Raw genomic sequence first — 144,179 nt, 5'->3', positions numbered from 1 at the left:
GTTATATCAAAAGTTAAATAAACGTTGTGATTCAGGCAATAGCGTTAGCTTTATCCAGATAGATAAATGTATTTCTTAAATACTCAAGATATAAAGACACACTCGGATAGTAGATTCACTGACTTTACGTTTTTTAAGGGTTATATATATTCATTAAGGGCGTGTTCAAAACAACCATTGACGGGTAGTCTTGGCGTAATTCGGATTCATACCAAGCTTATCCATTTCTCAGGGCAATAATTTTCGTTATTTTTGCTAAACCATTTACGAAAATATAATTTTCCGAATGCTGAACTCTTATGCATGAAAAGACAGAAGTTAAGATATTTGTTTTGCAATTTGATGCAAAATTCTTATTATTAAAACACTGATGTATATGTTCTTAATTTAAAACTCTGCCAGTATATAACATTATATAACATTATTGTGTTATCACCATTTATAGATGTCGCTTGCTGCACAGCCTGCTGAATACATTTTACTTTCTAGCTATCTACAATTACATCATGTTGTTTCGGTATGAACACGGGCGAAGTATTCATTACTTAGATACATTTAAAGATAATTAATGAAATTTTTCTGATTTTGATATCTATATTATATAGACAGGATTACTGATAAAAAATTTCAGAAAATAGTAAATGAAGAAGTAAATAGAAAAATTTCGTTCAGGTATTGTGAGATGCTAATATAAACTTCATACATTTTACTAGAGAGCCGTTGCCAAAGCAAAATCTTTACTATATATGTCTACGAGCTCTATGTATACAGTGTGTTGCTCAAAGTAAACTTCCTGCACTGTGAAGAGTACTACGTGTGTGTCTTGATGCGTTCATGAGAAGCTTGTTCCCTCGTATACGCTCTGCCTCTTCGAACAAAAATTGTCCGTAAACTGCAGCGTCTTGAGTTGTTTATATAGGTTCTTGAGCTGTTCTGGTATTTCCTGTCGAATCTGACGATGACGCGGAGAGTCTTGTATCCTTCGTTTACTTGCTACTTCTTCTATTCATCGCGCATGGTCTGTTGACGTTCCACTTGCCTAATGGGCCTCCGTTTCCCTTCTGCTTCCCTTTCCGGAGCACGCAGTGTTTCTTGGTTTTCTGAATGTCTTTTGTGTTTTCTACTAGTTTCTGATACAGTTTGAGCACGCGAAGTTTCTTGAGTTTCTGCTTGTCTGCTGGAACTCCTATTCGTTTCTTCTTCAGTTTCTTGAATGCGTAAGCTGTCTTGTCACTATGCTTGCCTGCTGAGTTTCTAGTTGTGTCTTCATTCATTTTTGAAGCTCGCAAATTTTATTGTACTTGCCTGTTGAGTCTCCTAGTGTCTAGTGTTTTTTACTTCATTTTTCTGTAGCTCGCTGTACCATTTGTGCTCTCTTCTTGCGTTCAGACATTTTAGTAAATTGGAAAAAAAAATTTATTTAACTGTAGTAAAGTAACATTGCATCTAAAATACGTTAAATATCTACAGATGTTTAAACTTCTACTCAGAAAGTAAGTATACAATAAAAGAAATTAAATTTTATAAATAAATTTAGAATAGCATAAAATGCATAGAAACATTTCATTATGAAGAAAATGTATTCATTCTTTCCAAGCAACCAGCGATTCGTAAATACATTTTTCTTGCCAACTCAGGAAACAAAGACTTTTGACACTTCAGGTAATACATTGGAAGTTATGATTTAAATTTATTTCAATATAACAAATTTTCAAAATCTCAATAAAGGAATTAACGTAGCGATAGCATATCGTGTCACGTATCCAAAGGTGAAACATAAAAGTTGCCAAAAGCAGCTATTCATTTAAAATACTGATATTAACGAAAGATTTTCGACATACAATAACGTTGTATGGAATCACGTGCTTTCTTCAACTTCAGAATATAACCGTAAATAATAATAACAATAAGTTTCACGTTTGGCAATACTATTTATTTCATATTTTTTTTTAACTTAAAAATATCTCTTAAACAAACTCTACGATTTGAAAGTGAGAAGGGCGAACATTTTTCCAAGTAAAGCATTTTGATGTCCAGTGCGCTAGACTTCGGCCAGTTGGAAAAATAAATACGAAAAATTACCGTTTTCCGAAATTTTATATAATATCTCGAGTGATAGTCGTAGGAAGATAACAATAGTCGGAAAGTTTTACCAAGAAGTTTTGAAATCCGGGGGTACCTCCTTCCAAACTCAAACTCCCCGTTCCGGAGATATGATGTTACGAAGAAAAAAACAAGGAGGCAAAAATCCACAGATATTTATATTGTTGATTCCTGTGTACAATATTCAATTTCCTTTAAAAACATTAAGATTCATTTAAATAAAAGGAAATTAAATTAAGGCATTTTTATTACCTTTCAAGCTTTTATTGTATTTTTAAATATTCTTTTTGTCACAGTTGCGCAAGTTTTCCCTGGCGTCATTAGGAGCCTTAGGTCGAAGACATTTAAGAATCATTGCTGTAAATAATGATCATATGATAAATTGCATTACATATGAAGGAAAGGAAAGTATACATATGAAGGAATAGGAAGTGTGCCATTTATAAAGCTTAAATTTTGCTAGATTTGCAGGTTTTTCGCTCTCGTATTTTACGTGCTTCTTAAGAATCTCTGGAAATAAAATGGGAACTTTCCATGACTTGTTGCCAATCTAATTGGAGAAAAAATTTATTCTTTATAGGGATAATTGCGGGAGGTAACCGTCGAGCAATCTTCTTGTATCTGCCTCGTCCCATCCTGTTTGTTATTTTATTAAAACGTGTTTGGAAATTATTTCCCTCATTGCAAGGTTTGATTTGAGATGATAGATGTCAATCAGACCTTTTAATATGGCATCTTGAGCTGCTGGTGCCAGCAACTTTATTTCCTATTATACCTGTATATCCTCATAATGGAATTTAGGCTAATAAGACGAATATTCATTTCCATATTTATTGTTTTTTAAAGATTTTGAATAAGTAAAGATATATTACAACATAGAGCGTTTAGAAATCTTTGACAATCTGTAAAAATGTTCGCAAACTGTAACTTACTACTTTTGACAAAAAACGTATAAGTAATCATTTATTAAATTAATTAATTCAAACATATGAACATATATATTTAATGAAATAAAAATATTTCAGCGCAAATAATTATCGACGTGTATTTGAAGAAGAAGAAGGAGAAGCAGAAATATACTACAGCAAACAATTACTAGAAGAATTGGATCCCCAGTGTTTAAGATTGCAATACGTGTCGGAGACGTAAGTCTTTTCGGAAAAAATAATAAAACAAAACATAATGTTTCAGGTCCAGTTTAATTATACATTTAATAATTTTTTGACAAAAACGCTGGTCTGGAAAATAATACGTTTTCAGATTTATAATGCTTAAAGTTTTTTTCATTCCTTCATTACAAAAATAGATTATAAATGTTTAAAATGGAAAATTACATTGTGAAGAATTCATATTTACTGTAATACCTTTTGATTATAAGGAAACTTTATTGCATTAACTAATGAAATGTCTAAACAGAAAGCTAATATACAAAATATACGTGTTTATACGGCCAGTTAGTAAAATTTGTGAATGAGAAGTAAATGTCAAATAGTTGATATAATTAGAGTAACAAAGACAAAAAGACTTTATGTTTATAAATAATATGCATATATATATATATATATATATATATATATATGTAAAACAAATTAAGTAAACACTGAAATCCATCCCATACTCTATTCGGAACAAATCTAATATAAATTGTTCTCCTCACCTCTTTCTGTTAGACTATATATTTCTAGATTTACAGAGTTTTATGATATTATTTAGCTCGAGTTTTGACAATGTACTCATCAAACATAATAAAAATTTCGAGATTCTAACTTTTCATTGCAATTATTGTTTTTAATATGTAATACTAAATGATTTTGAATTAATAGCAAATTAAAAAATAAAAATTAATTAATTAAAATATATGTTTATGTAGATATATATATCCCCATCACATGATTTTTACATAAAGATGATGACTTAGCTAAGTGGGAATATAAAATTTCCTGAATCAAATATTTCTCTTACTAAAGCACAATATTGTCGAACTATGCACATTTTTTCTATCTCTGTCACCGCTGACACGGCGTCGTACTACTTTATTCCTATTCCAACAATATGAGAAATATAAATATTCTAGAAATAGGTAAGTTTGGAATTTCAAATGAACTGGGGCCGCAAATGTGAATTGAAATAAATCTGAATATTTTATCTTATTCATCTGCCAAATTTGCTCTGTATTATAGATCAACATGTGCGATCAGAATTCCTAACATTAATTCACACATACACACATATACATATATATCTATATATATATATATACATTTATTGTATATATGTTACGGTGAAACACCGAAATCTGGAGAATGTCGACTTTCACCGGTGAATGTCAACATTCACATAGTCGCTTGTTGTATGTCCGAAATATTTTCAAATACTCTTATTTCTGACTTACACCGGTAAATGTCGACATTCACCATCTACTAATGGTATATATATATATATATATATATATATATATATATATATACATATAATCGTTTATTGCAATGCACTGTCGGAAACGCTTTCCTGGCGCCATAGTGACGAGAGACAACACAAGAAAATTAGGGTACGAACAATGTAAAGATATTTGTTTGTTATTCTTAGCGCGGCGGAAACTAAGAAATAAGAACAAAAACATTGGATCGTCATCAAGAAAAGTATTCGAAAGTTCCTTCGGGAAGTATCCTAGACATGGTTTGGTAGGGGTAGTCCAGTGCATTGTTCAGCAAGATCACGAGCCCTCACTTGCATTATCACTTTCTCTAGGGTACGTCAAAACATTAGTGCACGAAACCCCCGTTAGAACTCCAACAGGAACTTGTGGCACATATCGTGTCAGCTGCTGGGAAAGTCCTGGGGGTGCACGGTATTTTCCAGAACATCTTATGTTCGATGTGCGAGAGATGTGATACCTGCATCAGGGTTCAGGTCGTAATTTCGAAGAATTTCATTGAGGTCCATAAGTGTATAATTTTGTTCCTATTTTTTAATTTCTCTTGTGCTAAGCATAACTGGTGTCCGTTCTTTCTTGTGTTTCGTGTTGTTTGTACCGACCAGAAAAGTGTTTTCGGTCATGTTTTGCCATTTCATTTTTCGTCGTCGTCGTCTCTCTCATATATGTGCATAATTACCTATGACTCAAGTGTTACTACTATATCATGAAATTTACAAACATAGTGTTTAAAATGCTACATATCCCCATCCGAAAATATTTTTTTTTCTCTTGCCCTTCAAATAAGAAATGTGTGTCCTTCATTGTATAACCTCCTGGAACTTTAATTCTTCTTTTTTAGAGGACTATGGAGAAAGTATTTCAGTATAGGCAGCTGTCAATATTCTAACATTACATTTTAAAAGCCATTAAAGTGTAGCCGAAACGCTCAGAAAGGCTTAATTCGCTTAGGATTTAGGAAATACATTTTGTAAGACTTCGCAAATTTTCCTTCAATAAATTTAATGGAACAGACAAAAGAAATTACAGGGAACAATAAATATAGGAGAAAACAGATATACCTTTTCGTAATTTATTCTGCTTTGTTTGATTTCTTTCATTCTTCCTGTATTAATAATTAAAACTTTAAGAATGCAACTGAAGAATGAGAATAAAATTTTCAATTGAAAACGAATGGTGGCAAAAATCCTAGTGCTCCTCTGCTGTACCACGAAATAGACCAGCAATATATTCCGAATTTGGAATAACGAGAAAAAATTTGAAACCGTTGCAGCCAGCGATGCAAAGAGATTGATCTGACAGGAAGATGACTTAAATGAGGAAACTCGGAGATAATTTAAGGAGGTGTCAGGTTACCTCTACTGGGATAATAATAAGAAAAGGTTAAAATACAAAATACGTAAGTAAATTATACAAAAATTGAAGAAATGTAATATATCTGGCATGCGTAAGAAATAGTAATTGATTCAAAAATGTAAATGAATCCAAAGCTTTCAAACTTATACTCGTTTAAATACAGATTTTGCTGATTCAGAAAGTACGTTACTTGTATATCTTCTAAAATGCTTTTTGCATCCTTTGTTTGTAGTTGTTTCATTTTTCATTTCAGTTTCATTTTTTCCTCCTATTTTGCAATTTTCGCCATTCTTTCCCTCTGCTTTTAAGCCACCTGTTTATTAGTACTATTATTTATATTACAACTTATGTAAAAATTAAGTAAGGAAAAGTAAGGCACTAAAACTTTGCAACTTATTACGCTCTACGTGAGATTCATGGTGGTCGCTTATTGCATACAAATCATGCCAAATGCTTTAACTCTTTCGCATCGAGGGACGACCAAATCTGTTTTCAATAAACATCGAAAACGCCCGTGTTTACGAATTTGTCTTGGAATAGTTTTGCTTTCCCCCTCCGGTTTCATCCATTGTGTGCAGTTTCACCTTAGGGCCGGTTTGCACCTGCGAACGTCAATAGCTTTCCGTTTTTCTCCTTTATTTGCTTCAAAAGAATGATTGACATGTCTTTTAACAACTCGCGAAACCAATGAGCCATACATACTAACGTGGAGGGGAAAGAACTAGGTAGAAAATAAACGAGGCGTTGCGGCGGTTTGCTGTTGCCTGAATGGACGGGCGTTTCGGGCGACTTCGATGCGAAAGAGTTAATTTCTCTGCTTGGCTTTAGGTCCTAACAACGAAAACTAAAAATTCGCCCTTTGTAGAAAAACATTCTGTAAGGCAATGAATCTACGGTTAGATTTTTCCCTATGAAACTGAGACAAAAGTGTTATATAGTATCTAAATATGGAAGTATTGTACATGTTAAACGTGATCTTCGTTGCATTACTTTCACTCTTTTACTACTGAAATAAAGAGATACTGATTATTTTGTAGATTGGAAAACCCTCCCTGTGATCATGAAAAGGAGCAAAAACTGGAAAACGAGAAAGAACTAGAAAAGAAGCGAGAACAGGAAAAGATGCAAGAGCTGAAAAAGAATCAAGAGCTGAATAAAAAGGAAGAACAGGAAAAGAAGGAGAAACTGGAAAAGAAGCAAGAACTGAAAAACAAGAAAAAACTGGAATTGACACAAAAACGAGAAAAGAAGCAAGAACTGAAAAAGAAGCAAAAGCTGGAAAAGATACAAAAACGAGAAAAGAAGCAAGAACCGGAAAAGATACAAGAATTGGAAAACATACAAGAATTGGAAAATAAGCAAGAACTGAATAAGAAGCAAGAGCAGGAAAAGAAGCAAAAACTTGAAAAGAAGCAAAAACTTGAAAAGAAGAAAGAACTGAAAATGAAACAAGAGCAGCAAAAGAAGCAAAAACTGGAAAAGAAGGAAGAACTGAAAAACAAACAAAAACTGGAAACGCAACAGAAACTAGAAAAGAAGCAGGAACTGAAAAAGAAGCAAACTCTGGAATGGATTCAAAAACTAGAACAGAAAGAAGAACTAAAAATTCAGAAACAACTGGAAGAGATACAAAAACAAGTAAACAAAGAAGAACTGAAAAGGCAGAAGAAACTGGAAAAAATGCAAAAACTAAAAAACAAAGAAGAACTGAAAAAGAAGAAGAAACTGAAAAAAATGCAAAAAATAAAAGACAAAGAAGAACTGAAAAAGAAGAAGAAACTGGAAAAAATGCAAATACAGGAAACGAAGCAAGAGCCGGAAAAGATGCCAGAACTGGAAAATATAGACGAGTCAGAAAAGACGCAATAACTGGAAAAGAAGCAAAAAACGGAAAAGAATACAAATCTGAAAAACAAGCTGGAACCGGAAAAGAACTGTCAAACTCGAAAAGGAAACCGGATGAACTGCGAAAAGAGCCAGAACTGGATAACGACTGTAGAACGATTGATTTAATGACCAAACGAAGCAAGAACCGGAAAAGAAAAATAGAACAAATAAATCATATACCACTGCAAATAATAGCACTGCAAACATTAAATATCAACGTCAAAAAAGTAAACACCCTTCTTCAAGGGGGCTTTCCAATGCACTGTCATAATCCAGAAGATATAGAAAAAAATCATTTATAACCTCATTGCCAAAACAGTTGCGAAAGGTATAGTTAACATAAAATTTCCTGAAGCCAGAATACCAAAATGCAAAATTCATAATATTCCAAAAAATTTCAACTCTGATGAACTGATTCAAATTATCGCCCAAGAAACATACTATTTCCGAGCTAAGACCTTTATTTAAACTGAATGATCAAAATAATAAATGGATCATAAAATGTCACGGTAAAACTTTCCAAAATTTTATGAGTAAAAAACAAATATATATTGGATGGCGCACCAATAAAATAACCGAGTTTACCGGTGTACGCAGATGTCAAATCTGCCAGGATTTCTCCCATAAGACAAACAAACCAAAATGCTCATTCTTCATCGGGAATTCTCATGTTTCTTGCGTTCTTCCCAAACTCCGTACTGCATAAACTGCTGGATTAACAATGAAATGTATGAAGCAAACTTTGAGTGTAAACATCCAGCTTTAGCTATTTCCTGGTCCACATATCAAACAGAAGTTTAACGAGTAAAATCCAATACATATTATCAACAATAATACAAGATCCTTCAGACTATATATAGACCATTTCCATCAATAAAAAGAGTAATAATGTCATCCGCTTTCTCAAAATAAATCTTCAAAGAGAGAAGACCGCCACCGACCAACTAAGTCAGTATCAAGTAGATTATCTGGCAGATTTTATTATAACACAAGAATCTTATTGCATCCCTGGCAAAGTAGGAAGAATTCCAAATAACTGGACAATTATTCAACGTCATGCTTCAACCGTTGTTTTATCTCCTCGTACAGCCATATTCCTTCCAAACAATAAATGGAATTCTACAATAAGGATTAATACTCGAGATATAATCACAATTTCAATCAATACTAATGCATCTCAGCTTCTTATTACTAGTATCTATATATCTCCGTCAAAAATCCAAATCAAACCTTATCCATACTAAATGAAATCTTACAACAATAATAATAGTCCGCATGTTATTAGTGGAGACTTTAACTCCCATAGTACTTAATGGGGATACTTACAAACCGATCACAGAGGAGAAATACTTGAAGAATTTTTAAATGCAAACAATCTCATTCTACATAATCATTTTACTGACCGACCTACCTTTGATAATACCTACAATAAAGATTGGACTGATCTTCTTATTTCTACAACACATCTTGATAATAAAATTAACAACAGATCAATACTAGATGAACACTGAATCTGATAACAAATATATCTCTTTTGATATAACTGAATATACGTTCCTTTACTGCACTTACAAGATATAAAATCAATAATAACAAAGAAAAGAAATTTCAACAAAAGTTCAATTCAATTTCAAATGACTTTCTAAATTCTATTATTCTGTGTACAACAAAAACAGAACTTAATAATATTACCAAGGAACTTATCAGAAAGTTTCAAGATACCTAAGAACGTACCTTCTTCAAAAGATCATCAATTCCCATTATAAAAATCAACTGGTGACGAAAGAACTCCGCAAAGATACACCCAAAACACGAGCATTACGAAGAAAACTCAAATCATCGCAAACTGATGAAGAACGACTCAACCTACTTCAAAAATACAAAAAACGAAAAGCCTCATATAAAAAGCAAATAATATCTGAAAAACATTAAGCATGGTGCAACTATTGTTCAAACAACCAGGATACGTATGGCTCATTGTACAAAATTGAAACCAACAAAATCTTCCACCCAACGCAACTTACAGTCACTAATACGGGAAATAATGATAAAAATGTTACGAAGATCACTTTAGAAAACATCCTAGATGTTATTCTACCAAACGAAAGCATATATGATGATTCAACTGAACAAAGATTAATTCGTTTTAATCTACTTCCACGAAAATGATATCCCATTTACATCCATGAAACTCAATCGAATTATTGAAAAACTCAATAACAAAAATGCTCCTGGACCAGATAGAATCTGCATTCAAATTATACATAAAAGCTCTTGGAGAAATTCTTGAACGTTGTATTATAGGAAGACTTGAATACCAAATTCAACATCAAAATTTCATCAAGGAAAATCAGTATGGATTTAGGCAGCAAAAATCTACCATTCATGCAACCAGTGCAGTCCTAAATCAAATCGATGTTAATAAAATCAATAACCTACACTCCGCAATAATCAGCTTAGATCTTGAATCAGCCTTTGATTCATTATGGCGGCCTTCAATTAAAGAAGCACTTAGAAATATTGAATGTAATTATAATATCTATCAAATAATCAATAATTTCCTTGATAATCGCCATAATCTCATTTTATATAATAATACTTTAATCAGAAGAAAACAAGTTCGTGGATGTTCACAAGGCGCATGTATGAGCGCAGAATTATGGAATATTACATTTAATAAAATTATAAAAAGTGCCTGGCTTCCTTTTCCTAAAATTACTGCTTTCGCCGATGATGTCGCATTTGTTATCAGTGGAAGGTCCTACTTAATCCTTCGAATAAATTGTCAAGAAATAATAGCCATATTCCAGCAAAAATGCAAGAAAATTAAACTTGAAATTTAATCCTTCAAATCTAGAATCATGACAAATAATAAACCTGGATAAAATCTTACTAAGCAACTTTCTGTTAAAATAAATGGCGAAAAAAATCAAGCATACTAAATCAATCAAATACCTAGGAAATTATAATACATGAAAACAACATCTTATCGAATATCTCAAAGAACTTAAAATTCGCACACATTCTATAAGTCAAAATCTTCGACATGTGCATGGCACAAACTGGGGTTTAAATCGCCATATCACCAAATTACTATATCGTACAGTAATAACCAAAATGATTACCTACGGCTCTGCCATCTGGGCATTCCCTATAACCACAAGAAAAAAATTCTTACCTCAACACAACGACAATTTAATCTTAATATTTCCAGAGGCTTTCGAAATACCTCCAGTACTACTCTTAATATCTTAGCTGGAACTATTTCACTCCATGTCGAATCCATTCAGGAAGAAATTGATTCTACAATATATGAACTTCGCCATAATATTACTTATAACAAAACCATATACATCACAGAGGATTACGAAATGTGCCCTGCTCCTTACAATAGACATCTCCTGCTGTATCACACACAAAAATAAAAACAGCAATAAACACTAAAACTAAAAACAATTCAATTGAAGTATTTAATTATAGAATCAAATATTAATACTGACCGTCAATCTGCCATCTATGCTATCTCTAACCCAGAAAATCAGACTTCTATTGTTTATGACATCAATAACCTCTCTAAAACAACAGATAATTTAAAAATTCATATTTCATGGATAAGAGGCCATAGTAGAAATGCCGGTAACTTAACATTTGACAAACTTGCAAAGAAGCTGTTCCTAATCAAGAAAGCAATTTTCTATATACGAAATTTCCCAAATTGTATCTTCGACTGCCCATAAAAGAACAAATTACCCAAGTATGCCAAGAACAATGGAATAACGCATCTACAGGTCGATGAAATTACTAGTTCTACCCCTATTGCAATACTGACACCAAGAGTACATAATCCTTTTTAACATGTAATATTACTGGCCATGGGCCATATCGTGTGTATTTTTATCAAAGAAACTTAATAGACACTGACTTCTGTATATGCTGCTAGAAAGGAGACAGTGATCACTATCTTTTCTCATCTCCTCTCAAGAAAACGTTTCATATTCGCGCACCCAGAAATATTGATATATAATTCAAAAGAACGATCAGCAAACTTCAACATCTTCATTCTAATATGAAACAAATTCACCAAAACTTAACACAATTGGATTAAATCTATGCAGAGTAACCCCATCTACAACAGACGAAATATAACAAAATATTTAATTTTCACCTTTGTAGAATTTTAAGATAATTATCGATCTTTGTCACAAATACTTATTTGTACTGATCGTAATAAAAAAAGCCTTGCAAAATCCATAATAAACAGAATGAAATATAAAAATTGAGTAAACTAGAACTGAAAAGGTGAGTCATGATATTGATTTGCTGTGTCATGACAAAAATGAGCTATGAATATTGTATGAGTCATGTAAAATATATGAACTTAAACGAGAAACTTTTTATGATCTCTGTAATCATGAACACTTTAGTCACTTATGAACTCTGCCTAATGAATACTGAAAACTATTTGTGATCATGAACTCTAAAATACAATTTTATTCTCTTCTACATGTTATACTTCTATTTTATTAATTTTATTATATGATATATCATATATTATCCTATACTTTAGCACTTTATTCAAAATTATAATTTTATTATATGATATATTATGTACTATTCTATACTTTATGTATTAAGCTATATTTTATTTCCCATATTTTAAGTATTATTCAGTATTTGTCATGATATATTCTGTTTTAGCATTTTATTCCAAATTTGGAAAATTCAAAATTTTGTTATAATGGCACATTGTGTGTTATTGTATACTTGATGTATTATTCTACATATATTTTTCTTCTATTTTAAGAATTATTCCAAATTTGCCATATGATATCTCTACATATAATAAAAGAAAGAGTCTGTCTGTGTGTTGTGTGTGTTTCTTTCGTTCGCGCTGCGCGTAAGCTAATAGACACAGGGCTACAAAATTTGCTACATGAGGTGTATCTAGACAAGGGCCAGTGCACCTCGAAGCGATTTTTTCGAAATTCGAATTCCAATTTTTTTTTATTTTATGTTTTGTGACGAAACCGCGTCATTTTGAGACATAATGGGCTATAGGAAAGCGAGATCTTACTCTACACACTCCATTTTCAAATCGTCATGAAACGTAAGCACTTAGATATTTTACGAACTTAAAATAAATTTCTTGTTTCAATAAATCGATTAAATACGAATTTATTTAACAAATGGAGCTTAACACATTTTCAACGGGATATTTTCTAAAAAAGTTTATTTTTAAAAATGTACAGTTTTTTTTCTTTGATTTTTGGACAAGTTAAACATTCATCCTTGCGACTGCATTTACAAAAAAATTTTGGAAAACTGATAATATTTTGTACTTTTAAAGATATGTTTAAATGAAGCTTCCGAGTACACTTCGCACATCTCACATCTTTAAAAATGTGATTTTGGCAACAATTTTCCTGTCTTATTGTTGTTGATATATTTTTGATGAAATCGCATCATTTTGAATAGATTCATTCTTTTAGAAATAAGGGTTTGGCAACAATTTTTCATCGTATTTCTTATGTCACTGTTTTTAAGAAATCGGCATATTTCATTGTCATGTATATATATATATATAATACATTTTTATTGATTTTTTGATAAAGTTGTTCTGTAGAGTAAAATTCTGCGCGGAATTTTATGTTTTTTGAGTTGTTTTCATGTTAATTTTTGCTTATTTCACTGTTTGTAAAATACTGAAAAGTTTTGCATATTTTTTTTTCTTCAACGGAAAGTTGGTTAATTTTTTATTAGGATAATAATTATTTGCATTAAGGGTGTAGGGTTTATATTTATTTTAAGTTTAAACTATCTTTCCTGTCAAGCCTTACTTTCCCCTGGAATTGCCAATGCCAGAGTATGTAAATTTTAGTAGAACGCGCAAAGGATTCAATTTGTCAGCGGAAGTAATCTGAGTTAAATAGAAGGCAAATGAGTTCGAAGGTGTGCTTTCTTGCTTCACGAGCGTGGAGATGGCTAGTTAGAAATTGAAGAACCACGCGTTTCGGCCTGTGTGCTTGCCTCGCCAAATTGTTAATTTTTCAACGTAATATTCAGAAGTTTGCTGAATTATCAGCGGTATCTTAGAACGCGGTGAGGTTAGTTACGTTTAGAGAGCCTCGTAGTTAGTCACATGTTATTATTCTTTTTTTAGTTTCTTATTTTTATTTTACCGCCGGGTCGGAGTAGTTTGTGAGCGTCAAGACCACGCATTTGTAATTTCTAAAGTTGAATAAAAAGGGATTTAAACCCTTCTCAAGACTTTGTCTACTTTCCAGTTCTTAGCAGTCACCACTATTGTTGCGTGCAGGTTGGAAGCGCGCAACATAACATTAGCGCCTTAACACTTGTCGAACTGAAATGGCCGAAAATTGGATGGAAGTTGCTGGAGAACAACAAGAAATGGCAAGCCAATTGGAAGGATTTGGATACCTGGTCCAGACGATGACAGCGTCAATCAAGCCAAACGTCAATTTCGAAGGAAAAAATTCGGTGGCGATATTTCTAGAATGCCTCGACAATCACTTCCAGCTCTACCCTGTGCCTGAAAGACAAAAAGTTGCCATCTCCACATCTGCACTAAGAGGACAGGCCGCGCTATGGTGGAAGAATATAGGCAAATTTTTATTAGGGGAATTCGGAGGCCAGACATATACATTTGAAAATTTCAAAAAATCGTTATTAAAGGCCTTCCCCATAGTGAAAGATCGAGCAAGGCTAGAAGCCGAACTGTATAGTTTTTATCAACGGAATATAGAAGAGTTGACGGACTTTATTCTGCGAAAAATTAAGCTGACGGATATGCTGTATGGGAAGAAACCCGACGCGGAGATTATTGAAATAATCTTACCAAGATTGTTACCTGCTGTTCAAGACTACTTCGAAATTAGAAACCGAAGCATATTGCAGGAGCTCTTCGAATTAGCGGTCAAGTTCCAAAATCGCAGAATAGCGGAAAAAGTTAGAGGGGTATCGTATTCTCAAAGTATCCGAAGGCAATCTTCAAATGAGCAGACCAGAAATGCAAACCACTCTTATGGGGGAAAGAGCTATCAAGCAAGGTCATCGAAGCTCGAAGGTCAAGGCCCAAAAAGGAAATTTGAAAACAACCGTCCGCGTACCCAGAAAGCATATGTTGAAAGAAAAGCTTTAAACGAGTAGAGGGGCATGTGAAAGCGAGGGTCCAGACCCCGGAAGTTTTGAAAAAACCCTCAGGAAGACACTTAAATACGGTCATCGTAAAGAACTCACAGTTACCAATTATACAAGTCCTGGTTGGCGATGTACCAGTAGAAGCCCTCATCGATACAGGAGCAGAAGGTAATTTTATGAGTGATATTTTTTTAAGAACTTTAATAGGTTTCGATTATTTAAAAATAAAAACACAGAAATCATAGCAGCGCAAGGACAAACTTGTCATTGTATTGGAAAACTATCTTTAAAAATTCAAGTTCAAAACGAAAGCCTTAAAGTATTAATTTTTGTAGTAAAAAATTAATAATTAATCCACTTATTTTAGGTATGGAGTTTTTTAAAGACGCGAAGGCCAAACTGAATTTTCAGGAAAGTTCTACCGTGCTGGAGATGGATCGGAGGGTGGTGGAACCAGTGGAACAACCGCAAGTTGACCTTAGCCATTTGAATGACCATGAAAGTCAAGCCATCCAGCAAGTGGTGAGTACATTTTCAAACTTGTTTTCAGAACGGCCTGGTAGCTGTCAACTAGTTACGCATGAGATACAGTTAACTGCCGACAAACCCTGTAGGACTAAACCTTACCGCTATGATAAACAAAAAGACCAAATCATAGAAGAACATATTCAGGAAATGTTAAAGAATAAAATAATAACGCCCATAAATAGTGAGTACGCGAGTCCAGTCGTACTATGTAAGAAAAAGAACGAGTTTCCTCCTTCGGATAAAAGGGCTTGGAGGTTTGCTATCGATTACAGAAAACTTAATTGTATTACTAAATTCCCAGTTTACCCTTTGCCGGTTCTAGAGGAAATTATTAGAAAGATTAAATCTACAAGATACATGACTACTTTGGACTTAACGTCTGGCTACTATCAAATAGCTATGAGACCCGAAGACATACATAAAACCGCGTTTATAACAAAATCGGGCACTTATGCATTTTTACGCATGTCCTTTGGGTTGTGTAGGGCCCCATCAACATTCCAGAGAGCTATGGACATTGTTCTAAAGCTTGTCCTTGGAAAATCGACTTTAATCTATCTAGATGATATAATTATAAAGAGTAGTATCTTGGAACAACATATTAAAGATATAGAAGAAGTTTTTAAATTATTAAAAGAGGCCGGTCTTAGAATTAACGCCTTAAAATACAAGTTCGCAACTAAAGACTTAAATATCTGGGTTATAAAATTTCGCAAAAGAGTATAGAAACTCAAGATTCAAAAATAAAAGCAATCAAGAATTTCCCACCTCCCAACACCGCCAAGAAAATTTCTTCTTTCCTTGGGTTATGTTCTTATTATCGGCCATTCATAAAAGATTTTGCTAATATTGTTGAACCCTTGTTAGTAATTAAAAGAAAGAAAAGTAAATTCATGTGGACAGCAGAAGCAAATACCGCATTCGAAAGGTTAAAAGAAGCGCTCATCAATGCCCCCGTTTTGAAATTCCCGGAGGGGGACGAAAACGTGGAAATTGCAGCAGATGCGTCGGACTGTGCTGTGGGTGCGGTTCTTATGCAAAATGGCCATCCTTTGGCAATTTTTAGTAAAACGTTGAATCATACACAAAGGAATTATACAGCTACAGAGAGAGAAACATTAGCCGTATTAATGGCTGTACACAAATTTCGAGTTTATTTCGGCAAAGCGCCAGTAACAGTCTTTTCGAATCATGCAGCTGTTGGTAGACTTTACTCGGGGAAAAACCTAACGCCAAGGTTAATAAGATGGGCTTTAAAACTCCAAGAATATAATCTCATAATCAAATATAAAACGGGTAAGGAAAACAATGTAGCTGGCGCACTTTTTCGTATAAAACTGGACGATGAAGGCAATGAACGTAAATGCGCTGTGTTGACTTCAAAAATTTTAGATTCTAGAGATACAATTATTGCTGAATTGAAAGCTGATCCTGAATTTGGAAGTATCTATGCGTATTTGAAAGACCCCGAAAGCTTTAAACACACAGATATCGATGAGATACGAAATAGAGCAGAAAACTATGAAATAATAGATAATTTATTATTTTATACGAAAACAACAAACGAAAACCTGGAATACAAACCAGTCATCCCAGCCTTGCTTCGTATAAGCATTTTGAAGGAATTACACGACGCGAAAACAGCGGGTCATTTAGGGCTCAGAAAGGCTTTAAAAAGGGTACGCGAAGCGGTATATTTCCCGCAATTATACAAAATAGTAACTGCGTATGTCAGGTCCTGCAATAAATGTCACTTAATAAATGATATTAATTACAGCCCGGCCAGTACATTCGCGCTACATTTCCGAATGAAATTTTAGGCATAGATCTTCTTGGTCCTTTCCCCCAGAGTGAGTTAAATAAAAATCGTTTTCTTTTAGTAATTGTAGATCATTTTTCAAAATGGCCAGAAATTCTTTCACTTAAACGCGCGTCAGCCAAAACAGTCGCAGATGCATTCTTACACAGATACATTTTAAAATACGGTGCACCGAAAAAAGTACATAGCGATAACGGTAAACAATTCGTTAGTCAAATATTTGAAAACATATGCACTGGACTTGGCATACGCCATATCAAAATGGTTCCGTATAGACCACAGGCAAACATAGCAGAAGGAGTTAATAAAAACATTGTAAAAATAATTCGAAGTTATGTTAGCACACATCACAAGCGCTGGGATGGCTACATAAATATGTTAGCTTATGCTTTAAGAACGGCAAATCACGATACTACGGGAAAACCCCAGCAGAATTATTTTTAGGACGAAAGTTAATTACGCCATTAGATAAATTCTTCTTTGTGCAACAAAGAGACCAAGAATTTAAACAGAAAGATGTGCAAACACTTATTGACCAGGCGGTTAAAAGATCGGATACGGCAAGAAATAGGCAAAAGTTATACTATGATAGAAAACGCCGTGAAGTAGATTTTAAAGTTGGAGATAAAGTGTTGAAGCGGAAATTTTCTTTATCAAGTGCCCCAGACAATTTTACTGCAAAGTTAGCTCCAAAATTTGAAGGCCCTATGTAATTCAGGAAATCAAGGGAGTCGTATTGTACCTTAAGAACGAGAGAGGGGAAATCTGTAAAGCAAGTCCCGACCAGGTGAAAAATATTATAATCAAAATGATTTTGAAATCCTTGAAAGTTTCTTGCAGGACTCAAGCGTAAAAGAAGAAGAAGGTCCAGAAATAACGTCACCCGTTCCACAACACAAGAAGCAGAGAACAAGAAGAGAAACCTAGCCGTTCTATAAGTCATGCGACGGTACCGAAAAGAAGAAATGAAAACGTCAGACTCCAGCATTTAAGAAATACAAGAAAGCAAAGCCGCCGCGTAAAGACACTTTGGTAAAGAGGAAACACCACTTACAACTTATCGCAGTAGAAATTCTACATCGAGGAGAAGGCTTCCAGGGCCAGAGAGTCAGGTGCAAACAAGGCCGCCGTTCCCGAAAATAAAAAGACAGCAGGAGGAACGAAAAGACCAACACCAACAGAAGAAATCCAAGCACGATTCCAGACCGGAGGACGCCAAGACCAGCCGTCCAGGGGCAAAACGGAAGAGACACCAACCCGACGACTACCACTCCAAGAGGCCAGCATGCAGAGGGCGAAAAAGAAGAAGCAACGTGGACGACACTCGAAGGACCCTAAGGAGACGACTGACGTCGATGAAATCTATAACATGGGAGCAGTTCTGCCAGAAGAGGATGTCGGAGTTACAATCATCGAAAACTCAAAGATAAGTTAAAATCTTCTATAACATTTTTTTTCTTTTGTTCCGAAATGTTATGCGTAAATACAAAGTTCTATGTTTTGACGGAAGTCAATGTGTCTCGGTTGAGATTTAGTTTTATTTTACTTTATTTAGCTAAGGCAAAAGTATTATTTTCTTTAAGTATAAAATCTAGGAACAAGCAGTTTCTGTTGGTCGAAAGACTAATTCTTTTATGTTAAAGCCAAAATTTGGCCGAAGATGAAAATAACTTCGTATTCTTGTATTAATAACAACTTTAGTTTCAGTGCCTCCAGCTTGGCGAAGAATGAGTAAAGTAAAAATTTATTTTTCACTTATTCATTTTATGGTAAATTGTAAAAATCATATGTATTAGAATTTTGTAAATATACGTAAATGCTTGAAAGTTATGTAAAAGTAGAATTTAGTCTAGAAGCATAAAATTTTAGATGCTAAAAGTAATAGCTCAAAAGCAATGAATTCAAATTTAAGTATTAAACTGTAGATAAAATCATGCTTTAGAGCGAAAGCCTGCATGTCTAAAGATAAATGAGGGGGAATTTAGAATGAATGTGTTTTGTAGGGTTCTCCACCTACACTTGAATTTTAAGAATGTTAAAGTAGCTCATCGAGTTGTAGAATGTCGAGTAAGGTGTGTCTATTTGGTCGTTGAATTCTAACAAATCATTGTGGTTAGGAGAAGTGTTGCAATACTAAAACACGAATATTCCCGTTTGACACCACATATGGTGGAGAGCCAGGGTAAAGTTAAATTCATATTGAATACTTGAATGAATGTGAATTAAGCAGTAACTAAGGAAAATAAATCGTTCAAAAACAAAAACTTATTCAGTGTCAAGAAAGTGTAAATTATAATGTATTTAGAAAGATACTGATACTTATTCCTTCCAGATACTGGAAGGAAGAGAACAGATTGATTGCTGAAGTCCGGGAAAGGTTGCTGTAAGAAGAGAGAATTAAATAAGTATCTACAGAAATTTGTTCTACCTTTTGTGAGATAACAGATTTTTTTTTATGTCAACGAGGCTCTTAAAATTTAGATCAGAATTGTGGAAACTTTCCAATAGGTCGTTTCTAGGACCTGCTTCCGAGTTTTCCAAATTCTGGCAGCGGCAAATGTAGGGTTTATATTTATTTTAACTAACATTTATTTTAAGTTTAAACTATCTTTTCTGTTAAACCTTACTTTCCCCTGGAATTGCCAATGCCAGAGTATGTAACTTTTAGTAGAACGCGCAAAGGATTCAAATTGTCAGCGGAAGTAATCTGAGTTAAATAGAAGGGAAACGAGTTCGAAAGTGTGTTTCTTGCAGCACGAGCGTGGAGGTGGCTAGTTAGAAATTGAAGAACACGCGTTTAGGCCTGTGTGCTTGCCTCGGCAGATTGTTAATTTTTCAACGTAATATTCAGAAGTTTGCTGAATTATCAGCGGTATCTTAGAACGCGGTGAGGTTAGTTACGTATAGAGAGCCTCGTAGTTACTCACTTGTTATTATTCTTTTTTTAGTTTTTTATTTTTATTTTACCGCCGGGTCGGCGTAGTTTGTGAGCGTCAAGAGCACGCATTTGTAATTTCTAAAGTTGAATAAAAAGGGATTTAAACCCTTCTCAAGAATTTGTCTACTTTCCAGTTCTTAGCAGTCACCACTATTGTTGCGTGCAGGTTGGAAGCGCGCAACATTACAAGGGATATCATTAATTATACTTTGCATTATCATTAATTATACTTTGCTTTCCAGAATTTTTTTGTTTTTTGTATTCTTTTGTGTTCTTTGTTGCTCATTTCACTGATTTTAAGATATTGAAAAGTTTTGAGTGATTTTTTTAGGAAACAAAGTTCTTAACCTCCTTTATACCATTTGAGTTCTTAAGATTTTGCAAAAGGAAGTTGGTTAATTTATTTATTAGGATCATTAATATTTGAATTAAGGGATATTGCTTATTTCATGGTAATTTTGTTATACGTAATAACTTTTTTTATGAAGTTGTTCTGCAGAGTAAAATTCTACGCTGTTTTCAAGTTTAAAGTTTGGTGTTTCTTTCAGCCATTTTCCCGGTACATTTAAAAGCCAGACGAAGGCTGGCAGCTAAGCTGCTAGTATTCTGTACAAGCTTGATATAAAACTTGTTTTATTAGATTTCCCTTCTTTCCCAACAGCACAAAGTTTCGAGATCTGGACTCATACATTGGGCTAATAATTGATTTAGCCACTACAATATTATTACTACTTTCTAATGAACCTTTTTCTAGATTTCTTCATTTCTTCTATAACCCGTTCTCCCTTTTTGTCCTCCTCACTTAAAAACTAACTTCTAAATCTCTCTTTAAAGAACTACCAGTAGGATTCTTCCTCTTCTGACCTTCCCTCCGTGCTATATTCGGTTAGTTATTGGGATGTATACCTGTGCAATCTTTAATGAAGCTCCAACACTTTTACCTGTACATGTCTGTACCTAAATGAAACTGGTTCGTTTTGATGTTATACTAGCGAAACACCAAAAAAAATCTTGATTTAAATGATGATGATTTAAATAATTTAGCTGGTATTTTAAGGATGAGGATTTATACTAACTGCTAATGATTTTTTATTTAAGTTATCGTGATTATATGTTATAGTGATGAAGAATGTGATTAAATGAGTATGATGGTAATAAAACTTTAGGTGATAGTACTTTGTATTCAGGTGATTTTATTATTTGACGACTTCAATGATGATGGTGTATATGATATATAGTTTCGATTGATTAGTATGGAATGATGATGTGATTTGTGTGATGGTGGTTTATTTTATTCTGACGATGGTGATAGAGATACGATGGTTTAAAATGATGATGTGTTTTGTGTGGTGAGGAATATTTAGATGATTTTGATGATGATATAGATTTGGCTAATGACGATTTTATAGCTGATATGATAGTGATTTATAGAATAGTTTAGAGGGTTTCGGCAGTGAAGACGATGGTTATTTATATTTAGATGCAGCGTCTAACAGTTTCTCCCACCTCAGACATGATCTCAGTCTGTGTGCTTGTTTCCCTCGTTTTGGAAGCATCTTTGATAAGCTGGGTTGGCGCTTTTTGCTTTTTGTACATTTAGAAAACATTATCATATTTATTTTTATAACCATGGGTCCAAAGAAGAAGATGATGTCTATTGAATTACAGCGTGAAATCATAGAAAACCATGAGCAAGGTGTGCGAGTAATTGACTTGGCGAAGATGTACGGTCGTAGCACATCAATGATATGTACTGTGCTTAAACAAAAGGAGTTTATAAAGGGTATAACGCCATCTAAGGCCGATAAAATAATGTCTAAACTCTGGACCTCTCTCCGTGAATAGATGGAGAAACTACTGATGGGGTGGGTGAGAGAGAAGCAGCTTCAAGGAGGAACCTTAACATAAAGCATCATATGTGAGAAGGCACGAGCAATTTACGGTTATTTGCTAAAGAAGATCCCACACACTTCTAAAAATGAGGAATCGGAAGACTTGTTTAAATCCAGTAGGGCTGGCTTGACATCTTTAGAAAAGGACCGGCATTCACTCCGTCGTCAGACATGGTGAGGCAGCAAGTTCCGATGTGAAGGCAGCTGAGGTTTACATCAAAATGTTTTCCGAACTGATACTAGCCAAAGGATACATGCCCCCAGCAAGTCTTTAACTGTGACGAGACAGTACTGTTCTGGAAAAGGATGGCGAATAGAACTTACATAACGGCAGAGGAGAAGACGATGCCAGGTCACAAACCCATGAAGGATAGATTAACTCTAGTAATTTGCGCCAATGAGATTGGCGACTGTAAAATCAAGCCTCTGCTAGTATACCAGACCTATTCCCAGACAAAAGGGGGGGTAGAGTTAATTTTTATCATGTCTAAGACATGAAAAAAATTAACAAATTTTTTTTTTTTTTTTTTTTTTAAAGGCTGAAAAATTTTTCTGAGAGAGCTGAGAAAGATTTTTCCTCCCAATCTTTTTCGACGATGAAAAGGGAAAAACTACTGATCCGATCTCCCTACGCTTTAGGGAAAAAAATACTTATGAAATATTCATGTGTTGAAATTGGCTATTCAAATAAGTGACATTTTGTTTCTCATCGGAACTGTTCAACGGCGAGTCCACTCGTCTCATTCTTTGGGGTAGGGGATGAAAGTACAGCGGTTTGTTGAAATCGATGATAGTTTCCTCTTTAGTCGGCGGAACTGTAAATCTATCCCGTCTTAACTCTTCTAATCTCTTTGAAAGTCTTTCCACTTGCTCTGCTAAGGTTTCCTCGGTACTCATGGTCTCTCTTAGTTTAGGGAAGTCTTGACGTATTGGCTAGAGAACAGAGGGTCTTTTTCTCTCTATACATATATCATGTGGGAGAGTGTGATTTATAAATCCTTGTGAAATCTTTCTACGTCTTGTGTAACTTGAAAGATTCGTCTTGTGTAACTTGGAAAATTCGTCTTCTTCTCGTCGATTGGGCTGGAGTTATAGAAAAGAAATGGGATTGGAAAGAAATCAACATATTACAAAAAAAGGAACTTTTTTTCTATTTTTTTTTCTCTAGGGATTTACATACCATTTCATTCATGAACATTCAAGGGTTCTCTCCAAGACCAAATTTTAGAAGAGGACCACAAAGAGTACACTTGAGGATCCTCTTTCAGGTCTAGGTGAGATAAGGGTTGAGACCAATATTCTTGGGTCTCTAAAGCATCCCAACTTAGACATTTATTATTATTATTATTATTATTAGAAAGTTCATCCTCCTCCTCATCGTCGCACGAGTTCTCCTGGGGAGATTCTTCCGCCTCCTCTTCGTCTTCGACAGCTTTGCTCTCGGAGGGGTAACAATGTAATTTCCGGAAAACGTAACTACCCTCCATCAAATGGTATCGAAAATTTCTCACCTTGTTCTCGGCACAATGAATCATCTTTTGGAAATATTGGTGTCGCGCGCATTTCGACTTGTTCCGCCACTCAGTTTTCCCTGGGATGTAAAACTCGTAAACGGATCGCTGGCAGAGCTTGCTGAAAAATTCGGCTTTATCGTATCCATTGACGTAGATCGCCTCCACATTTTCGGTCAGCATTTTCAGGATCGTAGGAAGATGCTCGTAGGAAAGACGACCCTCGGTCCATTGCAGGCTGTGTCGGTTATTTGTAGTCTGGTTGACCACAGCTTGATTGCGGGACGATAAGTCATCGTAATGGACAGGAGGGAGAAAAATCATGGATCCGCATAAGGTTAAATCGCAAGTGATGTAGCCCAGTTCTTTCAAGATGAAACATATATCTCCCGTCTTTGGATCATAACAGTGAAAGTATTCCATGTCCAGAACAATGTAGGAATCTTTGAGAGGTTTGGCACTCAAAATGTCCATCTTCTTCAATTGAGGAAAAAAAGAAAACAAAATTCTCTGTCTCTCTCGCTGTGTGTCCTGAAGGAAAAAATGGATAGCGTTCTCTCGCCGTCTCCTCTTTTATATATATAGAGAGAGAGAAGGTTGCACGTGACAGGTCGTATGAATTCTGGGAAAGGTCACATTCGTATATATATATTTGTTTTTTGAATAATATCGTGCGTATCTCAATACACATCCATCATCATAATAATAAAGGTCACCTTGGAAAGAAAAAGAAATAAAAAACATGGAACTCGTGCTCGACTTTGAAGGTTTCTACGATTCTCAAGGAGCCTTTATTGTGAAAGAATTGGCTTACGTCACATTGGACGGTACTTCTCGAGGGGTATTTGTTTTTAAACCCCCGTTTCCATGGCAAATGCTCACCGAGAAAGAAAAACGAACCGCTGTGTGGGCGAGTGATTATTATCACGGCTTGTCGTGGTACGAAGGAGAAATTCCGTACATGGGTGTTAACGATGTTGACGGAACCTTTTTCCACGATTTGGGTGCGAGGAGAAATGAAACGGCGATTTTTAGAGAAATGGTTGCAAAGATCCATTTATTGCATTTCGGGATCGACGCAAGAGATTCTCAAATACAATGGGATCGAACACATGAATTGTCCTAACCATACAAAAGGTTTTTTCCATTGCGCTCTACAAAAAGCGGTTCGGTATCATTATTATTTAAAGACACAGAGAAAAAATTCGCAAGGTCGATCCTGCACAATTCAATCTTGACAGAACTCATTAAAAAAAATACATATATCACGTTACTTCTTCAACAGCACAGATGGTTCTGAAGCGAAACTTGGAATTTTGAAATAATAGATCAGGGAGAAATCATTCTTAAAAACAAATGGTAAAGTCTCGAATCGGCTGGGAGAAAAAAAATTTCTCAGAGGTGAGATAAAAATTCTCTAATGAAAAAAAAAAAAAAAAAAAACTTTTGGTTAATTTTTATCATGTCTTAGACATGATAAAAATTAACGACCCCCTTCCCTTTTTGTCTGGGAAGGATGTCTCACCCTTTCTAAAAATAGATCATGACTCATCCTTTCTCTAATGGCAATCATTCCATGAATGAATCACGATTTGTTTTTCAAAAGAGTGAGACAACATTCCCAGACGAAAAGGGAAGAGGGTCGTTAATTTTTATCATGTCTAAGACATGATAAAAATTAACAAAAAGTTTTTTTTTTTTTTTTTTTTTTTTTTTTTTTTTTTTTTGAGTTGGAGAATTTTTCTCAGCTCTGAAAATTTTTTTCCAGCCGACTCGAGACTTTACCATTTATATTTACGAATAGTCTTTGGATTATTTATTTATTTATTTATTTTCTTTTAAAAAGAAAAATTCTGAGCTAGACCTATCTATTGGCTTAACATTCTGGTCATAGAAACAGTCTAGAATCTCATTTTATTTTTCGAGGCTAATGCACGGGTTCTCCAATCAAAAGGGTTACTATAAAGGGATTGGTTTGAATGCATTTATCTGCAAATGTTGTAGGATTCTGTTGTTGAGAAGGGGGTATATTATTATTATTATTATGATGATGATGATGATTGTGGCAGATTCGTTTTCTACATGGAAGTCTAATCTCCTCCGAAGACCTTTTCTGGGGATTGTCGATAGATGGTTTTTCAATAGGAATCGTTTCTCTCGGATCCTCAAGAGAGAGAGGGGGGTCCTGTCTTGAGACATGGAGCGGTCTCTCCTCCTCCTCCTCCTCCTCGAGAAGTCTTGAGAAAGGGAGAGGATTTTCGGTTCCCTTATTCTTGAGGGGTCTTGACAAATTGAGAGGTCCCTCCTCTTCGAAAGAGAGAGAAGTTTTGGTTCCCTTATTCTCGAGGGGTTTTGACAAATTGAGAGGTCCCTCCTCTTCGAAAGAGAGAGAAGTTTTGGTTCCCTTATCCTCGAGGGGTTTTGACAAATCGAGAGGTCCCTCATTTTCGAGGGGTCTTGATAAATGGAGAGGTTTTTCATCTTCGAGGGGGTTTCATAAAGGAAGAGGTCCCTCCTTCTCGAGGGGTCTTGATAAATGGAGAGGTTTTTCATCTTCGAGGAGGTTTGACAATGGGAGAGATTTCTCCTTCTCGAGGGGTCTCTCTTCCTCAAGGGGTCTTGAGAAAGGGAGAGGTTTTTCATCCTCGACGGGTTTTGACAAACGGAGAGGAATCTGAACAGGCTTCTCCTCATCCCCATCATTATCGAGGAGGATGAGGATAGGCTTTTGGAAAGGTTTTTTCTTTTTCTTCTGAACAGGCTCCTCTTGATGCTCGGGGAGAGGGATGGGGTAGTTGTTCCACCATTCTATTTTTTCTTGCTCGAGGATTTTTTCAAAAGTCGTAGCTTCTCTAAGATGAGACGAACGAGGAGAGTCCTCGAGAAGAATATAATAGGTATTCTTCCCAGTCTTCTCGATCGAGAGAGGTTCGTGCAAACATTTATGCAACCATTCACTAAAATGAACGAGAATCCCTTTTGTCTTCTCAAGACGATCCATAATCCTATTCATTTGCGAGACGGTTAGAAAGTGGGACGTGTAAAAATATTTAGCTCGTTTCATTAACAAAATTTGTGCATCCAAAGGTGGAATGTCACGAGCCATCAACACGTTTTCGTCGGACAAAAATTCGTCCCGCATCTTTTGATAACTCCCCACGGTATAATAACCCGCACATTTTGAAAAATCGGAGGCTTTCAGGTAAACGACTCCTTGGATGATATAAAAGGAAAGATCAACATATTTATATTTGAAAGGAATACACGTAGTGAGCTGGGGATGCCTCCTCATGATCAACTTAAACAAAAATACGACTTTGGGGCTCTCCCCTTTTATTTATAGAGAGAAAGAGAGTGTGATCTTCCCTTCCCTCCTCATCCTCTCTCCCTGCTTCCTCTATCTCTGGACGTCCTTGGATTGGAAAGGGTGACTTTGAAAAAAAAAAAAGAAGAAGAAGAAGGTCATGGTTGGATAATTTTTTTGTTTATTAAATTATTACTTTCACTTCCTCATTCCCATACACATTCATCTTTTTAAGAAAAGAAAAAGAGGTCATGGAGATAAGATTTCTTGGAAAGAAGAGAGAGAGAGAAACAAAAAAAAACAAATAAAACGGACGTCATAGAGCCTCTATGTGTGTCTGTGTGTGTCTATATAGATATATAAAAAGACGAGAGTACTGGGCGAGATCATTTCTTTTCCATTGGGAGCCATGTCGCTATTAGACGTTTTTCCAACTCAACGGATTTCGAACGGGGAGGATTTGAAGACGCTAAAGCAAATCTCCAACTTGAAAATTTTTTTGGCGTGTCATTGTGCGACATTTATTCCGCATTTACCACCTCATCAAGCGATCGTTTCTTTCAACCAAGATGTCGAATCCTCCAACCTGCTCGTTCAGAATATATACAGAAATTTATTCGAATCGCAACAAACGAAAGAGGAATCTCCCTTCTCTTGGAATCGGATGGATCGAGCTTTGAGACGGCCCATTCAAACAGACCGACGATATACAGATCCGCGCACGAGTTTTCGGTGGAAGAATATTTTTCTCACGAAACGATATTTTACGTTTGGAGTGAGAACGACGGCTGAGGACGAAGTTCATATTGTTCAAACCACAGCCGCTCCTCTCGCCTATTACGAATCATCGTCCCCCAATCTGAAGGAAAGAAGTTTTAAAGTCAGCGACAGGATGAAATATAAGAAATATATTCTAAGACCTTTTCAAAACTATGTCGTTCCCCCGAAAACGCAATATCTCATCGTCACAACCCAGAAGAGTCTCTTTCTCGTCGATCGGTGCTCGTACTCGCTTTGGAAACAATTGAAAGAGGAGATTTCTTTCCAATCGCCGATGATGTTTCAAGAAAAAGAAGAAGAAAACCCTCCGCCACCTTTACCCATCCCTTCCTTAGATGATAAGAGGAGCTGGACATAACCGTTATTTCCCGAAACAAAATCGACCCGGCAACGGAATGAAATTGAAGTCATCACAATTGAAGATGAGGAGGAAGAAAAAAAATTACCTCTTAAAAAACGGTCCACTTACCGGAACCTACCTGGCGTGCAAGATCCGCTTCAGAATCCAGAAGCTTCTTCTTCTTCTTCTTCTTCTTCTTCCCCGACTTGTTCAAATAGGCAACCTCTTTCGGACTCCTCACAGACAGAACCTCTTCTAGTATCCTCTTCTTCTTCTTCTTCTTCTTCTCCTCCAACCTGTCCCGACATCGTAGAGGTAGAATGTCAGACGGGTCCACAAGCTTCAAAAAGTCCCGACATCGTAGAGGTAGAATGTCAGCCGGGTCCACAAGTTCCAACGGGTCCAGAAATCATGGAGGTAGAATTTCAGCAGGGTAAACAAGTTCCAACGGGTCCAGAAATCATGGAGGTAGAATCGCAGCCGGGTCCAGACATCCTAGATCCCTCCACTCATCCCAAAGAGACTCCAAGTGTTTCAAGACAGCCTTGTGAGGATCCAGCCCTTCCCGTATGGAATGATTATATGGACATACAAAATTTGGTGCAACAGGAAGGAGAAGAAAATAATCACACGGATGGGTGGGTCAAAGACTGTTTAGATCATTTAACCTCGAATGAAATTGAACTGTTATGGAATTGCATTTCTGAAATCACATCGGAAATGGGATAAAAACCAAAACAAAAAAAAACAATTTTTTAATAACAAATTGGAGGAGGGTCATGATGTCAATTAAAGAAAAATATTATATAGAGTCCAATCTTGGTGGTTCACTTCAGTTTTCCAGCATGAGGTGATCCACGTTTCCCGAAATATGGATCCCATTCCAAGAGAGATTGTGTAGAGCCTTCACTTCAGTTCTTTTTTTTTTCTACCAAGAGGAGAGGGTCCCCAAAGGGTTACCCATGTCCAAAGAGAGAAAGTGTAGAGCATTCATTTCAGTTTTTTTTCCAAGTTTAGGGGAGGGAGGTCTCAAAATGACACCCCCCCCCATTTTCAAAGAGAGATAGTGTAGAGCGTTCATTTCTGTTTTTTTTCAAAGTTAGGGAGTTTTCAAATGGCTACCCATTTCAGAGAAAGAGAGAGAGAGAAGGTGTAGAGCGTTCATTTCAGTTTTCCAACATTAGAAGGTCCCAAAATACCTTCTGAATTCAAAGAGAGATCGTGTAGAGCGTTCATTTCCAGTTCTCCAAGATCAGAAGAAGAGGGTCCGCTTTTCCCAAAAGGGCTTTCCGCATTCAGAGACAGCGAAATGCAGACTTCAGTTTTCTCCCTCCCCAAGAATAGAGGGTCCCAAAATGGCTTCCCATTTCAAAGAGAGAGGGAGAGGCGTTCATTTCCATTCTCCAAGATAGGGTCGTCTGCTTTTTCCCAAAATGGCTTTCCAATTCAAAAAGAGAGAGAGAGAGAGTAAAAGGGTGTGTAGAGCGGTCATGTTCATTCTCCAAGATAGGGGTCGTCAGCTTTTTCTCAAAATGGCATCTCCCCATTCAAAAAGAGATCGTAACCAATTTTTTCCAGTTTTTTCCAAGATGGGGGGGAGAAGAAAACCTAGGATGGAATAACACGACACACAGAGAGAAAGAGAAAAAAACGCCCTCTTGTCATTTTCTGATAGGGTACCGGTGTTCGAATACTTTTGTGACCGACTGTACCTGGCGTGCAAGATCCGCTTCAGAACCCAGAAGCTTCTTCTTCTTCCCCGACTTGTTCAAACAGGCAACCTCTTTCGGACTCCTCACAGACAGAACCTCTTCCAGTATCCTCTTCTTCTTCTTCTCCTCCAACCTGTCCCGACATCGTAGAGGTAGAATGTCAGACGGGTCCACAAGCTTCAACGAATCCCGACATCGTAGAGGTAGAATGTCAGCCGGGTCCACAAGTTCCAACAGGTCCAGAAATCATGGAGGCAGAATCACAGCCGGGTTCACAAGTTCCAACGGGTCCAGAAATTATGGAGGTAGAATTTCAGCCGGGTTCACAAGTTCCAACGGGTCCAGAAATCATGGAGGTAGAATCGCAGCCGGGTCCAGACATCCTAGATCCCTCCACTCATCCCAAAGAGACTCCAAGTGTTTCAAGACAGCCTTGTGAGGACCCAGCCCTTCCCGTATGGAATGATTATATGGACTTACAAAATTTGATGCAACAGGAAGGAGAAGAAAATAATCATACGGATGGGTGGGTCAAAGACTGTTTAGATCAGTTAACCTCGAATGAAATTGAACTGTTATGGAATTGCATTTCTGAAATCACATCGGAAATGGGATAAAAACCAAAACAAAAAAACTTTTTAATAACAAATTGGAGGAGGGTCATGATGTCAATTAAAAAAATATTATATAGAGTCCAATCTTGGTGGTTCACTTCAGTTTTCCAGCATGAGGTGATCCACGTTTCCCGAAATATGGATCCCATTCCAAGAGAGATTGCGTAGAGCCTTCACTTCAGTTCTTTTTTTTTTCTTTTACCAAGAGGAGAGGGTCCCCAAAGAGCTACCCATGTCCAAAGAGAGAAAGTGTAGAGCGTTCATTTCAGTTTTTTTTTTCCAAGTTTAGGGGAGGGAAATCTCAAAATGACACCCCCCCCCATTTTCAAAGAGAGATGTTGTAGAGCGTTCATTTCTGTTTTTTTCCAAAGTTAGGGAGTTTTCAAATGGCTACCCATTTCAGAGAAAGAGAGAGAGAGAGAAGGTGTAGAGCGTTCATTTCAGTTTTCCAAGGTTAGGATGGTGGTGGAGAATCCTCCAAAATGGCTACTCGTCTCAAAGAGAGAGAGAGAAAGAAAATGCGTAAAGCGTTCATTTCAGTTTTCCAACATTAAAAGGTCCCAAAATACCTTCTGAATTCAAAGAGAGATCGTGTAGAGCGTTCATTTCCAGTTCTCCAAGATCAGAAGAAGAGGGTCCGCTTTTCCCAAAATGGCTTTCCGCATTCAGAGACAGCGAAGTGCAGACTTCAGTTTTCTCCCTCCCCAAGAATAGAGGGTCCCAAAATGGCTTCCCATTTCAAAGAGAGAGGGAGAGGCGTTCATTTCCATTCTCCAAGATAGGGTCGTCTGCTTTTTCCCAAAATGGCTTCCCAATTCAAAGAGAGAGAGAATGAAAGGGTGTGTAGAGCGGTCATGTTCATTCTCCAAGATAGGGTCGTCAGCTTTTTCTCAAAATGTCATCTCCCCATTCAAAAAGAGATCGTGACCAACATTTTCCAGTTTTTTCCAAGATGGGGGGGGGGAGAAGAAAACCTAGGATGGAATAACACGACACACAGAGAGAAAGAGAAAAAAAACGCCATCTTGTCATTTTCTGATAGGGTACCGGTGTTCGAATACTTTTGTGACCGACTGTACTATGAAAAGTGCATTTTATTTTACTGTTTTTATTTTGTAGAATGTTACGTTCATTGTTTTTTAGTATGAATTTCTGTTGTTATTGTTGTTTTTTGAATTGTTTGTAATTTAGTTTAGTTTATTTGGTGATTTAATGCCTAGATTGTGCAATTCGTAGCTTTTTTTTTTTTTTTTAGTTTAAACAGAATTCTGTGTACACGGTATTCTTTGAAATTTATTGTTGTTGTGTTAATTTATTGTAGCGAGGTGTAGTTTGTAGATTCCTTCCCTGCCCATAATGTAAAATTTATAGATGTTTTATGAAGTTAAAACTTATCGCTGTGTACATGGATTCTTGTCAAATATTTTTGGTTAGAAACTTTACGTTTTTGCTATCTAAATTTTTTTAATTTTGTTTCGGATTTTTAGCATAAATTGAGTGTTCAAAACGTGGTTTTTGCATGTGCGAAAACCGTGTTTTTGGATACATTTTTAGGCTTAAATTTCGAAAAATAGACAAAAAATTTAGGTAGTAATATGGCGGCGGAGTTTGGCGACCTGAGGGCGCATATAAGAGTAGTTCCGGAATGTCCTGTATGAATATCGGACATAAAGACTCTCTCTTAAGAGTAGGCTGAGTTGGTTTTAAAGTTTTTTTTTCCGGGCTTCTTATTTGCAATTTCCCATTGTAGAATCCTGCAACACTCATAAACTCCTTACAGAAACTTTCTTAGCATTAACGGAACCAGGTTTGTAATTTTGTTTTTCTCTCCGAGTTCAATAATAAATAGAACATTTTGTTACAGTCATTTAGGTAAATTCATGCTTAATCGAGGATCTTAATTTATTTCCATTTATCTATCGTTAAATTGCGTTTATACAGATCGTTTTACATTGAGCCACATGCCTCGACAAAACCTGGTGAACATCATGTTTTCTAAGCTATAAATCTTCGTTCATTATTTTATTTATTGTTGCTACAGATGTATTTAAAGAATTTGAAATTGATTTCTATGTTGACGCATTTTCTGTTGTTACTAACAAGTTAAATTTAGAAACAATACCTACTTTTTTCAGATATTCGTTTGGAGTCTTATTTTCTATACGCAAGTAACGGCTGATGGTTATTCTTTTTCCGATTAATAAATTTCTTTACTTAGAGATCTGAAAATCCTTCATTTCACAATGTTTTTGCATTATGGAACAGGAATATTTCTCTTCGGAGAGCACAAAAAAACATGTTTCAATGCACAGCTCGTTCACGTCTGACATTTGAAAGGCAGAGCGTCTATAGGAAATTGGAAAGAGGCCCTTAAAATTATTATCAGGACAAGTTGGCCAGTAAATCATAATATTATTTAGTAAAAATACTCCTATCTTTTAAGCCAAATTTAAAGAGTAAAGAGAATTTATATTATATTTTTTAGATAACTTCTTCTAGTCATCCATTAGTTACCTCCCAGCCAGATTTGAGTAAAAAATTTCACGTCACTAGAAACAAGTAATTGAAAAAATCAAGCAAATGCTAGCTTTTTTTTAAAGAATGTGAGATTACATTTTTGGGCCATCTCGATGGTGTACAGGGCTCTTGGTTTAAGTTTTTGTTAATTAAATCATTTTTTTTTAATTCGAATGGTAAAGATGGATTCAAGTTCTTTTAGGACTGAGTGTTTTTATTGTGCAATTCGTAGATTTTTTTTTAAAGTTTAAACAGAATGCTGTGTACATGGTATTCTTTGAAATTTATTGTTGTTACGTTAATTTATTGAAGCGAGGTGTGCGTAGTTCGTAGATTCCTTCGCTGCCAATTCGTAGATGTTTTATGAAGTTAGAACGTATCCCTGTGTACATGCATTCTTGTGAAATATTTTTGGTTAGAAACTTTGGGTTTTTTGGTGGGGGTTTAAAAACGTTTGGGTGGGTTGATCCTGGTTAGTCACCAGCTCAAGTCTGTGTGACTCAAGTCACCGTCCTACGTGACGTAAGGGACGTCCTACGTACGTAAGATTTTATTTTGCAGTACTTGCAATTGTTTTATATTGGTTTTAGCTGCATGTCCCGAGATCGGAGCTGCGTAAAGGACGGCTGGACGAAGTATGGAGCGATATAAAATTAATTTGTTTCTTATATATAAGTTTCTTCTACCAAGAAGAGGTCACATAGTAGCAGAGCTGATTTTAAATTTTATTGCTACTGAACGGAAGTGGGTTCTGAAGGCAAGTTTTTGATCCAGGTGACACCAAGGTATTTTGTTTCATTAATCCAGTCTAGTTCTTGGTCAAATATTTCAGCAGGTGGAGTATAATACTTCATGTTTCTCTTACAGAAAATCGTTGCCTTGGTTTTATCAGTGCTCATTTTAATACTCCAAAAGGTGAGCCATTTTTCAAGTTTTATGAGATAGTTTTGGAGTTGGTTTCTTACAGCATTGCTTTGTTTTGTATGACGGTGTCATCGGCAAAGAGTGAGAGATGAACAGAAGCGTCTTTAGGGATGTCTTGCGTATAAATATTAAAAAGATACGGCCCAAATGCTGACCCCTGAGGTACACCAGCTTTGATTACTCTGGTAGTTGAGAATGCAGCTCCAATTTTAATTCTGAAGGTTCTGTCCTGAGAAAAGAGGCTAATAAGCGAATAAAATGATCTGGAAAATTGAGTGTGATTAATTTGTAAATGAGGCCGCGATACCATACCCTGTCAAAATCGAGGAATATGTCACCAGTCGGAAGCTTGCAGTTGTAGCCTTCAGTGATAATGTTGATAACTCTTAGAAGTTGATGGCAAGTACTATCATGGTTATGAAATCCAAATCGTTCTTCTGGGAGAAAATTCCTGGAAGGGTGAATTCCCTGGACGTGAAATTTTAGAATTTTCTCGGTAACTTTAGAAAGATGGCTCACTAAACTTATAGGCTGCTAGTTCTGAGGGAAGGTGGGACTTTTGTTTCGGTTATTCAAAAATACTATTATAGCTTGTTTCCACAGGCTAGAAAAATGAGCGAATTTGATTATGCTATTGATTATCTTAGTTAGGCAGGTGAAAGCGTTGATGGGGAGGTTTTTCAGTGCTTTGGTCGAGATGCCATCGTAACCTATGGTTTGGTGTTGGCTACGATTTCTGGGGTTATCAGGCACGGAGCTGGAGTGTTAAGGGCAGTGGCGTAGCTAGGGTGGAGCAAGGGGGGACATCTGTACCCAGAAGCAGTGTCCAGGGGGCGCCAATGTGAAGCTACAAAATTTTAGAATGAAATATTTTCCATTTTTAGCACATAGAAGGGGGCGCAAAATCTTCAGTTGTTCCTCCGGACGCTGGAAAGCTAGCTACGGCTCTGATTAAGGAAGTTATTGACCACCAGGCTGACCCTTTGAATATGGTTAATTGTCGTACGGTGGGGGATTAAGGTGAATGTATCCTCTATATGGTCCGCAAAAGATTTAGCTTTATCTTCTTCTGTATATGAAATTCCACTAGGTCCATGGATAGGTGGGATTGGTTTATATGGTTTCTTGAATTTCTGGGAAATGTCAAATAGGGAATTTTCCTCTATAGCCAGGTTTTTAGGAAATTGGTCTTGCTCTTAAGGTGCTCCATTTCACTCTTCAGAACTTCTTATTATCACATACATTGAACTGCGGTGCTTAACCACCAGATAATGCCTCAGATTCTGGCCGGCGACGACGTTTAAGGTTAAGTTGAAGTTGAAGTTGCTTCTGTGCAAAATTGACGGCAAAAGCGGTGGATTATTCCTGTCGGAAACATTCGGTTAATACCCCCTTCACGGAGTATAAACAAGGAGGGGAAACTGGTATTACAACTTTTTCCAAAAATGGTCCACTTTTGTCGCATTATTTATAGAGGGCGCTGCAATCGTTAGCTGTTCTACTTTTCGTAGGATGTGCCATAGGCAGCAATACAGAAAATATTGATTTGATATCAATTTCCAGTATGAGTAATTCTTGTAATGCAACCTGCTTCTCCCCCGGATACAACAGTGGTTATACATCTGTTAGGCAGAAGAATAAAAGCTTGGAAATCAAGAATCCAAGTATATTTAGAGCTCCAAAGGTGAGCAACATTTATATCATGTCCGATCACAGTCAGACGAATTTATATAACTTTACAGAACGTCTGGATTGCTAGTAAATAAGAGGGTATTTAAAAAGTAATAGACTGGAAATTAGTTAAATATTTCACAGAACTTTAAATTGGAAATTAGTTAAATATTTCACATAACTTATGTGCATTTGCATTTCGTGCATGAAAGCAGGCAATGCTGAGGTTTTTAAAGTTAAATAAATTTCTGGAATTATGCAAGAATGATGGAATATTTGCCTCTTTATTTCATTTACAGAAAAGAAGATTAACTCATTTCCCCTTCTTTTCCGTTTGAAGTAGGTTTTTATAATAAATGGAAATGAACACTATGCTGCTTAAAATTAACTTCACTTGCATGGTTGAGTGAAAACATAACAGCAGATAAGTGTAATGAAAAATTGATTTTCCATGAGATAAATTCAGCATATTAAATAAGTTATGAATATTATAAAATCATGCCACATAATTGAATGGCTGTTAAAAATTAAGATTTAAATCTTGATACACTGCACAGTGAGAACCATTATGCACAAGGATTTTAAATTTGAATGTGTAAAACTATTCAAGCGTTAGTGCTGCAATTAAATTTTAATTTGCCATTACTATTTTCAAATTAAATTTTAATCATTAAATATTAAATTTGCATCAAAGTCACGTTAAAAAAAATTGCATACAACATGAGTATTTTAATTTTGTATGTAACTGAATTCTGATATTTATACATACTTGTTGAAATATATTTTACAGGATCCTGTGCTGCTAGACAAATGGACACATGCAATTCCTCGGGCCGACCAAATACTTTCAGAGAAGGATGTTGTATGCGAGCATCATTTTGCAGAAAGTGATATAAAACAATTTTACGAGAAGAAATTGTTCGATAGGACAATATTCAAGTTGGAAATGGGCCGTCCTAGACTCCAAGAAGGAGCAATACCCTCAATCTTTCCAAATCTGCCTTTATATTTATCCAAACCGTCACATAAAAGAAAAACACCTGCTGCAAGAAATGTGCCTGTGAAAAGAATGCTCCATTGGTTGCAGATAATGTTGCCGCTACTAAAAAGGATTTTACATTTCCACTGTTGACTGAAAGTCTGCAGAAGATTTCCAAACCGCATTGTTTGTGGACTGTAAATTCTGTAGTTGAATTCATTGTATGTGCTCGATGGGCAACTAATTACATGTGTGAAAAAAGGGTTATAATTGATAAAGATATGACTGTAAAGGTTAGTTTTGTTTTGACATTTTTATAATTTCAGTATTGCACGTCAAACTGCACTTGGTACTATTGTGCTACACATTCATTGCTTTTTTTTTTTTTTTTTTTTTTTTTTTTTTTATGTGTAAGTTATTCTTCACTTATTTATTGTTATTTTTTTTTTTTCTTTTTCAGATTTCTACATTATCTTTTCTGAATTTTTGAGCTATGAATAGATGGATTTTTTTTTTTTTAATTAAGGAAATTGTCAGAGATGATACTTGTCTGTAGTGTCTTAGAAGGATTATTTTTCAATCAAAAATTTTCTCCTCGTAGGGTAATATGCATCTGTCAATTTCTTCCTAGGGTGTATTTGGTGTATTTAATTATGGCAAAGCACACGAGGGCTATCTGCCTAAGGGAAGGGATGCCTTTCGTGGAGGACTTTCTAAGGGAAACTGGCTCGTATGCACTTCTTCCTAAGGTAATATGCACTGTGATCCAATAAAATATTGATCTTGCATTTCTAATTCATTGGTCAGTGTATGTAATACCTTGTAAGCAGTGATATTAATTGTATATTATTTTATAGATAATATTTCTTGCTTTCTCATTGTTTTGATTTAATAATGGTATTTTGTTCCCATGTCTAAATAATTGGGTGTTAACTGGACCAATTTTAATTTTTCAGCCAGTGTATATTGTTTGTCTTGCTGTTTTGTTTGTTTTTATCCAAACATGATGTGTTAATATGTACTAAAGATGCAATACCTGAATTTAATAATTTTTATGTACCTTTAATAAGTATGACTAATGTTATGCAAATGCTAATTGTTATACTATATCATTAGATTGCAATGCTTGTTTGAAACACAAATTCACTTTAGATCCAGGTGAATCAGCAATCTTGCTCAGCAAATTTCTGATCCATGTACTTCAGAAATTACCAACATTTTGAAAAATCCTGCCTTGCTTAATTCAGCAAAAGTACATAATTTATTCATAAATGATTCAATAAGCTTCTTATGTTTGTTTTGAATAAACGAAATAATGCTGGGTAAAAGTTTGTGCCCCTTGTTTATTGGCGATTCTTTTTTGACGCCAAGATCGGCACCAGGAAGGCACAATTTCACGATGGCCGCTACACAAAATCAAAATAAGAAGTCAAAAAATTGCACAAGATCTGTGTCCATGTTTTACTTAAAAATCCCATCTGTTTTTACTTAAAAAAACATCCTAGAATTGCACAACCTAGGCAAGGCACACTGCTTTAAATATGTCCATGTACACATCAATCTATTTTCATTTAAATAAAATCGGAAAGCTAAAACAAAGTTAAAACTATCGTGGTAACCAGATCACCAAACTTTTTAAAAAAATGTCGCCAATCGAAGGGGCACCCAATTCTACACTAGAGCCTAATGCTGAATTAGTTGTTGTCCCACTAGCACTGAAATCCTGTGAAAATGAGAAATTTCTCATATATCCCATCTTGGAGTTCAGAAAACGTATGAAATCTTATTGAAAGATTCTTTTAGAAGGGTATGTATAATGACACAAAGAATTTTGTCCTCCCGTATCATTTACGTAACAAATACGATTCTTTCACTCCTAAACAGGCTCCATTTAAAGCTATCAGAATACCTAAATATCCAAATGACTTTTTTCCGTGTATATTGGTTGTCCTGTACGAAATTGTGGACATGATCTCATTATTCTAGATCATTTTTCTAAACATCTTGTTTTATGACCTCTCAAAAATCTCACTGCTGAAACTATTACAGCACATTTATTACAATATATGTACCTGGAAGACCAGAAATGATTTTGATTTAGACACAATATCCTTCACTGGTGTTTGAATCAATTACCAAATGCTTGGATATTAAATTATCTCACTGTATTCCTCAGAGACCTGAGTATAATGAACATGTTAATACCTGCATCAAGAGCTTTTTGCTTATACTTCATGAAAAAGGTATTCCATTTGAAAATGCATTGCTTATCCATCAAAATATTTATAATGGTACTGTTCATCCTTCAACTGGTTATTCTCCTAATATTCTGCATTTTGGAAGAAAATTATCATTACCTTTTAATATGTTTAATCCTGATCCAAGGCCATTCAGGTGGAAAAATCATATTATTTGTGTGATCTTTTAACACAACTAAAACTAAGTTATGAGCATGCCTATGAGATGTTGGAATAAAGCAAATAGAACTGAATACTTGAAAAATGCCATATTAAGATCATTCAATGTTAATGATATAGTGTATGTGAAATCTAAGGTTACATTCCAGCATAGGTTTTCGAAAACTTTTTCTTCTAAAGTAAATGATGTAAATTATGTTATTTGTGCACTTGACAATGATTTTTTCTCAGCCATTTATAGAATTCACATCACTTGCCTTCGTTTGGCTCCTAAAAGATTCTCCCAGTACACTTAATTCTTTTTTTTTTTCACTCATTTCTTTTACTATCATAGAACATTATTACAAGTTATGCAATATGTTATATTGTTCGAAATTTAATTTTATGTGTCTTTTGTTGATTTCTTGATTGTGTGAGCATAATCATTAGAGTTTAAGGCTTGATCACCCTTAAATATCATTTCGAGATTCAACGACATTGTGCCTAATATATAAGTGCATAAGAGTTTGATTTCAAAATTTCGTGGTATGATGTGATTATAATGGTTTGTATTGTTTTTTTCATCCTGTATGTGATTTATCTAATTAAGTGTAACTGGGGATGTACAAAAATTGCATTTTACTTTATCATAGAAATACTTCATTTACAATTTTGTACTGTGTACTTGCAATATGGTATATTCGAAAATTTTATGTACCATATTTATATCATGCACTTATATGTATTTTGCATAAAAAGTTGCTTGTATTGAATTATGGAATATTTAAATAAGTGGTTCTATGTTTTATTGTTAAAAATTTTGTTTTTGTGTAGATGGCATGGTTTTGGTTATACCTAAATGAAAAAATCTTTTATTTAAAATGTAATCTATGTAATATGTATTTCAGACTGTTAGCTCCATAGGATTGTCATGATTTTAATGAGGCTGGCACCATGATACCAGAATTTTTATTATGCACATAATTAATTTTTCCTCCTTCCCTCAAAAAGGGGTGAATATCTGATGAGGTCACATTAAATTTATGTCCTTGGAATTATTACAGCCATCTAGAACCAGATAAGGGATTTCATGTGGTGACAATATTTTTGCCAACAGGTTTCTTATAACATGACCAAGCTATGTCATCAGACAACTAATTTCAGTTCAGTTTGTTTGCAAAGTGAAAGAAATATTATGATTGGTTGTTCTCGCTGTGGAATATTTTCATTTTGTTTCTTATCTTCTGCAATGTCTGTACTTTTAATTTTATCAAGAATTCCTTTTTTTTATTTCACTATTCTAAATTATGATACGAGTGCCCTTTCTAAATTCATTCTGGTCCTTAATGTATTGATGCAAAATTTAATTAAAAAGTCCTTCTTAAGTGTTTTTACCTTTTTTCTCATGTGAAGACTTTATTCGTTTAAAGCTTTTTGTTTTGGCTTTCCAAGTTTTTATCCTATTAGCTGAACCCCTTTTTTGATGATGATAAATTTTTAATCTTTGATGATGTGGAGATAAAGGCTTCGTGCTAAGTGCTCCATAAATTAAAATTTCTTGATCCTTGATATTTTCATTGGTTGAAATGTGTAACTGTGCTAGCTTATAAATAGTGGGAATTAGTGAATCTCTTAGTCTATTCATTGTTTTTTCGCTTCCCTCTGGATTTCTGCTGCGTGTACTCTTCTTGTTTCAAATATGTTATAGTTGGCATTTCTTCACCCTCTTTTGCAGTTAGTGGAATAAGCCCTACTACATTATGGTATTAGTACTGGAGATGTTTTATGTACCCCCCCCCAAAAAAAAAGTGATGACAGCTGCCGTTATTTTCCGAATTTGAGAGACAGCCCTTATACTTTTCTTTCTGAAGTATGTTTGACTTTTTGTCTCCACTTACCGTATGAGAAATGTTGAATGTTGTTAACGAAGGCTGTGAAACTACACTCAGTGCAGAGAAATACAAATTTTTTACGTGCCAGGAGGCATTCCACTGTGGCGGACTTCATGCAATCAATATGGAGCAAAGTCTGACGAGAATCGATAAATAAACGATCTTTGAAAATGTATCCAGGACTCTTCTTTTCCTTTTATTGGACAGCTCACCATGACATGGCAAATACCATGATCCTACTTTGTGTTAGCCACTGTACTACTGAAGTATTCTCTTAACACTACACACACTTCCTATAGCTCACCCTTGTGTGTAACAATATAAAACAATACTGCTAAGATTGTTTCGGGATTATTTATATAATTACTGTTACATTTTTATTAAATTTTTGTTATTTAATTGAACTTGTTTCTTTCATTGCGAGTCTTTAATCGTTGAAAAAGAGATATTAAATTGAGAATAAAAAAGTAAATAATTACTGCAAGAGAAAACAGACTTTAGTTTTGTATAGTTAATGATGTTTTTTAAATACCGCAGCAAGCATACATTAGGTATTCTGATATTAAACTGGTAGTTTTGCAACAAATGTAATTAGACTCTATTAGTAAATGAGTTCAACAAATGAAAATAAAAAATATGGGATCTTTTCCAGTAAAACATAACACATGGAAAACATTTTTTTTTCAAAAAAGCTACTTGTACCAATTTGAAACTTAACAGCGAGAAAATATCATATCATTATAACTGTGATAAAATTTTTCTGAACATAAGAAATTCATCTTTTAGGCTATTGAATGGGATAGAATGACTTTGAAAACTTATTAACTACACTTAATTTCAGGGAGAGGGAACACTATTGTAGGTAACGAGAGTAATATATAATTTAACCATGGCCAACAGTTCAATGTCTTCATACAGATCCTTTGGAGGAAAAGAGCACATGTACTTTTTTATGTTTCACGTGGAAAGACCAGGAAAATGCCCATGCAGCTAGCCTCTTGGCGGGATTCGAACCCAGGACCAAACCAGCAGTATTTGGTGACTTTTGCTGCTCAACTGCTGGTGGGAAAGAACAAGGTGCTTGCAAATTGAACACAAATTTAACGAATCACTCTAGCCTCCTATAGCTCACCATTGTGTAATAATATAAAACAATACTGCTAAGATTGTTTTGGGATTATATCATTACTATTAAATTTTTAAAAAATTTTTGTTATTTAATTGAACTTGTTTCTTTGACTGCGAGTCATTAATCATTGAAAAAGAGATATTAAATTGAGAATAAAAAAAGTAAATAATTACTGCAAGAGAAAACAGACTTTTTTATATAGTTAATGTTTTAGTTCATTAACTATATAAACAGTTTTATATAGTTAATGATATTTTTTAAATACCGCAGCAAGCATGAATTAGGTATTCTGATATTAAACAGGTAGTTTTGCAACAAATGTAATTAGACTCTATTAGTAAATGATCAGTTCAAAAAATGAAAATAAAAAATAGGGGCAGTAAAAAATAACACATGCAAAGCATTTTTTTCAAAAAAGCTACATGTACCAATCTGAAACTTAACAGCGAGAAAATATAACATTATAACTGTGATAAAATTTTTCTGAACATAAGAAATTCATCTTTTAGGCTATTGAATGGGATGGAATTTTCCTGCTTTGGAAAGGAAAGTGGACATGTACTTTTAAAATAAAAAAGATCTGCATTATATTTTTAGTTAAAATACTGCATTTATTGGTTAGAAGTTAGTTCAAGCAGGACAAAATTAAAGATAGATTGAATTAGTCAATATTTTTTACTCTTTATATTTAATTATGAATAATATAGTTCAGCATAACCAAGCGTTCAGAATACTTAACTGAATTCAAATCCGAATTCTATTTTAAAATCTTTTGAAATCAATTTGAAACATACTTCTCAAATAACAAAGAACAACAGAAAACGATAAAAATATCAAAATCAAAACTGACATAAAAAATTAACTGATTTATAAAAAAGAATAACTTATTATGATAGTACAGAAAACTTACTGACTGAAGCAAAAAATTCTATAAGCTTCATTAAAATTTCGCCACAGTTTATATCAAGCTGTGTATCTAAGCATTTTACAAAATGAGAGACGCGAAGAAACTATTCTAATTAAATTTAACATATATATACAGCAAGTATTATTACTAGTAATATGATTATTTTTCTGAGGGGGAGGGACTGAAAAATAATCATTAAATTAATCATTCATAAAAAGTACTACAAGCCTTACAGCATGAAAGCTGTAAATTAATTTTATAATTTGAGGAATAAAATACAATCATTAGTGAGCAGAATATTATAACGTTGATAATAACGCAATCCATAAGCTTCGCCGCGTGGCTACTCGATAAATGTTTACATTTGGAACTACTAAGATGGAACAACAGCGCCATCTAGTGAACGCGACATTTTAGGACCGTTTTTCTACTAGGCAGTTTCACCTCCTTCATTATACTCCGTGCCCCCTTCAAAAGAAGATCGAGAAGTGTTCCATCTGAGTTTTCATGTGAGGAACAAGTGTAATTAGTTGTTAATTAAAAATTGTAATTGTGCTTATAAAATCAGAGATTCATTTGACTTAGTTAAGATGAGGTGGACGAAAGTATTTGCGTTGCTTAAAATACTTATATGTTTTACTTATTTTGAAATAGTTAACTGTTTATATGAGGATCAAGTCGGCAAATTTGACTGGAGACAGCAGTACATAGGCAAAATTAAATTTGCATACATTGATCCTGCTGTTTCTGGCACGCATAAATTTATTGTATCCACTGAAGAAAATGTTTTAGCATGCTTAAGTACTCGCACAGGTAGCATTATTTGGAGGCAAGTGCTAGAAAAAGGCAAAGTTGGTAAAATAAATGCTATGTCAGAGGAGGGCGATTTAATAACTGTAAGTGGTGGCGGGCAGTTTATACGAAGCTGGGACTCAACTACAGGCGTTTTGGAATGGGAAACATCTTTTCCAAATCTTCAAAAGAACGATGCACAGTTATACTTTCATATCGACTCTCAGGCAAAAGACATTATTAAAGTTGAAATAATTCCAAAGCAGTATTTTAAAGTATCAGTTTACAGTTATACTCGTGCTTCTCTGAAAACATTAGATGTTGATAGGCCTTCATGGTTAGATGAAAATTCCAAGTGCCGCTTTAGTTCAAGTGTGTTCTTTTTATGTGTTGATAGCAAAAATAAGTTGATGTATTTAGTACCTGTTAAAGATCATAAGTTCATTCCTGATATACCTTTAGATGGTATTTATATGATGGCAAAAGGGAGTGATAATGCAATAATTCGTAATGTGAATATTGTATCTGTTCCATCCAAGTTGTCATATGTAAATAACATAATTGCTATGCAATTAGAGAATCGTCTTCTGATTTTACAGACATTACCAGCTACATTAAAAGTAGATAAGATATTTAATAATGTCTGCAAAGTAAAAATGATGATGATTGATGATAATTTTCTGTTATTTTCAATGTGTCTGATGGATAATATTTATTCTATTAAGGCATTTGATGCAGATTCGAATGCTGAGCTACAACATTTAGATGGAAGCTTTAGTTTGTCTGAAGATCGGGGTGATCTAGAGACATTTTTTATTTTACCCTATATTAAAAAAGATCACGGTATTAGTTATAAAGTATTGTTATTATTTGAGGATCATTCTGTATTAGTTATTCACCAACATGGTCGAATGGTATGGTCTCGAGAAGAAGCTTTATCTAATATTTTGTCATCAGAAATAATTGATTTACCCTTATCAGAAACAGATGCAAATATCGAGCAAGAATTTGGTCATCCTGATGCAGGACTAATTTCTATGTTTTTAACTCGTTTGAAATCTCAAGTTTATTTATTACAGACTTTCTTAATACATGCACTAACAGGATTTAAAAGTGATAGCGACAGTGGCATTGGAGATAAAAAGGCCTTGATGAGGGATACATTTGGACTGCATAAAATCATAATTGTCCTCACAAAACCTGGAAAAGCATTTGGAATAGATAATTTATCTGGGTTAATTATCTGGAGCCATTATGAAAATGGATTTTCTCCTTTTGTTACAAATTACAAACAGTATTTGCCTTTATTTGTACAACGTACAACTGCACATTATCCATATCCACCAATCTGTACTGCTGTAGGAATAGATTCAAAGTCCAAGAAAAGTCACATTTATTCTTTTAATCCAATTTCTGGGACTACATTAGAAAGCAAAAGTTTGCCTTATCATGTAATCCAAGTTATGTCTGGAGGTTTGAGTTTTTATCTACGGGAAATTCTTTTACTAGACACAAATATGACTGTACATATATATCCTGAATCACATGATATTTCAAAACATAAAAATACTCATTTCATATTTACTGCTGAACCATCAGCTGGAAGTTTGGTGGGATATAAACTTATAAATGGTGAAAATAATTCTTTGAGAGCAGTTGAAGTTTGGAATATAAAATTACCCCAAGCTATTATTGAAATAGTCTCTAAGAAACCGCAAGAACATGTCCATTCCCAAGGTCGAGTAATGGGTGACAGAAGTGTACTTTATAAATATCTGAATCCAAATTTAGCTGCTGTTTTTACTGAAGGCAGTGATTCTGTTCAAAAGACATTTTGTAACATTTATCTTATTGATATAATTACTGGTTTAATTGTATACTCTGCATCACACAAGAGATGTAAAAGTCCCATACACGTAGTTCACTCTGAAAATTGGATTGTTTATAGTTATTACAATGATAAATCGCGGAGAATTGAAATATCATCTATTGAATTATTTGAAGGAATGTATCAGAGCAATACAACAGCATTTTCGTCATTTGCTCCACCTCCGCTTCCACTTGTTGAACATCAAACATTTATTTTTCCTTCTGTTATTGAAACTATGGCAGATACTGTAACTGAAAGAGGGATGACTAGTAAGCATCTTTTGATTGCTTTACCTTCTGGTGGAATTTTAGAATTACCCAAAACCTTCTTGGATCCAAGACGACCTATTAATCCTTTGCCAGAACATCGAGAAGAGGGTCTCATTCCATATATTCCTGAACTCCCTATTATGTCTGAAGGAATTGTAAATTATAATCAGAGTATCATGCGTGTGCAAGGTATCGTGACAGCTCCATCAGGTTTAGAATCTACATGTTTAGTATTTGTTCATGGACTTGATTTATTTTATACAAGAGTCACTCCTTCTAAAACATTTGATATTTTAAAAGATGATTTTGATCATTATTTGATCAGTGTTGTGCTGCTTATTTTGTTGGTTTTATCTTATACAACTAAAAAACTTGCTGCCCGTAAAACTCTTAGAGCTGCATGGAAATAATTTATTTGCTGTTACAGAATGTAAGGCTGTTTAATAATGTGCAATAAGCGCATATCTGTTGAATTGCAAAAGTTCATCAGATTTTCAAATATATTTAATTAGTAGTTGCCTGTTCAAATCCTTAAATGTTCGAGTTAGATCTTGATAAAAGAGTTCTTGTTGCTGTCAAACTCTTTCTTTGTCATTCGTGTCAGTTCTAAATCTTTGGAATCATTTTTGACAAACATCATTTGTAGTGTTCTTCATAGATTTCCCAGAAAATATTTTGTTTCTGTAATAGTATTTTTTTTAACAAAAAAGATGCAACTTTTTTTAACAAAAAAGAGCGTAGACGTACTTATTAAATTGCATCATGTTATGTTGTTATTTAAATTGCTGTAAGTAAAAATGTCAGTAAGAAATAAATGAAAAGCTCTGAAAAGAGAGGGAATTGCAATAACTTATATATAATATTAAATAAAAATCATAAGCAGTTAATAATTTCCTTTGGTCTGTCATCTCAATAGTGCTAAATAGATGATCAAAAATTAATTCTAATTATTAGTTATGCTAAAAAGATTAAAAATATTGTTCCCAGATAAAATTTCTATTGTAGTCAAACTGTTAAATTGCAGTTGTAAAATTATGAAGATTTATTTACAGGTTTCAAATATAAGTGAATCATTTGCATAATTTCCCAAAATCTGTTTCTTGAAATAGAGTAACTGTGCAATCTTTTTTTTAAACTATTTTAAGTGTCACTATAAAGGAAGAAGTTTAATACTATTAAAAGAATATTTGTCAAGAGTTAAATGTAGGGATGTTAATATCCCATCATCAATGATACATAATAGGTCAGTGATACATAACTAACTGTATGTGAAATTATTTTGTGAAAAAAAATCAAGTATATCATATCAAACAAGATTAACAAAAGACGTTTAAGAATGCAATGTTTGCTTTATTGAAAATTTATAATGGATTTAACTGTAAAATGTTTGGTGAATTTGAGATTGATATATTAGTGACATTAAAATTTTTAATGATAACAAAGTCATGACTTTTTAAGTTAAAATATAATAGTCTACAGCACACCAAAAAAATTAGATTATGATATTAATGTTTAGATGAAAGAATAGTTATATCGGCTAAGATGTCATATATGGCCTGGGATACATGTGTATTTTATATTAACTATTGGTATATTTTCTAGCATATTAGCCTATACTTTTTGTTCAGATTTTTTTGGAGCTATTATATGAAAAAATATATTTACATTCTACAGATTCTGAATTTAAAGTGTATTGAGTATGGCAAAAATTTCATTGTTCCTTCCAGGTGAACAACATGCTTGAAGATATTATAGTTTTTTATCATAAATTTGTTCAAACCTCATAAATTTATTGTATAAATATATTATTGAAATAATTAGAAACTATTGTCAAGCAATATGTGTAATTCTTTTTGTCAGTTTTGGCCTGTCTGTATTCATCAAATAATTTCAGATATAACTAGCTTCAATATAGCCATTTTATCAATGAATCTGAATTACCTGTAATTTTGATACTTTTTGTGTAAATTATATTTTATTACATATAATATGACAAGTAAAAGGTATGCATTTGTACTGTGATGATATTTAGTTAAAAATCATCAAGCCAACTTATATTTATCAAGTGTGACTCTTTTTGTTAGTAGGGCTTTTTTGGAAATGCATATGGAAATCTTTTAATAGTAACACTGACTGAATTTCAGAAATATTGTACAGAATGGATAAAATTTGACTTCTTTATGATCACCTGTAAAATAATTTAACAGATGTGTTGAAGTGATTTATTTAAGATGTATTAAAAGGGGACATCTGAAAGCAGCATTTTTTTTAGTATACAATATTATTAAATTTTTCTTATTTTTTAAAGTATGATTTTGAAAAGAGATATAAAATCATTTCTCAGAGGGGAAGGTGTAATATGTACAAAATTCATCTTATTATTAAATGACTTTGGTATATGATATATTTTTTATTCTATGTCTATGGGTTATTTTTAATTTCCACATTGTTATAATTTATCTGTAAAATAACTTATGAATTTATTTTAATTGTTCACTAGAGATTATGGATTGTGATATAGAACATTTGAATTTTTATTGACCCACACAACAAAAAGTGGTTAATCTTCAGATTATGGTAACTTGGCGATTTTTGGCGACCAACCCTGCTACAGCAACCTGCTAGTTTTTTTTTTTTTTTTTGGACGCCATTTTATTTTCACAAAGTAAAGGCATGGTTTTTTTTTTTTTTTTTTTCCTTACTCAAAATTTTTTTCCAACAATCTGCTAGCCTAATTACGCTTATGCTAGAACTTTTATGGTACAAAAGTGCTTAATCATGACGACGATTATGTGCGAAATTGGGAGAAAGTGCAGAATCGTCCACTGCTTGCCGCGTTTTTAAGAATTGCACATACACAGTATCCATGTACACGTCGACTTATTTTCACTTAAAAAAAACATCCCAGAATTGCACAAAAATGGCATTGGGCACACTCTTGACTTTATCCATGTACACTGCTAAAATCCTAGCTAGTAACCTTTATCACCTTACCAAAATGTCACCAAACTACTTGTTACCATATTCCAAAGATTAGCCCAAAAAGTTATACTGTAGTAGTAAATGCACTTTTCAATAAGCTAAGCTTCTTTTCTTATATGAAGTCAGTGCATGAATTTTTATTATGTGTAATTTAAAAGTAAATATTGTAAAAATTGTAAGATTAAAGAAAAGGCATCTAAAGTTCCTTTGTTATCATGAATATTGAAAAGTAAATATTTTTATGTGTCATCAGTTTCCATTATAGCACAGTGATAGTTTCAGGGCACGAAAAAGAAAAATAATGTCTAAACTGTGACTTGGGTTATAGCTAAAGCTACTTGTTGTAGAATGTAATTATAACGGTTTAATTTATATAAATATTTTGTACTAATGAAAAAAGTTGGTACTTACGTATTATCAACCATGAAGCTGTTGCCAAGTAGCGTGATTTAGTATCAATCTTGGATAAGCAAGACATTAACCACATACTCATGACAACTGTGCTTTCATTTGACGTAAAACTGATTGATTCTTGATAAGCATTTTATTTTCAAGTACAAAGATATCAGTCAACTGTTACTGATGAATTTTCCTTGCATTTTGGGAGGAAAATATTAAAATTTGGGACCTGCCTTCTATACAACAATAAGCAGATTATCTTTAAAATTATGGGATCCTATCATCAAAAAAACTTTGGACATGATATGCCCAATAAAACAGTAATAGACTGGAATAATTACCTGTGAGAAGTTTGCAGTCAGAGCATTCTAAATAGAGGTTCCAGTAAAATTGAAGGGCCTAACAAAATAGAAACCAACAAAAGCTTTTTTTCTAATACCAAAACATTTTGTTGTTTTAACACATATAGTGCTTTGTCAAGGAAATGCAAACGGTACTTCACATTGGGGCCATGGCTGTCAAATGTTGCTATTTGGATTTTAACCTCAAAAGTATTTATATTTGTCTTTTTTTCTCAAGTACTATCGTTTAAAATACAATTGATGTAAGAAACTAATACTACATTGGGGACACACTACTTGCGACTGATATGTATTTTTCACTATTATTATTATTGTTTATTTATGGATATAAAAACATAATGTTATAACAGCAATTTGTAAATCTTAACTATCATTGTTTGCTATTATATTTGCTAAATATAAATTATTTGCTATTATAATCATTCGTTAGTACAGCAGTGTATGTGTTAATAAGCAAATATTTGTTTTATTACCTCATGTTAATGAGGTTTTGCTCCATAGCTCAATGATAAAAATAAATAAAATTATATGATAAGCTAACTTAAAAACACTGTATTGATCCTTGGATTGATGAAGGATTGGCATAGATAGTATCATTCCACTTTATGTATGCCTGTTATTTAATGCAGTAAATGATGTTTCAAGTTGCTTTCTTAAAATGTGCATGAAGAGCTACATTATCTTACTGTTTAAAGATCTGTAGGTACAAAAAATAATCTTCTTGATAATGGATATTTCAATTTGCATTCAATATTCTGACATCTGTTTTCTTTATAAACTCTCCATTTTTATGTCTAAAGAATGAAGCTTTGAAAAATGATTAAGTGAATTTTACTGTATGTAATAATATTTTGTAACATCAAAATGCTAGGAAAAAAACACATGTATATATAATTAAAAGTGACTCAGAGAAAATATATACAATTATTCTATTTTTCTGTTGGTAAGATTTACTGATCTGACATTTGAAATGATTACACTCTTTTACCATTACTTTAATTATCTACTTGGTGCCAGTCCCTATTAATTTTTCAAATTATCGCAATGTGGCACTGTATCGCAATTTGCCATTCATCAGTTTAAAAAATTTAACAAATAAAGAATAATACATATACTCATTATTTTTAATAATATATTGAATTTACAATTTAACAAATATTCTCTATTCGGGGGCAACTTCTCCTTGATAAGTCTGTCTCCTGCCTACTCAACAATTATTCACTTATGTAATTTTTTGGAATAATATATTTTTCCATGGTTTTAGATACGTGCAGTTAATTTACATATGCTCTTAGAATTTAAATGATATTGTAAATTAGTTTGCAGCAGTAATAATTATTTTTATTTTCACTTCTTTGCATTAAATTCATAATTCAATTAAAATTTTTATTTGCTTTATACGAATAGAGAATATTTGTTAAATTCAAAGTTCATTCCTTGCAGCAATGACACAAGAGAATTACTTAAATTTAATTTACTATTTTTTTAAACAATTTAATTTACAATTTTTATCAAATTATTTCACACAATAGAAATAGCTTACTAATAAAATATTTATCTGTAGTAATTGCTGTAGAAATATTTCTGATCTGTAGATATATTAAGAATTGACTTTTTGAAGAAAAGCAAATTCTAAAACTAGGAGGAAACAAAAATTGCACTCCTATCTTAAAGTAAAAATGTTTGTTCCTAGAAATTAATTGTTTATGTTGGAATAAATGATTTTCTATCTCCCTAGAAAGATACATACATACATTATTTCTCATATAATTTTTCAATTCATTTACAAAAATGAAAACTCTGCCATAATTATGTGCTTACAATCTTGTGTGTTGCATAAATCTCCCTCATTTAGACATTTAAACTCAAGACTGTTTTCTCAGATACTTAAATCAAGCCAATTAAATAAAGAAATATTAATGCAAATTTAGCAACATGATTTATTCACACTAATGATGGGTTTTTTTTTTTTTTTTTTTTTTTTTTTTTTTTTTTTTTTTTTTTAATGTTAAAGAAATTGGAAAAAAATAATGCATAGTACTATATCAGATGTTTCTGTTGTTTTCAATTTGCTATGAAATCTGTCCATAATAAACAGAAATCTTGGACAATAACTTTCATTATATAAGATCTCTTTATTTATTTTCAAAGATTGCTTTTCAGCAAATAAAAGTGAATCATTTAAAAAGTTATTTTATTTGTACTTCTTAATAACATATTGTAACAAGTATTATTTTGTACCAGAAGTGTGATAAATAAAATTTTTAATACCCTATTATGTACATTTTAAAATTCGAGTTCTTTATATGGAGGCATGTCTAAGATATGAGTAGTATTATTCTGCACATTACATTCAAACCACTGATTTGTGGTATGGTATTTATCCAGTTGAAACTGAAGCTCTCCATATTTATTAAACAAAAGTTCATAACTGAGAATATTAATTTTTTGACAAGTATGAAGAAAAGTTAATAAAATCTATCTTATCTTCAAATCTTTCAGTAAGATTTATATCACATTATAAATTAATTAACTATTTGTACATTTTCTGATGAGTTATGTTGTTTTTAGTGGTTATGATAATGTAAATTTGGACACCAAATAATTAAAATCTCAAAATCTTTGCAACAAATACAAAATTGATATATTTGCAGGCCACATAAAATTGCTTCGGAGGATGCCAGTCCAGGCCACTGACCTACATCGTATTTTACAGTGGGGATCACACATTCATTATTGTATTTTTATCTTGTGTATGATGCATTATATACATAAAAGCTAAAGGCATTTTTAATAGATTAAATTTCTTGCTAATAGCATTTAAGACATGTTTGAAACAGGGATTTCAGTGTGAAAAACAAAGCTCACCACCACCACCTCCACCTCAAACAAAAAGTTTGTTTTCAAGGGAAAAATAATTGATTTATTTTAATTTGTAATTTGTATGTATATTAGAACATTTTAGCCTTAATTGTACACTCTTCTGTGACAGCCACAATTCTAAGTTTGCAACCTATAAGATTAGCTGTTATAATTTTTTTCTTTGTTACAGCATTAACTGGCATTGAATTTTCTCTGATAATTCTAAAGCAAGATCAGAAAAACTTATTTTTCCTCAGACTGTCATCAAATTTCAAATCAAATAGTGATTTTATGTTTTGAAGCTACCTTTTCTTTCTGGAGGGACGGAATCTTTTTTTTTTTTTTTTAATCGGATGCAAATATATTTTTTGCAGACATTTCAAAGCATAACATAATATGAATATTTAATTTTTTTGTAATTTCAAATTGACTTTCCTTGCTTATTAAAAAAAAATCTGAAAACAATGATGAACACTAAATTTTCAATATTAGTATTTTGTTATGAATAAAGCTTTTATAAAAACTCTGTTGTTCCAGTGCTGCCAACGGGTACATATGTAAATGACCTTGAGTTGTTCTATACATTTTTCAAAGGAAATGAGAATTTTTTTTTTAAATTTTTAATTTTTAGCAGATTTTTTCCTTAGAAGACTCTAAAGATTTCAAAAAGAAATTGCATAGTCATTTGCAGAAAAATGATTTCATTATTACAGTCAAAAGTCGTTAATCCGGACTCGTCGGGACTTCGGCGATTCCGAATTATAGATCATCAGATTAAATCTCGTAAGATGGCATGCAGAAATTCTAAAATTAAAAATATGAAACCGTAATTTATGAAATAAAGAACAATTATGATCTAAAGAGTATCAAAATTTACAAAAAAAAGCTTAATATTTATTTGTTTACTTTATTAAACATTTCTTTCAATGTAAGTTGTTTAAGTTGCTTTGTTTTATGTGATAATACTTTTTTTTAAATTCTGTAAACAGACATAATTTCTTGTTCAGTTCCTTTGGGAGCTCCAGCATCGGAAATTCTATTTGACATAATTGAAAGTTCAAGTTTACTTTCATAAAATTGCTCTAACAGTCTGTAAAAAATAATAAGCTGGATCCAATTCGAAGATTAAGAAACAACGCAATCATCAACATTAACTGAAATAGATAATTAGACAATTTTAGCTTATACCGCCCGTTATACATAAAATGCGCACGCGAAAACGTATTCTGCTTTTGCGCACACGCATATGCGCAGTCGTAAAGGTTTTATGCGCATGTGTCAATGCGGCACATGCGCAGAAAGTTTTTAGCTTTGAGGTCCGGATTATAGATCATTCCGGATTATGGGTGTCCGAATTAACAACTTTTGACTGTACTATCCAATGCCTATATGGACTGCTGATAAGAATTGAAGGCTAATTTAGAAAAATGTCTATTGTCTTCAGCCGACTGGCAAATGATACAAATTAACCAACTGATAATGTGTTGCATAATGGACACATTTTAGAATTTGGATATGCAGTGTTGTTGTTTAATGTAATTTCTGAGAATAATCACTATTCATTAGTTATGACTCAAAGTATCATTTAAATGAAGGCAAAAGTGGTTGTTGATTGGAAGACTTTAGAGTGGATAAATACATGTGGAAATCGCTCAAGATCTAAATACCTCTTAAAGTATTGTATAAAGAGCTTTAAACCAGTTTTTAAACAGTGAATCATTTAGTAGGTCAAGAGCAACAATTGCTACAAAGGCAGTTTCTGTCAGTGTTGGCTTAAAGAAACCTAAAGTGATTACAAAAGAATTCGTTGTAGACCTTCAAGCTGCCACAGGAACTCAGATTAGTTGTTCTGCTGCAGCACAAAGGCTTCATTCACAATGTTGAATTTTATCCAAGAAAACCATGGTTTATGTCCTACTCATTTCGTCTTCCTAGGGGTCCATTTAAAGTAGTGTCGTGTTCAATGGGCCAAGAGGAATGGAATCATGTACAAGTCCAGTTTAAGTTGTCGAAAAAGTTTAAATTTTGATTCTAGATATGTTTCAATCTGAAGGAAGCAAAGAATGTACGACTTACTTTCCCTTGTTCATGAAAGATCCCATTTTTATGGAAAATGGTTTCATAGTGTGGGATGAAACAACCAAAAATGACTGCACTGAGTTGTATATTTTTTTATCTAATTTCTGTAAAATGTCACATATATGTGATGAGATCTTAGAATCCCAGTGCAGCTGGTCCAGGCTGTTTGCTAATGGATGACGAGGCTTCATCAAACATCTATGGTGTCAGAATACTTGGAAAGAGAAGGTACCATTCAAATGGTTTGCCCAGGTTACATACCAAATTTGAATACAATGGAGGATATATATGGGATATCTTAGACTGCCAAATTGCTACATACTCAAGTTAGGTAAATTCTATGAAACCAAGATGTGAGGTTTGCATTTCTATCATAAGTGATCATATATCATATTATTACGAAATGTCCAAGTGCGGTGGAATAGCTTCCCTGCAATGCAGGTTTAGGGTTGCTATAAAATGGCGAGGGAATGCAGGTTTGCCACATTTGGCCAGAAATTGCCCATTTGGTGACAAAATTGGCGATATGCCATAGAGAGATGGAAAACCTTCTGGAACGAATTCTTACTGGTTTAGCCCAGAATGTTCTCGAACACAAACCGAAAGCTATATAAACCCTGCTGGTACGCGGAGAGTTAGTGAGAGTCCATCGAGTTGATAGTCAATGAGCGAGTGCCGAGTTGATCGTTGACTGCACCGAAAGAGTCTCTTAGTGTATCGCGGTTAGTGCATTCTCGAGAGAGTGTGTTGAGCTCTGGGAACGACTGAACTGAGGAGTCGGGAACTGTACTCTAATGTATTGTCAAGTGCAGCGTGGAGAGTCTTGAGAGTACGTGGAGTTTTGAGAACGGCCGAGCAGAGTCAGGAGGTGTACTCTGGTGCTTTGCAGTGAAGCTGTCTCCAACATTATAGCCGGAAGGCTGTGTCGATGATTGTTTCAGAGTGTTTACAGTACTTCTTCAACGACTGTAAAATGTGATTTTGGAGCTGTCTTGAATAATACTGACCAATAAAGTGTGTTTTGATACTTCATCAAATGCTGTTGTCATTATTCACTCCAAAACCGCATGAACCCCTTAAACGTAATGTGAAGGAAGAAAGATAACACAACAATATTAAAGAAAGAATTTTAATCACTTTCTATCATTTTTTAATTTCTATAAATCTATTTATCAATATTTTGAAATTAATCAACTGGTAAACATGTTAATTTTTATTGAATTTTGCTTTTGTACAAACCGTTTTTTATAATTTTTCAGTATGTAACATATAAGTTTTATTTCTGTCAATATCCTTTTATTTTGAGAAGCAATGTATATAAAAAAGGTAAACACGTTTCTCTTTAGATACAGGGTGCAGCAGCATTCATAGTAGGATATTCAAAACACAATATAAGGCAGTAAATGTAATTTATTTATTACCTCTTACATCAATTAATAGTTAAAGGTATGCCCTTTACTAATGTGTTAAGTCATTGTCCATCGCGTGGATTACTTTTTGAATATGATGCTTCCTCTGCACAACACATTCATCTAGGTGGCGTGGAAGCTTGCCATAACTCAGCGTAACGTATTCGCTGGGGCATTGCCGACGGCAGTTCTGATGCGATCCTTCAACTCAGGAATGGTGGCACAATGTGTTCGGAAAACTTCTTGCTTCAGATGGCCCCAAAGGAAAAAGTCTGAACACGAAAGATCAGGTGAGCGAGGAGAACAGGAAATGTCACCAAAACGGGAAATTACTCTACCTGGAAATGTCTGTCGCAATGGTCTGTCCACCTGGAACTTTCCCATGACGTCCCAAGTTGAAATGTTGTCGAAATAGACGCTGGGTAGCAATAACAGAGTAGTTATTCTTGAAATAACTTTCAACAGCAAGGGCATGGTGCTGTGCATTCCACTGGTTCATATCACTGTCACACTCGAAATGGCAGCTCATTAGTACTTGAATGTGGCATGAGCTGGCGCACACTCATGCACTACGTCATTGTACTACGCAAGTCAAATTATGCTATGAATGCTGCCACACCCTGTATATGTTAAACTAAAAGTAAGAAATAAAAAAGAAGTAATATGAAATATTACATTACTATGAAATACAGAATGAAAGGGTTAGGTTATTTGAATATGGTAATGCACACAAAGAGTATTTGCCCAGTGGTAAGGATGCCTTCATAGAGGACTTTCTAAGGGGAAACTTTCAAGAATTAGAACTTTTCAAGAAGTTTTTGATTCGTTTATCAGATGTTTTAAAAATGAAGTTCTTAATATGGGAAAAGACTCAATAAAGAAATTTCTTCTAAAAGAATTATAAAAAATCATATTTTTTTTTATAAATTATAAATATATACATTATTATCTCTGGAACCAAAAGTTAATACATTATTCAAAACAACAGGTGATGAAAATACTTTTCCAGGAACTTTCCATGACTGCAGAACTTCACCATTATCTTCTTTGAGAATGTACAATGTACCACTTGTAGATGCAACAACAATACAAGTCTGATTTAACCACTGGAAAGTGAATGGTGTTGCATAAACAGGAGAATCACACTGTGTTTTCCACCTGCATTCAGCTTGAGAGTTTATATAATATATATAACAATCATCACAGCCAAATACTATACTTTCACTTTTTTCTGATGAGATGATACATGCAGATGAAAATACAGGTGCACAAGTATGGTATTTTGACACCTAAAATATTAGAAGCAGAACACAGTCAGAAAGGTAATGAACATTCTAAATTGTTCTCTAGTACCATTAAGGTGATAGATCTTTAAACGATAGAAAAACTGTACACATTTCATATCTTACAAATCTACATATAAATCCCAATTTTTTTTTTAACACTTCAAATAAATGATGACTTTTCCATATAAATTATCAGTAATTTCATTATAAGATAAAATTCCACCTATATTTTTGCTGATAATAATAATAATGCAGTTATCAAGATACATGATGTTCTCCAGATAAACAGAAAAAAATGGCAGGAAAAATTAGGCTTGGATCCTATGGATTTATGGCCCACCAGTTAACTAAGTAATGATTAACTTACAAATGCTGTTTACTTAATCTTAACCTTAGGGTTTATGCTATAAAGTCAAAATGCTATTCTTCAAAAGATTTACATGAACTAAAAAATATATTAATCAAATTTAAAGCAGACTGCCACAAAATGTGTATATATATATATATATATAAAGAGGTTAAAAGGATTTAAATTTGCATAACATGCTAAAACATTCAAATTACAAATACACATATAGGTAATCTACAATCCCAAAGGTTTTATATTAAGATTATTAGATCTGTGGAATGGATTGCTGAATTTCGCACACAGAAACAAAAATAAAAGTTTTAGAAAGTGTATTGGAGGAATCTTTGGTAACATTTAACATTGATTGCAGCAAATGTTTAGAAATCCAGTATAATGATAGCTATAATCTCTGAAAAAATCATCAAAATAAAATGTCATACTTGGAAAAAAATTAAAAATTTTTGTTAGATTTGAAGGAAAAGGTTTTACTATTAGAATAATAATTATAATGGTATTTCACCAATAAAATATATTTTTTGATAGGTACTTTTGCTAGGAAAGGCTTTTTTTGCTTATATCTACTTTATATTTTATAAAGTACTTTTAAGTAAAAATACCTTTGAAAGAAGAAGAAATGATATTGATAGTAGAACTCTAATTATCCACATCACTTGTTTTTCTCTCAAGAGCAATTAAAATAAGGCTTATTGTTTGTTTATTTGTGCAATTTTAATTCATTTTGTCAATTTATAATAAAGAAAAAAAGTGCAATACATATTTTGAAACTGAAATTAATTTATACGAAGGCATATATATGATATCTTTCTGTACCATATATACTGATCTTATTTAAAGCAACAATATTATCATATATCAATTATATGTCACCACATTTATCATTTGGAAATTACATCGATTACAAACATTATTAGAAAAGCAATTATTACGTTATATGTAGGCTTACAGTTTTTGATTTAGCATGCAAATCATTGCCTGTTTTTTCAAAAGATAGGATAAAAACCATAGGGACCACTTCAAGTTAGAAATTCATGTTTTATTATATGCATATTACCATGGCCAGTTATTCTGAGTTTTTGACATATGAAGTGATTTTTCTGTTTTCATGAATGTGATAGTTCTTATGCAAAAAACAATTAGAGAGGAAACACACCATTTAATAAGTGTATTATAAATGTATTCATATTAAGCAAAATACATATTTTAACTAGACATAAAAGAATTTATTTATTTATTAGCGTACAATTTTGGGACAAATAAAATAAAAAGAAATGCAGTTCTCTCACTTGCATTATGCAAATGCATCTATAGAAAAAAGAGGTACTTAAGTTATCCAAATTTTCCTGTTATCTTAATGCCCTGTGATCTTGGTTGGTCAGGATTACTAATTCCATCATGTATCAGATTTTATATGTCATACTCATTATAAAATGATATGGTGGTATTTTGATATATGATATTACTATACTGATCAAATATACTGTATGGTAAATATTGCCCTTACAGCAATCCAGTTTGACTTGTAAATAATTTCTGCATTCTGATTTGTAATACAGAGCAATACCCCCCCCCAATGCTGGGCACTTGCCTATAACTGCATTGGCCACTCCTAAGGCCAGTCCTGTTATAGGCAATAAATATGGCCATTTTATTGTGGAGGCACCCAATAGGCAACCACCATTACCTCCTATGAACAGACAGACAATTTTACATACATGCCTTCTCCAGGATTCGAACCCAGGCCCTTCTGTGTTGCAGTCATGCTCTCCTAACCAATATACCATCTGGGTGGCAATACAGAGCAATACTAATTAAATCCATTATCACTCATATGCCAGTTTATACAATAATTATCACAAAATGAAGCATTAATGTACACTGCGCAGGGGGGGGAAGGAGAACAGTTCTATATTTCCCGTTTTATTGAGTCAATTGACGAAATTCAAATTGTATTTTTCATGTCTTGAAAACACGACTTAAGATATATATTAGATTTACACATAGCATTGTTCTAATATAGGTATTTTCACACAAAATCAAAGTTTTCCTGAAATGACATGCCAATTTTTTTCCATATTTCGATTCTACGACTCAAATCATGCATAAATATTAAGTTTTGTAAAGTTTGGAGAGAAATTTACAGAGAAATTCAAAAATTTATCTTGGCACATTTTTTTTCAGTTTGTGCCAAGAATAATTCACTTGGCAAACTTCTTAAATTATAGCAACCTATTTTCTTTTCCCTTTTTTTTTTCCATTGTAAACGAGCAGAAAAAAGGTCACTGTTTATTATTTCAAATAATTTTAACAAAGTGCGTAAACCACATTTGGTATTATTATATTATATTATAAATTTGGGCATAATGCTCCAATATGTAAATTCACGAATATCCTAGGAAATTTTTAATTTTGCAGGTATACTTAGAAATACATCTACATTAAGACAATAGTAAAAGTTTTATAGGTTATAATTCAAAATCTTTTTCAAAAAATTTATAAAAATTATTTAAAAAGACAAATTTTAAAAATAAATCACAAAAAATGGGTGAATTTTATTTGGAATGAACCTAAATTTTAAATTCTGGAAGAAGGAATAAAGTAAGTTTAATAAAAAAAAAAAAAAAAAAAAGAGATACTAATACACATACAATATCAAATTCAATTGACACAGAGGAGCTAAAATTTTGATAGCTAATTTTTTAAAAACTACTCGTGGGATTTTTACAAAACTTGGCAGTTTGGTCTAACTGGAGTTGTAGAATTGAAATCTGAAAAAACAATTGACATGTCATTTCAGAAAAAGTCCAATTTTGTGTCAAAATATCTATATTAGAATTATGCTATATATAAATCTAATACATATCCTAAGTTGTGCTTTTGAGACATGAAAAACGCATGTTGAATTTCTTCAGTCAGCTAAGTAGAATGGGAGATAGAAAACTGTCCCTCCCCCCCCTTTTTTTTGTGAGTATGTGTGTGCAGTGTACATTTCTTTAAATTTTGTTTGTAATAACTAACATTAAATGATAATACTCATGACTTTTAAAAAGCCCTTTTACTGAATAAAAAATTATTACACAAAAAGTATTTCTTAAATCTCAACTAATAAAGCACTGTGAGGTGAATAAAAGTAATATTGAATGAATATGGCAATGAACATAAGACTAAGCATCAATTAAATTCTATGTGATAGTTTTCTCATTTTTAATGAAATAGAAATTGCGTCCAACACAGTTAACAGCACAAAGTGAAATGCGGCCAATTTCTTTTTTTATATGCCTGTATTACTAACTCTATCCAGCTATAAATTCACCTTGAAAAAGTAAATGGTGCCCGTCATCCAACTGATATTCTAGAATGTGCTCTTTGGGACCCCTGCTATATAGTAAATGGCCATGCAACTGTAACTGAATTATGAAAACAAAATGCACAACCTAGATAAATGCACCGCCGAGTAACAATGAGGATGACAAATGCAAACGTATAATGATGCGACAATTTTTTTTTCTTTTAATCACCTTTGTTACATGTAAATAAATCATAGTTTAGCAGTGACTCAAGTTTTTATGTCATTAGTGACATTTTTTCCATATTTTGGTGTCAGAAGATTTAAAGTTCCTGCCCCATGTATCAGTGTTTTGGTTTTTACGGACTGTGCTTAGTATAGCACTTGTTTTATCTACAATTAAGGATTAGCAATTTTTCACCATTTTCAAAAGGATTACGAGTGAGCATTTTACTCTTATATAATTTTTGATTTGAATGTAATATTCTTTAAAGCATAAAAAATGTGTCTTCTGAAAAAAATTTTGAGAAATTTAAACAAAAATGATCTGTTAAGTGAATCCATACTACAAAACTTATTTCGAAACTTGACATTGCCTTAATAGATGAAAATGTCACATGGAATGCCTTAAAGGAATATCTAGAAGTTTTAGTTAAAGCAAGAATAAGCTAAAATCGTTAGATAATTAAATTGAACATTTAATTGACATAACTGAAGTTGAAGTAAGCACTAGTACCAATTTTGGAATTCATTTGAAAGCACAACTGATCAAAATGATTCACTTTTAAAACTTGAAACATCTGCTTATTTAAAAATATAAAAAATATACTTGACTGGAGCAGTGTTAAAATAGTATCTGGTTTCCAGTTAATTGACAAAAATTATAACAACTGTGCCAAGTAACTCAAACATCATTTTCCCATAAATACATCATTATTATTTTATGAATAAAATTTTAAACTTGGAAAGCATTAAAATTCTTCAAGTGTTCTAACTTTAAGAAAGCAATATGGCAGCTATATATTGCTATACAAAATATAGATTCAATGCAAGAAGTTTCAGAATCCTACCATTCATTTTGATTTCAAATGTCTTAAATTTATTGTCAGAAAATCTTGTTTCACACTTTAAGCAAAACACAAATTCAAAATATTATATTAAAGTTTATGATCTTCTGTCCTTTTTAAAATGTGAGACTGAATGTCAAGAATCAATATTTTTAGCTTTACATGACAGAAAGCTTTTTAGATTTACATGACAGAAAGTTTATGTGAATTATTTCAATGAATGCAAATAATTTGAAAACATCCAAATGTTACAATTGTAATGGATTGTAATGGAATAACTAAGACTACAGCCTTTAAAGTAAAATGATTTTTGCTGATAATATTTTATATGGATGAATCTGAAACAATCAGGTTATTTTAGGTTTCCACATGATTTGAAAATAATAACTTTTGTTTATGTCTGTAGATTTGAAAAAAATCTGATGAATTTAAATGCAAATTTGGATAATTGTATGTAACACAATTCTTAGCAGACAATAAAGAAAAGTAACTTGCCTATAACGCAATTAAGAAATCGAGAAATTAAACTTAAAGTCTGAAAACCAGTTTTCCATGCAAGACACCCTTGCAACGAGATAACACATTGAGAAGAAATTTCAGATGATATTAGATATTCACAGTACGAGTTCAGGCCTTGCTTTTCCCACTTTTGATGATGGTGTGAATACTCCCAAATTTTTATCTACCGTGGCTTTATTTGTGCACAGAATGTTTGCATTTTTCATTGACTATAAATGAAATTTTCACCTTCCAGGCCAGCATTGTATGCACATCAATCCTTTGGCACAATTTACAGGTCAGTTATATAATGAAAAAAAAATTATATTAAGTCCTAAAATAGCCAAAAAAAAGGTGGTTATTTTTTGCCTAATTACTGTTTAGACATAATACTATGGATTATCATAATTCACACAGAAAAGAATAAAGAAAAATTACTAACCATATTGCCACTTAAATCAAAATGCAGCATACTGTTGTCTGTAGAGCCCACAAATATAGATGTTAATGTAGTTGATGGTGAAGAAAACACTGGTTTACCATAATGATAGGTCCATATAACCTCTCCAGAAACCTGCAAATAATTTTAAGACTACATTATGAAATTATAATGAAACTATAATAATAAGTTAATATGTCAGATAGAATGATTTTAATCAAAATGGTTCTGCACCAGGTATAAAATATGTGGTGTTAAAATATATTTTATTAATTAAAATAATGCTTCATAAGTTCACAAACTGTGTTAACTGAATATATTTTAAGTTATACGCACTTTAAATAATATCATTTAGGTATAGTACTATTAAATGCAAAATTAACCAAAGATGATCATCAAGGTCATTGGTCATCGATTACCTACAGGTTGAGAGTCACTTATAAGTGTAATCATAAATGAAAATTTCAAAAACATTTTACAAGAATACATTAAGGAAATTTTAAAAATAGTATTAAGTTTAATTAATGCAAAAACAAACTATTAACCAAAACACAGAAGAATTTTTCACATCAATATCACAATAAAATTTTAATGTTACAAATATGTGAAGAATCATTTGATAATTTTTTATACTTCAAAAGAGATGTTACTTTTTACAGTTAGCGAGAAAAACCCTGTCTGTTACAAAGAAAGTTAAGAAACATGAAATTATGTATTGCTAGCTGATGATACATATGATTTTCCACTTATCTGTGATATATGCACTTTATAATGTCTTCTGCACTACTCATTAGAACAGGGAAGTGAAGCTTTAAGAAGTTATTTTGCTTGTATTTCTTTATAATAATAATAATTTGCAACAAGAGCTATTTTATACTGCAAGTGATAAACTTTTCTGCCATATTATAATATACTGAGTATAAAATTTCTAATTCTATTTCTCCCGGACACAATTTCTTGGATCCAAAATAAAATTGAATGGCAATGATGAGAAATGCAGAATTGTACAGATTGTAATTATCTTTACATATGCTGGAGTGGTAATATAATTTCTTACTATTCTGAAATTTTTTTTATACATTTTGTGTTTAAAAAAGAAATAACAAAAATTAATACAGATGATGAATAGACAAGTTTTCCTTGACAAATTTATAATATTTTTATAAAAAATAATTTTTTACTTCTCTCATATACCTCTAAGGAAAATTTTAAATATTCTTGATGGTCCCAACAAAAGCCACTTCAACGAGATCACACATTTGGGTGTAAGGACCAAGAAATGAGCTCAGAAGCCATATTTTCCAGATGACTAAAGACTGCGTGAGTTCACTCAACTTCAACTTTTCTCTGCTTGTGGCATCAGTTTCAACTAACTTGTTGAAAATATCCATTTATACCACAACTTTTAAATGAATACACTTTCAAAAATTGAGGAAAATATGGATTTCAGATGATAAATGATTTCAGATGATAATGGATTTCAGATGATAATGGATTTCAGATGATACTTAAAAATTCATTAGTTAAAAGAATATCCTAATAAATTATTTAAAGGAAAATTCTCAAGTTTATTAACAGTAATAAACCATAATTGTCAACCCTAAATGATGCATGGTTGATAATTTTTACATAATAATCTAAAGCAATAGATTGTTGTGAGAAAAAATAACGGATTTCGAAAATCCCAGAATTTGAATTTGACTTGAAATCTACATCAATTTAAGGTTGCTCCTATTGCCTAACAGATAAGGGACTGGCTTCCCGAGTCAAAGAATGTGGATTCAAATGTCATCAGGGGCGGTGCTATTACAGAGTTGGTATTTAAAAAAAAATATTCATAGAAAAATTTATTACTAGACTCAGAGTAGCACCGATGCTTACTCAGTTTCCTGAAGATGAAGTCTGGAAACCAGTTTTCCATGAAAGACACCCTTGTAATTATCAGATAGCAACGAGATAACACATTAAGAAGAAATTTCAGATGATATTAGATATTCGTAGTGTGAGGTCAGGCTTTGCTTTCCCCATCTTTTATGATGGTGCGAATACTCCAATTTTTTATCTACCACTCTTTTATTTGTGCACAAAATGTTTGCACTTTTTTATTGACTATAAATAAAATTTTAATCTTCAAGCCGGCATTGTATGCATAACAAACCTTTGGCACAATTCATAAAACAATCTGACTGTTCTGATCTAATTCTGTTGCAGCTGATGCCAGACGAGCAAACATGATACTGGTATAAAGTAACCTAATTTTTAAAAAAAATTAGTGAGTTCTTAGTTTTAAACAGCTGGTGATGAGTAAACCATTTGTTTAAAAAAAAATCAAATTATTATTTATACAGAAAGAAAGCTTGCTAGTATATGACATTTAAATCAAGACAAAGATAGATAATCTTAGATAGAGCTAATTTTATAGAATACCTCTAGGCATTTTAGTGGCTTTATGTTTGTTTTTCTAAACATGCATGCCCACTTAGCCAGAGGCTTAATCTTGATGACAATTTTTTGTAAATTTAAAGAATTTGGATGTAATTATTAATTGTAGAATTCAATTTTTAAAACAGAAAAAGAAATATTATATAAAATACAGTTACTTCAATGAGTTTTAGATGAAAGGGTATTTATAAAATAAAACTTAAGACAGTGGATCTTCACTAATCTATAAATGGCTAATGGAATAATTACAGTTACATTTAAGATAAAAAATACGTACATAAGGCAGAAAATATGTTTTAAAACATTTTTTTAAATTTCTATTGTTTATTAACTATTTTAGGCAACTGCTTCTTTTCCCTAAGCATGATATTTAGTTTAGTAATCCTATAATTCCTACATACATTTAAACAAAATATAATTTTTATTACATTAATTACACCAATTTCATAGTTTACACATCCTACAAAACATTTTATGCCATTCTACTCCATGAAATTCACCCTCTGATAATGGAACATACAATTAAAAATTTTTAATTATCATTTAACAAAATTCATAAATAATGCAAATTAAATATACACAACAATATTTTTCTGGAACATTCTATTCCTATCTGCCAAATGATATTTCTACCATATTCTGACCAAATTTAGTGCTCTGTTTGAATAAATGATTCAGTGAGGGCTAAATATTCATCAAACTGATGAGGCATCATGAAAATATCTAACTAACAGAAGTTTCAGTGTTATTCAAGTGCATATTTTTAATTAGATTTTTGCATGTCCTTTCTGCAGTCATCTCTCACATATTAATATAAACTGCTGCCTTCTGTTTCTCTTACTTAAAGCAAAAAGTAAAATAAGTTTTAATCTACCAGAAATTTAACAGCAACCTTTTCCTTCATGAAGACCACTGCTGTCATACAATTTAATTTTAATTTTAATTTTAAAAAATAACCATAAAAGGCCAAAATACCACAGAAAAATTCATGTTCTTCCCCAAGTTTCCAATATGAACAGCCATCTAGTTTACATCCTCGTGTGAACTGACATAAGCGGAAAACATTGTTTTCCTGCATTTCTTCATTTCATGCCAATGGACCAGTGTGAATGCAGCACATCAACAGTTTTCATGGAATTCACAGTGTAATCCCTTCTACTAAAATACATATCCCATTATTTGATTTTCATTAAAGAGTTGGAAAGTAGAGGAAATGTAAACAGAGTTTTCATTCATCTTTAAAAAATTATTTCCAAATATAAATACAAAAGATTATCCCCCTCTTTTCCACATCATTTTAAAACAGGAAAAAAAAAAAAAAAAAAAAGAAAAGCTTTCTTAAAAAATTAACAGCTTTGTTCTATTTGAGCACCTAGTTAACTACCACACACATTCAATAAATAATCATTCTTTTAATTTTCACCAAAACCTAAAATTTACAAACCATTTTAAGCATAGAAATTGTCCCATCTAAAGTTGTGACACAAACTGAAGACAACTGTTCAACTAAAGCAGGAGAAGAAAAAATACTTCCTTTTGATATTTCTCTCTTCCACTCAAGATTACCAGTCTAACAAAAAAGAATAAAAATCAATCGCTATTTTTTCGAGATACAACACAACACATTGCATAATTTTAAAGGAATAACAGTGTTTACCCTAAGAAATACAAGAGCTTTTATTTGAATTAGAGAATTTATTTATTATTGAAATATTTTCAGTTTCTATTTCACTTTCTTTATTTACACATTGTGAAGGCAAATAAATAGAAATAAGAGAAAAAAACATAATGCAGTCAAACAGAACACTAAATTTTGAGCATTGTTTACTCTAAAAAAGAACAAAAGAAAACTTTGCTCTTTAATTAAATAATTTATAAATATCAGCATTTCACTTCCTAATTAAAATAATGCATTATAATTATTTCTAATCAATTAGGATTTAAACTAGATTAAAATTCATAAAAACTAAGCAATTAATTTTATTACGACTGTTTACAATTCTTTTTAATGCACATCTAATTAAGATTAAAAAGAACAAAATACATTAATAAAATCTAGATGCACATTTAAAATATCAATGTTAGATCTCACTCAACTAGAGTTCTGATTCTGTATTGTTTCATTAATTGTAATTTGTTCTTTAAAATTAGTTTAAGATGACAAAGTGAAAAGAAATAGCAAAAGTAATTAATGGATTGTTTCAGATAATTTTTTATTGCTGAAATATGGAACTCATATAATTGAAGTAAAAAGCAAAGATGGAATTTCAACTTTTAAGTTTCCTAATGAAAATCATTTGGCATATAAATATTCAAAAGAGAATGGTGAACACTGTTTTGGCTACAAAACTAAATATAAGAATTTTTTTTTTAAATGTTTTAATGGTTTATAAAGATAAATGTGGATATTTACTACAGTCACTTTCAAACAATAAACAAAGAGAAAACTGCTATGATTGTTCCCAAATTCTGACACTAAATTTATTGTTATTAAAATGATTAAATACACTTCTTTTATTCTACTTAACATTACTTGTAAAATATTTTACAATGGAAACAAATTCAATAAATGTTAAGATCGTATTACAAAATGGGATTGTATTACAGATGTATTCCATGTCTTAACTGAATCCTTTTCATTTTATGTGATTTTACAAGGAATTTATGTAATGACAGATGCTTTATGTCCTTTTCATGATTCTGCAAAAATATGACATTGTACAGCAATCAAGAAGATTCACTGATCATAATTCCACAGCTTTAATTGTGGGTGCCATTTTCTACAAGTATGAGCACCCTTTCCCATATTTTACTGATCGGTTTCTGTTATCCCATTTGAGATATGCTGGTGAAGCACATCCAAGGACTGGTGGAGGAACATGACCAGGAGCTGACCACCAAAGAACTGATGAATTTGGATCGGAAGCAACAGCAGTAAAGTGAAGATCTCATCAGAGGCAAAGGAGAGGCAATGCTATCATTTTGTCTTTTCTTCCTCTGCCTTGGATGAGATCTTCACTCTGCTATTGTTTGCGATGTAGATTTATCAGTCTTTGGTAGTTAGCTCCTGGTCATGATCTTCCACTAGCTTTTGAATGTTTTTCTCATTCACTTTCAATCCTATGGACTTTTTCTGCTCATACATTTTATCGATAACTGGTTGATCCCATTCATAATCAGATTTGCAAAGTTATATCCAAGAATTCCATCAGACCACAGTTTCCTTCAGCAGCAAAGGTTCTCTTATCAACTCACTGATGATCTTGAAGCTGTTCAAGATGTGGAAATGATTTCTTTTTAAGTCTCAGATGATAAGATTTATCTCTTTAAAGCTGAAACAGTGCTTTGGTCCTTAAAGCCTTCCAAAGTTTAAAGTGACACACTAATCCATGGACTAAATACTGGAAAGAAGAAATTTGATGAAATTGAATTCCTCCAAAAGGTCGTTCTCAAGGCTTGGAGGATGTGCAAGAAAATTCATAGCTAGCAACACTATGAATGGCTGATTCTTTTCTAAAAGATGTTTTATCTCTGATGAAACAAAGACCTCATTGATCCACTTTACAAACAAAATCTAAATGGCACAAGCCTAGCTTTTACTTGCATATATTACATTTAACATTTAAGAGACATCTCTGCACCTTGCTTATGGACTCTCAGAATCAGACATGAGTTAGGCTTGGCTTTAGAATCCCCACTTGCATTTAGTATATAATAAAAGACAGAGAAAGTTAAAAATTTGCTGTGGCAGGTAGTACTTGGAAACCACAAGCTTCTGGAACTCCACTGCAAAACTGCTTTTGCATCCAAACTCGTAGCCTCTATGGGCCTCAAAACATTATGAATGTCACTCCTCTTAAAGTTATCCATCCATCCCGTCTGCCTTAAAGCCTTCACTGCTTTCTGTCAACTTACCTAGCAGTTTATTTACAAGGTCAGAGCACAAGGCTTTTACCTTTTTGCAAAGTTCCCGTCTGTCTTAAAGCCTTCACTGCTTTCTGTCAACTTACCTAGCAGTTTATTTACAAGGTCAGAGCACAAGGCTTTTACCTTTTTGCAAAGTTCTTGGTCTGAGAATCACATGTTTGCTACCTCTTATTTATTCATAGCAAATGCACTATTGATGTACATCTTTCAGAACATATGGTTGTTGTTTTCTTACTCTCCTGACTTGCTGCATTTAGCCCCTTATTTAATATTTCTTTCTTAATTTTGTGCAAACCCTTGATGCAGACTTATAAAATCTTGCAACATCAGCTGTTCATATACATCATTCACACTTCTTGACGATTTCTTTCTTTACTTACACCACTATCATCTCCTTCTTGCGCTTTCCTTTTCAACCTTTTCCTTCATGAAGACCACTGCTGTCATACAATTTTAAATGACCAGCCACTAGTATTTAATAATAAAAAATATGTATCCAAACACAGTCATAATGCTATATAATAAACAATATATATTATGATGTTGTCTATCTGAGTAAGGCATGCCAAATAAGACTAAAGATGGGAGATGTTTATCAAAAATCATGCAGCAAGTGAGAGAGAAGTACCTTGTCAGATAATAAGTTCCAAAAGTACTTTTGTCCCAAGAGTCACAGCTAGGCGTATTTTATTTTAAAATGAACAGAAAGAGATTTTCATGTTCAAGAGAGCTTTGCTTAGCTTAGTTTGTTTGCTTCAACAAATAAATAATACTCCTGGTAGCCTTTACTTCATTGTTAATATCTTCAATATCCCTTTGAAGAAATATTTCTGTTTACTTTGTGAATAAATGTTTTCCTCAAACATTTTTCTCTTCATCTTTTGAATTTTCAAATTTTGTTCAAGATTATTCTTATTATAAATATTGCACATATTTAGAATAGCCAGCAAAAGTTGCTAATCCTATTTCTCCAGTACTTTCAATACTAAGAATATCTCCAAAAAACTTTATGAAATTATGCATGGCATATTAAGAAACAAAAAAATGAATATTTTCAGTTTCTTTATTAATAAAGATGCTTCTTCTTATAAATGCCTGTCTATGTGATAAAATTAGAAGTGTGTTTTGCAATTTCCCACACTTCGGAATAATGATGATGAAAACAAGAAATGAGAAATGTGCCAGAGCAAAAACTTTTAGAATCAAAAGTAGAATATACTAATAATTTTGTTTTTTTCCACCGTAATTTATAAAAAATTTTAAATAATAAAAAAAAAAAAAATACTATTATCCTCCCATGAAATACATTTATTACAAGTTTAAGCTGTTTATAATAATTAAATTAAAGATTAACAGCCCTTCTGGGCTAATGCCCCTTTGGGCTGAAAATAAAATAAAATAAAAATTTTAATTAAAAAAAAAAAAAAAAAAAAAACCTTCAAGTGATCTCTTCTCAAAGGAATATTTTAGACTTTCCTGTTATTCTTGAAGATGTTATTTGGAGGCAACTGAACTCTCTTTAATTACACAACCATTAATAATAATACTAGATGGTTGCAAACAGTGCAAAACTAAACTCTCTGCATGTATGTGGCCCTCCCTAGATTTCAAGATTTAAAATGCCCTATTATTGGCAAATATTTTAAGATGACTAAAGATACAGGAATAACATAAGTATTTAATTTTTTAAATACTTAACTTAGATTGGATGGTGTATTATTTTAGATACTGCTGGAATGAGGATTAAGATAAATACAAAAGTTAAAAATCACATGCAAGAAATATTAATAGAAGGCTAAAGATAGAAACAAAGAATGGGAAAAGGAACTGTAATAAATATTTTACATTTTTATTTTAAATAAACAAAACAAAGCATCAAGATATCTCACTACAGTTTTCTTACAGATAAAAACATTAAACAAAATAACAAGCATGAAGAACACATTCAGAGAACTAGTAGTAAAATTTATTCTGAAAACATAAAATCTAATTCAGTAACTCAAATTTTAGTAAAACATACTTCAACATTTACAGCATACAAATGCTTGTCATGAGATCCTACAAATGCAACATTGCTACATGAAACTACAGGTGAACTTTTAACTTCAGCTCCTGTTTTGTATTTCCATGTGACAACACCTTTCTTCAGATCAAAGCAGTAAAAATGATAATCATAGCAACCTACAAATTATAAAAGTTGCTTGACTATACCAAATACATTGTATCATAAATTCCAGTGTCAATAAAAACAGAAGTTCATTACCCACAATTTAAAAAAATATAGACTTACATAAAAAATAACACCTTTTATACAGTAAAAATTTAAATTTCATCATATGTAATATAAAATGATTGCAGTTTTATCTTTTAAAATGATTACTGATACTTAAAATACTTTTTAAGTGTAATAATACACTCTTAGACAAGGGGGAGAACCACAATGCACCGAGAAGATATAAAGCAAATTGGACATAAATTGATATGCATACAGGTTTCGACGGAAAATGCAAAATTTTACATTTTGGCTGCCAATGAATGAACGGTTGTCGCTACAGCGCATCTGATCTGCACAACTGGCAGGATATTTAGAAGGAGAAATTACGATTCCAAGTCATAAATTCTTCACGAATTTCATTCCATGTACTCTGGTAGACAGTAACTATGCCTCGCATACAGGTGCGCGAATGATATGTGCAGATGTCAGAATCTGAGAGATGTTGTATAGTTGGGCTCAAAGAAGGCAGTTGGTCTTATCGGAGAATAGCTCAACATTTGAGCAGGAGCGATGCCACTATTAGACGATGTTGGCAGGAATGGGTGAACCATGGCCGCACACAGCGTCAAGAAGGAAGCAGTAGGCCTAGAGAAATGACAGAACGTGAATACTGAGCAATCGTCAAAGCAACACTCACAGCCCCAGATGCATCATTATCATCGATTGTACGTGCAACTAGTGCTTCAGTGACCACAAGGACCATTCATAGACAGCTCACAGAAAGGGGGAAGAGCTCACAACGCCCCTTGCGCCGACTAACATTGATCTCTGTACAACATCAAGCCCATTTGCAGTGGTGTCAAGCTCATTCGCACTGGAATATCACTGACTGGAGTAGAATAGTCTTCAGTGATGAGTCTGGCTTTGAACTGAGCCCCGATGATCAGCAAAGGCGAGTCTGGAGATGCCCCAGACAGTGGTGTGATACCAACCTGACTGTCTTCTGGCAGACAGGCTAACAACCAGGAGTGATGGTCTGGGGTGCCATTTCATTTCATAGTAGGACCCCTCTGGTTGTCGTCCGTCGCAACCTTACAGCACAGCGGTATGTCGATGAAGTTCTAAGGCCTGTTATGTTGCCTTTCCTGTTACGCTACCCTAGGCTTGCATTTCAGCAAGAACATGCCCGCCCCCCCCCCCACTGCACATGTTTCTACTGCTTGCCTTAGTGCTTGCCGAACATTACCTTGGCCAGCAAAGTGGCCGGATCTCTCTCCTATTGGATTAATTTGTGCTATGTGGCAACTTTTCCATAAAAGTAATGACACACGCGTGGTCATGTTTTAAAATTCGGAAAAATTTATTCTCAAATATTTTGTAATTTTGTGTCATTAATTGCCATGTATTATTTTAATTTGAATACATTTGGCTATGTAAATTTTATATCGATTTTCATGGCAAAAAAATATGTGCAACCAGCTGATTTTGCTCGGATTCTTCAAGAATTATCTGATGAAGAAAACGAAGACAAGAAAACCTTTGGATGGGAGAACAATAGCGATTTCCATTCCTTATTTTCTTTTATTTCTATTTTTTAGAAATAAATAAAAACATTAAAGTTAGTTTAAAGTGCGTTTTTGTAACTAGTAAGAAGTAAATTTCCTTGCAGAAGTAAGTAATGCTAACCTTACTTTTTTTCCTACTAAGGTATCTTCCTTTCTTATTGTCTGTACATGTCTTTGATGAATATTAAAATTAGCTTCGATTTAAAAATATAATTATTAAATAATAAATTTAAAATTTTCTATAATGAAATACATCATTGCATTTCCATCTCACTAACATAAGAACTTAGTGATATCATTTGTATTTTGCAATAATAAGATTAACATTTTATTTCTTAAGAAATTTATTATCAATATTCACTCATTTCTGTCGTTTTTCGTGCCAAAAATGGTAAAATAATGGACGTCATAAAAAATACGTTGCATGCGTGCTCATGTAAAATTGTCAAGCGCGCGTGTTGGAAGGTTAAAATAACTAACCTTTGATAACTGCATCAAAGCTACCAAAATAAAAAATTAATTCTATACAAAAATATCACATTTATTATTAAAAATGATAGCTTTCACTTTTTCTTATATGAGAAAGTAAAAGGAAAATTAATTCAGAAGGTACTGTTGTGTGAGAAGGTATAAGGAAAATTAAATTAATTAATTAAAAAATAATCCTCTGATTTTGAATTAATACTCCTGGCAACACAACTCTATTCTTTGTATTCAATTATCCATTTATGTAATTATGAAACTACTTTTTAATACATTTTACTATAAATTACATGACCTACAATTAATTTTATTATAATTATTCAATTTCATAAATCCTTACTATTTTTTATTTATAATATATTTTTTAACATTTTCTATATTAACACTCCATAACACATTTTTTTTCCATAATTTTCTGTACCAAATGACAATTTTAATCTAATTTCCTGTATTTATATTCAAAATTATTTTCTTCATCCTTCACATTTACCTCATTTTCAAAATAATTAAATATTTTAACAGTAATTCAGGATAACAATAATTATTACACTTAATTTGATTAAGCTTTCTTAACTAATGTATGAAAAATTTTTATGTTCATTACTAAATTTATTCAATGCAATTATTGAAAAGTAATTTGCTAGTGCCATAAAATTTTAACTAATATTATTTATCTGCATAAAAACAGCATTATATAACTGAAGTTCAAAAGAACAATATATCATAAGCAATTTTTTATTTTATAATAATAAACACATTTCAGGTTACTAATTAATTCATTGTTAAGAAAAACTTCAACATACCCTATTAGCAAAAATGTAAAATTAATAGAACAAAAACCATTACATGAATCAGAATCACAATAGTAGCACTGTTTTTTGATGCAATTTATATTACTGAATAAAATAACCAAATCTGAATTTATAAAAATTTAAACAGAAATATTTACCATTAAATTTTAAAAAAATTACACCTGCATCAGTTTTCTTTCATTGAAATGATGGTAATTTAATACACTTTGACTGAAAGAAAATAATTAGGAAGTTCTATTATGGATAACTATCAGTTATGTTGTAAAGTAGAACCTAGAAATCTGAATGAAAAGCATTTTGCAAGCAGTTGAAAACACATAGAATAAACTAAATTAAAACAAAAAACAACAGAAAAAAAATCAATTCAATTTGAATAAATTTATTTAAATTTTATTAAATAAATTTATTTTATAAGTAGGTCATACTAGTATAAAACATTTTAGCATATGTCATTGAAAATTTATGAATATACTTATTTAAATAAATATTTATATAAAATATTTTTATCTTTTTTTAAACACAAAATTTGTTACAGAATATCAGATGGAAAACTGCAATCTTATTTTTTATTTATTTTTAGTCTCAATAAATAAGATTGCTCACCTACTAAGACATATTTCCCACAATAAGATACACATGATGATGATTCTATTCGGTCAGGCAGCTGTATGCTCCATTTCACAGTTCCATTTTCTGCAGTTATAGCACAAAAGGTCCCAGAATGTGATCCTATGAAAATCAACATTTCTTCTGATCTGAAAAAATTAATAAACAAACTAATTAGTAATGGAATTTTATTACAATTATTATATAAATTACATACAGGCAATTCAAATCTGAGTATAAACTATTTCTTAGCTTACTCAAGGTGTATCTATAACATGCACACATTCAGAAGACAACTTGAAAACCAGAATGATACCAAATGAAACAATGAATTATGATAGTGAATTACAAACCTCAATTTTCTTCCCTTCAAAACTATTTTCTTTGGTGTCTATACACTACTTTTCACTGTACCTAACTGTATGGTATTATAATGGTAAACCAAGTGCATATGCATGTAAACACAGGTAGACATACAAAAAATAAAAGGTAGATTTTATATAAAACTTTATCAATATTGAAGGCAATTAATACAAATGCTCCTCATTTTGATAGAACAAAAAATTATAGAAAGCTTGGCATGGAGTGATAGACTCACAAAACACAAAAGAAGCCCACAATGCTTGATCCTAAATAGCTTTCATATTCTGATGATTCTAAAAATAAAACCATTGTGAAATTGTCTCATATATTCACAACTCAATTTTAAAAATATCAAATTCCACCCATTGCTAATTGTGTTAGATTTTTTTACTTTTCTCAAAGTGCCACCCAGACTGGATAGTGATTAATGAATCTACTACCACACCGGAGAGCCTGGGTTCATATCCCAGAGAAGGCATGGATGTAAATGCCCATGCAGTCAGCCAATTTGCTTGGGTTCAAACCCTGGACCAAACTACCAGCATCCAACGACTTTAACGCTCAGCTGTTGGTGGGCTTGACTGTATTAGGAGATTGAGTCTTCACTTTTTACCACAAAAGCAAAAATTCTGTGCATGATTTCAAATTAAATATTTAACAAAATAAACTATGTTTTAAGAGTTTGACAGCTTTGGTCATATCCTATCTTTTAGTGAAAATATATGAAATATAAATTTTGATATTAACCCTCTTACAAAGAATGTTTCAAATAGCTAGTTTTTCCACATACTTTTACAGATAATAATGATAAAAAAAAAGAAATATGCTCTTTAATATAACAACTAATAGTCTTAAAAGAGCACTTAATTTTAAGATTGGATCATTAAGTAAGATAAAATAAATGCCGGATTCTGTTGAGCAGAAAAGTTTGGGAGAGGTTTATACCTTTATCATTTCGCAAAGAGGTTTTAACTCAACTACATTGTAATCTTGATTATTTGGGCCTGCTGGTAAAAGGTAAAAAGAAGTCACAAATAATTGAAAAACATGGATAATCCAAAATACTAATTTTCACGCATAATATATGTGTTGATTTCTTTTGAAGAAAAATCAATAATTTTAATTTGTTTTTGAGAAAAATGAAACTTTTGCCAAATTTTATAATTATTTTTTAAGTGCTATTTTATCACTGCACTCGAATCCCCTACGATCGACAAAATTCAATAGAATTTCAAAAGAAGTCATTGTTGCCTTGGTACTAATGTAATTGTCAGCATCTTCTTCACTTCTATTTTCAGTATCACTCCCTGCCTCTTCTTTTTTGAGACATTTGAAATAATACCTGCATCACTCCTGTGCTGAAACCATCTCAGTCGAATAGCTACAGAACCATTCCTTTAGGTTTTCCTGGTCAACTTTTTCCAAGGATTTTACATTTTAAATTTTTTGGCATATGACTTCAGTTATTAGCTTGACATGTTCACAATTAGAGAAATCTCGAATTTCTATATCAGGGAGAATCTTTCTTCTTGATTGAACCAGCATTATTGTAGATTTAATCCCAATATCAATCGATTTTGAGGGCAAACAGGTATAGTTCCCTTTTCATCAGGAACAAAGAAATGTGCAAGACTGGAAAGCAGTGGACGATGTGGTAATATTTATCCTCCACAGTAAAGCGAACAAGAAGGTAGCACAATCTATTAGGAAAAATATTACTGAAATTAAAAATTTAAGTTAACAGAATTTAAAAAATATTAGGAAAAAACAGATTCGACTTAAAGTCATTAACTAATAACACAAGGTCAAATTATTTGAAAAATTATCTTTTCATCTTTGGATTTGTTACGTAGATGACACTTTATGTAGACCCAGAATTTACCTGTTATGAATTTGATTGATTCAGCCATCCAGTTAACTTTTGAAACCGAATCTGACAATTCCCTTTCCTTCCTTGATATTCTTATAATTTGCTATGAATATCGATTCAGCACTGTTTACCGTAACCCTTTCATGTTTGTTTAATGCCCTATGTTAAGTCATGCCGCCCGGATAAGCAAGAAATGGCTTATTTTTATGTATTACTATTATGCACTATTACTACTTTACTATTATGTATTTTGGGCTCTCAAAGTTTGTTCCTCAGAACCTTTGCTTGCTAATGAACTGAATTATTTGAGATCATTTGCCACTGATTGAGGATTTTCTCCCGTGGTCATTGATAAAGCTTTTAAAATCAGCTTACCATCAAGGAAGACATTCTGCTATTATAGATAGCATTATTAACCTTGTTGTGCTTCCATTTTATCCTTCTGTCAGTTATAAAATTGCATGGATTCTCCAAAAGTTCAATTTTCATGTCATTTTCTCGCCTCTCAATAAAATCCATGGTTCGACTCTTAAAGATTGTATTCATAACTTCAATACTTGGGGAATCTATAGCATATTGTGCCAGTGCAATTTGAGATACATCAGCCAAACTAAAGGAGCATTGAAGTTTTCATCAAGGAACTTAAGTCTGAAAAGCTTAAGTTCCTTAAAAGCTTAAGTCTGAAAAAGCAAAATTAACAAAGCTTCGATAGCTAATCATTGTTGGAAATTTAATCATAATTTTGACTTTTTGGGTCTGCAAAAATTATTCATAATATTCATAATTCATAATATTCATAATAAAGCTTCTTCAACTAGGTGATTTGGATTTTCTTGGGCTTTACATATTCACAAGGATTTATCTTGTTTAGTTAATGACTACAATCCAGTCCTTCTTAATGCTTTAAGAATTTTAATAACTCAATTTTTAAATTTTATTATTATTTTTGGTGATAGATGGCACTACCTTCTTGTTCGCTTTATTGTGGAGTATAAATATGTCTGTTGTGCCCACTGCTTTCCAGTCTTGCAGATTTCTTTGCTCCTGAAGAGGGACCTATACTATTACCTGTTTGTCCTTGAAATTAATTGAGATCTTGACTAAATATACGCTATACTCAAGGTTGTGGCATTACTAATTTTATGTTTCACTTGACATATTTCTCTTCTGTTTTCAGTGTTATGGTTTCACTTTAGAAGCTCTTACTACTCTCATGAAGTGTTGAATGTGCATGCATGAGTGCCACCATGCATGAATAATCCACACTTGATAAAACTGAGAGTACATTGTATTGATCCTCTGGGTTTTACTTTAAATTTAATTTGTTACTAAAATGTCAAGAAAGCAAAAAGCATACCCCCTAAAATATTAAGAGAATTTGACTACAAAATTTATGCAAATATACCTGTAAAAAAAAAAAAAAAAAAAAAAAAATTTCTTGTGTCAAAACTGAAAACAAATATTTCTGATAAGGATATTAGAAGAAGCGATAACAGTTTGTGGAAAACTTGCTTCAAAGAAGCTGCCTGTTCAAATCAAAATATCTGAACATTTAAATAATATTTTTCTAAAGGTTTTCACTCTGTGCAGTGCATCAAATATTCCAGCAAATGGGCCTATGTTAACAGAAAATATATAAGAAATATCACAGAGGCACATGAAAATTAATTTTTCACAGAGGAGTTGTATAAACTTAAATTATATCACACAATGTTATATCATATCATTGCTGACATATTCTTTATGAAAATCCTAGAAGTGCAAAACAGCACAATTCCTGTCTTGAACTACGACTATGAAAGTAAAGAAAATCACGAAAGGTCGCTTGCGGTACTACATCACCTGAATTAATTTTTGTTTTGATCAATCTCACTATTACTGTTATGTATTTGTTTCTGCTCATGTTCTTGTCTTTTTGCTATGCATTATAATTTTCTATGTATTTTAATTGTTATGCATCAGTATTGTACACTCACATGCTCATCCAGAAACTGTTTTTGGCAAATAAGGCATTTCTTTTACTGTCAATAATTGCTATTCTGTCATTAATTGCTATGTAATCACGGCTATGTTTTTGAGCACTTACTCTTCCATTTCAATGGTTGACAGCTTCAGGTGTTACTCTCGATTGGGCTCTTTATTATCAGACTTAGCTACCCACGCTGTACATTTTATTATAAACTGTGACTTTATGTTCATTCTTCTAAAGAATTATTCGGAACTCGCACAGAATCGAAAATTGACACTGCATTACTTCGGGTTAGCAGGAACCTGTCACAGCAAACCTCTCATGTTTGCCTGAGCCGATAATTTTTGCAGATCCCATAGTAAACTGTAACTAAGTGACCGTCGTACTTAACTAAAAAAATTCTTTTTTTCCTTTCAAAAATCAATCCATATTCCCTGATGAGAAATTTTAATGCTTTTCAAATTTGGCCAATAAATACCAAACAAAACAATATATGTCAAACTATGCTAATTTAATAAGATCTAAAAGCACATAAGGGATCTTTAAGAATCGAAAAATTAATTTTACTGATAGGTGAAAAATGACTTAAATATTGAACTTATGGAGAAGTCGAGAAATTTTGTAATTGATAGAAAGTTTAAATAATTATTGGGTACGTGTCAGCTAAACTTCACTGTCGGCTTAATGCTCTGTCCACTAAATGTCTTGTATCTAAATGTCCTGATGGCTAACTCTATGTGTCGGCTAAATGGTGTCGGTTAAGTGTCACGGACCTGATACCAACACATATTGACAGCAAATGTGTTAAGGTGAAATGATGCAAAGTTCATCAAAACACAGTTACTATAACTGAGAGCTGATTTCATTATTTCATGCATGAAAGGGAATGTGTATTAGAGGAATGATAATGTTCTTCCAAGCCACTGTCAAGTTCAAAGTAAGCAGCAAACTCAAAGAGAGATCTTATCTTTCATTATGATATGTACATGTGCAAACCAAATGCTGTTAAGTTCTGCATTTCTTTCTTTGGTTCTCTCCGGGAAAGAATAAAATACTTCTAATTGATAAACTCCACTGGAAAAATTGCTTTTTCAGTACATGGTAAAACAGAATGCAGATCACAATTATAAAGCCAATTTTTACCTAGACTATATATTGAAGCTTTGAGTTGAAACTCATGACGTTGAATGGGTTTATGGTGCATAACTTAAAAGATTAACGTATACCATACACGATATACACTGTGATGAACAAATGTGTAAATTTTCAGATAAAGAATAAAGAAAAGCATTTAAGATCAAATTATTTAAAATTGCTATTATATTTGCTGCAAATTTTCAAAAAGAGAACTTTGGCCTAAAATAACTTTTACACATATATATTAAATACATTCAATAATTCAAAATACTTACTGCAAAAAATGTACAATACAAGGTGAAGCATCTACACATTTCTTCAGATCGATTTTATACTTCAACGGGACAGCCATATCAAGTATTCTGGGAAAAGTTTTTTCCCCCCTACAGCAACTTTTTTTTAAATGCATACAATTAAAGTAATAGCCTCGCTTACAAGATAACTCATGACATAATATTTTCCACTTTTTTTTATTCGGAGGTTCATCTGCATAATCTTGTGCCTTTTCCATAGTTCTTTCAAACTTAATTAAAGATTTACGTTGGCCTTGTAAAGACGATTTTATAAGTTCTACAACATCATGGTAACTATTATTGAGAAGTTTTTGTACCAAAACAGGGATGGATATTTGTAATTTCTTTTCAATGTCAGATGCCATTTGTACAGCTAATGATGAATTTCCACCATTAAATGCAAAGTTATCTTCATCTGCAACACTCTGCTGGCCAGTGTAAGCCTGCAAATAGAAACAGATTGACAGTAGGGTAATGAGTAACAGCTATACAGAGCGTTAAATTAGGTTGGATTTTTAATTATACAAATATGAATAAAAATAAGGTTATTAGTGTCATATATTAAAATAATTAAAAGGCAAAAAAAATAACTTTTCTCAATACAGTTTTCCACTAATTTACACATATTTTACATCTCTCTATAGCCATAAATGCTCTATACCCAGTATTCAGTAATGTAATGAATGTAACACTTTTATGAATTTCTTTCTGCATGGGATATTTAGATGTATTTACTTCATTACTTGCCTTCTGCTCTAGATATCATAATGATTAATCCATATTTCATGACCAGTGATGATCCTCTTCAGAAATACTGCAACAAACTTAGACACAGCTGCGATAAAAACACTGTCATACAGTAGTAAGGTTTGATTAGGTTTATTTGATTGTGGCAAAGCACTCAGGCTATCTGCCGAAAGGAATGAATACCTTCAGGAGGTCTTCCAATGAGAAACTGGCTTGTGCCCATGTTACACATAGAAAAACTACGAAAATGTCCACGCAGCAAGCCCATTTGCCCAGAACTAAACCTAGGACAGCAACTTTATCGCTCAGCCATGGGAAGGCCCTTACAGCAGTAAGAACACATAATTGTTACTTTATGTGGCCAGTTATCTTCTTTTTCCTGACAATACCAGACACAGTAGTTAAGCAATTTTCCTTATCGGTGTGACAAAGATGATCTCCGATAAAAGAAATCAATAGAAGCTGAAATGGTCTACCAGAGTTAAAATTTTAATCCCCTTATACACAACAACCCTCTGCCTCCTATACTCTCCCTCCCTGCCATACTTTACATGCATTCTATGGTGAATTTCAGTGCAATAGAGCACTTAATCTAGCAAAACTTTACCACTCAAATGTAGAGCACACCATTCCTCTGATGCTTTCTACATTTGGACCTCTTAAATGCTAACAACTCAGGTTAGGAAAATTATCTCTCTCGACTCTTTGGTCAATTGCCAAGGTTGAAAAGGCTACTTCTCTTTACATATCAGTCTGATACAGTTATGCTAGCCTATGCAATGGAAGAATTGATCTTATTTTTGTTTCACCTATGTGTAAGTATTAAAGTATTAAACAATGAGTATTATAATATATTTTAAATAATCTTAGTATGTGAAATTATAAGAGCAGTGCATATCAAAATGGCATACTTAATAGATTGCTGAGCACTGAAACTGCAACACCATGACAGAAAGCAATTACAGTACAAAGTCCGTAATCCCGATGTCCATTATCCGAAATAATCCATAATCCAGACCTCAGACTGGAAAAATTGCTTTTTCACTGGACCACAGACTGGAAAAAAGCCACAAACTTTTTTTTGTATGCTTTACGCATGCACGTAATGTATAATGGATGATATAAGCTAGGCTAAAATTATCTTTACTGATTCTAAGGCATTTCAGTTAATGTTGCAGACTGTGCTGTTCCTTAATCTTCTAACTGGATCGGGCTTATTATTTTTTGCAGATTGTTAGAGCAATTTTATAAAAATTAAGCTTGAATTTTCGATTATGTCAAAAAGAGTTTCCAATTCTGGAGCTGCCAAAAGAACTACAAAGTGAAAGCATGTTTCGATGTACTGCTTCCGATAGTGAAGAAAGTGACAGAGAGGTCATTGAAAACGAAAAAATTTCAATCGACAAGTTAGTCGGTATTCTCGACACAGCAATTACAGGACTTGAACAGTGGAATTTTGTAACTGAACAAGAAATTATGTCTGCTTATAGAATTAAAGAGAAAGTATTAGCACAAAAAACGAAGCAACTTAAACAACTTACATTGAAAAAAATTTTTAATAAAGTAAACAAATAAATATAAGGCGTTTTTTTTTTTTTTTTTTAAATTTTGATACCCTTTAGATCATAATTGCTCTTTATTTCATAAATTACGGTTTCATATTTTTAATTGTATAATTTCTGCATGCCATCTTACCAGATTTAAATTGATGATCTATAATCCAGAAAAACCCCTAATCTGGAATTGCTGAAGTCCCAATGAGTCTGGATTGCAGACTTTGTACTGTAGTAGAATTACTTTTATTTCATAAAACAATTAATTATACCAGAAGAATGAAATAATTAAAATTCAGGTAATTTTAAGGTACAAAGCATATAGAAAACTGGACTGAGAACTCGCCTATGGTAACAACAACAGCTGTTATACAACTCAGCATAGAATCAAACAGATTTTGGATGGCAGTTACTGGTACTGCAGTCTATATGGCTTCAATTTTCCATCAGAATTCATCTGTCAGACTGGCTGGAAATTTTATAGTGCCAGTCTCCCTGCAACTATTGACCAGACGTTTTCAGTTGGCACTATATCTGGAGAATTCACTGACCAAGGCAAAAGTCCAGCTTTTGTTTTAGGAAAACACAAAACAACATAGGTAACATGTGGTCTCACTCTGACCATTGAAAGGTGGGACAATAGAGGTTCAAAGATACGGTATTAAAACCTCATTAATTAACAGTGGCTGGTCAAAGGACTGGGTAAGTTAATAAACGGAAATAAGATATGTACCTCAAGGAACCCATACCATCAATGCTGATGTAGAGTTGTTATGATGATGAAAAATGCAAGCTTTCAATAATGCCTCCATGTACAGATATGACGGATATGACACTATAAGCAAACGTGCTATTTTTTCGCAAAAGTGCCGCATTGATGCAACCTTGTGCAGTGTTCATTGCACCATGGTAGGGGCTGAGTCTTGTGCTGTCATGTCATGGGAAGCCAAAACACTGGCCATATTCTAGTGGCACCAGCTGAAGTGGTAGCAGCAAATGAGCAGATAGTTCATGCTGTGCAATATACCCAGTTTCCTGACTCATATTAAGTGTGTTGTGGTTGAAAGATCCTAAACAGCAATGATGTCAAAATGTCTGTTACCTCAGGCATTGGTATATGAGAACTGCTTAGATCCCACATATTGTTCTTTATGAGTATCTGGACTCACTGCTTTCAAATTCTCATAAGAGTCATTGAAATTTCAACCAATGTGAGTAGCAACTGCACAGTACAATAATCTACAGACTTGGTAGGCTCTTTAACAACTGAACTCTGAGGTATGCTGTTGAAATTTCTTAATCCTTACACAAGGCATAACCTTATCTCCAACACACAACTGCATATGAGGGGGAGGGGAAGATTAAATGCAATTTTCAAATGAAAAATTGATATTTCGGACAATGTTTTCATATTGTGCTGAAGTGCCATTACTCTTGCATGTAATGTACACATGCTGTAAAATGCTAATTAACTGCATATGTTCCACCTTTCATGAATATTTCAACTTTGTTGTGCACTTCCTTCAAGGCACATGAAGATGACTGCATGTTAATGATTAATTGTGTATTTCAAGCCATGTCTGCTTACGAAATTAAGCCCTTCGAAGTTTAATTACACTCATGTCCATAAATTAAGGATAATGCAAAATCAGGCAAAGGAAGAGTTAGAAGGAAAACAAATTTGACTTATTTGTAAAGCTTATTTATTAAACAAAAGGTAAAGAGCAAAAAAAGATGCTATATGTTTGATATTATTAAAAAAATTAGCGATTTTTTCTCCCTGGAGCAAATTACAAAAAAGAAACCTATTTACAAAAAACCAATATTACATAGTTGGTATGATTGTTAATACATTGTATGTCTCCCAGACGATGCAATACAGTCCGTACAACGCCTAGGCATGCTGACTATCAAATTATTGATCTGATCTTGGGGGATATTACACCACTCAAAAAGCAATGCTCTCCAAAGTTCTGGTAGACATGTAGGAGGAGGTTGACGGGCTGCAACTTGTCGGTCAAGCATGTGAGTAGCAACTGCACAGTACAATAATCTACAGACTTGGTAGGCTCTTTAACAACTGAACTCTGAGGTATGCTGTTGAAATTTCTTAATCCTTACACAAGGCATAACCTTATCTCCAACACACAACTGCATATGAGGGGGAGGGGAAGATTAAATGCAATTTTCAAATGAAAAATTGATATTTCGGACAATGTTTTCATATTGTGCTGAAGTGCCATTACTCTTGCATGTAATGTACACATGCTGTAAAATGCTAATTAACTGCATATGTTCCACCTTTCATGAATATTTCAACTTTGTTGTGCACTTCCTTCATGGCACATGAAGATGACTGCATGTTAATGATTAATTGTGTATTTCAAGCCATGTCTGCTTACGAAATTAAGCCCTTCGAAGTTTAATTACACTCATGTCCATAAATTAAGGATAATGCAAAATCAGGCAAAGGAAGAGTTAGAAGGAAAACAAATTTGACTTATTTGTAAAGCTTATTTATTAAACAAAAGGTAAAGAGCAAAAAAAGATGCTATATGTTTGATATTATTAAAAACGTTAGCGATTTTTTCTCCCTGGAGCAAATTACAAAAAAGAAACCTATTTACAAAAAACCAATATTACATAGTTGGTATGATTGTTAATACATTGTATGTCTCCCAGACGATGCAATACAGTCTGTACAACGCCTAGGCATGCTGACTATCAAATTATTGATCTGATCTTGGGGGATATTACACCACTCAAAAAGCAATGCTCTCCAAAGTTCTGGTAGACATGTAGGAGGAGGTTGACGGGCTGCAACTCGTCGGTCAAGCATGTCTCACACGTGCTCTACTGGATTCAAGTCCAGTGAGAATGCTGGCCAGTCCATACGGGTGATATCCTCCGATTGAAGGCATTCGCTTACGATGTTTCTACGGTGAGGACAGGCGTTGTCATCCATAAACACAAATTGTGCGCCCATGGCGCCCTGAAACAAACGTACAAGTTGTTCCAGAATGATGTCCCGATAGATTTGGCTTGTCATGGTTCCAATTTGAACATGCAGGTCAGTTCTGGAACCAGAATAATTCCACCCCAAACGAGCACTCCTGCACCACCGTAACGGTGTTATTCAATGATGTTTTCTTGGTGGTAACGGGTACCTGGAGCTCTCCATATGAAAGTCCGGCGAGAATCAGACTGCAAGCTAAACCTGGACTTGTTGGAAAACATCACACAAGCCCACTGTTGCGGTGTCCACAATGCATGCTCTCTACTCCAGGCTAACCGCAAGCGACAGTGAGTTGCAGTAAGTGGAACACATCTGACAGGTCTACGAGCATATAGACCAATCTTCCCTAAGCGTCTGTACATGGTGTACACTTGAAATTGTTGTACCAGTAGCTGAAGAGAGCTGACGAGACAGGTCTGAGGCTGTGCTCCGCCTGTTTCTTTTGGCAGTAACTGCCAAATACCGGTCCTCATTCGGCGTTATAACTCTGGGGCGACCTGTGCTGTAACGTCTACTCACATTACCATCATCTTGGAATCGTTGCCAAAGCCTGGAGATGACACTCTGGGCAATTCCAAGTTCGTCTGATATTTCCAGTTGGGTACGCCCACATTCCAGATGGCCGATAATTCTACCACGTAAAAAATCATCCAAATGCGTCCTTTGTGTCATAACTCTTCGGTTATTGCACTGAAATGTTTATAAAGCGCCTGCAAACAATTTTACTTCTTTGCCTGTATTCGTTATATATCACTCTTTTACACTCTCATCATTGTGACGTACCATCGGTGTCATCTGGTTACTTCCTGAAATTTGCATATGATTCTTGAAGATGTGTGTAGTGATTTTACAGGTGATATATTTATTTTAGAGTTTGATTTCCGCGTGACTCTGAATTATCCTTAATTTATAGACATGAGTGTAATTAAAATCCATAGAACTCAATAATTTTATCTCAATCTCTTCTTAGAACAGTACAGTATCTGTAAGAGATTTTTAATATATATATATATATAGTAGTTAAAATTTTATTAGAAGGCAGATAATATATTTATTATTTTTCATAATTCTGATTATCAACAAATTTCATTAAATAGGAAAAAAATATATAAGCTAGACCGATCTAAGATTGAATACTGCTCACTTTTAAAATTCTTATGCTTTTTTTACATTTAATGCATTATTAATAAACTCTGAATAATCTGTATGCATCTAATATGTAAAGAAAAACAACATAATATAATGGGAAAAAATTATACAGTATTTATATTTTATAATAAATTAATTGAAGCAGTACTATATTATGAAAAAATAAAATTCTCTTATTAAGCATTTACTGTTTAAATATTTTACATTTGAGATAGATATACTGTTTTAAAATGTACAGCTCAATACAGAAATTCTAACTTCATAATAATAAGAAAATTGAAAACATATCTTATAACAATTGGTAAGATTTTCCTTTTTAACAAAACGATTACTGATCAGATTAAAATTACAAAACATACAGAATTCTGATAATCCATGGCCACTTAATCTGCACTCATTTTTGGATGCACACAACAAATTTGATTTTCAGGAAATTCAGCATGGCAGTTTTTCTTACACATACATGCAACTAAGCTTTTCAACGGAAACATGTTAATATCATACTTTGATTGAAGGGGAAAAAAATTATAACTGAAGTTATTTAGCATCTTTTGTGCAGATGTCAGCACTTTCACTCTACAGTAAATATGGATAGTGAATTTGCAAAATTTTTTCTTTTAGGCAAGTCTTTCGTTTGGGGTATATATTCTGTTCTCTTTTAAAATGAATTTCGAATTTATGTAGTTTAATATATACACAGAATTTATTTATCCACACTTTTTTAAATACTGAGTTCTCCTTAAATGTACCTTATAATTTCAGTAGTTATTTGATGCAGTCAGCAGAGTTGTTGACATTGATGGCAAATAGGCATAGATTATTCAAAATAGCCCTTGTAGATATTTTTCTATCACCAGAAAGCAGTAAAGAACATTGGATCAAGAATATTAATAAATGAAATTATTGTTAAATATAATAATTTCAATTTTAGCATTTTGTGTTAATTGTTAGTAGCACTATTACCAAATATCACAAGCATGGAACATAATGGCAGAATCGGGAAATCAAATTTAGGAGAAATCACACAATATAGGTATTTATAGCAGTTTATTATTTACTTATCTGTCTTGGGAACATAAAAATTACTTTGAAAGTTATTTTGATGGAGGATATATTATTTTTGGTAAGATATTTTGATGAATTTTATAAAAGAGTCTTTTCCTTCCTAAAAATATGTCTCCCTTTTCTCTCCACTATGTTTTGTCTAGTACCTATGTTTTACCTAATTACTTTCTTTGTACATAATATTATTTAAAAAACATACTTATCTTGTATTCTGTAAATTTTGATTAAGTATGTAAGGTATGAGTATGCTTTGGCAATTACTTACGAGGAGAAAGAAAAAAAGTCAGGTAAAAATTTCAACTGAAAAAATTTAAAAACTCAGAAAAAATAATTGATATTGTCCCAAATGGTGATCTACCAGATTTTTTTAATTAGTTAATCAGTTTTATACTAGATGGTGGCACCTCTTTTTCAGACTATTTTGTTTGTAAAAGCAATGTTTATGCTTATCGTTTCTTTCACATGCAATTTTTCCACTGAATTTGCAAAGAGTTTTAAAAATGCTGTCTTCGAATCTTTGTTACTCTCAAACAGATTTTTTTCCCACCATTACAAAAAGTTAAAATAAGAAGCAAATGAAATAACTGTTATCTTAAGTAGCAACAGTATTTTTAAATTTATCTGTCTTTTTTAATACTCGACTTACAACAAATTGTTTGTAAATAAGTTTTGAAACAGCTAAACATAGCAGTACAAAATCCTGTGTATTTTGTCCTATAAAACAGAAAACAGATAAGAGGTATCTTATCTGCCTCATTTCCTATATGCATGAAATTCTTGATATAATCTATATCCATAGCATTTAGGGACTCACTTTTAGTTATATTAATATCGAGTAATTTGAGTGGTGAAACATTTAAGCCAGCTAATCTAATTTTTTTAAAAAATGCACTCGTTCACTCACACATTGAAAATTTTTTTATACACAGCATAAAACAAAGTAAAAATAAATAAACATTTTGCTAAACGGAAAAAATTATTAACTAATAATATATCTGACCATGCAAATTTGAATAAAATGACGGAAAGAAAAAATCTGTAAAAAGAACAATTTTAGTGGCGTCACCTATCGATCAGTAAAATAACAACACAGTTTATAATCTATAATCTGAAGGTTTTCACATTATCAGAAATCTATACAAAAAATCTGGAAATAATAACAAAAGCTTATTCAAATTGAAATAAGGATTACATAAAATATGTGCCACAAACTCATGTAAAAAAATTTCAACTTATCTAAACTTAAACAATCTAATTTATACTTTCTGAATGTCAAAGCCAAATATGAGCACAGATTAGTGTAGAAGAGAATAACATACAGAAGACAGTAAGTTCTCAGCTTACTGTGAAGCAACAGTATAAAAGAATTGAAATGTCATGAGCATATTTCAATGCCCTTTTTTTCTCTATCAATACACAGCTATACACTGTATCCCTCAAACTTTGATGCAATGCCATGAAAATGAATGATAAGGTCAAAGCAATGAAAGTATTAATTATTCTGTCATATAATTTTTGACCAAGGAAAAGTGAATATACATGAATATAAGAGGAAGTCTTATTTTAACATGGTCAACAGTCCTTGGAAAAGACCTATGCAGAGGTTATCCAGTTCTAATTGGATTAATGGACTGCACAGTTGAAAATATTGGTAATAGGCACATTAAGTTCTATGCTTATTAATTTTGATACTTCATTCCTAAATATTAATGCAAAATTATCTTCATGCACTCAATATTAATTCCTAGTTCTGTAACTATGATTTATTACAAAACTAAGAATTAATACTAAGTCTACTAAGACCATCTTGCATGAATATCTGTGATCTGTTTTGCATGTACCTTGAAAATACTTATGCTTGATATATACAGCAGCAGAATGAATCTTATTGAGAATTATGGATCACAATAAACTGTGATGAAGTGCAATAACAGATTATGAATGATGATGAGCTGTTCACAAAGAAGAAGGCATGCCTACAAGGGCACCATCAATGAAAATTAGGTCTCGGAAGAAGACAATACAAAATCCTTTTATAGATTGTGACTATAACTTATTTTCAGAAATCAAAGAGCTGGGTAAGATACATTAAACATTATATTTTTAGGCATAAGCACAAAAACAATATTAAATTTTTCTTAAAAATTTGTTGTTACATATTTAAAACATGCAATACTGTACTCTATAATAATATCTGCATGCTCAGAACACAATTTTAAAACTGTAACCTAGAAGTTAAACTGCCCCAAGTATTACATGTACAATATATTTATTACATATAATTTTTAGATATATGATTGCAAAGCATCCTTTGCAGGTCAAAATATAAAATTATCTTACTCAAAAATTCTGTTAGGGCCACTGTCTCTCAGCATAAAGACCTGGGAGAAACAATACTTCATTCATTTAAAAACAGAAAAGTATTTCATGGAACATCATACTGAATGACAGATTAAGAGTTAAAGCAAATTACTAAACAAGAAAGTAAAATTCCTTAAACACTATGAAGAAATACAACTATCAAAATAATATTACATTAAATGATAGAATCTTTGGGGAAATAGTGTATTCCTTAAACAAAGCACTGTAAAATATAGAGATTTATCTGATCAGATTTTGTGCTCAAATGGAATTTTCTTCATCTGAATACTAAAATAATGTCTTTTTTGCATATGTAATTAACAAGAATATTCTGAGCATCAATGTTATTTCAGCATTCTAACAAAATAAAGCAAGATCTCATAAATTATCTTACTTACATAAACTAAAATACACACAATGAACATATTTTGTAAAATACCTTCCATAAAGAAGACACTAGCTCTTCACAGTTAACATTACAGGTATTTTCAACAATGGACAACTGTTCCCATGTAGACATTTCAAGTAACTTCTTGTAGTCTGCTTTTCCTAACATGACAGAAGAACTTGCACAAAATAAATAGAATAGAAAGTTACATAAAATGATTGACAATATTACAAATTTTATTATAAATAAACTTTACTTTAAAAGTAATTTGCTAGATTTGAAACAATAAGCTAATAAATTATTTCAGTCTGCTCCTGTAAAACGTTTTAACTAATTTTTCATCATCTATAAGGTTTTGAGCATCTTTGCTAGCATAGGAAATTATGAACTTATAAATTCTAGCCAATGAATTTTTTCCTATGTGTATATATAAGCACTGCAATTGTCGCCCATAGAAATACACGTTGAAACAATGAACTGAAATCTCTCACTGGCAGGGTAATGCCTTCTAACATAAACAAATGCACCAGTCAAATTTAGCTATAACAGATGATAACTAATATTCTTCAGTATGAAACTTAGAAACTAACCCTGAAAGTTCCAGCTTGTTAAGCTTTTTTGAATAAGAGTTCTGATTTTGTAAGGAATGCATATTTTTAAGATTTGCACTTGGTCAATAAGTTTTAAAGAATGTACAAAAAATTTACATTTCTAAAGTTTATTTCTTTCAAAGGTGAAAAGTATTCCATAGACAGATCAGTCTCTAGCTATTTGGCTCTTCAGCTATTGATATTTATTACAATGGCCAATTTTTAGTTCATTTAGTCTACACATTAATGTACTGCTATGTTACATAATATACTGATTATGCATTAAGTTAATCAGCAAAAATAATTGAATAGACATGTGCTAACATGTACTATAATCTTCTGATTACAGAAGCCTTAGAAAACATCTGAAGTTGCAAATCTGCATATGTTAATGATCTTTTCTTACAATAAATTAATTTGACATTACAGATTTTTTACAGTACAACTAATATTATCCAGCTTACACTCCAAAGACCTTTCTGGTTGCTCAAAATTAATAATGTTTACCTTCTTTACTTTGACATCTCATAAGTGACAGATATTAGAAAATTGGTTGAGAATTTAGGCATTTGTAGCCAACACTGGATTTCTTCTTTCTAGGATTTCTGCCCACTTTCAGTAAAATTTGTGGTAAGTGATTATGCATTCTTTTAAACAAATTTATTCATTATGTACTTTTAATTATTTGATAAGTATTGGAAAGATCCTTTATTAAAATAGCTGTTTTCTAAGTAATGCAATAAAAAAATGATAGAATTCTCAGCAATAATATAATTCACAAAGCATAAAATATGTTTTACCCAAAAGGTTTTTCAGCATTGATTTAAATTTCTGGGAAAGAATTGATTCTGTTATTAGTTATAATTGAAAAAAATTAACATTACAAAATTTTGAAGTAGTGAAATACTGCAACAATTTTAAAAAAGAAAACAATTTTCTAAGATTTGATTATTGTTATGTAACACAAATAATTTTTAAATTACTAACTCAAGTAGGAATTTTATATTTATAACTAATAAGTATATTATAGTTTGAATATTTGTAATTACTTTTATGATATTTATCGTATATTACAGACTAAAACATACACTTTTAATACAAAAAATAATATCAAGATTTTATGGGTGTGCATTATACGCCAGGTATAAAAAGATTGTTTTAAACAGATCCAGAAGTGTAGCTCAACTAAACACTACCATTTCTTTATAATTTCAGACCCTAAACAGTGGTTAAGAGTGCTGAATACTGGTAGTTTGACCTGGGTTTGAATTCAGGCAAATGGGTGGGCTGCATGATTGGTTTTTAAGAATTTCTCCCTGTGTAAAATGATCCAGTTTTCTTTTAAAAATCGCCCATGAAGGCATTCCTCCACTCAGGCAGATAGGCCGCATGCACTTTGGTCAAATTCAAATAATCTATTCTAATCTTTATACCTGTAAGTTTAATCATAGTTGTACTTCCAAGTTTCTCCTGGTATACTTTTTTTTTTAATTTGACTAGCAGTATAACATATTTATCACTACTTTATCTGTTTATGTATGAGTAGTTGCTAATTTTAATAATTTCTAAAAGAAAAATAAATGGTATAAAGAAATATTCATAATTCTAAACCATATTACACTTTTCGCTATACATCAAATTTACCCAAATTACATACTAGTTTTTCGAGAAATTAGAATATAATTATCTGAATAGTACACTTGGAAAATAGCTCCCTTAATCAAATTTTCAAAGAACCAAAGCATGTGTGTAATTTGAAAAGAATTTAATGTTTCGGAAAAATAGCTATGATTAAACGAATTCCTACAAATTTACAAATTGTTTAATATTTTAAAAAGATTGTTATCTCAGAAATATTTTGTCAAAAAATTATAACAAAGAGTTGTACTCTTTAAAAGAAGATTTTTTTTTTTTTTTTTTTTTTTTTTTTTTTTAATTTACCATAAGTTAAAAAATTAGGATCTTAACATTTAGTACAGTATAAACTATCAGTATAAATTATCATCCTGAAATTATTAGATGAATTTATTAATTACAAACAAAGATGAGCAAAGAACAGCTTTAATTCATGATGGGATATTTGTAAAAGAAATATCCTGAAAGCTCAGGAACAAAATTTTATCACTGCTATTAAGAGTTTTTGTTTAATTTTTAATTGTAAAATTCCATCCTTGAAGATTATGCTTTATATTATAGTGCATGAACTAAAAGAGGATATTAAAATAATCTATAAAAATAATTTAATTTAAAGACGAAATTATTTTTATTAATTAAAATAATTTAATTTTAAATTAAAATAATTTAATTTAAAGACTAAATTATTTTTATAACTATAAAAAATTATTCTGTGCTGTTTTAAAATTCTGTTCTTATTAAATAACACCTCCCCACGTTGCAATATTTTTAAATTACCTATAATTAGTCTTAGCCATATACCATTAAACATAACATTTGAGTAACTTCACAATGACATTTTCTTCATTTTCAACCAGACAAAATAAATAAACAAATAAATATCAATAACAAATAAATAAAATAAATTAATTTTCAGATTTATCATCAAAAGACCATTTAATCAGAAGCTAACCATTTAATCAGAAGGCAGAAAAGCTTGTTTTCTATAATAAACAAATAAAGCAGTAATAAAATATATAACTATATTCGATTTTCAGACATTAAAAATCAGACTCAAATATTCTATTTATTATAATAGCAATCACAAAAGCATTTCATTTTGACAAAAATTATGTGTCCTTTTATTCATGTGGGCTTTTATCTGTGTGCTTTCATCTTTGTGCGTATCTGATGCATGGGCAATTAACACAGTGGGGTTATTTTTGTGGGCTTTTGTCGTGTGTGCTTTCATTCTGTGGGCTTTTATTTAGTTACCCCAAAATACTTGAGATTCAGCATCTGGTTCTTTGCTTAAAAGAAATAAAACAGCTGATTACTGGTGTTATGTCACGAATTTCAATTATTAATATGTGTTTCAAGTCATTATTATTCTAATATTTTTATTTGTATTCATGTGTATTTTAATCTGGGAAAAAGTATTCTTAAGCTCTTAAGGTTTTATTTAACTCGTTATTCTTGAGTAGGAATTGTAACAAAGGCAGGAGACGGTTGCGAGGACACACATCTGGTTTATTGGTTATAGCCTTTTACTAACAGTGGAGGCAGTAGGGCGTTGTGTGTCGCCCTTTTAACTCATGACGTGTGAAACGGAAATTGTCTTCCTGTCGCTTTGTTAAGGTTGCAGTTTTGCGTACTTCAAGACAGTGGGGGTTAGGTAATCGGATGCTCGTAAAGCTTAGTTTCGCTTGTTAGTTGGGGGTCTTTTTTTTTTTTCTCACATTGTGAGTACAGATGTTTTTCGGATTGCATTGTCAGATTTTTCTGGTGTTTGATTCGTCATGGGTGTGTCATTTTCTCAATTTAGTTAACGTAAAATTCCGGGATTGGTAAGATTTAATTTTATGATTTTTTTGAAAGCCTATGAACTCAGGCGGAGAAACCGAGATTTCCTGGGTGCTTGCACTAGGCTAGAGATTATTCTGATTCTGATTTTCTAGAAGAGGAGGAAAAAGTGGGGACTTGACCCTTCGGGTCTTGCTCCTGCCAACCACTTGAACCAGCGGGCTGCGGTGATGGCTGTAGCGGAGTCTGATTTGAGTGAATTTTGGGCAGCCGCAATGTGAAAGAGAAAGAAAGATCGTGGGGGGCTTTGCTCTGCTGCGGTCTTCCTGAGCAAGACGGACTGGGTACCGTTTTTCTTTGCTCTAGTGGATTCATTCTTTTCGGTGAGATGTTAAGTTTTGTGTGAGAGATGCAAGGAACATTTTCCTGCGAGATGTCTAAAGAAATGTGCGTGAGCTGCAAAGAGCATTTTACTGAGAGCTGATTGAGATGTATAGAGAAAAATCTATGAAGAAAATTTAGCACAGATTCTCTCTCTTCACCTGAATCGCCGGTTAATCTCCAAGAGCCTTTTTCCGAAATATTCAGCATAAATGTTGCCTCGCCGCTTCGATGATGCACGTGATTGTGCTAAAAACTGGTGTATATTCAGCTACCTGTTACTGAATTGAAATAAAGAGCCTTCTGAATTGGACTATTGGTTCCCACCTAATGGACAGATAAAAGATCCTTCTAAATTGGACTATTGGTTCCCACCTAATGGACAGTTAAAGCGATTCCTGGCTGTTTGAAGAATTATTAGACTGTAATTTCCACTCGTGATTCCTAATGATTTTTAGACGCTTCAGAAAGGGTTGTCACAGAAAGAAAAATGGGCTTGGCTCATTTCCATGTGGATTGGACACTAAGGATCCTGCTAATCAGGAAAAACTGTTTTCCATCTGTGAGTGAAATTTTTAAGTATATTCTCTCTCTCTCTTTCTTAGTTTTCCCGAATGCAGAATAGTTAATAATGATTTATCTATCAATATATTATTATTACTTATATAAATTAAATATTACAGTTAGTAAAATTGAGAAGTTATTTATAATTTTAAGTGAATGCCAGTATTTGGAGGGTTAAATTTTGTTACACCTACTTAATTTGAAAAAGATAATGTTAATCTTAATTAATGTAAGCTGTAATTTGGTGTAGTATTATGTGTTATTTTGGCTTAGAAAGATATGTGGTAGGATTACTGATCAGTTATCCATTATTTAATTATATAAAATAGTCAAGAATTTAATAAATATGTGTTTAAAATTTAATTGTATTTGTGTATTTATGTTGTGTATATTTTACTGTGGTCTGTCATGTCCCTCCATTTGTTTGAGCCGGAAGGCTTTTAAGAAACATGGAGTTTAATTGAATTTGGGGTTATTGATTTTACCTTGGCATAGGTTACTCACAACGCAAACCTAAAAGTTAAATTGTACTACCACTATACGAATGTTTATAAGAATGTCGAAATGATATATGAATGTTATGAATTAGATTTTAAATGTAAATTATTTGATTTTTTTTTTTTTTTTTTTTTTTTTTTTGTTAATTTTGTTCGGCACTATGAATCAAAAGTTTAAGGTTAAAAGTATTAAAAACAAAAATTTCCAGATATAACACTGGAGATAAGAAGTGAATATTATACAACAATATTACAAGAAAAAGATCATAGTGTAAGACAAAAGAACCTTCTTTAGTAAGAGCGAGAGAAGGGCTGCATCCCCAAAAAAGAATGCTGTATGTATGACAGGATTGCAAAGGAATTCCGTATTATGAATTGTTGCCACCAAATCAGACATTAAGTTCAAAAAAATATGTTTTCTAAATAACAGATATAAAAGCGGAAAATGGAGCAAAGCATCCCAGAACTGACCAATCATCATGATGTTGTCTTCCATCATGATAAGCTCAGCCCTGCATTTGGATGAATGTCAGACAAACACTAATTGAGAAAGGCTAGGCTGCTTTGTGTTACTTTTGCTATTCACCAAACCTTGACCTCTTAGATTTTCGTCTCTTCAGGGCAATTCACAATTCTCTGAACAGCCATGGAAAATCTCAAAGAACACCTCAATAATTTCTTTAGGAATAAATCTAATAATGTCTTTTGGAAAAATTCAGTTTTTGGAAATATGGCAAAATGTTTTTCAAAGAAATTTTCTTGTGTTTTTATACTGCTTATTTCTATTTACTATTTAAAAAAAAAAAAAAAAAAAAAAAAAAAACTATAGCATTTTCTAGAATGACCCAATAGAAAAATTCTTGACTTGGTCAATGATACAGTTTGGAAAACTGTAAATAATGACTGGTCTTAATAAAACAGTACCTGAATGATTTTTTTATATTATTTATTTTCAGTCGAAAAGTTAAAAAAGTTTCCAATATCATAAGCCTTTACAAACAGGTAAAAATTCTTTGGTCAAATGCTCAGACAGATGGGGGGGGTGGAGACCCACACATGATTGAGATTACAAATGCATAAGTAAAATTAAAAGCTGCTAAAATTTTCAAAAGACATAAAATTTGATAATAAATAACATCTTTTAAAAGTTGATGGGTAACCAAAAGGTAAATAGCCTCTTAAACAAATATACTGAATGTGTTAGGACAGAAGAAGAATGAATGTATTAGGAAAGAATAGAAAAGAAGATGCATAAAATTACCAACTTAATAAAGTGATTCACATATTATTTGCCTGATTACAGTACCCATTTAATCCTGTTAATAATTTTTAAAATATAAAACACAAGGTTTAAAGTGCTGTATTTGAGATTTTGTTTTCAAACTGTTTAGAGATTTGTAAACTGTTTCAAACTGTTCAACTGTAAAGAGTTAAAATGTGTACTTCAGTTTAGAGTTAAGATATATAATTTAGTACTGTACTAAATTAATTGTTCAATGCAACTGTGGATAACATGGAATTTCTGAATTGGAAAATATTCAGTTCAGAAAATATACTCTGAATTCATTACTGCAACTTATGTGTTTTAGCAGAATATATAAGATTTCAGTTTTAAAGTATGCCCACATATTTAAGAGGCACATTTTGTTTGTAGCATGTGCTGAAAATAACATTCTTTCAGTCCAGCATATTTTCTACACATTTCATTGTGTTCCTAGCAACCTTATGGAGCTTTTCCTTTATATTCTGGATTTCAGCAGTAATGATTCCGAGTTTCAACTCTTCAGAGCTTCCTTTCCAAATTTAATAGAAAATTATATGCCACTATAATTACATACCACTAAGTATATACATTTAATCTTGAAATAATATTCTTCTAGTAAAATGTGTTCTTTAACACTGATTTTCTTAATTGAATTCTTACTGAATTCACAATATGAAAACAACAGTGAAATACTTCACACAAAATGTTATCATGTTCAATATTTCTGCTCTTGAAGAATTGATACCTCAGCAATCAAATCTGTTTACGAATATTTTATACATAATATAAACATTAAAGAATCAATAAAAAAAATGTGTTTAAAATTATATACCTTTAAATGTGTGATTTACTTTTGAATTGAGCACCCCATACTTACATTGCACTTTTAAAATATACTTATTTCTTATAAAAAATAATTTATATGATATAAAGTTTTATATCATACCATGCCTAGTTAGAGGAATATATGGAACAAAAACCACTTCAACTGCTGGTAAATTCAAAATTGATTTCCGTAAATGCACCATTATCTTGTCTCTTATTTGGTTTGAAGAACTATGCTCCTTTAAATTATATCTAACAAATAAATATAGTTTTTTCAATGTCTGATTGAAGTATACGACATGATTTGCAACTTCAGGAACACTTTCAAGAGCACTGCATACCAGAGATAAACACAACTTCTGTCCCTTATACTTAATGATGCTGTCATTACGACCTTCAAAGTATAAAAGACCATCATTTGCACTATAAACTATGTCACCAGTAGGTCTCATAATAATGTTAAAATTTTCTGGCCATTTTTCATCATTGATAACACACCATCTACTTTCACTACCTGAAATAAAATCACAACATAAAAAAATTAATATATTTTTATACTGTTATTTTGGAAGAAAACTGGCAAAACCAAGAAATATAATTTTTTGAATGAAAAATTTTGATCCACAGTTTCTGTATATCAAAATTATCAAAAACTGAAAATCATAAATTGTGCATAAAAATTTACTTGTGTATATAGCCATTATAAAAGACGGTTATATCACTCTTAAAGTAGCAAAAACTTATTCAACACTAAACTTGTTTTCATTATATTCAAACAACATTCTAAACTTAAATATTTATTTTACAGAAGACAAAATAAAATACTCCCTAGCTCTTATTTTCAATACTAAATTTTTCAGTTAAAATTTTATTAGTATATTTTAAATTATTTTCTCAAACGTACATTTTAAAAACATTTTCCAATGTTTCAAAGTTGGATGATGTTTAAATATTAAATAAATTCATTAAAGAACATTAGTTACATCAGATCAGCAATTTCTAAAAACAGCAGAATGATTCATATTATAATCTAATATTTGTGAATCCTTTTATGATTGATATATTTATATTATCTGTGTTGAATATAAAATATACATTAAATTTATTACAATTTTAATTATGTCCAAACAGTGCTAATTACAATATGGATGGGTACCAGTAATTCTTAACAATTAAATCTCATACAGTCAAAAGTTGTTAATTCGGACACCCATAATCCGGAATGATCTATAATTAGGACCTCAAAGCTACAAACTTTCTGCGCATGCGTCGATTTGACGCATGCTTTTACGGCTGCGAATGTGCATGTGCGCATGCGCGTAATATATTTCTGTTTGCGCGTTTAATGTATAACGGACAGTATAAGCTAAGCTAAAATTATCTAATTCAGTTAATGTTGCAGATTGCGTTGTTCCTTAATCTTCGAATTGGATCCGGCTTATTATTTTTTGCAGACTGTTGGAGCAATTTTATAAAAGTGAGCTTGAACTTTCGATTATGTCAAATAGAATTTCCGATATATATTTACTAATATGTAAAGTATCTACAAAGCCAAAGCATGTTTAGAAGTCCATTAAACAAAAAGTGGAATTGCTGCAAAAAATGGATAAAGGCATATCCTTCGTTTCTCAAACCATTCCGAAATCTGTTTATCAATTTCACGCTGCTCTGCGGCCCAGGGGGGGGGGAACGCCACGGCACGCTATGAATTGGAAGTTAATCTGTCAGCACTATCCTTATCTTCAGGGAAAATGTTTTTATTTTATTTGTCTTATAATTCCTTACTAAATGTAGTATTTCATCTCGATGTACTCTGTCTTTGATATGATTTAAATCAAATTCCTCGTCATTATAATTCGCTTCCAATAAAGAAGAAAGTGACAGAGGTTATTGAAAACGAAAATATTTCGATTGACGAATTAGTCGGTATTCTCGACACAGCAATTATAGGACTTTAACAGCGGAACTTTGTAACTGAAGAAGAAATTATGTCTGTTTATAGAATTAAAGAGAAAGTATTATCACATAAAACGAAGCAACTTAAACAACTTACATTGAAAGAAATGTTTAATACAGTAAACAAATAAATATTAAGCTTTTTCTTTTTGTAAATTTTGATACCCTTTAGATCATAATTGTTCTTTATTTCATAAATTACGGTTTCATATTTTTAATTTTGTAATTTCTGCATGCCATCTTACCAGATTTAAACTGATGATCTATAATCCGGAAAAATCGATAATCTGGAATCGCTGAAGTCCCGACGAGTCCAGATTAACGACTTTTGACTGTAGTAACTTCATAAATAGTTTCAAAGAAAATAAGACATTACAATATCAGTAAAAATATATAATGATAACAGTCAGCAAGTCTTGTAATACGAAGAAAAAGAGCTTTACACATGAGAAACTTTTACAAATTTTTCCACTATTTAAAATGCACTGTTACCCTAAATATGGTAACAATAACTTTAGATTTGATTGAAAATCACAAAACAATACTGAAATTTCAAGAGCAAAGTCATAGCTGCAGATGTTTCTAATTTCAGAGCCAATAAGAATTTAAAATGATAAATATTTAAAAGTTACAGCTAAGATGTCCGAATTCAGAGTTGAGATTTTAATCACCATAAAAATAAAAATACTACCTTTTTTATATTTGTTCTTTAATAGAATTTATGATAAATTAAACTTAATCAGAATAGTATCAGGTATAGAACATATTCAAAATTATACTATAAGAAGTGTTACTATTTTTATGACAGTGCACTTTTATTTGATGATCCTGGCAAATCTATGAATCTTTAAAACACAAGCTATGGCAATATGAATAAGAAATTCTTGTCAAAAAGTATTTTAAAAATTCAATTGCAAACCTATATACAGTTCTCCTTCTTCAGATATATTTCCAGCTTCATTTCTTATTTCAAGCTTTGTATCAAGAAGAGGATTTCCCAACGGTATGCTTGATGTCAGCATTCTTGAAAAAGAAAGTTTTTAAGACAGGGGGAAAAAAAATCCCTCTTTGTTATACATATAAGATATGTAAAATTGTTCAAAACATTAACATAGATCTGATAAAAACTTAATGCAAAAACAGAAATTTATATTAATAAACAGAAAATGTTTCAGTCTGAAAGGAACAGCTCTAACATTTTACAATACGCTAAATTATAGTACTAATAATTACTTAAATAATGGTACATGATGTTTTCTCATTTTATGTGGATATGTGTATATGCACAAAATAAAAAGAAAAAATTGTATAATGTTTATAATTTTCACAGCTTTAAGCACACAATGTGCACTTGTATGCAAAAAGTAATAAAAAGGGCTATGATAATTCATAATAAGTATTCTCATTATCTGCATATAAACTGATTTTCATATTTACATTATTATTGGTTATTTTACAATTAAAAAATTTAAGTTTTACAAAAGTATATATCTTTTCCAAAAATATTAAATCTGAATTAAATACACACTTATGCAAATTTAATAATTTTTTGCATCAATTTTTAAATCTCAGAAAAGATTTAAAAATTGAAATTAAATTGTCTCCCCAAAGGACAGAACACTGCTGTTTTGCTGCTCCCCCTTTTTTTTCCAATGAACCCAATCTGGGCTTTTAATACAAATAAATAAATAAAAAACTCAATTTCACAAAGATGTGCCAAATATTATAAATCTACTTTTATTTTTATGATAAGTGTATAGAAAATAAAATAATGCTTGTACCCTCAAGTACAAACTTACTAAGCACATACCTATGTATATTTTCATCTATGCATATATCTGCATGTTTCTAAGACTTTGTACAAGTCATTTACTTGATAGCTTTGTAATACCTGTGTCTTGTTATCAAAAGTTAATGATATTTTTCGTATAATCAGAGCTTTCTGTATTTTAGCTTGTAATTACATTCAAGATTTAGTACTTTTTAATTACATGAAAAGAGTATATAATACCAGAAATGATTGTTAGTGCATCTGAAATATTTGCAGTCTGTGATACTGAAATACTTTTATCATAAAATTCCATCATAAATAAATATAATTAGTTAAAAGTGCAACTTAAAAATTAATTTTACATGCATAAAAACATACATTCACAAAAGAAATCAAATGCTCCTAATTTATTTCATCTAAGTAATAAACAAAATCAGAAATGAAAACTGTTTAACTTTTCAATGCTATGTATAAAATTTTAAATACTAGGATTTTTTTAACCACTAATTGCGATAAAATTATGTCATGCATGACAGCTTTATCATTTAAAAAGTATTACAAATAAATTATAGAATGGAAGTTATTGTTTACAATATGACAATGATGGGACCAGCTACGTCTACCCTATTAATTATTTTTCATACAATTGACAACACACTGCTGTAATATTATGACAGCTATTAAATTCTGAAAGGTCAAAAAGCAGTTTTTTTTTAAAGAAGTGAACAGATTTTTGATGAAAAACTTTTAACATAAGCATATATAATACCGATTAAGTGAAATTTTTTATTAGAATTGAAGGTGACATAAGAAAAAAAAAAGATATTTAAATAAAACATTAATAGAAAAAAATGCTAATAAAAAATTAACACAAAACCAGGTTTGTTGTTTTAATTCTGCCCTTTGAGAGACAATAGAAGAAACATCTTTGCACAATCGTTTTTGACTCCAAAATTTTAAATCTGCACTTGTGCCTTCCTTTAGTTCAATAATTTTTTTTTTCACTCTTTTACGCAGATTTTTCTCTTTGGGTGCTTTGTGATATGCACCACAGCAAATCTGACATATGGTAACATACCACAAATTGTATTAACATTCATCACACCTCCATTTACTTTTTATATCATAAACAGGTCGTATTGCTGCTAAAATTTTTTTCTGAAGGTTTTCCACCAACATACCATTATTAATTGAGAAACCACTTTCTACTATGGCACTGCCATATGGCAGAATTAGTTTTGCAACATTCCAAAGCTCTTCAAAATCTGAACTATTAACCAAGTTGCACTGCACCATAGTTAATAAAAATGTCTTCGCAATATCTTTACTTCTGAATAATAATTCTACAAACTGCACTTTTGTAAAATCTCCAACTGCAGAATTTATCCATTCACTTTCATACAGTAACCTCTCCATCCTTTTCTCACATAAAAATTCATTAGATGTAATGAGCTTAAGACATAATAAAATATGTATTTGACCAAGCTATACTTAAATGGGCTTTTTCAACTATTTTTGATGCAACCTTAACCAGAAAGGTTCAGCAATGAAAAGTGATTAGTTCTGAATTTTCTTTATCTCTTGCTTTCTTTCTTTTTTAGATCAGACACTTCATGTTTAGCTAAACTCACACCAGAAGAAATACACATCTATAGTTGCAACATTACAATAAATGGATTGATCCAGAATATCTATCTTTACCAATTTTCAAGAGTTTTTGCCTCTTGCAGTAAATCTCTTTTGATAAATTTTGACAGAAGCTGACTTAGCATATTACTGAAAGTTGTGTGCAGAAAGGGGGCCCACAGGATCAAATGATCTTAGAAATGGATGGACAACTCCCAAAAGAGAAACCAACAAAGAGATTTTTGGCACAAAAAACTTACCTTTAATTGCTTCACTCAGTCTTCCAACTGATACAGTCTTTGGTAGTTCGAGTGATTCTATATATCTTTCCACATGAGGAAAAATATCAACAGCACTCTCAGCAATAGGTATGTTTTCATACCATCTTCACAAAATTTTAGTGGAAAAGTTGTACAGTTAATGTTGGCAATATAATTTGCTCATTGAGCAGGATTATTTTCAAATATTCTATGCATGTCTTTAAATAATTGACTTATACTACAATAAGCATCTCTATGCCCAGATCTAAAGGCACTGTGAACAACATGCAAACTGCAGGTCCCAATTCTAACATATGACAGTTATTTGCTAAATTTTCCTTCTAATCTCTAAGGAATTTACGATTGGCATTTGGTCAATACAAGGCTACTTGGAGCAACTGCTTTTGATTTAGTTCTGAGGTTCCCTCAAAAACACTTCTCAGAAGGTCATTAGCAGTAGCATGGCCCCCCAAAATTGACATGAGGTGTCTTGTGCTCACTTCATTCCTCACATTGTCCCAAAATCTAACAAAAAGATACATTTCATCTCTCCGGACCTATTTAAAGCTTCATAGAAGCACATTACGAAATAATGTTCTTAAGATCAGAAATGAGCATCTTTTCTAAATACGGAGCTAGACAAAATGATACTAAACATGACATGTACATCCCAGGGTCATAGCTTTATTGCTGTCATCAAATATTTTTGGAAACAAAAGAGCAGCACCATTAAGCACATTAAAAGAAACATGTGAACAAACAAGTTTAATACCTCAGAGTAATTCTACAGCTAACACTTATTCCTTAGTTAAAAAGACCTTTGTCCTTAGAATTTAAAAATAATAATAACAACAGTCTTTTAGTAATTTTAAAATACACAAAGAAAGATATGCTGAATAAAAAAACATGATGCGTTGAATAAAAATTAGATTACAGTCAACTCCCAATTAAATTGAGGCTGCATTAATCAGGTCTTAAATTAAAGTTAAACTTATTATGGAATAATGGAAAAAATTACTATGTCAAAGCATCAGAATAAAGCAAATTTTTTGGGGAAAATGCAAAAAGGAAAATATGTGGGATAACAGCAGTGATAGCAGATGATGTCACTATATTTAAGAACTGTTTTTAACTAGAACAGTATGCTATTTAATTGATTGTATATGGAATATATAAACATAGTTAAATCATCCATTAAAAATAATTGTGAATTTATAAAAATTAATTAAGTGTACAGCCTATAATCTTCTGTTTCCCAATGACTCCTTTTGAAATACAAGAATTGTATAAATTGATTATCATTATTTCTCTCTTGATACGTATTCTTGTTTTGTAAACTGATTTAATTCACATAACTAAATGAACAAATTCTTATGAATATATTGTCCATATAAAACTGCTTAGGAGGGGAGAAACAAGTCAATTTTTTAAAATACTTGTTTGATAATAATACTATGGGTTATTCCTCTCTCATGAGCTTTTTTGTAACTGCTACTAAATTAGCCATGATTTCAGGTTAACTATAAATGTCATCCCTGGTATTACTCAAATTAATCGGGAGTCTTCTGCATTTACTTATATGCAAATATAAATATAAACCTGCAGACTTACTGATTCTCGGGATCTATTTCAAAACTGGTTGCCCAACAAGATATTTCAGTTAAACCATATAAATTAAAGAATCTTGTTTTATTTCCTTCAGCTCTCCAATTCTGTAATTTTTTCCAAGAAGGACAAATCTCACCACCAAGTGCTAGGATGCGAAGACTGGAATCCTTCTTAAGCAGAGTAATTTTAATCAAATCATCTTCAAAGCACTGAATAAATGATGGTGTACACTAGGGGGAGACACAAAATAAATTTAAATAAAGTAAATAAAACACAGAATTTTTAGATTTCAGATTAGTATACCAATGGTGATGTTGTTTCATCTTATAATTAGTTATGATTTTGATAGTCATGTTTTGTATTGTAAGGTGGTACAGCAGAACCTGTTTGTTGGAAGAAGCAATTTCAGTAAATATTCTTTTTAGAAAGATTCATGGTAAATATTTTTGGCAACTAACAGCAAAAATAACACAGTTAAGCAAAAATAAGCATTATAACATTTAATCACATTCTTTATCTACATTATTTAAAATAATGAATCATCTATAGAGTGTTTCGGCCCTTGACTACAGGCCAATATTCCCTCTATCCTGATTTGAAAAGCTGGGACTATTTTTTTAAAATCTATTTAGAGCCAGTTAATTATTTTCCACATTCATTATTTTTAGACAATTACAATTTTGTATTGTTTCACGAAAAATAAACTTCAAAGTTAACCTAATTTTTTATTTTCATACATATTACACAAAAGAAATAACATGCATCTGCAATTAAAAGAAGTGTTAAACTTTTATTTTATTATAATTATCATTTTTAAATCACTGCCCAAAGAAATTATTGGCTCATAGGAAAAAGATTGATTAAAATGACTAATTCTGTAATTTGACAGCCGAAGCATTAAAGATAATATAAATAAAAATGCAATATGTTTTTATCATTTTAATACATAAATATAATTTTTCTAATTTCAGATATTCCTGGAATACTGACAGTAATAATAAGTGGGCAATGATAAATTTCTTCACAGAATGGAAAAAACTGCCATGGGTCTACTACAAAAAGTTTTTCTACTTAAAATTTTTTGCAGCTTAGCAACACTCTGGTAAGTCTTTCATTGCAATGCAAATTTTAACTGATATACTCCTCAATCAACATAGATATCTGACAGTCATTTCTTAAAGAGATCATTATTTCATGTTTGTGTTGTTTTTGTTGTTGCTTTTATGTTACATGGTATAATGGTTGCCATAGCCTACTTCAAACAGAGGTTATCGCCATAATGTGCACATATGGGGATCTGAAAACCCCCATGAGTACCGTGAGGCACAAAAGGGGATTCCCCAAAGGTTAATGTGTGGTTTTGGACTAATGCATGACCGAGTCATTAGGCCTTTCTTTTTTACAAAAAAGACGGTCTCATCAGTCATATACTTAGACATGTTGGAAAACTTTGTATTTAAACTACTAGAAGAGCTTCAGCCACATTGTCTTTTTGCAATAAAATGGTGTACCACCTCATTGGGGTACCATCGTTCATAGTTCTTTGAATGACCATTTTACAGAAAGATGGACTGAGCGAGGAGATCCAATTCCTTGGCCACCCAGATCACCTGATATAATGCCACTAGACATTTCCCTTTGGGGATTTGTATAGGACAATGCTTACAGGAGGAGAGTGTCGAACATTGATGACCTAAAAGCCAGAATTACAACTGCAATAGCCTCTGTGGATGCAGACATGCTTGCCGGTACCTGGCGTGAAATTGAATATCGACTTGATATTTTCCGTGCGACGAAGGGGGCACACGTGGAAGTTCATTGACACGGGTCATGAAACGTTTTTAGTCATTTAACCATTTATGTTAACCAATTATTATTATATTGACATGGGTCATGAAACGTTTTTAGTCATTTAACATTTTAGTCATTAACCATTTATGTTATTAATTTTAATTTATCTTTATTATTTTATGAGTTATTAAACATCAAAATGGGTCCACGACTTTATAAATATCCTGTAATTTACATTGCATAGAAAGTTTTTCTACAGATATTGATAATTTCACCTGGAAAGTAAGTTCTCAACTAAGTTTACCTTCACATCTATTTAAATAATGGAAGAATGAGATTAATACTCAAAGCAAAACGAAAACTGAAAAAATTCAACGATTTAAAGGAATTAATAACTGGAAAAATTTGCTTCTGAAGTTTTCACAAATAAAAAAACAATTTACCATAACAAAAATTGATAAAGCAAACAATAATTTCAGTACTTTATGAAAAAAAATCTACAATTCTATAATTGAAAATGAACTGAAAAATTCTTCTACCTATAATATCTGCAAAAATAAAGAATAAAATATTATTAACAAAATTTCTGCTTTTCACAAAAAATGGAGAAATTCTCTTTTTCCTACAAATAGCAGATTTGCCATTCTTTATGCCTTAATAAAATTTCTTTAAAATCCTGTCAAATTTAGATTTATTGCCAACAGTACTAGAACCTTCAAGAAGAATTTTGATAATATTTTTACCAATCTACTTAAAACTATTTGTAATATAGTTTTAGAACAAGTTAAAAGTGACAAAAACTTCTGCTAGATTATTTATGACAACTTGAAAATCATTGAAGAAGTTAGAAATCTTAAAATTTACAATATTAACTGCTATGACTTTGAAAACCTCTACACGTCTCTACCACTCAAAGAAATCTAGGAAAATCTTTTAGAAATAAAAATTCTCCCCCCCCAAATAGTTATTATTCTGGATTTACAAAAAATGGAAAGAATTTCTATATTTTTCACTATACAATAACTATATTAAACATTCAAAATTTCTTTACCTGCAAACACAAGGAATTCCAATGGGAAATTCATATTCAACTCATTTTTGTAACTTATTTCTATTTTTTAAATAATTCATATTCCTAAAGAACCTTTCTGATAATGATTTCAGTAAATATGAACACACTATATATTGATGACATTATTACTTTCAACAATTATAATCTCACTGAAAATAGCAATATCCACCCAAACTGTTTAAAAGCAAATTAGCAGAATTAAAAAAGGTTTCACTGAAATAGAAACACAAAAAGAAGAAATTCTAATTCTCCCAAAAATTTTAAAAGAAAATAAAATTTCTATAAAACTCATTAATAGTCTTTTTAAAAATTTTTTTAAACTTATATTTTTATATTTATTTATTTTTTTCTCTTAATTACACATTCTGTTATTAAAACAAAGGCCTCCTATATTGACAATATTCCTATATTGTCATCATGATACATTTTACTTTTCTAACACTAGTTCCTTTGCGTCTTATCTCACACTTTCTTTTGCCTTTTTCTGTAATTTTAAATAAAAAATTTAAAAATCTATAATTTAACTTTATGGATTTTTCTACTCATTTCTACAAAACTGTTATTCAAACCTTTTTGACCACTTTTTGAGCACCCTTATTGAGTCTACTAATTTTAAAGAATAAAAGATTCTAAAATTTAATTAAATTTTCACTGAATCATTTCATTCATTTCACTGAATGAATTTTCTTTATTCCCTTTTTGCTTTAAAAAAGGTCAGAATTTACTAAATTTCATTTTCATTAGTAAATTAATCTTTTTCTTCAAAAAAAAAAAAATTAATAGAAGAAGACATGTGGCTGAAGCTCTTCTAGAAGTTTTAAAAAGTTTTTCTTTTGGTTTCAAAATTCAATCTCTGGTTCCAATTTTTTGCCTTTCAAGCAATTCCTTTTTCACCACAGTATTTTAGTTTTGCCAGTGAAGCTAAAATGGCAAACTTAAACTTCACTACATAACAATCTTATTCATAGTTTCGATAGTGTGCTAATTGATAGTGCTTGAAATTTTTAATTACTTCTTTTGAGTTTTTATGTAAGTCTATTCTTACATAATTATAATTTTAATTATAATTTTAATAGTTTTATAATTTCACTTACGTTTTAAATTCTTTGGATTATACGCTCTTTGTTTAAGGGTAAAATTTTGATTTGCATTTTTCACTAAAGTATTTCATTATTTCACTTACATTTTGAATTCTTTAAATAGAATTCTCTTTACTTAAGGTACAAAATCTTAATTAGAATTTACTTTTTTCCTTGCTTTGGGGAAGGGCCAGAATTTTTGGATAAACTATTATAATTAAAATACGCTGAAATGGTTCATCCGTTAATTCTGGATACAAAAACGCAATGATTTTTGTGGAAGAGAGGTTTCAATTGATTTCAGTGTTCCTTCTCCTAACAAAATGGCACTGAAGTTGATTGAATTCCTCTTCTATTATGTTCTTTCTTCTTTAAATTTCCGTGATTTTAATTGGGGTATTGCTTATTTGAAAGTTTTTTTTTAACATTTATTAAATTCTTTTTTTTTTTTTTTTTTTTTTTTTTTTTTCCATTTATAGGATTATTTGAAGTTTATTATTTATCAATTTCAATTTTTGGTCTTTGTAAAAAATTGGTTCTAAATTTCTTTATGTCTTTATTGATAATTTTTCAACAGCTTAATGCATGAAAATACTACGCATGATTATATTTTGTTTTTTAATAAAATTCATTTTGTAATTATATATATATATATTTAAACATAAAGCATTCAAAATCAAAATTAAATTGGAATCAAAAGAAGGCAATTCCCCAATGAATGCAAAATGCAAATTGATAAAGGAATTATTAATATTATTTGTTGCAATTATTAGTATTATTACAGAAATGCCCCCTTTTTTTTCCAATTTAATTTTAATTTTGGATGTTTTATATTTAATTTACTTCAGTCTTGCAGCTATAGTGTAGGACAGGTTAAATTTTTGTTTTAGGCATATTACTTTGTTTTCCTTTATATATATATATATATATATGAAATGTAATTTCTCATACATTATTTGTTTTGTGCAGCCGGGGCAACAGGAATGAGACAAATTTTGGAATATAAAGTGGTAGGTTTATTTTAGCATCCATCTCGTAAGCGTTCTCCTCGTACCTTGAGCAGAAGACCTACTTATACATATGTGTACGTCACGAAGCTCCTCCAATCAGCGATATTAATTGAAATCACGAGGTGACGCTATCTTCTCATCAGGAGTGTTCTTAAGTACTTTATGTAATATGACAGATTTATGAGTTTGGCGATTTGGCGGGCGCCAACAGGTTAATATATTTTATACTAAAGAAAGGATTTCGCCAAAATTTAGGAATAGGGATGCAATTTAGGTAGAGAATCGCTAACACGTTATTAAGCAATATTAATAGAAATTAATTTAATAAATTGATTTAAAAATATCATTACAGATTATCCCCCCCATCTGAAAAGGCTTGCAGTCGCGGCCGTCGACCCAAGACAGTACAGATAGTGAGAGCAGAAAATTTAGTTATTAGGAAATTAAGTGAGTAGGAAAACTGATTGGATTTACCTCAAGGCACACAAAATGTTTACATAAAATATGACATAAAATATTTGAATATAATTAATACAGTATATAAAATATAATAAATGATTAATGAAATTATAATATAGTAACTAAGTGCAGAACAAATAAAGCACTAATAACATATTGCTGGTTAGCTACGCGGCAATAGGAAATATAGGAAATAACTGGATTTGTAAGTTTATATCTTAGGGCATGCCATTCACAGTTTGTGTATGAGTCCATACAATCATTAGAGTTGTCATTCAGTCTCATCTTCAGTCTTTTACTGGTCTTTGGAGATCTCCGGATCATTTAATTAGCGCTAGAATTATGGATCAGCATTGGCACTGAAAACATTTGAGTTTTTATGTCACGATACTAGAGCTCTTATACACTTGTTGAAAATACACATTTTGCTAGGTTTTTAACATATTTTGTCACTCTATTTTTCTCTTATTAATGATAACAAAACAAAATTTAACTTCCAACATCCATACCAGTTTTTTGTACACGATGCTGCAGAAACATAAAATGAAATTCAGAAATTTCAACAACTGAAATTTAACTTTTTCAACTGTTGCTACAATTTATAACACAAACATAGGAAAACATGATCTCAAGGAAATGTGAGGGTATAGTACTCTACTTGTAGTATAGCCTCAATTGAGTGTTTCCCACACGGAAAGTGCATTGAACCTGAAACTCAAGTTTGAAGGAGCCCAGTAAAAGAAAAGGGCAGACAAACTTTTCAGACGCTGAGAGATAAATCAACTATTAAGGGGGACAACAGGATGAAAACTAAAAGAAGGGTTATGGATAGTTTATTGATTTATAAATTTTGATTTATTCATGATGTAATTTAAAGTTCTCGGGTGGATAATAGAACCTTAATTTTGACGCATGTACAATCTCAGTTGGTTTCTTCGTGTGAAAATTTTCCCTGTCGATTTCATAATTAACTTCAGATAATTTATTCATAATCCGATAAGAGCCTGAATAGGGTGAAGTCAATTTTCTAGTATTTGGGTATTCAAATTCCTCGTAAAGGACAAAATCTCCAGGTTGAAATTTAGATTCTACAAATCTGATGTCATATCTAGTTTTATTCTTTCGGTGGTATTCGATAGTTCTTTTCTTTGCTAAAGCCCTTGCTTCATTTAAGGAAGGGTATTTATTTTGATCAATTGGAGATTCAAAAGGGAGGTTACCAAATAGTAAGTATGCTGGGGTGAACTTAGTTACCGTATGAGGGGAGTTGTTATAATCGATAACAACTTGCTCTAGCACTTTAGTACATTTTTAGAAGAAGAATTTACTTTACATTTTAGTCGACTTACTATTGATTGATTTACTCTTTCTACTTTACCATTTGTCTGGGGATGGTGAGATGAAGTTAAAAGTTGTTTAACATTATGCTTTTTAAGAAATTTTTTAAATCTAGAGGAAGTGAAGCCTGCATTCCTGTCACTCAGAATTTTTTCGGGGACTTGTATTTGAAATATTTGTTTTAGACAATTGGCATAGGTTTCTGAAGTTACACTTTTAGAGGGGAAAGCCCAGACATATCTTGTTGCATGGTCAATAACTATATGCAAATATTTTTTTGTAGAATTATAATAATTAAATCCTTCCACAGTGTCAATAGAGAGACATTCGAAAGGTTTGTCAGTTGGGGGTACGTCTTGCATAAGACCAAATTTTTTCTGTTTTTTCTTTTTATTAAGTTGACAAGTATGACAATGTTTAACAAAATTTCCGATATCTTCGCTAATATGAGGCCAATAATATTGAGGGGTGATTAAGTTAAGCATAATTTGAACTCCCGGGTGACCAAAATTTTCACGGGTTTTATTCAACAATTTTAATCTTAAAGATTTAGGTACTACAATTTTATAAAAATTCTTTTTCTTAATTACCATCATATCATTTATCTCTTGGTAATTTTTTCCGGAGAACATTATCAGTTTTTTGTTGTTGGATTATTTCATTTCTATCAAGTAAATGTACATAATGTTGGAGGTGCTGTGAAACAGGATGTCTAGAAAGCATGACAGCTTCAATATTGGTAGAGCCCTTCTGATACTTTACTTCATAATTGAACATACTTAGTTTGAGTGACCAACGGAAGAGTCTACCTTTTAAATTTTTAACATTTTAGAGCCAAACGAGGGCCGCATGGTCCGTATGTATAACAAATTTTTGTCCATGCAGATAGTAATAGAATTTGTCTAGGGCATCTACTATGGCCAAACATTCTAACTCAGTAATCGTATAATTTTTCTCATAATTTCTTAAAGTTCGGGAATGATATGATACAGGGTGAAGGACATCATTTTCATCTGGTTGTTTCAAAACAGCTCCAACAGCAGTTTGAGAAGCGTCAACAAAAATATGACATGGCCTACTGGAATCATACAATTGTAAAACAGGTTTGGAAATCAGTATTCTTTTCATTTCGTCGAAAGCTTTTTGACATTGGTCATCCCATTCCCACTTGACATCTTTTTTCAAGAGTCTGTTTAATGGAGCTCTAATAGTTGCATAATTCGGAATGAATCTATGATACACATTCACACTTCCCAAAACTCTTTGTAATTCTTTGGTGTTACTGGGGTTTTTAAGTTTCTTAATAACTTCTATATTATGGTTATCGGGAATTATTCTACCATTTTTTATTTCATAGCCAAGAAATGTGATCTGATCTCGGGCGAACACACATTTGTTTCGATTCAATTTAATATGCTCCTCTTTAAACACCTCAAATAAAATTTTTAAATGTTCTAAATGTTCCTTCTCAGAGGAAGAGTAAACGATGATATCATCAAAGTAACTGCAAGCGAAATTAATTTTATTTTTTGTTAATATTCGTCTAATTGTTCTGTTAAAAATTGCAGGAGCATTTTTGAAACCAAAAGGGAGTCTTAACCATTCGAATAATCCAAAATTCGTGCAAAAAGCTAATTTCTCAGTATCTGCAGGGTGAATCGGGATATGCCAGAAACCAGATCTCAAATCAATTGTAGAAAATACTTTTGCTTTACTTAATTTGTCTAACAAAGTGTCAATGCGAGGAAGAGGGTTTGCATCTGTTTTAGCCAGGGAATTCAATTTTCGATAATCTATACATAATCTAGTTTTTTTACCTTCCTCACGTTTAAGTACTAAAGTCACGGGGGATGAATATGGGCTACAACTTTCTTTAATTATACCTGCTTGTAATAATTGATCAATTTGGGTCTTAATTTCCTCTTCTTCCATAGGGGATGTTCTATAAGGTCTTAATGATACAGGCAAATCAGAAATTAAATTAATTCGTTGAGGTTCAATATTAATTTTTCCTACATCATACTTAGTTTTAGAAAACACAGATGAATAATCATTTAACAATTTTTCCAAGTTATACCCTTTGTTATCGACAGTATTAGAAACAGCATTTTTCACATAAATGTTAGACTGAGAAACTAATTCCTTTGGATTTGTAATCCGAGATTTACAGGTTGGAAAATTTCTTACATCATCATCATTATTAACACATGGATAAACATTTGTTGTACCACCTTGAAGTTGGAGGTGTAGAGATATGGGTCGGCTGTCAAAATGGCAGTCATCATTAAGTACAATAGCTCTCTGTTTAATTTTTAAATTAGTACAATCAATACTCAACTCAAATAATTTGCATTCATAAAGTCCTAAAATTACATAATTCAAATTATTATCAAGAACAAACAAGGTAATTTGTTTACTAATCCGTCCAATTTTCATTTGTATACAACATATTTTGTTAAAAATTATTTTTCCTTTAGTTTGGGTTACTGAAAAGGATCTAACTCTTTGTACTTTTAAACGTAATTGTCTAGCTGTTTTGGAAGAAATTATTGATATGGTGGCACCACTGTCTACAACACACTCTAGACGTTTCTTATTGGGCAAATATCCCGACACCTTTAATAGTCAACTACTGTGAGGGGTTTCTGGGGTTGGTTCTATTGCAAGGGGCGTAACATTAGGTGTATCAGATCTCTCCCTTCTGAAAGGACAAACCTGAAACCAGTGAAAAGCATTTGGGATTCCGTTACGGGTGCAAAGTCTACAGGGACTGGGTGGCAACAATCTATTCTGAGAATTATAATTATGATGGCTTGTAAATCTTGGACCACTGAATCGATTATAAAAATTACTTGGTCTCTGAAAACGTTGGAAATTGTTGGGTCTAGGAGAATCTTGTCTCACAGTAGCTGAAATTCTACTTCTATTAAATCGATTGTAATCTTGGGGACTGTTCCCAGTCGGAGTAACAAATCTGGGAGGTGCACTTTTGATTTGTTGATTTTCTCTAATCTTAATAAGCTTATGGACATGAGTAAGCCAAGAGATGGGGTCAGAGGGTGCGTTGATCGTCATTAAGGATTTTAATTCTATAGGAAGGCCATCCGTCAGACCCTCCAAGATCATTTCATGAGTTAGATTTAATTTTTTACCAATATCTAATTTTTTGCGAAAATATTGCGTTATGTCCTCTTTATGATTGTACTTGTAATTGGCAAAATCACCAAACGTAGTTAAAGTGGGGTCGAAAAAATTTTCCTTTAAAATTTGGACTAATTCCACATATTTAGTAATTTTATGGCAGTTTTTGACATATACGCTAAGTGCATTACCTTTTAGATATCGAGCTACATTATTAAGCTTCCACGTTTCATCTTTATCTAAATGAGTTTTGTTAAAGTACTCAAGCCATGAATTTATATCCATATCATTCTGCGCGTCAAAGGGAATTATAATTGTTTCAGGTTCAGCGCTAGCTGCCCTTAATGAATCATCAGGATCAGAGAGGTTTTCATTAGCCATTATTCTTTTAATAATACTTTCATAAATAAAACTAATAATACTTTATAAATAAAACTAATAATACTTTCATAAATAAAACTAATTCAAAAATAATACTCTTTAAATTTTCCCAAAACAATATTAAAACCAAAATACATCCTTTAAATACCAAATTTAAAATACATTTATACCAAAATAATACTTTTTAAAATTTTCAAAATAAAAACACTATTATTAAATCAGTAATTATAACTCAATAGTAATAATATCATTTGCATCGCCAATCTTTTTACTAATTGCTTCTGTTTGACTTATTGTGACGAGAATACGAGTGATGAAATCGACACGAAAATACACATTTTTGTGCACTCTTGATTAGATTTTCGCAAAACACGATCAATCACCACACAAGCACAAAGCTCTCGAGAGCAACACAGAACGGCGTAGACGTAGGGAAAGATTTCCATCCTCAAAAGTAGGTCAACGGTAAGAGCACATTTGATGAACGACGAACTTACGATGGAAACACAGATCACACATCACATGGGGCAGAAGGATGCTTCTCTGGACGTAAAATAATCTGCAGTATACCAGAATACAGGTAACAGAACGATGATTTTCTTGAAGCAAGAACGCCTACAGAAAAATGTAGAAACATAGAAGTCGCACAGCGGCAAATTCATCTATAGTGCGTAACATTTTATCCGTATAATCCTTGGGGTATTTTCTTTTTTAGATGATCCCATTGAAGGTGGAATCCTACCGGCTTTCTGAAATGTAATTTCTCATACATTATTTGTTTTGTGCAGCCGGGGCAACAGGAATGAGACAAATTTTGGAATATAAAGTGGTAGGTTTATTTCAGCATCCATCTCGTAAGCGTTCTCCTCGTACAATGGCAATGATTTAAAAATTTCGGAGTTCCTATGGTTCAAAACCATCTACCTCCACATCAGAATTACTAAAAGCGAGCAGAAATAGGAAAAATTTGGCATAAGTGATTTACTTGATGCACACTAGAGGGAGCCACAGGCTCGAGAAAGTTTAGGGATAGAGATGAGAAATAAAAACTTAAGTTTCATAATTTTTTTATAAGTTTTTAGGTTTTTAAAATTTTTTTGTATTTTATATTTTATACTTTTTTTGGTTTTTTATAATTTTTTATACACAGTACAAACACTAAAGCAAAAAGTGGATAGGAAAGATTTTACGATTAATAGGCTCATTGGCATGTGGCTTGTGTTGGAGAGTGCAAATAATTATTGAGATCGCGATGAAAATATTCTTAGGCAGATTTGAAATCTGCGGGAGATGTGATTCTTAAGTAAACAGATTGATAACTTTGCTTGAAGATCTTGATAGTAGTAGCAGAGGATGAAGTAAGCAATTATATGGCAGCTCGCTGAAGAGACGTCCTTCCTTCATGGCGCGGGAGCTGGAACTGATGTTGAGAGGGCGTGTCTTGCCCTTTTGGATGGAGGGTAGATGCCGAACTCTCGGCCAATCACGGCTCTTGGTCTCTTCTGTGAGCTGCGAATAGCAGGATCGTATGCTGGAATCCGCTGAAGTGCTCGGTTATCAATCTGGTCAATTTTGAGGAATAAATTTTGACTAAGCTTTTTAATATGGTAATCTACAGGTTTAATATTTAGGTCCGAATGAATCACATCTGTACGGACGTACCAGGCTGCATTCAGGGCCATACGTAGGGTCTTACTTTGAAAAGATTGAAGTTTTTTGACATGAGTTTTTGCAGCAGTACCCCAGATTGTACATGCATACATGAAGACAGGTCTTATAATTGATGTATAGAGAAGAATTTTGTTTTTAATTGACAGTTGGCTCTTTCAAGCTAAAAATGGGTAAAGTTGGGCTCTAGCACCTTTCGCTTTATTGAGAACACTTTCAATGTGAAGGCGCCAGGTTAATTTTGAATCAAGTACAACTCCTAGGTACTTGTAAGAGTTTGACCAGGGAACATAATCGTCAAAAAACTTTAAATTAATGGAAGGGTACGGGAGGGGGCTACGTTTGAATATCATAGCAGCACATTTAGCAACATTAATTTTGATTTTCCAAGTGATGAGCCAGTGCTCAAGGCTAGAGAGATAACTCTGAATGATTTGGACCAAGTTTTCAAGGCGTTTGTGTTGAGCTAGGATGGCCGTATCATCTGCATAAAGTGCAAGAGTGATACTAGGTGATTTTGGTATGTCATTTATAAAAATGTTGAACAAAATTGGGCCTAAAAGTGACTTTTGGGGGACGCTGCTGAGTATAGGACGGGGTGCCGAAATGAAAGAATTAACTCGTACAGAAAAAGATCTATTAGTGAGGTACGAATTAATTATATGTATTAAATGGGCCGAAACGTCAAGTCGTATGAGCTTGATAATAATTCCTATATGCCAAGTCCTATCAAATGCTTTGGCTATGTCAAGAAATAAAGCGCCAGTAAGCATTTTGTTACGAAACCCTTCGTGAATGAACTCCACTGTCCTCAGCAGCTGGTGCGTGGTGCAGTGTTTTGCTCGAAATCCAAATTGTTCATCAATCAGAACGTTGTGATTTCGGAGAAAATCATTCAGGCGTTTAAGTAACACAAACTCGTATATCTTAGATAACGAGGATAGGAGGCTGATAGGTCTATAATTTTGAGGGTTAGAAAGGCTTTGGTCTGGTTTTGGAATAGGCACAATAAGTGCTTGTTTCCAGCTTTGAGGAAAATAGCAATGCTGTATCATAAAATTTATAAGCATTACTAAGAAAAATAGATAGTTGGTGGGTAAGTTTTTAATCATACGATTAGAAATAGCGTCCATACCAGGGGCTTTTTTGGGTTTGAGCTTGGTAATGTATTCACTTACCTCGCTCATGGATGTATAGTGTATTTCTCTCGCGAAGGGCGAGGAGAGGAAACGTTCAACATCTTGTGGGAAAGAACTTGCGCTGTTCGCAAAAATTCCTTCATTATGTGGTGTAAATTGAGTTTGAAGAGAATCCGCAATTAATTCGGATTTCTCAGCGTCTGTGTGAGCCACCGCTGCGTCCGTAGCTAAGGACGGAATGTTAGATTTGTGTTTGCGTAGGCGGTCTGATGCACGCCAAAGACTGTTATCACTGGTCGTTAAGGACTGAATGTAATTCGTGTATTGTGACTGGAAGAACTGGTCACATGATGCCTTGATCTCATTTTGGAGAGTACGGAGTTGAATTTTTAAGCCAGGATTTCTATTTCTTTGCCAAAGTCTCCGTACTTTATTCTTTTCTTTAATTTTGAGTTTAATTTCTTGAGGTATTTTACGAAAATTGGGTCTGAGGGTGGGTTTTGATACTTCCTTATAAGTATCAGTTAGGGTGTTTGTTAATTGATCTACTGCCTTGTCAATATCATGGCTGGATTTAATTTCGAGGGAGGGTATGCTTTTAGAGTTTAATTTAAAGCGAAAATTGTCCCAATTTGTAGAGACGAGTGCCAGAAAATTTTGAGTAAAAATGGTACAGCTAAGGTCCATGGTTACGGGGTTGTGATCTGATGATAAACAGTTTTCAACAGTCACTTGATATCCAAAAGGGATGTTTCTAAAGAGTGCCAAGTCAATAAAAGAGGGGGCACCCCGTGAACCATATCTAGTGGGGGAATCCGGCGCAATGATTTTAATTTGGGCGCACTGAGCCCATTTTAGTAGGCCACGACCAGCAGGGTTTGATCTATGACAACGCCAATGCTGGTGGTGACAATTTAAATCACCAGCTATGATAAGATTATTTGAAAAATTGAGCAGTTTATTAAAATCGACCACAGGAAAATTTCCACCTGGTGGAAGATAGGCAGAGATCATGACTAAGGATGGCGAATTTTGAATAAAAATTTCAATGATTGTTGCTTCGAGTTTGCTCATATTTGGAGTGTCAATTCTGCGATGCGGGATTGAGTTTTTTATGTAAATACAAGTGCCACCATGATAAACATCACGTGTATTCGAAGCTTGTCTGTCATTTTTATAAAGTGCATAATTTACAAGCTTGGGAGCTCTCCCTGGCTGGAGTTTGGTCTCTTGGACAAAAATGATATCAAAATCCTTCTCTTCTACATAGTCTCTAAACTCATGAAATTTGGAAAGAATGCCATTTGCATTCCAGGTGCATAGTTTAAGATTTTTCAACCCTTTCAAAGTATTGAATTTTAATGGATGTGGGAATCAGAGAATTGGAGAGTGACATAGCTCTCAAAGATGTAGTAGGCCGCGTCAGCACCAGATGGAGCCACTCTGAGCTGCGGTAAGGCGTTTTTGAATGCCAAAAGTAATTTGCTCTGGTCAATACCAGGCTGGTTAGAAATTTGGATAATAGCCATAAGAATTTCGGTACAATTTAGAGTCGAATTTGCTCCTAAGGGGACCGATAAATTTGGAATAGTTTGAGGTGCTGCCTGTTGCATACCCGTAAGGGCAGCAGAGTATGATACTCCGGGGTGAGTATTATTTGCACTGGGAAAGTGTGCAGCCGGCAGTGTTGGGAAAGTGTTCTGTTGTAGATTAAATTTGTTAGTGGTGTCAACGGTCTGACTGGGCTTGGTGCTTGGTTTTGGTGGCTGCCGATTCCTGGATCCTGGGAATCTGGGGCAGGATCTCCAGTTTCCTGCATGGCTCCCGGAACAGTTGGCACACTTATTCGGCTCTTTGAGGTTGCCTACTGGCGGCGCCGTATTCGTGTTATCCATATTTCCGTTGCGGAGCTCAGAGCTCGAACGTCCATCACTATTGGCGTCCATGACGCGAATCTCCAAGCATCAATGAAAATCTCTCCTCGTACCTTGAGCAGAAGCCCTACTTATACATATGTGTACGTCACGAAGCTCCTCCAATCAGCGATATTAATTGAAATCACGAGGTAACGCTATCTTCTCATCAGGAGTGTTCTTAAGTACTTTATGTAATATGACAGATTTATGAGTTTGGCGATTTGGCGGGCGCCAACAGGTTAATATATTTTATACTAAAGAAAGGATTTCGCCAAAATTTTGGAATAGGGATGCAATTTAGGTAGAGAATCGCTAACACGTTATTAAGCAATATTAATAGAATTTAATTTAATAAATTGATTTAAAAATATCATTACATATATATATATATATATATATATATACACACATATGTATGTATATATATATATACATATTAAATGTTGCAGAACTAATGAATATTTATATTTTGTGTAACAAATTCTTTACAAAATGATTGAAATCTATGGGACAAGTGGAAATTAAAAGTTATTTGAAAAGAATATTAACATGAATAATAATAATTGTTTCAAAGAAAAAATAATATGGTTAAATATAATTAACAAATAAATAAAAGTGGATCAATAAGAATCAAGAAAGTAAATCATTTTAATAACATTATACTAGTCATCTGATAACTGTTGATTGCTAAAGTCCCTAATATACTGATTAAGGATTTGTCATATATAATTAAAAAGAATATCTTTAATTATTGTAAAAATTGAAAATTTTAATAGAATGTGACAAATTTGGTGAGATAATTTGCAAATAAACTTTCCTACAAAAACTTCCAACTTTTGAATTTGTAGTAATAGATGAATACGTCAAATGTATAAATTTGTAGAATATTACATGGCTAAAGATTTCTAATCCTCACATTTTCTGAAAAAATAATTAATATAAAAAAATAAATAGTAAAACACCTTTAATAAAAAGCTTTGTTTTATGTTAGATTAAAATGATCTAAAGTTTTACCTGCAAAATTGTTATTTTAGCATCTTCAATGACTTGCATTAATTTTTTGGGCATAGATCTAAGAATATGAGGTATGATAACTAGTGCAGAGCCAGATGAAGCAGCAAGAAATATTTCAATTACACTAGGATCAAATGTGAGAGGAGTACATTGTAAAATTACATCGTCTGGTTTAACACTGAATCTTGATCTGAAATTGAATAAAATTCTAATATTAAAACATAAATTAAAGGAACAAAAATAAAAGACATTTTAGAAATTCTATATTTAATTTTCCATAATATATTAAACTTCCATGAAAGAAACAAATTTATAGTTTGGCATAACTAGTCACATATCCACTGTTTTTGTTCATAATACCTTATATTACACAAGATTTAGATTTTGAAAATATTAAAAAGTTTTAAACAACTCACCATTTTTTAAACTTCTTGTTTATTTTTAACAACACTGTGGCACCCTCAGAAAAACTGAAAGAGAAATTCTGTCCTAATACAGGTATATGCACATTTCGAATTAGGCTAATTATATATGTTACTGCTAAAGTTTGAAATCTGGCATTGTATAGAATGCCTAAAACTACCCAGCAATGTATGAAACGATTCATATTTCATATATTTCCTAGGCATTCTATAGAATGCCAAATGACAAAACAGCAAAGTATGAAATACATTTCCCATTCGCTTCAAAGAATCGAAACTACTTATCAGAAGTTAGTAAAGGACGTAAAAAAGCCAAAATGACTACTAAGAAGGAACCATGAACTACTGGCTGCTGAATCACCAAGATGAGATGTTTGTAAAAAACAAAAGTGCATTCATTTATCCAGTTAAAGAAAGCATTAGTACTACAGTCAAAAGTCTTTAATCCGGACCTCAAAACTTTCTGCGCATGCGTTAACGCATGTGCATAATACCTTTACGCATGCGCATAATATGTTTACGCATGCGCGTTTAATGTATGATGGACGGTATAAGCTAAGCTAAAATTATCTAATTATCTATTTCAGTTAATGTTGCCGATTGCGTTGTTCCTTAAACTTCTAATTGAATCCGGCTTATTATTTTTTGCAGACTGTTAGAGCAATTTTATAAAAGTAAGCTTGAACTTTCGATTATGTCAAAAAGAATTTCCGATTCTGGAGCTACCAAAGGATCTGCAAAGTGAAAGCATGTTTCGATGTCCATCAAACAAAACATGGAATTGCTACAAAAAAATGGATAAAGGCATATCCTTTGATTCTCTAACCATTCCGAAATCTGTTTATCAATTTCACGCTGCTCTGCGGGGGAAGGACGTCACGGCGCTCAATGAACTGGAAGTTGATCTGTCAGCACTATCCTTATCTTCAGGGCAGATGTTTTTATTTTATTAGGCTTATAATTCCTTACTGAATGTAGTATTTCATCTCGATGTACTCTGTCTTTGATATGATTTAAATCAAATTCCTCGTCATTATAAATATCACGATTACCCATCAAATAGTTTTCTGGTTGCAATTTTCTAATTTCGACTATGCGTAATGTAAACTTTACGCATACGCGTGTTGAAAGAAATGTTTAATAAAATAAACAAATAAATATTAAGCATTTTTTGTAAATTTTGATACCCCTTAGATCATAATTACTCTTTATTTCATAAATTACAGTTTCATATTTTTAATTTTATAATTTCTGCATGCGATCTTACCAGATTTAAAGTAATGATCTACATATAATCCAGAAAAAACGATAATCCGAAATCCCCAAAGTCCCGACGAGTCCGGATTAAAGACTTTTGACTGCATACAGTATTACATCATGAACGCTGAGTTATTTTCCATATTTAGTGAAAACTCATTTGAGTATTGCACAGGAACGACGTGACAGAACGTCGAAAGAACTTTCAACCAATTACAAAAACGTAACACGTAATAATATTGAACTGTAACAACCACCTTTGTGAGCCCTGCAAGAAAAAACAAAAAGGTATTAAAAAGGGCACTGATGTGAAACTTATGATTGATTCTGAATTTAACTTCCATTGTCAGGTAGATCTTACCGATTCCCAGTCTCAGCCAGATAGAAAATATAAATTTGTTATGCTGTATCAAGATCACCTCACTATCTTTTTTTTACATATTTCGAAGAACAGTTTTCTAACGGCACTCTTTCATTAATTTTTCAAAATAACATTTGTATTTTAAAGGAATGAACATCTTTTAAATAATAGCCTTATCATAACCTTTTTCAAACTTTGCCTAAAGAGCATTTGTCATTCTATAGGATGCCTAGGTATTATATACAATGCCTAGGTAAAGTATGTAATATTTCTTTTATTTCATACTTTGCCTAAAATCAACTGGCATTACATTGCCTAGGCATTCTATAGAATGCCGGCGTTTCATACTTTGTCGGTAACATATACATATTAGCTTGCATGCTTAGAATTCAGACTACAGATAAATTTTGTATATCACTTCTCAAGGAAATAAAACCTGTTGTCACTACATTTATGATAATTTGTTTCCTTGAGAATCTTTATTTAAACCTTTCTCAGTCTTAATTTTTCCCTCTGAATTTCTAATCCCCAAAAAGGTTTTCTTAGTGATAAACATTAATATATGTTCTATCCTGAATTCAAAAATGCATATTTTTGTCAATAAGCAGTTATTTGTTTGATCTACATGTGATATCCCATTCACTGATTTCTAGTTTTCCCAGCAATGTTCTATAAACAATATATGCAAGTTCTATAAACAACCTGATGTAATAAATTTCTTCAAACTAAAGAGACTTAAGTTGGCTGGTTATCTGGCCAGAATGCATGAAAATTGGTGCTGTAAGAAAATCTTTCTGTCAAAGCCCATGGGAACCAGACCTCGGGTGAGACTCACTGTGAGATGGATTGAATGTGCTCAAAGTAACCTAAGGATTCTAAAGATCAAAAACTGGAAAAGAGTTGCCCAAACCATAGATGTCTGGAGAAGGCCAGGGCCCATTCTGAGCTGTAGAGCCACAAAGAAGATGATGATGACATTTCTGATTTATAAACCATTGTCAGAAATTTTTATTCATAAACTTTTTTCATTCTTTATCACAATCATTCTAAAAATGTGTAAACACTTTATAAATTTTTAACACTTTTATAAATGCTTACTTAATCTTTTTCCATGGGCTATAGAGGCTTTTTTTTTTTTTTTTTTTTTTTTTTTTTAATTTACTGAAGCCACTTTTTCAACTATTCCATCAGCAAAGAAAAATAAATAACCACAATTTGCCATTTCCTGCTCCGTATTACACAGCAAATTTTAAATCTTCATAATAAACTAAATTTCTTTCAATGTGGTGAACATATGTGACTCATTTAATGTAGTGAACATATGATACATTTCCCAGACCCCTGGAAAAGGTTAATCTACTTTCACTGAAAGAAAAATGTACTAGTATTAAAATACTTGTAGATTCATTTATATAGTAAAATAAAAATTCTATGCTTGAATAGAATATTAAAAAATTAGGAGAAAAAAAGGGGGAATTTGCACAACTATGTTTTGGGTGCATAAATTAGAAAACTAACCTGAGATCTAAAATATTTGGCACTATGCAATGATGGGGCACTTGAACAATTTTTGGCTCACCAGTAGTGCCAGAAGTCTGCATAATATAAGCTAATTGTGAACTATGCTTCTGAAAGTTTTTGTATAACATTCTTGATCTTGAGCATGAGTCAGCATTACAATTAGATGACTGCAGTATACAGATCTTTGATTTCATCAAAAATTCATTCGATTTCTTTTCCCAACAAAAACACAGCTGATTTTTAAAGTTCTGAAAGAAAAAGAAAAAACAATATTGAAAATTTTAAAGTTATTACTGATTGCATAGAGCAGTGTATAATTTCTCTCATCAGGAATAAAATTCAATTAAGTATTACACTAGATTTCAATCTAGTTATTTTGGATGCTGGATTTTCAATACTATATTAAATTATCTTAATCTTTACATCATCAATTTACAGCCGTGGCCAGGGCCAGTTTAAGACTATTACCCATTCGTGGGCTATACATATTTAGTCATTCCTACATATGCAGAATATAAGCAAATTGAAAAACCTAACTCAAGTGTGGGAACCTACTGGTATATTTTCATGATAACTCTCTATAGCTGACACACATAAAATAACCCACATAAATACAACATGCACAAATTTTGATTTTATTCAAACAGAAAGCATACAAAGTGCCACGCAGATATATTTCAAAGTACTTGTAAACTGCATTCTTCTTGCTTTCATATTTTTTAACTGATCAATAACCTCAGATACTTCTAAATTCCCATATAATACCTCTACTACAACTAGAAATCTTAAAAAAAGAAAGAAAAAAAAGAGAAAAAATCGTCATACACTTTGTTATACAACTTTGTAATACCACAACAATTTTTACCAGTTTTTCATAATTAAAAAGTTACAATCAAATTAGAAAATATCAGTTTATTATTATTATTTTGCGATATGTAAAGTTCTGAAATAGTTCTGCAATTTCACTATGAAAATTCTACATGTTACTACCATTAACACTTGTACTTTCTTTAATCTGAAACAAGCACATCAAAATAAAATTTAAAAAAAAAAAAATCCCCATGTTGCTAGTGGCTTAGATTTACAAAGATATTGAAATATGTTATATTAATTTAACATATTTCAATATAATGCTAAATTTATTCTTGTACGTAAATTTTTCCATCTCCAATATATTTATTAAATGCTCATCAGATCAGAGAAGTTCATCCAAAATATTAAGCTTCATTTATATTTGATTAAGAGGACTGCATTTTACTTAAAAAATCAAACTTAGACATAATATCCTATCATATTAATGAAGAAAATAACCTGAAACATACAATCTGATCTAATGAACAGCACATAATTTATTTTCATGTCCTCCAAAATTATCATCTGTCACAGTATTTAATCGGAAGATTTAATTAATCTAAGAGGCCCAGTACTTTTAGTCAACACTCATTTTATATTACTTCAGGATTCATTTTATATCACTTCAGGATTCATTTTATTTCAGTGTTCATCAAGTGATATGACCATTTCATATATTTCAAGACAATAGTGAAGCAACTATTTTTGGCAAAAGAAAAGCTACAAAGACAATCAAACCCCGATATAGTGAACCCCTAGTTATAACAAATGAACTTTTAGGTCCTATCCAATTTCCTATAGACTTGAAGTTTTATATGATAAAGTGAAATTCCAAATGTCTAAAAAAATAGATATAACAAGTTTCCTAAATATCCTAGGGTGAATTTTTTTTTTTTTTTTTTTTTTTTTTGTTTGCTCAAACATTTTTCGAGAATTTCTCTAACTTTCAAGTGAAAATTCCTCCTGTTGAAGGCATTATAACAAAAAGCACCTTTAGGTTACTATTTTTTTTTTTTTTTTTTTTTTTTTTTTTTATCTTCACCCCCACCTTTCTCTATATTCTAACAAAAGGCTACCTGCGGCAGGTGCAGCACTCAGTTCTCGGAAAACCAGAACAATAAGCATACCTTAGGAGATTCTACTGAGCCAAAGAACTATTGATCCATTGATATGAAGAGCTTAAACTGGTTCTTTGACTCCATTTGAGCCCTTTGATTGAGCTGTCAGACAGCACACTGTCCAAGGCTGATGTTTGTTCAAAATTCTAAATACATACTTTAGATGGAAATGTGTAACTGGAGGAAAAGATCTAAGCCATGACTTTTACACTAAGTAATTTATACAAAATTAATAACATATGGTAAAACTGAAAAAGAATGAAAAAAATTTAATAATTACATTAATAATAATAAAGCAAAACTTTTGTTCTCTTGAAATTCATAAGGATTAATTATGGGAGGGTTTGACTGTATACTGCCCAAAATTTTAAGATGGTATTTTTGATCAGTTAAACACTAGAACAATGTACTGTGTAATTAATATTTGTATACATAAAAGGAAATAAATAATTAATATTTGTATATAAAAAAGGAAATAAAAACTTTACCTCTAAAAGAATATCTTCAATAAATATAGTTGAAATGGGCACATATTTTTGAAGATTCTGTAGGGAAAGCAACGGATTACGAATATCCAAAAATGCAAAAGATGATGACACTTTCAGGATTCTAAAAGAAATAATGATAGACATAATTACTACAGTTCTATCATGCACCTCACTGAAATAAATTTATTACTTAAGGACTATTCACAAGATTGCATCACAGCAGTTCTTGCCAAGTTGATCATACTTTACCAAAATCCATGGTCTTTATAATTACAAAAACTTTCTTGCTTTATTAAATTAATATCATTAAGACGTGCAACAATTATGATAAATTTTTTAGCAAAATGTTTTGATAAAACCAACAAAATCAGTATACATTTTGATTAAACTAAGAATAGATGCTTTTATATGCAGTAACATATTACAAACACATAATTTCAATTGCAATAATTATACTTCGTAGAAAAGTCACGAAGTCCATGTTAGTTGAATCATCTGAAAATTCATGTGATGCAGAGCTGGGAGAAACTGATGTATAACTTAAGCAGAGTGTTCCAGTATTGCAAGAAAATACACCACTTCCACAAACTAAATATATGTCTCATAGTGCAGACACAGACTTGATTCTAAACCAGGATACTTCTGCTTGTAAAGAATTGGATTCTGTTCATAATTCTAATGCAAACATCGAAACTGGTTTTCAGGAAATAGTGGAAAATAAGCATGCACCAATTGCTAAAAATACTGAGGTGAACTATATGCATGATGTGAACAGACTACAGACTGTGGAATAAACTGTTCAGATCTTCTTGTGGATGAAAAATCTGAAAAGACTTAATCTTCGGACTGTGATATGCAAAACAGAAACACATCTGAGAACTGCAGTGAAGAGTATTTGACCCAGGTATAACTTAATGAAAAGCATGAGACTGAAATTCATTCTGATCTTTAATTTATATAATTTAAATTGTTATGTAATTAATTTGTGTATGTAACTTGCAAATAGTGTAAATACTTGATTCCTTCATCTTTATTTACCTTATTTGTTTGTATGATTTGTAATGAATTTGGCTACTGACCAAGGATTGTACTGCCTGGGACGTGCAGTCCTTGGGAGGGGGAAGTGTTAGGAAATGCCCAGCCATGGTAAGAGAGCTTCCCCATAAAGTGGTTTTAGGTTTGCCGGAAAATTTCAAAGGAAGGCAGGGTTGCCATATTTGGCACAAAATTGCCCATTTAATGACAAAATTGGCGATATGCCATAAACGGATGCAGAACCTTCTGGAACGAATTCTTACCGGTTTGGCCCAGAAAAATCCTGCCTGCACGCAGAGTAGCAGTTAGTCAGTTAACAGTGAGTGTCTCATAGTCTAGCAGTGAGCTGATCATCAGTCTATCGAGTTGATTACGTGTTAGTGCCTCGTCGAGTTTTATCTTGAGTGTGCTGAGCTCCAAGAATGACTGAACCGAGTCGGGAGCTGTACTTTAATGCTTATTGCTGAGTGCATCGTGAGTTGTAGCATGGAGCGTCTCAACAGTATGTAGAGTTCTTAGAATGACTGAACTGAGTCAGGAGCTGTACTCTGGTGCTTTGCCATGAAGCTGTCTCTACTGTTGTAGCCTGATAGCCTGAAGGCTGCGATTGCTGGCTGTTTCAGGGTGCTTGTCGTAATTTTTGGATGACTATAAACGTGTTTTTGGAACTGTCCTGAATAATACTGGCTAAGAAATGTTTTCATTCTTCAGCAAGTGTTGTTATTAACTCCAAATCCATGAACCCATGCATAAGAAAGACGTAACAATATTATTATTATCTACATTATAAGCTATTTAAAAAATCAATCGATAAACCTTCTTACAAGCAATTTTTGGTACTCTTCTGTTATCGGGACCAGATTCAGAAATGTATGTTTGTATGTGGGTATATGTGCATGTACACACAACAAATGTATGTACGTACAATATCTACATGCATACTATGAACACATCTATACATCCATACATGCATATATACATATATTTCTGAATCCAGTCCCAATAACAGAAGAGTACCCAATTTTTTCCCTAGGCTGAAATTTTATAGCACTCTCTTTAAGCATAGATTCAAATCAGTTGTTCCTTTTAGTGATTTTCTGGAAAAAAATACTGTGTTCCTACAGAAATTATACTGTGAACTTGCGAACCAGGCAAAATCAGAAGTGCATATTTTAAAACTGAGTTTAAGACAAAATGGTTAAGGTATATTTGAGGGTGCCCCTTGGATTATCGCAAAGTTGTTGTTTCATTTATGGTAACCTGAGTAGTTGAATTTTATGGAAATCCTATTATAATGTAATTGGTTGCGTGATTGTGGTGAATGTGACTGATGGGAAAATATTTGTTGGAAGTCAGTTAAGAAGTACGTCGCGTATTGTGTACTCTGCAATATAAAATGGCTGCCAGTGGTAAAGTGGATGTTTGGTATTTAAGAACAAAAGAACAAAAGAGCTTCTTTTTTTTTTTTTTTTTTTTAGGTGGTTGAGAACAGAAGAAAGGAAACTTTTTTGGATGTAATTGAACAGAATTATAAGTGTCCTGTTTGTACGTTATATGGTTTTTAAAGTGAAAATATATCATTGTGTACATAGACAAAGCCAAGGGAGTGTGCAATGCCAAGATTGGCAATTCTTTAATTTTTTTTTTTAAAGTGAAAATAGGTCGATGTGTACATGTCTACCGAGTTCATGCTATTCTTTGACTTGTTATTTTGGATTTGTGTTGTGGCGATTTTTGGCATAAAAATTATATTTAGTGAAAAAGAAAAAAATAATTATGCAAAAAGTTCTGAAAATGAACTCGTACAAGTATTCAGAAACTTTGAATAAACAGTATGTATTTTAGCATTTTAGATCAGGGATTTCACTCCTTTAAAGTCTTTAAAAAGACCGGGTTTTTCATGCCTTATGCTTTCCCCTTTTAAGAAATTTCTTGCTGTAGTGAACAATGGTGATTTTAGGTAGTTTGATTCATCCTGAAAAAGAGACTTTCCTTTACAAAAGGGAGGAAAATTAAGAAATTATTGTCTAAACTGTTTTCCTTATGAAGGGAAAAATTTAAGGTGCAACTGATTCCAAATCAGAAGACTACTCAGTGATACATAAAAGAGAATGTACACTGCTAAAAAAAAAAATGAGACAGTGCTATATCTCCTGTTCTACTGGGCCGATTGACAAAATTCAAATTGCGTTCTTCATGTCTCGAAAGCGTGACTTAGGATATATATTAGATTTATATATAGCACTATTCTAACATAGGTATTTTGACACAAAATCGGACTTTTTCTGAAATAACATACCAATTTTTTTACATATTTCGATTCTACGACTCAAATTACGCCTAAATATGAAATTTTGTAAAATTTGGAGCGAAATTTACGGAGAAATTCACAAATTTATGTTGGCACTTTTTGTTCAGTTTGCACCAAGAATAGTTCACTTGGCGAACGTCTTAATATATGGCAACCTTGTTTCCTTTCCAGTGAGAGGAAAAAAAGTCACCATCATTCTTTTTTCCAAATAATATTCTTTATATATTTTTTATTATAACTGTTATTATTTTAAGTAATTTTTTCTTTGTCGAATTTCATTTTAATTGTTTAATTTGCATTTTTTTCTTCGAAAAACTGTTTTAAAAATTTCTATTTACCTATTCAAACTGCGTCAATAACGGTGCAGCGTTTATTTATTTTTTTTTTTTTTCAAATAGTTTTCTTTATATATATTTATTTGTCATAGTTATTATTTTAGGAAATTTTAAAATTTTTATACTTTTATTTTAATTGTTTGTGTTGCATTGTCTCTTCAAATAATTGTTTTAAATTTTCTATTTATTCCTTCGAACTGAGCATTTTAAATATATTTATTAATATAAATTTTCCAGAATTTGATTTTATTTATTTGAATTGCGTTTCTTTCCGAAGAATATTTTGTAACCCAGACTATGATGCATTTGAAAACTGCATATATTAAAAGAGAAATTACAGTAAAGCACAGTTAACACGTCTTTCAATGTTCCGTTCAGAAAAGAAATATATAAATAAGAGAGATGTATAACGGACATTTTAACATAGGATGACTTGCATACACTGCTTTAAACAGTTTAATCATTGTGCCCTTTGCTTTACACAGTTTTATCCTACATTTGGTTTCTTAAAATGTTATTCATATTTTAGTCAAATATTTTATTTTTGAAATCGCAAGAATCAAATATTATAAGATTAAAAAGTTTTAAATTAAAAAAAAAGTAGAAATATTAAATTTTACGCAAAAATTTATTTTTTCTTTTCTTTTTCTTCAGGCATTCTACTTTATTCTTGCTCTTTTTCTTTAGGCATTCTGCAAGTATATTAAAAAGCATCCAACTTTTCGAAATAATCTTGGTATTTCTGACAATCATTTTAAATAAAGTTATCGCCTTCCATTTCATAAAGGCCCACAAACGGCCGAGTGGTAGAGAATCGTTGAACACTGGTAGTTCACTCCGGGGTTCGAATCCCGGTAAACGGGCTGGTTACATGGGCGTTTTCTTGGATTTTCTCATGTGCACTGTGTATGCTAGCTGGTTTCTTTTAGAAAGTTCATAACGAAGTATTTGGTCAGAGCCTTTATCAGTCTTTAGAGGCTAAACATTTTGAAGGTATGAGATGAAAGGAAAGTCTGGTTTCATCAAGAGGTTTTGGTTTATTTAATAATGCCTAAGGGAAGGGATGCCTTCGTGGAGGACTTTCTAAGGGAAACTGGCTCACATACATGTTACATATGGGGAAAACCACGAAAACGCCCATGCAGACAGCCCGCTCGCTGGATTCGAACCTCGGACCGAACTACCAGTGTTCAGCGATTTACCGCTCAGCCGCTGTTTCATCAGGAGGAAACAAAAACGTCTTTAGGTGACATCCACATACATCACTGGATAAACTCCTGAATAGTCAAATAATTCGACTGAGAAAATCATGGGATTCTCCATTTATGATACGATATGATGTTCTATAACGTAATTTAAATTTATACAACCATATAGTTTACAACCAGTCGCTCTTCACTTTAATCTGTAATGATATCGTTTTTGTCTTTTCTGTTAACACAAGCTCAATTGATGGTATTTGGTGGTGGTGGTGTACACGTCCAACTGTTTTCTCTTTGAACACCTAAATTCTTTGAAGTATCCTGAAGGTATATTCAAAAGCGTCCAACTTTTTGAAACATCTTGGTATGTCTGACAGCCAAATTTCCCTGCAAATTTTTGCTTACTTTTCTCCCTAATTTTCTTCTTTCCTTCTACAGTTATTTTCAGTGCTCACACAAAAAATTAAGATTTTTCGATTCCTAGACTTCCATAAATTTTGCATTCTTGTCAATTTTTTTAAAATATCAATTGCATCAACTGCGTTTCAGCTGAAGACAGCTTTTCATTTTCTAGACATTTTAACTATAAACAAAGTATAGAGCAAAGTCCAAAGCATAAATATTTTAATTAAAAGATTTTTCTAAATGACAAAGAAATAAAACAGTCCAGCAGGGTTTATTCTGTACCACCGAGTGACCCGATTCTTATATCGGCTGAAACAATCTAAATCATATTAAAGATCATGTTTTTTTATACAATCTATAACGCGAGAGAAAAATTAGCTTCTTAAAACATTCTTTCTAAGAGGATTAATATAAAATATTATATTTAAATATATATTTTTTTAAAGCTGGGACTTGAACCAAACTGTCAGACTTTTAAAGTTTAATTTACATGGTGGTTATAATTAAAGTTCCAATTTGAAATGGTAATAAAAGGAAAACTACTGGACCAAATGTTATCAAACTTGGGAATCGTGTAAAGGAGGTTATGGGAATTTATTTTCCATAGGAAAAAAAAAAAAAAAAGAGTTCAAAAACTCACCACCAGTGGAAAAATGGCGCTGTATACAATATTGGTAAATGAAATAAGACATGAAAACATCTGTTTAAAATGTGTTTAATAGTTTCCAAAACGTGTTACAAAGCATGTTCAATGTAGCGTCCCAGCATTTTCCGAGAGCAAGTTAAATCCTGTTACTGCATTCTTAACAGCAGTTTTCTTAGCATATCAGGAGGAATGTTACGGACATTTTTCATTTCTGCCAAATTGTTTAGAATATCACCATAAACAGTGCTTTTGAGATAACCCCATAGCCAAAAGTCATAGAGATTGAGATCTGGTGGGAAGAGGGGAATTGTCGGCCTATAAGACGTTCATTTGTGAAATGTTTCCTAAGTAACTGTGCGACATACGTGAGGTGGGGCCCAGCCCTGCATAAAAATCGTAGTATCTAAAATGCCATGTTACTGCAGTTCCATGCAGTTCATGTATCACGAAACATTTTAAAATTGACTCTAAGTGAGCTGCAATCACAGTGGTCCAGCTGTCGCCTGCTCTTCAGAGAAAAATGGTTCAGTTATAAAACTAGCTGTCATTCGACACTAAACGGTGTGGAATGACTGCTATGCAATCGAATGCACTAGGAGAATGCAATGGAACTAGATAGATAACATGAGGGATTTCTTTGGCCCGAATCGATTAAAAGCGCTTTGAATCAGTATCTTTATGTTTTAGTGCCAAATTCAGGCTTCAAAAATTACAAATTAGCGATCTGTAAGAAAACGATTTCCAGATTGTACGCACTTGTGCGAGTGATTTGCGATCTCACATTTTCTAATCGCTAATTTGTGGTTTTCACGGACGAATTTCTCACTTACACGGATGGCGCACTCGACTTTTATCGAACTCAACGCTTCTAAATGGTAATTTGTCTACTTCAAAGTTTCTTAAGGGTATGCAACATGTTAAACCCGTGTAACAAAAGGTTAAGTTAGATTCCGACCCATATTTCGTTTAACAATATTGCATAAAGCGCCATTTTCCCCCTGGTGGTGAGGTTTCCAACTTCCTTTTTTTCGCGGAAAATAAATTCCCATGACCTTCTTTACACGATTACCAAGTTTGATAACATTTGATCCAGTAGTTTTCCTTTTATGACCGTTTCAGTGTGGAACTTTAATTATAACTACTCTGTATATTATTAAATTTTAATTTGAAGCTATGCGTTATATGTATACCAAGCGTAAATTTTTCGCTTTTATGGAAAAATAAAGAATCAAAGCAAATATACTTAGGATAATGGACCAAAACTGAAAAAATTTCCCCTCCCTTCCAAAATAAAATATTGAAACTTCGACCTTGAATTTATTGGATTATCGAAATATTTAATTTGACTTGTCTTCTAAGTCCTAGTTCCGACAACAATTCCGTCAAAACTTCCGAATTACTTAAGCTAAAGTAAAAGATTTAGTATATATTCACTGTATGGTAATAAAGTAATCAGAGTGGAATAAAAATAGATTATAAAATTTACGCTGATGCAACTTTTTATCTGACTGCACAACATGTAATGGAAGAGAAGGCTTGTAGAGATCTGTTTTTGACATGCCTCTAAAAGTAGATGTCATACTCCTTTTGTCTCTTCAATGTCAAAAAACTTTCCTTTGAGAGGCAACTTTAGTTTTTGGGAAAGAAAAAATCACAAGAAGACAAATTTGAAGTACATGCAGGACGATTGAGTACACATACTTATTTTCGGAACACAAGCGGTTCTCCGACTGGTTATTGAATAATGAAAAGATGCATTGTCATGCAATACAAAACATTCGGAATAGGTTTTCTGACTGAAAACGTAAGATTAAAAGTCATCTGCTTAATTCACAGTCATTTACAAGTCAACTACTCGGGGAATTGCAGAATCGTTTTGATCCTGAGCTTGTAAGACAAACCTAATATCCTGGATTTAAACACTTCTTTAATCTTCCGAGAACGTTCCTTCTTTAGCTCATATTCCAAGAATATTAAGTGAATACAATTATTGCAAAAGCAATTGAATATTCATTTGCACTACGGCTTGGTAGTTTACTAACGAGTTAACAAAACTTAAATTCTGCTTTTTGTGTCTAACAATACAACAATATTTTAAATATATAGAAATAAAATATTAAATTGGAGATTTAGTTGGAGCCTCACCAGTTGCCTATCATTTGAAGATTGTTAAATACTAATTGTTTGTTGCGAAGTCTAACCCAGGCTGCATGGTTGGTTTTCATAGTTTTCTAGGTTCTCTTTACAAAGGTTCTCTATGAAAGCATATTAATCAAATAGCTCCCATGTTCTTTCTATGTTAAAATAACCAACTAACCTCGTTTAAGCGCGATTTCTAAGTGAAGTTACTAGCAAAACCCGAATACTCATTAAAAATCATGTAGCTTGCCAATCGGGAGTAACATGAAAGATGCGGCGCCAATAATTGAATTGCTGCTACGGTATGCTGTTTTTAAACTTAGATGGTCGTTCCTTAATTAAATAGCCCACCAGCGGCCGAGCGGTAAAGATGCTGAACACTGGTAGTTCGGTGCGAGGTTCGAATCCCGCGAATGGGCATTTTCGTGGTTTTCCCCATGTGTAACGTGTATACGAGCCAGTTTCCCTTAGAAAGTCCTCCACAAAGGAATCCCTCCATTTAGCAGATAACCCTCGTGTGCTTTGCGATAATTAAATAATCCAATCCTTAATTAAATGTAATTGATTTGTAGCTTCTACTAGAGCTGACGGTTAGAATTGAAGTGTAAATAAATAATATCGTGTGCAATATTTGCAATTTATAAGGATTTATTAATAACCGTAATAATTACTTATTATATTACTAATGATTAGGATTCAGTTCTTGACAATTACATTCTAAATTAGAATTTTAAGAATATAATGAAAATACGCTACGCACAAAAATACATTTTAAGATAAAAAAATGAGTTGATTTTTTATGTTTTAAAACTTCTTGAATTTATTTAATAAACATCGTATCCTCGTTGTTAATTGAATCCAGAATGTTGGGTGTCGTTTATATAATTATTCTTACTTGTCCACAGAATCTGCTGACTTATCCAGCCATTAAGTAGCTACAGATCATTTCTACACAACCACCGAACTTCCATTAATTCAGTCTCTAGAGGGTTGTATGTTTATATCATAATTTGACTTTTATAAAAATGATTATTCTAAATCTTATGTTTCTATAAAAATATACTGTGCTTTAAAAATATGTATCAGCCGCTCTTTCAGCCACTTCAAAAGCAACAGTTTGTTTTTAGAAATAAATTATGCAGTTTCTGTCATAAAATTCAAATAAACATCAAACAAAAATTATCAGTTTTAGACAATTCGATTTAAACGAAGTAAAGCAGAAGACGATAAAACGCCAAAGGTAAAAATTTACTCATACAAAATTTTACTCTTATTTTTTTTAAAGATATAGAGAAATTAAAAAAAAAATACTTAAAAATTTGAATAATATCATCTATAATTTAAAAAAAATAGCTTTAAATATAGTATTAATAAATATTTATTACGCATCATTGAGGGAAAATATGTCATATAATTAATTCTTCGTAAAATTTTACTTGAAATTTAAGGTTAAAAATAGCTGTGGCAATTCAGTGTAACAAAAATCCATAGACCACATTTGGCGTTATTATCGCTCAAAAAAAGATGCCAAATTTCAAAACGCGAAAATATGTAAATTCGTGTATATCTTAGAAAATTTTGAATAAAAAAGCCTAATTTTTTGCAGATATGCTTAAAAATACACCTACTTTAAGATGATGGTAAAAATTTTATAAGTTATAATTCAAAATTTTTTCGAAAAATTTATAAAAATGATTTTAAAATAGAAATTTTAAAAATAAAACGCAAAAAATGGGTAAATTTTATTTGGAATGAACCTAAATTTCGAAATGTGAGAGAAAAAATCAAAAAAGTTTAATAAAAAAATAGATATTAATAAATATTTGCCAATTTCAATTAACATTGAGGAGCTAAAATTTTGAGAGCTAATATTTTAAAAACTACTCGTACGATTTTTACAAAACTTGGTATTCTGGCATAATTTGAATCGTAGAATCGACATATGGAAAAAAATTGGTATGTTATTTCAGAAAAAGTCCAATTTTGTGTCAAAATACCTATGTTAGAATAGTGCTATATATAAATCTAATATATATCCCAAGTCGCGCTTTCGAGACATGAAAAACGCAGGTTGAATTTTGTCAATCAGCCCAGTAGAACGGGAGATATAGCACTGTCCCTTTTTTTTTTTTTTTTTTTTTTTTTTTTTTTTGAGCAGTGTACATACACTCTTTTGCAAAAACATCGAAGCGCTATGAAGGAAGTGGTTGTTTTGATGAAATTGAACATGTGTGTAGCTCATACACAGATAATAAAATGATTAAAAAATCAAGGTCATAGTATCTGTCCACAGCTCAAAATCACCAACTGAGTGTTCAAATTAGTAGTTGGTCGAACCGCCCCTGGTAGCAATGCAATATTGAGGCAAGGAGTGTAGAGTTTCCTAATCATCCTGCGACGCATTCTGCCAGCCATTCATCAGTTGTCGCTCCAGATCTGCGATATTTTGTGGTGCCCGAATCTGGCGGCCTACTACGCCCCAGATATGTTTGATTGACAGAGTTTGCTGCAACACCACTCCAGACGACTCCGCCGATGTTGTGGGGGTCAAAGGCAAATGTCTTAAAGGCCTCTGTGAGTGTAACCGTACCTCAGACAAGCGCTGCGAGATGGTGGATGATACCATTGCTGCCAACATTTTGCACAGCAGTGTCTGTACACTGCAGGTGGTGGCCTACTGCTCGGTATGACCTTTGTGCAATTCTGCAATGCGACCACGTTCGAAGTCTTCGATATCATCATAATGGCATCTTTAGTTGCTTCTTTACGGAATTAGAATTGCAGCAATAAAACAAGATAAATTTTCTGCCTCTGTTACTGGTTTTATACTTTTCAAATTATGGGGTATGATCGCAATTCCTGTTCATTTGCTTTTTTAAAAATTTGATAATTTGCATGTTCGATCAAAATGTTTTTACATACTAAATTTCGTCACGATCGCGAAAGTCCTTCTTGGTGCTTTGATTTTTTTTGCAAAAAAGTATATATATATATATACATAAAGAGAGAAAACATTCTATTTCTCTATATTATAGGCCATACCTTTCTTAAAAAAAAGGTGTATGACATTTTAAGTAATGGTCTTAATTTATCTTACTAAATTAAGTGCCTTTTTAAAGTGATAACAAAAATTAATTCTATTATATTACGATGTTACAAAATTCCTCTGTATCTTTTATTTTATAGATATTTTTAGTTTGTTTTTATTTATCAGGTCTCTGTCTAATTTTTTAATGCATCTAAAATTTTTTCATAGATTTCATGAACATATTTTCTTAAATCTACAAACATTCATGGCTTCATCAACAAATCATGCAAATGTTACAGTAGTAAAAAAATAAAAAATCATTACTACATAAATGATTAAAAACTTAAACTATATGGAAATGTTAATATTTATACTGCAGAAAAATTTAAATTTAAAGTCTAAATAAATATGAAAAATTTGCATCAAAATTTAATGCCTAACAATTTAAAATATGCAGTGTTTAGTTCAAATATGACTTGTACTACACATTGTTCGTATATTTTGTATTGCAAATGTTTTGTAGCAAAAAGCTTCCAAATCAAAACTTGAAATTTCTGTAGTGTATACAGATTTTGAAAGAATGGAAGGAATTTACAAGATGACACATGCACAAATGAGGTTATCTTTGAATTCTGAAGCTGCAAGAATGAAAAAAGAATTATAAGGAAAAATGGATCCTTAAAACAAAGACCTTTGAAAGAGGAAAGTGATTAAGACTACAGCGACATCAAACTTGACAACTCACTTTTCAGCTTGGAAAATGAGGAAAAAAGACATGACCACTAAAGTGAACGTCCTCATCCTTTCAAGCAGGGAATACCAAGGCCACTATAATGGCCATCCTGTTCCCAAATGGTTAATAAAAACATGAAATTTACAATACATGAAATATTTCTTTAGATATTTGATAGCTAAATTTATCCTTTTCATACCTTTGGCATGGATTTAACGAATTTTTTCATGAAAGAATGCTCCATTTTTTTCCATTTCTACGGAAGGGTTACTTTTGCAGAAGCATCGTGTGCTTCCTTATTCTTTTCTCTCACTCACATAGGATTTAAATTCGGAGAGTATACAGAAGTTTTGATAACTTTTCATAACAACTACCAAAAAAAAAAACTAATAAATTAAAAATATTTTATGCTATGTGTTTAAGATCATCATAATGATAGAAGTTGAATTTTGCATTCCAAGTTTTCTACTAGATGCTTATACTAATCCACACTATTTTTGATGAACACTAAATACCTTAATCTAAAGGCAGTGAAATATCATCAAACCTATATGCCTCTTCCCCCCCCCCGTGCATGACACTAGTAACAGGTTTTCCAAGATTAGTTTGAAATTCGACTTTTGTCACATATTAATTTGTCTGTTAGACCCAAATAAATTATTATTAAATTTTGACTTTTCTGCAAATACAACTTTATCCCAACATGATAAAAGGCCCACCAGCGGCTGAGCGGTAAAATTGTTGAACACTGGTAGTCCAGTCTCAGCCTTGAATCCCACGATCTGGTTAGCTGCATGGGCATTTTTATGCATTTCCCCATGTGTAACATGTATCGCGAGCCAGCTTCCCTTAGTTTTCCTTGAAGGCAATCCTCCCCTTTGGCATAGCCCTCGAGGTTTTGCCGTAATCATATAAACCGAACCAAACCCAATATAATAAAACTTTGCTTTGAGAATGCCAGGATTATGTTTCTTGTTGCCTTGCTGACAAATTTTCTTTTTGTTGATTGTTCAAATATCCACATACCTTAAATGACTCTTTTTTTTTTTTTTTCCAACAATCTGCTAGCCGAATTACGCTTATGCTAGAACTTTTATGGAACAAAAGTGCTTAATCATGATGAAGATTAGGTGCGAAATTGGGAGAAAGTGCACAATCGCAAACTGCTTGCCGCGTTTTTAAGAATTCCACATACACGATATCCATGTACACGTCGACCTATTTTCACTTAAAAAAAAAATCCCAGAATTGCACAAAAATGGCATTGCGCACACTCTTGTCTTTATCCATGTACACTGCTAAAGTCCTAGCTAGTAACCTGTATCGCCTTACCAAAATGTCGCCAAACTACCTGTTACCATATTCCAAAGATTAGCCAAAAGCTTCAGTGTGAAGTTATATAGAAAACCATTCTTCTAAATCTGCTAAACATTTTACAGTACTAATTTTTAGGTCTTGCTTTATTTTTTTATAAAATAAATCTGCAATTCCTTGGTGTTAGCCTGTAACATCGTACATATTTCAGTGCATTTTTAACAGTCTGATGCAATTTCCATCAATTTGTAACAACAAAGGTAGTTAAATACTTTGAATCATGGGTTTTGGGATATTTTGAATAAATTTCTAACAGAATTGGTTGTGAATTTGTAGCCTCTTGCCATATTCAATTCATGTTTAGAATTGTTAATATATTTTGCTAAACAAGTAATAATTTCCAAATGCAGATGATAATTCTTGTAATGTATTTTTATTTAAAACAAAAACTACAATGAGAAACAATGCTTACCGAAACATCTAAGTGTTCAAATTATGCAAGTTACTGATTAAAACTTTCTGAAACAATCCGAACAAATTATTTTGGCTCTTAGAATTGGGTGGTAATTTTGGTATAAAATTGGGTGCCCCTTCATTTGGCGACAAATTCTGTTCAGTTTTGGTGATGACACCCCATTTTTGGGTACCATGATATTTTTAACTTAGTTTCAACTTTCTGATTTTTTTAAAGTGAAAAATAGATCAATGTACACATGGAGCACATCAAGTCAAGGCAATGTGCAATGCCGAGTTCATGCAATTCTCTGATGTTTTTTCAATTGAAAATAGATCAATGTGTACATGGACAACGAGTTTGTACAATTCTTTGACTTCTTATTTTGGTTTTGTGTACGGGTCATCTTTAAATTGTGCCTTCCTGGTGCTGATCTTGGCATAAAAAAAAAAAAAAAAATCGACAAAAAAGCAAGGAGCATCTAATTGTAAACTTTTACCATTATTATATTATAATGAGTATTTTTACGATATTTATTTTAGAAAAAGCAAGGCTTAAAACAGAGAACAAAATGAATGTATTAGAAAAAAAAAAAAATACTCTGTGGTTCAATATTTATTATATGATCTTCCCAAATAAATTTTAAAAATACATGAGTGTTCATAAACAAATGTCAGCCACTGTAATTACAAGAATGGTTGCAGATAATGTGAGCAAAATACATCTAAAAAAATGACAAGGAACTAAAAAGTGTCTTGAAACTATGAACTGAAAGTATGCAAACAACATTACACTCAAATAGTTTTTGCTACGATTAAAACCCATTTATGCCTAGCGCTCCATTAATGCAACTGGATTCATGGTCATAACATTATATATCGTATCAAACATATTACTAATATTTCATTACTTACCCCAAAATGACAGATGGCAATAAGAGGTTTGATTGAAACAGACAGCAAACAATTGATTTCGAAGCTGAAATTGAAGTAAGAGCAGTCGAAATTTCATTAATACTCTCATATAACTCACTGCTTGTCAAAATATGTTTGTTTAAATCATCATAATAATATATTACACGAAAAGATGCGAGCGAGCAACGATCAAATAAGTCATAAAGTGTGATATGTTCTTGCATGTTTCCAAATATCATAGAGTAAAATATGGAGCGGAATGTGTTCCTATACTTGTTGTTATGTTACTGAAGTTCTCCCTCGTTTACAAAAGTAAACTAGAAACATCGAACATGACATGCGTTTGACACATTGGTTCCATCCGTTCCGATAAACAGGAAAATATAAGTTCGCGCTACACTTCCTTGGAAAAACAAAACAAAACATTCTTGCACGTGTTTGCAACGGTAACGATCGTAAGTAACCAATCATATGTCGACTTGGGATAATAAAAAAAAAATTTGGCTGCACCCAATTGAGAGATATCTCTCCTTCCTTGATATGAAGAATCTGGCATGGAATATGATAGCACAATTGGGCATTCAGCAACATTTTGCTTTAACCATTATTTGATAAATTGGCCAGTGTTCTACTACCCAACTACCAAGCTTGTCGTACAGATAGACAAGTCGGAAGAGGTCGTCGCACCCTTGCGTTAGTGAAAAGGCAGTTACCCCATTACTGGCACAACATTCGCACTTCGTTTGAAAGCACTACCACCCTTATCACTCTTGCCAAGAGAAATGTTACTATCGCCAATATCTATATCCCACAAAACAGCACTCTTGATCCGGTGGAACTTAACTCTATCTTTACTCTTAAACCCTCCACTATTATTGGTGGAGATTGGAACACCAAGCATACCTAGTAAAAGAACATCCTCTCAAATGCCTTAGGCAATTCCTATTCAACTTCATTCAGACCAATGGCTACTCCATCATTGCTCCCGATAACTCCACTAGGCATTCTTCTGAGAGTTTCAACATCATCGACATCTTTATTGCAAATAATATTCTATAATCATATTACGCTGCTGCTCATAGTCTTCTGTTTTCCGATCTTAACCCTGTATGCCTCATTTATAACACCCTCTGAACTGCTGCTCCTCTCTGCTACTTCTATTCCGAACTGGAAGACGTTGTGTGACATCTTGAGTGGCAGGACTACTGGAAATCTGAAAATGTTCTCGACCACAGGCCAAAAGCTAAATAAACCCTGTTGGTACCTGAAGAGTAACTCAATTAGTTAGTTAGTGAGAGTCCATCGAGTTGACAGACAGTCAGCGAGTGCCGAGTGGGTCGTCGAGTGCACCGAAGGAGTCTCTTAGTGTATCGCGGTTAGTGCATCGTCGAGAGAGTGTGTTGAGCTACGGGAACAACTGAATCGAAGAGTCGGGAGCTGTGCTCTGTGTGTCGTCGAGTGCATCGCGAGTTGTAGCGTGGAGAGTCTCGAGAGTACGTGGAGTTCCGAGAACGACCGAGCAGAGTCGGGAGCTGTACTTTGGTGCTTTGCCGTGAAGCTGTCTTCACCGTGATAGCCTGAAGGCTGTGTCGCTGATTGTTCCAACGTATTTATAGTAGATCTTTGACTACTGTAAAACGTGATTTTGGAGTTGTCCTGAAAATACTGGCCAATAAAGTGTGTTTCGATACTGCAGCAAACGCAGTTGTTCCTATTCACCTCCAAATTTTTTTTTCCGATTTTCTACTTGGAAGAGTGGCATTGGCACTTTAGTTTTAAATCTGTGCATTTGTGATACCTTCAGTACCTTATATCCAAGTTTTTCTAGTTCCTCTTCAATATCATATTTGGAACAGTCAATGGTGAGACCCCGAAAGATTACCTTAGTCCGTCGTTCCAATTTTTAGTGATGATGTAATTATCAATTTGTTTATCTTCCAGATATCCGGAGATTTGCTATGATCAGCCTCGGATTTGGGGAAAACTTTTAGGAACTCGCTATTGATTTTGACAGCGAAATAGAGTTTAGTATTAGTCTTGAGGTTTTTCACAAAATCAGAGATTTTTTTTTTTTTTCTTTTTTGCTTATTATGTGTTCCGCCTTTTTTATTGCATGGAACTTAGGCACTACACGGAAACAGAGGGATGCCCGGGGGAG

The 144,179-nt window shown here is 32.4% G+C and overlaps 3 protein-coding genes across 5 annotated transcripts; 2 read left to right on the top strand and 1 right to left on the bottom strand.

Annotated features, from left to right (window-relative positions):
- Positions 1-35,338: 35,338 nt before the first annotated feature.
- LOC118193765 (uncharacterized) lies at positions 35,339-37,522 on the top strand. Of its 2 annotated transcripts, XR_015040574.1 has the most exons (3): positions 35,339-35,501; positions 36,279-36,760; positions 36,928-37,522. XR_015040574.1 is itself a non-coding variant. In XM_035364904.2 (2 exons), exons 1-2 carry the CDS (start codon positions 35,382-35,384, stop codon positions 36,618-36,620), a joined length of 462 nt encoding a protein of 153 aa, XP_035220795.1. In that variant the 5' UTR covers positions 35,339-35,381; the 3' UTR covers positions 36,621-36,764. The 2 variants fall into 2 exon arrangements, 1 of the variants encoding a protein (XP_035220795.1); XM_035364904.2 differs by lacking the exon at positions 36,928-37,522 and having other exon boundaries at positions 36,279-36,764.
- Positions 37,523-43,198: 5,676 nt separating this feature from the next.
- Positions 43,199-51,460, top strand: EMC1 (ER membrane protein complex subunit 1). The gene has a single exon (XM_035364906.2). The coding sequence runs from the start codon at positions 43,382-43,384 to the stop codon at positions 46,130-46,132; it is 2,751 nt and encodes a 916-aa protein (XP_035220797.1). The 5' UTR covers positions 43,199-43,381; the 3' UTR covers positions 46,133-51,460.
- Positions 51,461-55,519: 4,059 nt separating this feature from the next.
- On the bottom strand, positions 55,520-142,570 carry LOC118193766 (beta-alanine-activating enzyme-like). 2 transcript variants are annotated; one of them, XM_085814526.1, is made up of 14 exons: positions 142,022-142,520; positions 127,506-127,626; positions 125,045-125,295; positions 121,487-121,676; positions 105,482-105,708; positions 101,133-101,236; positions 98,379-98,771; positions 90,771-90,880; positions 80,423-80,883; positions 74,806-74,957; positions 71,148-71,308; positions 66,645-66,770; positions 62,762-62,893; positions 55,520-57,104 (listed from the first exon to the last, which is right to left on the bottom strand). In XM_085814526.1, exons 1-14 carry the CDS (start codon positions 142,258-142,260, stop codon positions 56,736-56,738), a joined length of 3,036 nt encoding a protein of 1,011 aa, XP_085670652.1. In that variant the 5' UTR covers positions 142,261-142,520; the 3' UTR covers positions 55,520-56,735. The 2 variants fall into 2 exon arrangements, with proteins under 2 accessions (XP_085670652.1, XP_085670653.1); XM_085814527.1 differs by lacking the exon at positions 66,645-66,770 and having other exon boundaries at positions 142,022-142,570.
- Positions 142,571-144,179: the final 1,609 nt, after the last annotated feature.

Source organism: Stegodyphus dumicola, chromosome 4 (assembly GCF_044657685.1).
Source record: "Stegodyphus dumicola isolate Sdum_Otavi_A_Nest chromosome 4, ASM4465768v1".
In the NCBI taxonomy this organism is placed as follows: domain Eukaryota; kingdom Metazoa; phylum Arthropoda; class Arachnida; order Araneae; family Eresidae; genus Stegodyphus; species Stegodyphus dumicola.
This window is presented reverse-complemented; position numbering and strand designations above follow the sequence as displayed.

Coding starts and splice junctions, on each gene's coding strand:
- LOC118193765 (XM_035364904.2), top strand. CDS start 35,382: ATGAGTAATTCTTGTAATGCAACCTGCTTCTCCCCCGGATACAACAGT. Junction 35,502..36,278: donor GTATATTTAGAGCTCCAAAG/GTGAGCAACATT, acceptor TATATTTTACAG/GATCCTGTGCTGCTAGACAA.
- EMC1 (XM_035364906.2), top strand. CDS start 43,382: ATGAGGTGGACGAAAGTATTTGCGTTGCTTAAAATACTTATATGTTTT.
- LOC118193766 (XM_085814526.1), bottom strand. CDS start 142,260: ATGATATTTGGAAACATGCAAGAACATATCACACTTTATGACTTATTT. Junction 80,884..90,770: donor TAGTGTCTTCTTTATGGAAG/GTATTTTACAAA, acceptor TTCTATTTGCAG/GCTTACACTGGCCAGCAGAG. Junction 66,771..71,147: donor TGTATGCTGTAAATGTTGAA/GTATGTTTTACT, acceptor CTTTTTTGTTAG/ACTGGTAATCTTGAGTGGAA.